This window comes from Oratosquilla oratoria, chromosome 23, assembly GCF_046742065.1.
Source record: "Oratosquilla oratoria isolate Oo_2021 chromosome 23, ASM4674206v1, whole genome shotgun sequence".
Taxonomy (NCBI): domain Eukaryota; kingdom Metazoa; phylum Arthropoda; class Malacostraca; order Stomatopoda; family Squillidae; genus Oratosquilla; species Oratosquilla oratoria.
In genome coordinates, this window is record NC_134799.1 from 13,201,799 (window position 1) to 13,306,798 (window position 105,000).

General features: G+C 38.3%; 1 protein-coding gene across 2 annotated transcripts; it reads right to left on the reverse strand.

Annotated features, from left to right (window-relative positions):
- Positions 1–23,569: 23,569 nt before the first annotated feature.
- On the reverse strand, positions 23,570–76,810 carry Pect (phosphoethanolamine cytidylyltransferase). Of its 2 annotated transcripts, none has more exons than XM_076206720.1 (10): positions 76,602–76,810; positions 46,645–46,782; positions 42,488–42,600; positions 42,098–42,164; positions 41,428–41,506; positions 40,758–40,904; positions 40,183–40,383; positions 37,766–37,986; positions 34,420–34,517; positions 23,570–25,515 (listed from the first exon to the last, which is right to left on the reverse strand). In XM_076206720.1, the coding sequence occupies exons 1-10, from the start codon at positions 76,793–76,795 to the stop codon at positions 25,445–25,447; spliced, it is 1,329 nt and encodes a 442-aa protein (XP_076062835.1). In that variant the 5' UTR covers positions 76,796–76,810; the 3' UTR covers positions 23,570–25,444. The 2 variants fall into 2 exon arrangements, with proteins under 2 accessions (XP_076062835.1, XP_076062836.1); XM_076206721.1 differs by having other exon boundaries at positions 23,570–32,341.
- Between the last annotated feature and the right edge of the window lie 28,190 nt (positions 76,811–105,000).

Consider the following 105,000-nt stretch of genomic DNA (forward strand, 5'->3'; position numbering starts at 1 on the left):
AACACCGTACGTAAGCAAATTGTGAACGTTCAACAAAAACCGAAGGAAGTTGAGTCACCTGGTGTTTATTGTTTGCCCTGCAAAGATTGTGATTTGGTTTACTTGGGTCAAACCGGGAGAGACTTGAACAATAGATTGGCAGAACATAAAAGGTCAATTAGGTATGGGCAGGAAAATTCGGCTGTATTTCTTCATGTTAAAAATAAGAATCATTCTTTCGACTGGGGTAAGGCCAGATTAGTGTTCAAGTCCCACTGTGGTTTCAGGAGGAAAATAGTCGAATCAGCATTAATTGAGGATTGCCCTAATATTAATATTTCTAAAGGGCAGTGGACACCTGACATAATCTCACGCGCAGCAATAAATAAGCTAGTGCGGACGTTACATCCTCCCCTCTCCTCACCCCCTCCCTCCTCCGCCACCCCAGTTTGCCCCGCGCCTGAGTGAGGTCAACTGTCCACATCTCTTCTTACTGTAGTTTATAAGTCCCCTCTGTTCTCTATCTTATGTACTTTCCTGAAGAGGGCTACAGTTGATAGCCGAAATATAGGATTATTCTTTATTCGAAGTTTATTCTTTCTCCGACTGTGGGTTCCTGTGTTATACACATATATATATATATATATATATATATATATATATATATATATATATATATATATATATATATATATATATCACAGCATTACCCATAGATCGGTCATATATGAGCTCTGAGCTCTCTTCTGGGAGGGAAATAGCTGTCGATCACGAGTTCATCACATGATCCAAGACAGTGGTGAATGACACGCACACACACACACACATACACACACAAACGCGCGCACACACACACACACACATATATATATATATATATATATATATATATATATATATACATATATATAGACATATATATACAAACAAATATATATATATATATATATTCACAGTAGTGTCACATGGTAATATTTGTTTTATAAATTAGTTTCTGATACAAAAGTGTTAAAAAACAAAAAGAAATACAATTTATTGCGGTGTTTTTCAACCAAATCTGGAGTTGAAAGGCAATGAATACATAATTGCTCTATCTAAAACAAGATTACCCAGAAGCGGGTAGGCGTGATATATATATATATATATATATATATGTGTGTGTGTGTGTGTGTGTTTGTGTGTGTGTGTGCGTGTGTTTGTGTGTGTATGTGTGTGTGTGTGCGTGTCATTCACCACTGTCTTGGATCATGTGATGAACTCGTGATCGATAGCTATTTCCCTCCCTGAAGAGAGCTCAGAGCTCATATATGACCGATCTATGGGTAATGCTGTGACCTTACACGCACACACACACACAACTCCCCTCCTACGAGAGTTGGAGTAACGACCTGCAACGCAGCGATACTGAAATGATTTCAGCCCTGGGCGGGATTTGAACCCGGACCGCCATAGTGGCAACCGGGAACTCTACCAATTGCGCTACGAGTCGTGTTTGTGTGTGTGTGTGTGTGTGTGTGTGTGTGTGTGTGTGTGTTTCTATATTTTTTCTCTTTCTTCCGTGAACTACATGACTACAAACGTACCTGATGTATTTTTTTTTTCTATTACTAAATATTGAACCTGGTACTAGAAAGCGAAATCGCCCTCGCCCTATTACCAATCTTTGACGTTATAATGGGGGGAGATATATATTCAGCTCGAAACTTGACTTTTGAAATGCAATTCAGACCCGTATCTTCCATTTCATCGTCACGAAGACATTCGAAATGAGATCGCACAGAATTCCCCCTTTTTGATCTAGTCTCGTGTTTTTTTCTCAAAGTTTATGTGGTCTTTCTCTTTCTCTCTCTAACTCTCTTTCTTTCTCCCTCTCTCTCCCTCTCTCTTTCTTTCTCTCTCCCTCTCTCTTTCTTTCTCTCTCCCTCTCTCTCTTTCTCCCTCCCTCTCTCTCTCTCTTACTCTCTCCCTCTCTTTCTTTCTCCCTCCCTCTCTCTTTCTCTCTCCCTCTCTTTTCCTTTCTCTCTCCCTCTCTTTCTTTCTCCCTCTCTCTCTCTTTCTTTCTCCCTCTCTCTCTTTCTCCCTCCCTCTCTCTCTTTCTTTCTCCCTCTCTCTCATTCTCAACCATTTTCGTAAAAAGATAAAATTACAAACCGCGGCAAACCATCCAGTTAATTTGATCACGAACAGTAAGGATATGTGTGCAAATATAGTTACACATGCTCACATTCACACTCTCACGGTCACACACACACATACACTCAGATACACATACAAGTACACACATACAAACACTCAGACACACACACACACAAACACACACATATAAGCACACACGCACACATACAAACACTCAGATACACACACACACACAAACACTTACACACATATAAGCACACTCACACAAACATACAAAACACTCAGATACGCACACACAAACATATACGCACACACACATATATACGCATACACGCACACACACATACACATATACGCACACTCACACACATACACAAAGTCCATCACAAAATTACATACACAAGTATCGTACCCGGGTAATCACACACCCGTCAACAGACACCTGGGCAAAATTAACTAAACATCGTAATTTGCGAGTGAAAAGGGAAACTTATGAAAAAGAGAAATGCCGAATTACTTTCTGTGGGAGCCGGAAATGTGGTTTCGTGGGTTCCTTGGGGTTTTACATAATTTATTTCTTGACAAGTTACAAAAATGTTTCCAGAATTTGTGCTCTGGCATCACGCAGATATTTTGCGCTCCTATCCAACCAAGCATGAGTCCTCGTGTCCTAATCGGTGATATTCTTAAAATGTATTCTTTCCTTGTATAAATCTTATATAAATCCTTGGAAGGGAAGGATTTATATAAGGAAAGATTTGTTTAAGAATACCACCGTAAGAATCTTACGGTGGTATTCTTATAAATATAAATAAATATATATATATATATATATATATATATATATATATATAAAATATATATAGATATATATATATATATATATATATATATATATATCTTTCCCTTCCAAGGATTTATATAAGATCTATATAAGGAAAAAAAAAATTAAGAATACCACCGTATGTTCGTACTTTGAACTCGTACGCTAAACACTTAGGGCCAGTTTCACAATGTCCGGCGCTGCCGTTGCGGCTTGTCGTTGGCGCCAACAAAGACTCCTATTAGGAGTCATTAGACTTGAAAGTTTTGGGTTGTATTTAACCTGCGGGAGATGGCTGTCGTTATATCAAGTTCTGGCTACTGTCGCCAGGTGGTTTTATTAAGCCAACTGAACTTGAAAACGTCATCTGCCCGCATCCGGCAGAGCCGCACATACTGTAGTATGACACGATATCATACATCTTCTACATCCTACATTTCCCCTCTTCCTCTCCCGTTGAAACTTATGTGAAGGCTTCGTTTCTCTAGGATCTTAGAATGGGAAATTATTGTACGAGACATAATACACATTAGCCCAAAGAAACTATTTTCCTGACTACTACATTGAAAACATAGACGGCAATATAACGGTCGTCGTCTTTGCTCTAATGAATCATATTATTTCATATAATATTTCTAAAATTGAATGTAGGTGGTGTATAATAAATTGTACAGTTTGCCTTGATCTTACTAAAGTTTTAAACTCTTATCACATCTTTAAAAAAAAAAATAAAGATATAGATAAAACGTAGCTTGGGAACTCTGAGAAAACGTAAACAAGAGGTGTGACTATAATGTTCTCTAATGTATGCACACTGCGATTGTGCATCCACTCTCAGTAACGACCTCCAACCGCCCACTCCGTCTCCTAAATTCACGTATGAATGGTTCCGGAGCATTTGCAAGCCTGAGGTCCGAGCGGGGAAAAAAATAAAAAATAAATAAAGAAATACAATACAATAAAATAAAATAAAATAAAACAAAATAGAATGAAATAAATAATAAAAAATAAAGAAAGAAAAATAAAAAGTACCTGCTGTAGTCATGGGCCCTCCATGCTATTTCTTAGCCACCACTTTCACAGCTGTTCATGTAAAAGATCCCATTCTGGAATAATAGCTCAGCTATTGTTGTAGTATCTGCTGCTGCCACAAGGGACAAAGATGTTTCCTAATGGCTACACTTTTCCTGTGGATGTGCTATGTCTTGCGGCATTGCTTCTAACCCAGGGCAGTGGGCGAGATGCAGGGATGACCCGTCATCCAGGAGGAACCAAGATAAGAGGGAGGGAAGGGGGTGGAGGGGAGTGGAGTATGTAGGGGATGGAATAGGCGGGAGTGGTTTTTGTGCCTTTGTTTTTTGGCTACCTCCCTTGTAAGGGGGGAAAAGTCCTTTGGTATATGTATGTATACTACAGATTTCCTTGTCCCAACTCTCACTATTCCGTTTTGCATCCCATTACTGCATGTAAGGGTTGCATGGCTGGTTTTAAGCCTATTTGATCAAAATGGGCCCCGCGCGGAAGTATTTGAGTCCCCTTAGCCTTGAGCAGAGAACGCTGTGACGGACTTCGTTTAAACTGATAAGAAAACAATAATAATAATGTAGACCTTATAAGCTGAGGGATTTGTCAGTCCACTCGTGAAGTTTGCTTTTAATTGATCGTATTATTTTTTCAAAATTTTGTGAAATAGAAACTCCGCCATCAGTTTTCTAATTGAGCTTCGCTGTTCCTAGCACAGGCCCTGGAAGGTTCTGTTGTATTTCGTTGTCGATATTTCACCAGCGTTTCTATCCCTTTGGAGACAATATCGCAAAGGAGATAAGTCGGGTCAGGTTAGGATAGGTTAGGTCAGGTTAGGTTAAGTTAGCTCTGGCTAGGTTAAAGTAGGATAGGTTAAGCTAAGTTAGGTTAGGATAGGTTAGATCAGGTTAGGTTAAGTTAGCTTTGGCTAGATTAAATTTGGTTAGATTAGACTATGTTAAGTTAGGATAGGATAGGTTAGGTTAAGTTAGCTTTGGTTAGGTTAAATTAGGTTAGGTTCTGCGAGGTTAGGTTATGCTAGGTTAAGTTCGGATAGCATGTTAGGTTTGACTAGATTAAGTTAGGTTAAATTAGGCTAGGTCAGGCTAGGTTAAATTTGGCTAAGTTAGGTTAGGTTAGATTAAGTTTGGTTGAGTTACCCTACCAAGTTCTGAAAAAAAAAATAATAATAAAAGAAACGATGAAAGAAAAAAAAAGTGGTGACGGAAAAACAAAAATGACCCGAACGGAGGAACTGTACAAGCTAAAGCGATCAACATTCATATATGAGTGGATATCCGTCTTTTATCCTGAGGGAGCCCACTCGCCAGGTGTCCATCATCTCAATTGGGAGGAAATCTACAAAGAACTGTGCCGGACCTCCGGGCAAGTCTCAATAAATAAATAAAATAAAATCAGTTAATTGCCAAATGAATTTATCCCATATAGTATATTCAGGGTATGTTTTATGCTGTCGATATTCTAAGATACTTTGGTCACACCCTTAAGGACCAGAGTAACGCAGCATTCTTATATGAGTGGAAATTAATCTAGAACAGGGGTGGGCAACATATTTAAGTGTTTGTGCCATGTTTGGCACGCTTGCCAAAGGTTCCCCACCAATGCTCTATACGAAATCATACAAGTCAAATAGATAAATGAATTTAAGGTAAAGTTCGGTAGGTAGATATATGGAGAGGGGTCCAATGAACATAGTTCCAACTCTGTATACTTCAGTTATGTAAATACAGTGGAGATACATATAGGTAAACGTCATGAGGGAAAGCTAATTAAGTTAACACTATTATATAAATACAGTTAAAGAAACACATACACCTTATCACAAATCTAAGAAAATATATATCGTGAACAATGGTTAAATACGAAATACCTGTTTTCTTTGTAAGGAATTTGTTGGAATTATGGGTCGAGAAGAGGAAACCTTAGTCTCTATGTGTGTGTGTGTGTGTGTGTGTGTGTGTATGTGTGTGTGTGTGTGAAGACGAAGGCCGCGTAGTGTCAACACCGTCCAGTGCTAAAGCTGATGTGACATATGGAGAGTCAATATGATTGCACATGAATATGCATACATGTATTACATATATACAAACATACACACACAAATACTGGACTCAGAGTAACAGAATTTACTACCGACGTGTTTGAAATTTTCCGACAACAGGGCTCCTGGACTCCAGCTCTTTACGAACGTACACACAAATACATGCACACGCACATATATATATTTATATATATATATATATATATATATATGTATATATATATATATAATATATATATATATATGTATATATACATGTTGAGACATTGCAACAGATTTGAGGAAGGTGGAAGAGTAAAACACGAGTCTAGGGCTGAGTTTATTCCTGACCGGTTTCGCTTAGAGCTTCTCCAGAGAAATAATTTATAAGCGAAACCAGCCAGGAATAAAATCGGCCTTAGACCCGTGTCTTACTAGTCCATCTTCCTCAAACACATATATATATATATATACATTATATATATATATATATATATATATATATATATACACACACACATATATATGTATATGTATATATATATATATATATATATATATAACTTAACCCACTCTGAAGAGGACCACAGCTAGTGGTCGAAATATACGGTTTACTCTGTATATCAGCTTATCTTTCTCCGAGAGTGGGTTTAAGTTTTATTTTACTCATGTACTACGACATCTACGTTACTTTATATATACATATATATATATGTATATATATATATATATATATATATGTATATATACATATATAAAATGGTCTGTCGGTTGGGGACCTCCTTACACATGACTATATATATGTGTATGTGTGTGTGATTCACCAGTTTTGGATTACATGTTGGACGAGCGCGCACGTGTGTGTGTATGTATACGTGTGCATGTGTGTTTGCACGCGCACGTGTATGTGTGTATTTGTATGTATTTATATATAAGTGCGTATGTGTGAATGTGTATGTACACGTGTGTAAGCACGCGTATGTATGTATGCGTGTGTATGTGTGCGTGTATGTATATGCGTGTTTATGTGACATTCACTTACATAACTAGAATCAAGAAATATATATATATATATATATATATATATATATATATATATATATATATATATATATATATATATATATACACACATTGCAAATACTCACCGATATGGCTCTCAAGCTTATCACGTCTCCAACACTACGATTCACTTAATTTCACTTAATTTCACTCGCGTGTCACTATGTAACGTTCACACGGACGCCCTGGCGTTCCCTTCATCTTGCCTCTTTAGAGTCCAGTAATCACTAATTTCAACTTAATTTCACTTCACTTTCCCAGTGCAACGCGCGCGCGAGTGTGTGTGTGTGTGTGTGTTTGTGTGTGTATGTGTGTATGTGAGTGTGTTTCACTATGGTCTTGGATCACGTGTTGGACTCGTGATTGACAGTTATTAACCTCCCGTATGAGAGCTCAGAGTTCATATGACCGATCTATGGGTAATACTGTGGACCTTAAACGCACACACGCACACACACACACACACACAGCTCCCCACCCATGAGAGTTGGAGTAACAACTCGCAGCGCAGTGATACTGAAATGATTTTAGCCCTGGGCGGGATTCGAACCCGGACCGTCGTAGTGGCAGCCGGGAACTCTAACCACTGCGCTACGAGGTGTGTATGTGTGTGTTTCACCATGGTCTTGGATCACGTGTTAGACTCGTGATCGGCAGCTTTTAACTTCCCGAGTGAGCGCTCAAATCTCATGTATTGCACGATCTGTGGATAATGTGACTTCTCTTTCCCTCACCCTCTCACGCACACGCCCACGCACACACACACACACACACCTCAACTGTTTAAGTGTGTGTGTGCGCGCACGCGTGTGCGTGTGTAAAATGACGCTGTTGATAATACAGTATATCGAGTGTCTGCCTGGCTTATTACATGCTATTGATGCCAATTTCGTAATCAAAGCTAACATGACAAAAGTATAAATCAAATGTTACATTGAATAGTTGCATGAAATACGAGCAAATTCAAGAAAAGTGTAAATGGCAACTCTTCACTCTTCAAATTCTTTGGAAAATTGAAGATTGAAGACAAGGCAGAATTACCGCACGCTGGACATGATCATGATGCAGGAATGACCCGTCATCCAAGAGGAGCTAAGATGAGAGAGGGAGGGAGGTGAATGGGAGTGGAGTATGTTAGGGATGGAATGGGTGGGAGTGGATTTTATGCCTTTGATTTTTGGCTACCTCCCTTGTAAGGGGGAAAAAGCCTTGGTATATGTATGTATTATCATCATTATTATTATTACTAACACAAGATACCTTTCGGATTCCGTCTCTGATTTATGTATTTGTATCATTCCGTTCCGAGGACGAATTTCCAACGAATTTCTGTGCTGCTGCCATTCCGTATCAAACTAAACAACGCACTTGTCCATTTTCAAATCATCTTAGAATTTGTCACTAAACACAAACTGTTTATTTCCAACACTTATCCCATTCTTCGTTATTATAAGTATCACAAAATGTATAATGAACACTGAGTAAAGATACATTTTCCATGCATTATAGCACCATTTCAACAAACATTCGACCGTCTGTTTTCGTTCCTTCCGAGTAAAGCGTTATGACGTCACATCTCCAACCGTTGCGTGATCAAATTCAAAACATTATATCATATATTTTCACAAAACTAACTGTCCCTCATCAATGTATCTATCAACCCCGGATAAAACTTCATTTAAAAATGTTTTCTACAATTTCCCTTTCTTTGCTTATTGATGATATGTAATATCAATGTTGTGAGTTAGAACATCAGCAAGGACGACACAAATTTGTTGTTACTTAGCTGGTGACTTTCCAGCCAGTCACGTAATCACTTTTGAAACATGAATGGCATTAGAAATAATGATTTTACAAAAGTATGTCATATTTATTTATTCTAATTAAGAAACAGTTAAAATGGTAACAGACGTTTGTTTCCATATTTTGGCAGTTTATTGAGAAAGCAGCATGGAATATGTACCTGCAAACGGTCGAAAGGAAACGAAGAGGTAAATACGCGTTTACTATTATTCTTTTTGAGACAAACGGTAATGTGGTGCACGTGTGTATTTCCACGTTTATTTTCTCTCTCTATTCATTTCGCTAGCTAAAATTTAACCGTGCCTCAGAAGTGGGGCAACAAGGCTGTTTGCTATAACTGCAATCGCAAACCGCATAGTTGACGTCACCATTACCACGCTCTCTATCGGCAGTTGGGCAAAGTATCTACTGACCGGATGATGTGGACAGACTTAATGCATCTTGTACATGTAAAGGAAGTTAACAATGGCGACATGGAACCCATTTCCAAAGGTTATTTTGTTAGCGGACGATGACCCCGCGGGCCAAGACAGACATTCAACGTATTGACATTTATTCCAACATTCAACTGAAGCGTTGGTTGAAGTGTAGAGGACTAAAAACTAGTTGAAATTAGGCCGAACTTGTGGCAAGGTACGGTCTATTTTCCAGGGCATCATATAGCCGGTCTGGTCTTTTTCTAGCATGTCTTGGCTTTGTTTCAAATTAGTTTCTCCGTGTATCGCATTGCTCGAGTAACTGCAGTGCTAAAGGTCAAATGCTCAAGGTCAACGCTCAAGGTGTTCAATGTTTTCAAGGTCGTACTGTATTAGTGTTTATTTTAATTAAACTGGTTACAGACCGCAGTCTACGGGGGTATGATGACATGCTATGCAATGCATAAGCTACATCAAATTCATTTTTTATTTACTTGATTAGGTATTAGGCCATTAAACTGCCAAAATTTCAAATGCCTCAAAATAAGCATAGTCCTACACATATGTTTTTCGTGTATGTGTGTGTGTGTGTGTGCACAGACTTCTTAGACCTTATGTTGAAGCAGGTGCTCACACAACATTGGGTGTAACACTCGGCAATGGTAAATGGTACACGAACAAGGTCAACAACTACCTACAGAGGAGAATTCCATCAACCTAATAGTCATAGTGAATATTGCCATTAGGCCTAAACCTAACCTACCAATTTATCATGCAAGCCCTGTGGTTGACAATGAATGAATAAATCATATTCTAATTTGAATTGGACAATATTGTACTGTTTCAGAAGTATGGCAAACAATGTATAGGAAGTATTTTTAAAAATAAGGGAGGACTACATACCAAGAGGAAAATCAAAAAAGATTTTTGTAAGAGAGCAGAACTAAATATAAGAAAAAATATTTTCAAATCGAGTAGTAAATACTTGGAATGATTTGCCAGAGTGGGTGATTAATGCAGACACGGTGTTACAATTTGAATCAAGACTAGATAAAATATGGAAAAGCCAAGAACAGGAATTTAACTATAAAGCATAAATAACCTCCACCAGCATACATGCCGGGAATAACGACAATCAGATTATCGAGCTGGAATCACGTAAACCTCTTCCAGAACTTCATCTGTGAGTATCTGAGTATTTGTGAGTAAAGTTTCAGTGATTGGCGGACTAACCTACTCTGGGCTTTAGAAGGCGGGTCGCCATCAGAAGGTCCAGATTCACCTACGAAGTGTTTGCTGCATATGTATGCGTCTTTTTCACATTTTCGATGGTAAAATTCTCCCTTCCATGCGTTCGAACCCATGGCCGACATTTTTTTCCCAATTCCAAATGTGGTTTAGGAAAACTGATCCAATAACACATTTCATAATCCTCGTAATGTGAATCAATACGACATAATCCATAGCAGCAGTGTTTAGTGGATGGCATTTTGAAAAGTTGAAATAAGTCAGATCCCGTCAAAATAGCCGATAAATATGGATATTTTTCACAAGAAAATGAATGCTGTAGCGACGCGTACAGATTAGTCCGGATGGGATTTCCAGGGCTCAATAACTGGTGACGTCATAGCAATGTTTGTTTCTATTTTTAGGATCTGTGCTGATTGACGAAGGGAGGGAGGGAGGGAGGGAGTGAGGAAGGTAAACATACAAGTAACTAATCATCGACACATCGAGTGGCTTCTGTTATTATGGGAGAAGGACAAATCGATGAAAGAAACAATAAGTGACGATTTTTTTTTTTACATGGAGTTATAGGAGAGAGCGGAGAAATGTGCTCGTAAGAAAATGGTGTTCCCTACCCTCTTGCTAGTGACCCCCCTCCCCTCCGCCACCCGCCCCTCCTCACCAGTCGTACTTCAGTTCTAACGGTCTCTGCAATTATTTTTAAGCTAAAACTGGAGATTTTTCCTCAGCTAATTTAACGGTGACGTAACCGAGGGTGGTCTTAATTACTCGAGCACTGAAGAGATTTACATTATCACCAGGATCCCCAGGCAAATATATCATAAACCCACACCATCCTTAATTAACCACACCCATGCATGCATGCATTCACCCACAGGAGAAGGGAGGGGAAGACAGAGTGTGTATTTACCTAGTTGTATTTACCTAGTTGTATTTTACGGGAAGGGGAGCTATGCTCGTGGGGTCCCGTCTTCATATCTCATTTTATCTAAACTATTTTTAAATTCATGTATTGATTTTGCACACACCACTTTCTCATCTAACTTGTTCCAACTGTCTATTACTCTGTGAGGAAAGCTGTTCTTTTTCAAATCTCTTCTATAGCTGTCTTTTTTTATTTTCTTTCCGTGTCCTCTTGTATTTCTGTCATCCCATTTTATCAGATTCTCTCTATCAGTAATTTCTATGCCTTTCATGATTCTGTAAATAGCTATCAAATCTCCTCTCTCTCTTCTTTGCTCTAGTGTCTGTAGTTTAAGTTTTTGTAGTCTCTCTTCACATGATAGTTTTGAGAGTGTTGGTGCCAGTTTTGTGATTGCTCTTTGTATTCTTTCAAGTTTTTTTATACATTTTTTTGTACTTGGTGACCATATCGTTGCTGCATATTCCAATCTTGGTCTTATCAGGGTGATTAGGATTTTCCTCACCATTTCTTCATCCAGGTATGTAAATGCTACTTTGATTGTTCTTATTAAATTATAAGTTTCTCCAAAAATCTTATTTATATGTTTCTCAGGTGACATATTATTCATAACAATGACTCCCAGGTCCTTCTCATTTTCTACTTTTTTTATTCCTTCTTCTCCCAAATTATATGATCCTGTTATTCTGTTTTTGCTTTTTCCAAATTCCATTATACTACACTTTTTTGTATTGAATTCCATCTCCCACTTCCTACTCCATTCTTGTACTTTATTTAGATCTCTCTGTAGTGATTCACAATCTTCTTCAGTTTTCACTCTTTTCAGTAGTTTTGCATCATCTGCAAAGAAGCTCATATAGCTTTCAATTCCTTCATCCATATCATTAATATATATAGCAAACATTATTGGGGCCAGAACTGTTCCCTGCGGGACACCGCTTATTACTTCATTCCATTTTGAGTGCTGATCTCTTATCACTACTCTCATTTTTCTTTCTTGCAAAAAGTCTTCCATCCAATTTAGCAATTTACCTTGTATTCCTCCTTCATATTCTAATTTCTTAAGCAACTTCTTATGTGGTACTTTGTCAAAAGCTTTTTTTAGGTCTAGAAATGCACAATCAGCCCATCCATCTCTTTCTTGTATTATATCTATTAGCCTTGAATAGAAACATATTAAATTGGTGACGCATGATCGTCCTTGTCTGAATCCAAATTGCCTTGGATTTAGTACGTTGTTTTTTTCCAAGTATTTTACCCATCTACTTTTGATAATTCTTTCACAAATTTTTGCTATTGTACTTGTTAGAGAGACTGGTCTATAGTTGGTAGGTTCTTCTTTATTTCCTCCTTTATATATAGGTACTATATTTGCTTTTTTCCAATCTTCTGGAACTTTTCCTTCTTTTAAGGAACTGCTTATTATGCTATGTATTTTGTCTGCCAGTTCATTCCTGCATTCTTTCAGAATCCAGTTTGCTATTTCATCTGGTCCATGCGATTTTCTGACATCAAAATTACCCAAGTGTGTCAATATTTCATTCTTTGTTACTTCTATTTCTTCCATAGGGGGGACTTTTTCTTTCCACTCAATCTCTTCAGGTTGTATATTTTCCCTTGTAAACACTGATTTAAAATGTTTGTTCATAATTTCTGCCATTTCCATTTCCTCAGTGTATTCAACTCCTCCTTGTCTTAATTTCTCCAAGTCTTGTTTGTTTTTCAGTTTATTGTTTACAAATCTGTAGAATAGTTTTGGTTGATCTTTACACTTTTCTATAACATCTTTTTCATATTTTCTTTTTTCCTCTCTGCACTTTTGTACATATTCATTTCTATAACCAGTATATATTTTCCATTTTTCAGGTCTTCTGTCTTTTTTCCATCTGGTCCAGGCTTTGTCTCTTTTGTCTTTTAACTCCCTACAACTTTTGTTGTACCAGCATTTTACATATTCTTTTTCTTGTTTTTGTCTTGGGACATACTTTTCCACTCCTTTTTTGTAAATTTTTGTCAAAATATTCCATTTCTCTTCCACTGATGTTTCTTCTTTGTATATTTCTTCCCAGTTTTCTTGTTGGAAGAATTCTCTTATTTTATCAAAGTTTGTTTTTTCATACATCATTCTTCCTCTTCTATATTGTTCATTTCTTTTCATATATTTTTCTTCATTAAGTTCCAGTTCAATCAATATGTGGTCACTTTTACCTATTGGTGTTTTATATTCAATCTTGTCCACTATTCTAGGTTCAGATGTAATTATTAAGTCTAGCCTCGATGGTTCTTCTTCATTTCTATACCTAGTGTTCTCTTGTATCCATTGTGTCATTGAATGGTCAGTAATCATCTCAAGTAGAGCATTTCCCCATGAGTCATCACCACTCTTTACTGTCATTTCTTCCCAGCAGATTTCTTTGCAATTAAAGTCGCCCATCATAACTATTCTTCCTCCGTCTTCCATTATTTTAGTTAATGCTATCTTTGTGTCCTCTAACATGCTTTTATATTCACTCTCCTCCCATGAGGCTGTTTTCGGAGGCACATAATTGATCACAAATTTTCTGCTCTTCTTATCTCTGTCTTCCACTTCTATCATAATCATCTCTACTGTATTCTTTCCATATATGACACCTTTCACGTTTATATCCTTCTTAGTCAGGAACATAACTCCACCCCCTTGCTTTTTCTCTCTGTTTCTAATCCAATAATTGTATGCATCATGTCCTACACTGTTGGGTGGTAGTGGGCCTTTTAATTTTGTTTCTACAATTCCCATTATGTCCGGTTCTTTTTCTTTCAAATAATCATTCAGCTCATTCAATCCTGTTATTAATCCATCTATATTTGTGTAAGACACTCTTAGTTTTCTGCCACTTCCATTGTGTTCTCTGTTTCCCTTATGTTTTTCTTTTGTATGTCGAACTTCCTTAGTTTCATGTTCACTACTCTCCAATAGAATCTCTCTTTCTCTGACTCCGTTCTGTTCTCGTTTTTTGTCTTAGCTTCCAGTCTTTTCTGCTTTTCTTCCTCTCTTTCCTCTTTATTCATTTCTCTTTTTATCCATATCTTTTTGTATTGTTCACTTGTTGCTAGTTTCCCTGTTTTGGATAAGATATTCTCTGCCGTTGTTTGTGACTTGAATTTAATCTTAATTGGTCTGGTCTTGTCTGTGCTATACTTTCCGAGTCTAAATTTCTCTTCGATTTGTTTCATAATTCCTGGTTCATCTTCCTGAACTGATTCTAGTAATTGGCTTACTTTTTCATTTTCCTCTTTGATTCTTGTGGTTCTATCTGTGTTGTGTTTCTCTTCCATTCCTAATATAATTATACATTTCTTCTTGTCTGCTAAATCCCTTACTATATTCTCCTTTTGTCTCATCACTTTAATAACTGAGTCTTCAGTATGTTCTTTCAATTGCTGTTTGACTATGTCAGTGAATGAAACCTTATTTCCTTCTTGGGTTTTCTTCCAATTTTTACTTTCTTTAGCTATCGTTTCTCTGTTTTCTTTACTATTCTTCTTCAATTCCTCATTCTCCACCTTTACCTCTCTTAACTGTCTTTTTAGGTCTTCTATTTCATCAGTTAAGTTTTTATTCGCCTTTTCCAGTTCTTCCAATCTTTCAACCCTTTGTAAAATGGTGTTCATATGACCTAACCTACTCTCCAAGTCCTCGATCACCTTATCGACCTTCTCTTCTAGTCTTGTCAGTCGGGGGGGGGGGTTGTGTCCCCCCCACCCTCTTTAAATCCCTTGAAAATATTCTCATCACTTTCTGCTATATTGCTCCTATCTATACCTCTAATCTTCACATTCCTATTAGACATGTCGTCATCATCCAACTCGTCTTGGGGTCGTTTGTCTACCTTACGGCGGCCCGTCAGGGCCATTTCCTCCACCTCCTCATTACCTTCCATTTCCCCAGCAATCCCTCCCCCTCTCCTCTTTCCTTACTTTCCCACTACCCCACGAGCAATTTCCCCCCACCCTGCAAATACAAAAAGGCACTTCTCTTTGCGTTGGGATCCACAATCTTCACTTTTCTTCAGAACGTTCTTCAAGCCGTCCGTTCGTTGAAAGTGTGTGTGTGTGTGTGTGTGTGTGTGTTTTGATACAGGTCTTCAAGATTTTAAAGGGAATTGATATAGTCAAAAGCGATGAAATTTTCACACTGAATACTAATCAGACGAAAAATAAGGGTCTCAACTTGTCAAGACGTAGGTTTATTTTGGAAGTGGGTGGAAACAACTTCGCCAACAGGACTTGTGGATTTTGACGCCGTTCACTGGGCTACGTGACCCACCGTAGCCTCTCAGCGGTCCCTACCACCTGGGCTATCTGCCGGGCCAAAGCTGGGACCACAGAACTTGCCCATCTGTAGCATTTTAGCCCCAAATTAACCTAATCTCACTGTGGGCTACATTGCTAGTCAGCAGCAAAGAACCTGGGAAACAGAACTTACCTTAGGTTCAGTGTGAAGGGACTTGTCCGGCGGTCTGGCGAGCACATGTGAATCTTTGCTTTTGGGGTTACAAAACCAGTGATGGAAGATGTGATGTCTCCATTAGTGTAGAGACTGAATATAAAGAAAAACAAGATAATTTGAGTAGCGAGTTGTACGCTGTACGCTTGCTTCCCTTCAACCCCCCCAGCCATTTCCTTTACTGGCTGGACGAACCACTACACAACAATAGTTTTCAAACAAATGTTACAAAATAAGTTATTGAAGGATACGTGGTCCTTTAAAAAACAACGGGAGCTTCAGTTTTCACGCACACAAAAACAGGCACAAATCTTCAAACGGCCACACTCGGCACAAACCAATTCAAAACTAAGTTGGCGCCCGTCCGATTTTGGTTTCGTTACAAAGGAAACCAACGTGATTGGCTGAAATCGGCCACGGGACTCAAAACAATGTGGTTATTGGTTGAAGCGATAATGTTTACATGAAGCCTCCGCAAGATAACTTGCCTGAACGCCCGCGAAGAATTAGGAACTAAGAGACCATTGTAGTCGTGTAACGAAAGCCAAGATTATTTTCTTTAATTGCATAAGAAAAATCTGAGACGAATTTTGTTTTCTTTTTTATTATTATTATTTTCCAAGAGGGTTGGATGTTCCCTTGATTTGTTTCTTAAGGTAGACGTCTCCGCAAGACGTCTCCTTGCCTGTGTTCCCGCGGCGAAGCAGCAAACATTAAACCAAGATCTAAGGAATAACATATTTAGACCTTGCATTAAACTGTAGTGTCACTGTTGTGTGTGTGTGTCCGCGCGCGTGCTATTTATCTAATTATTAAACTTTTTATTTGAGAAAAGTGTGTGTGTTTTCTTATCTCAAAAAGTGATTCACATATACAAATTTTCACGTATGTGTGTTCATACCCATATCAGTGTATATTCATGGTAAAGATGTCTTACAAAATCGTGTGTGTTATCTATTTGAGAAAAGTATGTGTGTTTTTCCATCTCAAAAAGTGATCCACATATGCAAGTTTTCGTGTGTGTGTGTGTGTAGTGATGCCGGGTACCCGCTAGTGATATTCTTACAAAATGGACCGGAGAGAGAAATCATCTTCTTCCCGTCTTCAAAAACCTGTCAACCTTTTCACTTCTATTTGGAAGTACAGCCCCAAGAGGCTGGCACTCGCTCTCTGAACCGGGCCCGAGATTTCTATCAACTTTTACCGTATTTCCTTTACCTATGGGCACAGGATTCTAACATTTACACACAGAATTACCCACAAATGTGTTCTCACGCATGTAATGCACGTGAGACGATGAACACGATAGAGCCAAAATCCTTCTCAAGCCTAAGATTAAAACAGTCACATAAAAATCGGCGAAAAGGAAATTGTCTGAATAGATATATTGGTACGCGAAGATTTACTACATCATCTGGAGGTGGAAGATGGTGTGGGAGTGTAAGTGGAGGGCGGGGGTGGTAAGTGCATAGCGAGAAGAGCGTGAGTTGTTAGTTACATGACCCAGAAAGGCGAGCAGTCACGGAAGGAAGGTTCTGCCGAAATATATTGCGACGTTCATGGCGGTCTTTCTCATACCTGTTTACGACACCGAGTAAAATTCCCGTTCCTTTACTCCTCTATTAGGCCGGCTTGCTTTCTGAACTTTCTCGTGGCGAATGAAAGATAATCTCATGTAAATGAGGGTCGGATTTCCGAATTCGACTTTATTCAGTGTTGCCACGTGGAGTTTGTATTGGGGTGGTTAAATGATACAAAATCGAAACCAACATGTATACTGTATATGATTTAGCACTACAGAACATGCGTGCTTACGCTTTATTAGCGGAATCAACACTGCAGCCACCAACCTCAGATTTGGCGGGAAAAACATACACGCTTGATATATACACTTGGTTCTCACAATAATACATGAAATATACAATAATAAATCAACAATATTACAAATACATATGTACAACACACAAGGAATATTATATGTCACCATTACAAATTCACTCGCACATACGACATCTCTGACAACTCTATTATGATATCGAAAATTTCATATAACAACGACGCTCGATTCTAAACGGTTCCTGGACGAATGTCAAAGGAAGCCTATGTAGAGTAAATATTTGTTGATAAATACTTCACCATACCATTCCCAAGAAGTACGTTGTGAGATACTCCTGGTGGGGCCGATTTTTGGGTCGCCTCCCCGCCTGAATAGGGACGTAAGAAATTAACGCAGCGGGTTCCGAGAATCGAACTCGCGACCACTTACTGATGAGTTCGATACAATATCCATTGGACTATCGCGTCAATATTATTGTAGCGTTGCCAGGTAGATACCAATGTATCTTCAGTAGACATCAAGAGAACTTGTATTTCATGTTGAAAACACGGATGAGGTTACGATTGTGAATGATAGAATCATTGACACACTATAAAAAAAGTAAATAATAAACACAGAGGTGCCATTGATTCTCCGAACATCGGCAAGCGATAAAACAGTAAACTAATCAATAAGAACAGAGGTGGCCTTCGCTCTCCAAAATCGTGAACAAATCGACATTCTGGCCTTGGCGCGAAGTCGACCGAATTGAAAGGCGAGAGGCAGGACCCATCAAATCCAGAGAAAAGTTTTTTCAAGCGGAACAAATATGAGCGTCGGTGGAACATTTTTTTTCGTGTACTCATCCAGTCACGCACATGCGTACACACACACAAATAGAGATAGAAAAACAGAGATGAGAGAGCATATAGGGGAAAGATGATGGTTTGGTACCAACTAAGCGGGAACAGAAGAACATAAGATTGGGCCTACATTAGGTGGACCCATGTACCTTACCGCCTGTCATCCCTATTCATCCCTATCCTTTCTTTCGGGAAGGAACCAGATATGATAGAGGAAAATCATTTTCCTCCAGCATATCAAATGACATTTTATGTAAATTGTTGAGAAAACAAAATAGTTTGCCAAAGTGATTTTACAGCAGAAAAAGTTCTGGACGTGGGCGGTACCGCCGATTAATTGGAGGTTGGAGGAAAAATAGACCAGTGTCTTCGTATGTTAAAATTTTAAACTTTTCTTATCAAATTTCCTTACCCCTTACTTCATTTATATCAATCAATCAATCAGCCATTTCGAGCTCACTGGTGAACAAAGGCCTCTCATACCTTTCCATAACACGTACGATTGTGCAAACTTCTGCCACGTCACTTCTAGAAACTTCTGTCTCGTTTCTCCATCTTCTCTCTTGTTTTCCTCTTGCACGGTTTCCATCTCGCGGCGTCCACCCACTTGCTCTATATCCCATCATTCTTTCGAGCTAACTTCTCTGCCCTTATTGATAATATCTATCTTTTACCGCCTCCACAATATCTTTCACTTCAGTCTGCTCTTGCCCAACTTACCCTCTTCCTGTCTTTCAACGTGATCTCCTCCATTGATCTCTGTTCTCCTCTGTGAACTTTGTCTCCAATCCCTTCATCGGTATCCAAGGGAATTGACAACATCAAAAAGGGAATTGACAACATCAAAAGTGACAAAATTTTCACATTGAATGAGAATCAGACAAGAAACAATGGTCCCAAAACTGTCCGGAAATATATTCAATTTGGAAGTGGGTAGAAACAACTTTGCCAACCGTGTAGTTAATGAATGGAATAAACTTCCTGCACAGGTAGTGCAATGTAGTTCAGTTCGAAGCTTTAAGAATCATTTAGATAAATACCTAAGTAAGATGCTGTAATGATTATAATTTATCTTATATTATTTGTTTTTGTTATCATTTGTCTGTCTGATTTTCATTTATTATTAGTTATATGTCAGTTTATTATTATTTACTATTCACCTGTTTGTTTATTATTTAACTATACCTATGCATTTATTCATGTATTTTATTTGTTATTTACATTATTATAGTTTTTGATTTATTATTATGATTTTTTTCGCATCCGACCTAGATATGGATCAAAAGGTCTCCTGTCGGCATGCTCCGCCTTTGTAATCCTTTGTAATATCCGTGGATTATAGTTGGCATTATAGATTAATATTAAAATTTGCTTTTCAAACTAAGGTAGAAACCTTATCATCATGTGATATTCACCAAACATTTTCCAATTAATTGTAATACACCTTTCTATTTAATTGTCATTATCTTTAGTCACTTTTAGCACCTGGCTTAAACAGCTATACTTTTCATCAAGACTTTCACCATCGTTTATAAATCCTTTACTTTGAACTTTCGCGTTAAAGTTTATTTTTGTTCAACAGAGTCAAAGGCCTTCTTGTAATCTACAAAAAATAAACAGAGGTATTGTCTACTGTGATTTCCTTGATTAGTTGATTTGTTCTCTGCAATAAATGTCATAAAGTCGAGACGCTAGACACGTTGCTAGAATGGATCAGGAGTGTTGATAAATAGTGTTGAATATTTATTAAATTATTATTATCATACAAAATTTCATCATCGCGATTATGCCCACATTAAATTAGGAGGCGGGTACTTTAAAAGATTTTTATAAATTTAATTTAATCTTATCCGGCAAGTTGGGCTTGGGCTCAGCTTAGGCTGTAGGCTGTGTCCGAACACGAAAAGACCATAAGGACGTGACGTCACATCCATCGTCGGTTCCCGATGCCCCGCCTTCTAAGCTCGAAAGCCCATCCGTTAACTGTCACTTCTTCAAAAAGTATGAAAACCATAGCCACCGTGCCTGCCTCTTGCTCCGCACAAGCACTGAAATAGTATGAGGAAGGCTTGCAAGTCTATTACATCACATTTCTCTTTTAGATGATCATACTTTATACCAAAAGCGCACCAGAACCAGCGCGCGAGGCTGATAAGATTGTAATCCGTAAAATTCCAGAATCACGCAAGCACGCACATTTAACATGCAACTTACAATGTTCAAGAGCTCCTACCCTAATCTAACCTAACCTAACGTAGCCATTCCATTGGAAAAATATATTTTAACTGCAAAAAAAAAAAAAAAAAAAAAGGGATAACGTGTTCGCGTGATACTGGAATAGAACCTTGTCATCATATGAAGAGAATTGTCTGAGGGATGAAGCGTCGAGACAAATTCAATTTTGCCGCACATTTTTTTCACGTCCAGTGCCAAGCGACTTTATATAGCTGATGAGCGACCTTGAGTGGAACAAGTTCCCGAATTCGATCCTCAGTTGAATGGAATAGTAGTAGTCACTACAAAAATGAATGAATAAATAAATAAATAAATAAATTAGATAAAAAAAAAGTTGTTTACAATTGTCAGTGGATGATGAAAGCCGGAAGTCGTTGGTAATTATAATATACCAAAGGGTTTGTTTAAATATGAAAGGCTTCCTTTTGGACTGTCATCATCACCCATTGTTTTTTAATGGATTGCATCACAATTGCTAGGGAAAATTGGAGTAATTACATTTTTGGATAACATTTTAATAGGAGGTGAAACTCAGGAAGAACATAATGTAAGACTAGAAAGGGTTTTGAGAGAACTTCAGAAACACAATGTAATTATAAGAAGACTGTTTTGAATACTGGTGAATTATAGTATTTAGGTTATGTAATTTCTGGAGATGAAATTAAATCATCACACAAGAAGTTGGCAGCTTTTCATGAAGCGCCTTCTCCTAAGTCTGTAAATGAGGTAGAATAAATTTTAGGAGATGGTTATTTATTAAAGTAGGCTTGTACCAAACTTTTCTTGTGTTCTTCCACCTTTGTACAATTTACTGAAGAGAAATGCATATTTCATTTGGTCTAAAGTAGAAGCAAATATTTTCAGCAAGTTCAAAGCTGAGTTATCCAAATCGAACTTGGATAATAGATACATCACCAGTTGATATGGGATATCTTTTAATGCAGGAAGAAAATGGATATGAGGAACCAGTGGACTTGCTAGCAAAAAGCTGTCAGCAGCGAAGTTAAATTACTTGCAGCTGGACAAAGAAGTTTTAGCCTTGGTCTGTACAGTTTCAAAACTTAAATATTTCTTATTGGATCATAAGTTTGTGATCAGAACTGACCATAAACCTTTGCTTGTTTTCTTTGGTAGAGGTAAGCAAATACCAGTAAATGCAAATGTGAAAGTGCAACATTGAACTTTAATATCATCAGAATTTGATTGTGTTCTAAGTTTAAATCAGGTAAAGACAATACATGGTTGGTGATTCAAGTTTGGATTCAAGTACTTCAAATGAGCATGTTCATGTTGTAGAATCTTAAGTGAACAAGATATTTCTTTTGATGCTATTAAGCAGATGTCCAAATCAGACCCAGTTCTAAATAATGTGATTAAATATGTAAAATTTGGTTGGATTGATGATTCTATAGTGTCTGTGTTTGCTACTGTAAAAGCAGAGTTATGCAAGTATAACAGTTTTCTTATGCTGTAATCATTTGCTTATTCCAGCAGAATTACATGTAGTATTGGAATAACTACATAAAAAGCACAATGACAATGGTATTAGTGCTATGATGGGTGAGGCACATAATTGGATATGGTGGCCTAAATTAGACCAGGATCTGTCTGAAGTGACAAAGTCATGCAATATTTATTTTAAACTTTCAAATTCCTAAATCTGCTGCATTATCCTAGCCAGAAACTGAAAAAACATGGAGTAGACTACATATACAGTATATTATGTTGGCCCAATAGATGATAATTAGTTTTTCATATTGGTTACTGCCCGTACTAAGTTTTTAGATATGTTACATCAACTGCATCTGCTGTAACCACTGCTAGCTGAGACATAGTTTTGTGTCTGAAGAATGCTATTAAGTATATTAATCGAGCTCCTTATAATATTTCTTCAAATGGTGTGGCAGAAGAGGCAGTAAAAACCTTCGAGGAAGGCTTTAGGAAGTTTACAGAGGGAGAGGTGCTAAGATGGGAGGGAGGGTGGAGGGGTGTGGAGTGTTTTCGGGGATGGAATGGGTGGGAATGATTTTATGCCTTGTCCTTTTTGGCTACCTCCCTTGTAAAGGGGAAGAAGCCTTGGTATATGCATGTATGTATGTATGTACAGAGGGAGATATTGATAGATGGGTGAATAGATTTTTGTATAATTATAGATGCTCAGTACATTCTTCCATTAAAAAACATCAGCCAATATGTTTAATAGGAATTTTAAAGGATTGATTGAGAGAGTAAAACCTCAGAAAAAGAAAGAAGAGATTGGAGAAATTAATGTAAGGTTGTAACAGCAAAATACAAAGTATATAGATGATGGTGTGTTTGTTAAAAACTATGCCCAGAAAAGTACTTGGGTAGAGGGGAAAATAGTTGAAGTGCTTGGTGCAAGAAACTTCAAGGTGTAATTGAAAATATTGGTTATGTAACTTGGAAAAGACATGCTTATCAATTAATGCCAAGACTTATACCTTGTTTAGAAGTGTGTATTGTATTTAAAATGATCAGATGTGTAACAAGTCCTAGGGTTCCAATATTCCTGATGATAATTATGAAAATTATTTCAGAGGTTGGTGTAAACCATAAGTCTGGTAGTCATATGGACAATTCAGAGGTTTGTACTGAAATTCCACCTTTTAAGAATTCAAATTCTGTAGACACACCTCTTTGCCAGAACCAATAGAATTGAAAAGAATCATATTGAGGTATCAAATCAAAGTTGGAACATTTTGGTCACACTTTATTGGCAAATAAGTCGTTGCAATATATTCTTTGCATCTCATGACAAAATCAAAATGTCTAGAAGTGAGTAACAAAATACCACTTTAATGCAATTGGTCATAACACCCTACTGCTGGCCCCCGATTATCTAATCCCTTTGGCAGATCCACAATTTATTCAGACAAATGCTGTTTTAAGTCACCAAAGACGTTCCAATTTAGTGGGAAGACCAAATGAAGCACGACTAAGATAAAAGATAAATAAAAACATAAAAAAAAAAATAATAATGATGATAATAATAATAATGATAATAATAACAACAATAATCTGAAGTGCTTGTTCTATGTAAAGACTAGATAATATAGGACATCAAAAGAAATTGATGTCAGAAATCAATTGTAAGCACAGTATTTACAGGCAGGAAGATAGTAATGGCCTCCAGTTTTAAGAGCAATGTAATAATGTAAAATAATGCATTAAGCTTAAAGATTTAGGAATAAATGGTCATGACAAAATCAACCCACTATCATGATATATATATATATATATAAAAAAAAAAAAAAAAAAATCCCCTCAAAACGGTTTTCTTCATTATTTAAGGAGTTTCACCAGAAAAATATTAAAGACACATATATGATTTATAACATCTAAATGTTCCTTTTTAACAAAGACATTATGAATACATAAAAATTTCATGAAAAATCTCATGCCATATGATGTACAGTACAAGTAAAATATATATAGTGGCAAATGAAACTCGTCATCAGAGTAGATGTGTGCAGATAGATGCTATGACATGAACATCAGACTGAGATCAAGCCAGTCAAAATAATGTAATGAAAATATAAAAACTATACAGAAGGAAGTTTATGAACAATAAAAAGAGGATGAATATATATTTTTCCTACCCAAAAGCACTTGATGGAAAACAGTTGTAAAGAAAAGGTTAATTCTATCTCAGTTCTAATGTAGATGAAACAGAAGAGGCACCTTTGGGGAATAATAATGCACAAAGTGGTTCCATATACACTGTACACTTCCTACAATATTATACATTAATAAGCAAATATACTATGAATAACAGTGTCAATAATAAATAAATAATTCATTTATAGAACTTCACCCCTAATACAAATCACGTTTATAGTGATTAGCTATACATTAATTCTATCCCCACGGAAAGAATCTTTTGCCACACACTGGCAAGTCCAAAATAAATGCACAAACACATTTCCATATCTCCATATTCGGTGTGATGCATATATCATCATTAACAATTTTTTGGCATTGTAAGGTTCTTTACAGATATTATTCTGGCAAATGCCAGACATTATTCAGCTAAGAGGCATTACTATGCTAACGGGGTTCAAATTCTATTGATCAATCCCTTCAACATGATAAGGCCCTTTGCTGATTACATTCTGGTTAATGCCATATGATTTTATTCACCTCAGGGGGGGGGAGGGGGCAACACCTTACTGATGAGGTCAAAAAAGAAAATGGGAAATGAATCTGCATATATCCAAAACAATTTTTTTTTCTTTTGAAAAGGAAATTCGTATATTAAACAGGGAATGTATCTATAACATCTGCCCTCAATTATGATAAAAATTTCAAGTCTTCCAATGCCAGAGTTCTTACCATAAAGATGTGTCAGCCTTACTTGAATCAATTTGTCATACACAGATTTTTAAGAAATGCCGACAAAGTGTCAAGCACACAAATACCTCTGATCCAGTATTCCTTTCTTGATTATCATCCATTATGTGGCTATGATGCAGGGAAAATATCTTCCATACACTATATGATGGTTTGGAAACTCACTGCCCCATAATCTGGTCCCAATCACGGCCAATGCCTTGCTCCTACCAAGTTTCCGTTAATGACGACTCAGCTGATGTGATGGCGGATTCTTGTCGTCATCTCCACATGCATTTTGGTAATTTTCCTCTGAAACCATTTTCCAATAAAATTATCAAGTTCCACCTTAGTTATGCAGTGGTAGTTATATAAAAAAAGACAACACATCACACAAACCATTGTAAGCATTGGAATCTTACAAAAATTCAACATATACTATGTAGCTATTGTTGTGATTGGTTTATTATAATTCTTCATGTGGTTTAAGTGCAAAGGGCAGAGGGAATGTTCCTCTCTATGCCTAGCCTTTCTGCTTTGCAGGTAAGGGCTATTTGAATGAAAACAGCTTTGTCATTATTCAAATTTCATCACCAAGATGCCATAGAGGTGTATGACAAGGGAGCCATAAACAAGGACACAATCAGTTATATCTTAGTTATGATGATGAATATGAAACAAAACAATGGTTTCAGGGGTATTGAGAAGTATCTATAATGGCATTCAGATATATCCATATCTTCAAGGTGTAGGAAATTACATAAATCAAGTGTATACAGTCACTAACCATGAGCCCTAACAGCTCATGAAGCTAACTGCATGGCACTGTGGGCACCTCATACAACCTGAGGGCAGAACTAGGCTTATATTCTTGTAGGTAAGAATATAAGCCCCTGGCATTTTCTGAGATTTTCAGTTGTCCTAGCTCAGTAGTACAAATTTTTATGCCACTGAGCAATGACAATTTCAAGTCTCAGATATTCCTACAATTGATTTATAGTTATTTCTCCCTAAACCCACTGTTTCTATTGCAATATTATCATGCATCCTGGATTCTAGCTTTTGTCTTTCATTATTACTTGTATTGTTTGAATCTTTCCAGACCAACAGTATGCACAATTCTGTCCCACAGTATACAAGAACAAAATCTTATGAAAAATGGATGAGCTATGTAAACTTACAAGTGAATGTGTACATAAGACTGTAGCCCAGTAATTGTTACACAAATCCATGACAAGAAAACATGTGCAGAAACTGCTGAGAAGTATGATGATGATTAAATGAAAATGTGCAATCCAAAACAAAATGTCCAATTCAAATTCAATTGACCTAGTTTCAGATGAGTTTCTGAAACATTTGCAGAATGTGAAACTATAAATTGCAACTAAAGACAAGAATAGGAGAACCATACTCGCTAGTGCTACTGCATCTGGCATACAAGAAAAGGTTTCTCAAGACAGGGAAGGCAGTTCACCATATTCCCATAATGGAGATTTTGTACACAAATGATTGAAGTACCAAATGGATATGCAACATATTGGCATACCTTTCTACAAGCTGACAAAGTTCAAAACTCAGCAAGTGTCTGGCTCCAAAATCACCAAAATAAGAGGTGCTTGACTGAATTACCAGTACCTTTGTTTTTTACAAATTCTAACAACTGATCATTATGAAGTATATGATTTATTTCTTATCACTCAGATATCTAGTAATGTGTATGTCCTATCATTGGGCATGAGTGTCATCTAATGATACAAATATAACTGCAGTATCATGAGGTACGCAAATTAAAATAACGTAACTATAACTCAATAGTATGGTTAATTTTAATTCTGTGAATACCAATTTGAAAAAGATTGGTATGAATTTCCATTATGATTTTCAAAGAGAAAATTTCCCCCTGTTTTTCTCTTAATTTAAGAACTATGAACAATCATAGTTACTTCATATTGCTTGAAAAATTAGTAACACTTTACTAAAAGTGGAGAAATTTCTACAATGAGAAACAATGGTAGGGATTTCTTATAAGTATAGTGTGTTTTGGTCTTTACAGACATAATCGTACTTCATTTGCAATTGACTATTTGAGTAGTAAGCTAGAGAGTACATCTCAAACATCAAAGTCCTTATATTGGGCTAAATATAATTTTAACATAAGTTTTAAGTTATGTGGATACATTAGCATACAGACGTAAGGTTATTATTACGTTTCTTTGGAAGTCAGTGTGTGTTCCACCTGTTTAGCTGGGTTGAGCCACTTGACACCTCAGTCAGCTCCATCTACTGTTTACTGTACTTACTCAAATGTATGCAGTTATACAGAAACCATGTCATAATGTATCTACCATGCTTATAGAATACGATTCAGTAACTTTCACATATGTAGGAAATCATATTGAATATTCATTGCACACCTGAAACTCTAAGACATATTTACCATATGAATGGTCTGCCTTAACAACCCACTCCAACATTAATATGTACATACTAAAGGCTCAGAACTTTGGAAAATGGGATACCTTTCAACTGCCAGATGCAAAACAATGCACCACCTAATAGGTACCACAAAAGAATCTGATGACAAAATGTCAAGGCATACAAAACTGGCATTACTAGGGGTATTTGGCCTGATATACAGCAGATTGGTGTGAGATCCAAACACAATATACGAAACAAAGCAAAACTTTACATATGATCCATACTTTTGCAGCACAATTAATGGTGTCATAGGCACCACAAACTGTAGCTAATGAATACCCAATCTAAAAACTTTTCTTCTCATAATAGGAGTGCGAATAGTCCAAATTTATCAAATCCAAGGGGAAATTCATCTCTGGTTATATTACATTTTAAATTTTCAAACAACTTCCTTGGATCTTAAAAAGACACGACTATCCCCAACATAACGACTGTACATAAAAACAATAGCAACCATGTCAGGGAACAAGTAACTACACGAGTACAGCAGCATTGATTGTTCTCTTTTCACAATATCTATGCTTCACATGAATCCCAAAGTTCACACACACATGGTTGAATTGATCTATTTCCATTATCCCCTATAATTTTCAAATGTTCTTTGAAGTTATATCACCCAATTACTCAGAAAGCTTGTACTATGGAATAAACTTAGTACCATCAATAGTACAAGATAAAAGGATCTATCAATTAGTATTTAGATAACTGTAAGCCTACCGCACATGACCAACTAATGTGCAACTCATTGCATTCATACGAATCTGTTACAAGTTATGATATGGTAAAATTAAATATTATTTACCTTTACAAAGATTCCTTAATTGTTACACTGATTATTTTCTTACAAAGCTTAGATAAAGCACTTCAGTAAAATACAACTGAAATCAGATATTTCCAAATGTAATTTTAAGAATTTTACACCTATCCATCATTTAACTGGTCATTACTATATCACAATTTAATACCTCAGAGCTAAGGGCCATATTTCTAAAACTTTTCATAAGCCCTGGTAATTTCTTTCTACCATAGGAAAGAAGAATCTTACTAACTTCATTGGTTATCTTTATGAAAATGACCTGATAAGGTTCTACTTTCTAAACATAGAGAGCATTCACCAAGCCTGGTGAAAGGTTCAAAAGTATGGCCCTAAATGTCTAACTATTCTGTCATGTTGTACTCGTACATATATTCCAAAGGTCCTTTCTCCCTTGTAAAGGGGATGGTCAAGTCAAAACATCAATATATTAACCATCCTCCAAATCTAAACACCTCAGGGTTGAAAAAGTTCCTCTGTCCCTGTCACATAGCCTGGGTCATAAGCAAGGTACAGATCATTTACGCCAAGGCCTGACAGCCATAGCCAATGCTTTACGGCAATCCCTCACCTACACTAAGAATCCACATAGATAAAATATGTTGCGGATGAGAACAACCCTTTGGCCTATTTCATCCACTCACTCCTATCTTTTCCATTCAACCTTTCCTGTTGAACAGATTTTCCATATCCATCCACAGTCCCTTATCTCCATCCATCCATCCACTTTATTCCTGAGCTTCTTCTAAATTCAATCCATCCATTTCTGGTTTCCACACTTTTTAATTCCTTAATCTGCTCCAAATGTCCAAACCACCTCACCACTTTTTGTTCTACCTTATCCACCAGATCTCTTCCCAGCCCAATTTCTAACATCACCTCCACCTTTCTCACTATTTAGTCTGACAACACCTATCGTATTTCTCAAACATTTCGTATAAAAAACTCAAGTCTCTTCCTCTACGCCTTCTTTGTATTCATCCCCAAATATTTATTTCTCATGAGGAAATGGCATGGCCCAGAGGGATTTATTCTTGTCTACTCTATATTTTTTCAACTGAAAAATGGTGGGGGGGAGGAACTGCCATGTAATGAAACAGCGATATAAACTAGCTCCTAGCTGTCTAACCCTGTATCACTAGAAAGCCTCCGACTCAAGTACTGTGGCAAGGGACAGGAATGATTTTTCACCCGTGATGTGCTAAAATGGGAAGGACAAAGAATACAATTTTTTTTTATGAGTGTATGGGTGTATGCTCTGACTCACCCACCACCTTTATATGGAGGAAAGGGCTTTTTGGTGTATGTATTTTCCCTATAAATCACCTTCATGTGGAACCAATGACAGGTTCCTCCATGAAGTAAGTCCTGTGAGGACATCAAAAAGTCATCACTTTGCTGCCCATCTATAAACCCTGTCAACTTCTTTATTTCCGTTTGGAAATGCAGCCCCAAGGGGTTGATGCTCAATCTCTCCCTTCATCAACTTTCCATCTATTCCACCTTTACACCCAAGGAGAACCGAGGACCAGTGGCTGCTCACCTCCTACTACTGGTGACATAAAAACAGTCTCACAGTAATACAATACACACACCAGTTTAAGGTTTCCTCCCAGAAAGACCCATGGGAGAGCCTAAGGACCTTAGCTAGCTGCTGTAGTGCTGTGGGTTCCCAGCTGACAAAACTTGAGGCAACAATCGATTGATTAATTTGCATCCACATCCATTCCTTCATTCATTGCCACGGATCTTTAAAACACTCCTCTTCCTCAAACCTTTCACCCTTCACACTCATATCCAACCTTCCACCATTATTGTTCCTTGTAGTTCCTATCACATTTCCTTTGCCTGCATTCCCAACATAATTTTCTTTATCCACATAACTTCCAAACTCCGTCAACAACTGTCTCTCCTCAGAATCAGCCACAAGAGCAGTGTCATCCGAAAATAATTGTAAGTTCACTTCCCATGTTCCACCCTCACCTAGCAAATGCACTCCTGTGCCTAGCACATATGCATTGACCTCCTTTACCACTCCATCTACGTACACACTGAACAAACACGACAACCTCACACAATCCCGAAAGTCCCACATTCACGTCAACCCATTCAATCTCTCCATTCCCAATCCTCACACATATTCTACTACTGATGTAAAACTTCTGACAGATATCGACTTATGATAACAAAAAAGAAGTCTATACTGCCAACTTAAACAAATGAAAAATATATAATTTTTGGCAACTACTGGTGAATATGTTTTGAACCATCTTAGTACAAATCTAGCACCTAAAGTTGTTACACTACTTTTGAGTTCAGATTTGCCTATTCTTCCTATGATAATTCTTTTCATCCTGTAACGCAAGCCATTATGCTGAACGAGTTCAATTAAAGAAAATTAAAAAAGGTGGTGAGGAGCATAAGCCAGAAGTCGCATATCTACAACGAAAGTCGCCAGTTTGCCCAATCATTTTGACTGTTGGGACAGGCAACAGTCACTGCTCTGAATCAGAGAATTACAGGACTCAAACCCACATCTGGGAAGATGCAAGTCCTGAAAGCTTCTGGTTATGCCAAAAGCACACTAAGGAAGAAACCTCATGTAGCATATTGTTTTATATAATCTAGGCTTGCCCAATCAAGGGATCGGTGACGGGTACCTGCAAATGGCTGTTTTGCAAGATAGGTGTCAAAGATATTCACTGCACATCTTCAAAACCCATCAGCACCATCACCTTCCTCTGGAAGGGCAGCCCTTAACCCATTCAACTCCGATGACAAGAGTGTCTTGTCATTTGGTCAAATAAAACAAAAAATCATAAAACACTAAAATGTTTGATCAAACACCAGAAAAATATGACGTCATATTTTTCTGGTGTTTGATCAAACATTTTGGTTTTTTATGATTTTTTGTTTTATTTGACCAAATGACAAGACATCTTGTCATCGGAGTTGAATGGGTTAAGGACTTGCATTCTCGTATCCAAACCATCCCCAGGATCTCTATCAACTTAGACTACTGCCCCCACTACTATTTCACACTGATACCAGTGATTGCTCCCTTTCTCTGCCTGCTAGCTCACGACAAAGTAACAGACCCACACAAATACAACACAGACAGCAGTCCAAAGTTTCTTCTCAAAGAAAACTATGGGATGTCCCAAAGACGATTACTAGCTGCTGCGAGTCTGAAAGCTCCTAGTCAGTGAAACCCAAGGCAATACTTTAATCAATACTTGAACAAACTAATAATTTCATATGATATTCTTAGATTCTGTGCCTTCCTTATTCCTCAATTTTTTACCCATCCTAGAACTTAAAATTTAAACCAGTCTATTATATGATATGTGAATCTTTTTAAGTATTATTCATTATGTCTAATTCTATCAACAATGAAAAATAAATTTCTCATAAACAAATGTTTCCTTATTGTTAGATCCATTTGGCTTGTAAGTGCCAATTATTGTCTTAACCATATATATATAATTTCACTTTTCTTTACAAGCAATACACAGAACTACTTCTGTAGTTTATACAAAACACTATCTGTTGTGGGGAATTCAAGCCAAAATTAATTATAAATATGTAAACCATACGTAATATGATAACATTCTGAAATAGAAAAAATTGGGAGGATACAGTGGACAGAACAAACTTCCCTATTCAAAATCAGCAGTGCTGATATGCCTCATGAGAAAAGCTTAGCTAATTTCAATTATATTTAGTTTACATAAGAGGGAGAGCACAAGATTTTACAAAACAATAAAAAGGCTAATTTTTAATAAAAGGTTTTAAACATTCAGTTTCTCTGCTCCTGATGATTGGGACAACACACCATTCTGCTTCCTAAACGTGTGCAAGAAAGAAAAAGTTACACTCAAATTGGGCAAGAGACAGTAAGAGGCAATTGTCAATAATATACAGACTTTTATGACACCTCCAAGGCTTAATCATACAACATCATTTTACAAGTACAGAACAGTCTTCATTCTTAGCATATACTCATGTATTTTCAATTTCAAATTTTCCTCCTTTCTATCTTCATTCTCTAGAATATTCTTTATCACTTCTCATACATTAAAATCCACACTATAAGGTCCTCTGTAAGGGGCACCATCCTAGCCTCCTGTTAAGAGGAGTTTAACATAAATCATCAATCCCTGTAACTTCACTTCTATAACCCCCGAATGGTATTGATCATTATTATACATTTTCTGGCTGCCACCAAGCAATTTCATTCAGTTTGGAGAACCTCCTTCTCTATCCTTTGTGAGTTACAGCCTGTCTCAGTTAACCCGCAGGTGATATCAATCATTCCTATTATTTTTTCTGGCTGGTGCCAGATATTTTTCACAGCTGATGTAAACATTCCACTTCTGGATTAAACAGGAAAGAAACTCTCATTTCTTCTGGTTCATATCAACCCTCCTCATGAAGAAAAGGTGTAAATGTATGTGTACTTATGCATATACATGCATACATAATGTATAGATATATGTAAGACTGACAACTTCTTCAAACTGCCTTTCGTACATATTCATCAATAAATAAATTTTAAAAAATCTGATAAATTGTTATTAGAACATCTCGTGCTAATACAAGTCAGTCCAAGATTTTCACAAAGGGTTCTAGGTGATAATATACAAGTGCAATTTTTACTCTCTTTGAATACACAGGTCACCTCATCAACTAGCCATCACCAACAGAAACATATGATCTGCATATCTTTTAGTACAATTTTGCATTGCATTTAAGAATATTCTATTGTGGTACAGGTTGGTATACCTCCAAGTCATTATATATCATGTTTCCACTCAGTGATAGTAGGAATAAACTAGTGCCTTATAGACTGGGGGTTATTTCTCTTTGGTTACAAACATACAGGGACCAATGACCAGTATCTGCCAATGGGGGTCCTGCAAGATGGATGTCTTTCAACCATCCATCTTCAAAACTCATCAACATCCTAACCTCCACCTAGAGGCGAGACCCAGAAAGAAAGATACTAGATCCACAGGACCAGGCTAAATATTTCTCACAATCAACTGTATTTCCTCCACTTTTTCATCATACAAGGTGACTGCTCCCCTCCTACTACAAGCCGGTAGCACAGAAACTATCCCACATTCATACAACACAGGCATCAGTTCAAAGTTTCCTCCCACAGAGATCAATGAGAAGACCTGAGAACTAGCCAGTGGGGCTGCAGGATTTTCGTCAGTGAAATTTGAGGCAACAATTATTATCATTACAAATGTACACTATCTAAGAGACTCTGTTAAAGAAATCAGATTCACATAAATCTATTTACAATAACAACTTTGTCTCATTCGTGAAAATGCTTTCTATGAAATAAAACAGAGAAACACATTCTTTGCTACCTCTGGGAATGACCGAATAAAAAGAGCCAATATTGTAAACTTCAGTTCAATTAAAGAAAGAAAAGTACTACTGCCAACCTGAAGAGGACATCATATCACATGCCTTTTTCAATATATATTTCAGAAAGACTATAGATCATTGTCGAGATTGCCATGATGAGCTGTGTGATTTATCCTTATCTTGCACAACTTTCCTGTTGCTGCTAGTGGCTGCATTTCACACTGCACTCAAGTTAATTTAGTTCCGAAAAATGTACGAAGAACAAGACAAACGGCTTTGTAGTACGTGATCCTCATCAAGACTTTCCAACACGTAAACAATGAGCTTTCCCAACTGACACATAAAATAACCATTCTCGCCAATTTCTTTTCAACTTTGTGATAAAGAAAACTTAACTTTCAAAATAGCATTTCTCTGATTAATCATTTCTAAAAGCATGATGGATGCTCCACCTGTAGGCCACATGCCCAGTCCGACTGTGACCCCACATCAATACAATTTAGTCTACTCTAAAAACTGTAATTATTCTACTGTTATTTTACCAATAAGTGCAGATCCCTCTTCCTTAGCTTTTATGTAGGCAGCATAAGCCGCCTTTTCCTTCTTCTCCTTCTTCTTATTTCGGATCTCGTACTCAAGCCTGCAAAAAGATATGGGCATGATTTAGTAACAAATTCCATCCAAATTTCACAAACACCCTTAAGAAAAGAGCTTAACCCATTCAACTCCGATGACAAGATGTCTTGTCATTTGGTCAAATAAAACAAAAAATCATAATAAAACAACAAAATGTTTGATGATCAAACAGCACCAGAAAAATATGACGTCATCAGTCCTCCTCGAGGAGGACTGACGACGTCATATTTTTCTGGTGCTGTTTGATCATCAAACATTTTGTTGTTTTATTATGATTTTTTGTTTTATTTGACCAAATGACAAGACATCTTGTCATCGGAGTTGAATGGGTTAATTATTGCCTTGAGTTCCTCTGACTGGAAACCTACAGCATTAGTTATCAACAATGGTTGTCACACCTATCCTGTGAGAACAAGTTGAACAGTGTGTATGTTGTATCAATGTATTTACCTGTCTCTTATTTTCCAATAATTATAGCTTATTTTACATTATTCCATTGCCTCTGACCCAGGCAGTGGCTGAGTGACAGGGATAGCCCTTAATTCACAAGGAGCTATGAAATATTATAAAAAGGGAAACAATTGGGTGTGTATCTGTATGGAAAACAGCTGTTCTTCACATCCTTCAGTCACTTATTCTTCATACATACATACATATACCAAAGGCTTTTTTTCCACCCTTATAAGGGAGGTAGCCAAAAAAACAAAACAAAAAAGGCATAAAAACCACTCCCACCCATTCCCTCCCTATCACACTCCACTCCCATCCACCCTCTTCCCTCCCTCTTATCTTGGCACCAACTGGATGACAGGTCTTCATTTTAAATCTATGTATGGTTCCTGCCTTCGCTTCTTAGGCTATTCTAGGCATTTATGGATCTGTGTAGAATCTTTTTTCACATCCTTCAGATATATGGTCATCTTTTATTGTGTCTATGACCTCATGATGTCCTTCTATACTAAAAAAAAAGGAGAATTTGTCTGTCAACACTGTCCACCCCATTCCATACTCTAAATACAGCAATCAAGTCCCCTATTTCTTTGATTCTTTATCAATGTGAGGGCTAGTGATTCTAGTCTTTCTTTGTATGACTTATCTGCAAAATGAGAGGGAAACAAGGGTGGTGGATGGGAGTGGAATGGGTAGGAGTGGGTGCCTGCCTTTGATTGGGCTACCTCCAATATAAGGGGGAAGAAGTGCTTGGTGTGTGTGTGTGTATATGTATATACGAGGTCCATTCAAAAAGTATCCGACCTTGGTCCATAAAAGAAAAAATAATTTACCATTCAGGAATCCATTTTTGTGGCAGTTGACAGCACCCTTACTGCGCATGCATTGAAATTTTAAAAGCTGTAGTGTGTGCCAATTCCCACCTGTTATGGCTAGAGTGCAGTCATCCAGTACGTACTCATCGGATTATCGTCCTTACGCAACATGTCGGAGCGCATGGAGCAGCGCTACTGCATTAAGTTCTGCCACAAGCTTGGTGATACGCAAGTGCAAACTATCCAGAAGATTCAGCAAGCCTTTGGCGATGAAGCCATGGGAATAACACAGATAAAGGAGTGGTATAACCGCTTCAAGCAAGGACAAACCTCAGTTGAGAGCAACCCACGGTCTGGCAGGCCATCCACCAGCAGAAACGAAGAATTCATTGCGAATGTTAGTCGAATAGTGGAGGACGACCGTCGTATAACCATCAACAAGATTGTCAGAAAAGTAGGAGTAAGCACGGGATCAGTTCATACAATTGAATCAAAGATTTGGCCATGCGACGAGTGTCTGCAAAATTTGTTCCAAAATTGCTGGTGGAACAGCAGAAACAACTCTGCCTGGAAATTGCACAAGACCTGCTTGACTGTGCTAATAGTGATTCTGACTTCATGAAGACCATCATCACTGGTGATGAGACATGGGTGTATGGATACGACCCGGAAACAAAATTTCGTCATCACAATGGAAGCATCAGACATCACCAAGACCAAAAAAAGCACGACAGGTTCGGAGCAACGTCAAGGTAATGTTGACATGTTTTTTTTACTCCAGTGGTATTGTGCATCATGAATATGCACCAGCAGGACAAACAATTAATAAGGAGTATTATCTGGAAGTTATGCAACACCTTCGCGATGCTGTGTCATGAAAACGACCGCAAATGTGGGCTGCGCGCAACTGACAACTTCACCATGACAATGCACCTGCTCATTCTGCCCACCTGATCCAAGCTTACCTGGCCAAAAACAATACTCCACTCGTTCAGCACCCTCCCTACTCTCCAGATGTGGCCCCTTGTGACTTCTGGCTCTTCCCTAAACTGAAAACAACCCTTAAAGGGAAGCGCTTTGAGTCGAGAGAGGAAATTATGAGAAAAACAATGGCAGAGCTCTACAACATTCCAATTTCGGCATTCCAGAGATGTTACCAGCAGTGGCAGCACTGCTGGGAGAAGTGTGTGCACTCCCAAGGGGAGTACTTTGAAGGTGAATGAACAAAAGTTTTGAAATGTACACAAATCTTTTCTTTATGGACCAAGGTCGGATACTTTTTGAATGGACCTCGTATATATATCTGTAAGAGGGGGTTTACACTGTCTAACGGTTCGTCAAACACGGTTCGACAGACACGTGTTTAAAGTGATGTGTGAACGTGTGAAAGGGGTATTTGGGGTTTAACCAACGTGTTCAACAACCAAATACCCTGTTCACACATTCACACATCACTTTAAACACGTGTCTGTCGAACTGTCATACCGTGTAAATCCCCTCTAAGACTGGGAATCATTCTGATTGCTACTCTTTGTATCTTTGTTGCACATCAAGCTATTTGCAGGCCTGAATATCTTTGCCCTTTGAATGTCCAGAGTCATGATATTTAGGTTATTCATAAAATATTTGTGTTTTGATATATCTACTATTAACCACTTCAGTATGACTCAAACTCTCTTGCACAGCATTGGCTGCCAAACATACAATTCATCACACTACTCATATCATAAAATATAAAGTCATTGTTGTATTACTCATTCTATTTTACTCTGAATAATAATAAACACAGAAAATGTGATCAGATCAGTTCACAGAATCCAGGGGTAACTCATGTATAACTGCAAAAAAAATATATATATATATATAATCAAGAAGCCGTCACCAGCAACCTCGTGTACCTACTCGCACCTCATGACGCCTACATAGGCGTCATTGTACCGAAGCGGTTAACCTTATTACTACTCAGTAAATGTCAAAGCAGATTTACCTGTGTTCAATGATCCTCTCCACTATTCGCTGAGTGGTCATGTCATTGCCTGAGTCCACGCACTTAAACTTCTTACGTTTCTTGGCTTCAGCATAGGGATCTGCCCCATCTACGTCTGGAATGATCTCGGTCTTTCCATGGACCACCAGGTCCACTTTAAGCTGGTCCATTAAGTCTGAAGTTACAGAATAGGGTGCTCCAATGACCACCTCACTAACATACTGCAAAAGGAAGCAAAAGAATTAGAAAAATTTAATTTTATCAAAATGCCATGTAGAGTATATGTAGAGTGAGTAGATATTTATACTAACTTAAATGTCATTTCCTAATGCAATTTACTGCAAAGTAAGGTATTTATTGACAGACGGACACACATACATATATAATCACATACATAAACACGACACGACACGACACGACACATACATAAACACGACACGACACGACACATACATAAACACGACATGACACACGTCCATAAATGGACGACACTGCACTTGTGGCAGGGTCAGAGGAGGGATTGAGGAAGCTGGTGGCAGAGTTTGGGAGAGTATGTGATAGAAGAAAGCTAAAGATAAATGTGGGTAAAAGTAAGGTGATGAGATGTACAAGGGGTGAAAGTGGCAGTAGACTGGAAGTGAACATTAAGGGAGAGCGACTGGAGGAAGTGGATAGTTTTAGATACTTGGGTGCAAGTGTAGCAGGAAAAGGTGGAGTGAAGGTGGAGGTAGAATGTAGATTGAGAGAAGCGAGTAAATGCCTTGGTGGATTAAAGAGTGTAATGAGGAATAGACATTTGGGAATGGATGCGAAGAGGAGACTGTATGAAGGAGTGATTGTGCCAACAGCACTGTATGGGGCAGAAACGTGGAACATAAGAGAAGAAGAGAGAAGGAGTTTGAATGTGTTTGAGATGAGGTGTCTGAGAAGTATGGTGGGGGTTACTAGGCTGGATAGAGTGAGAAATGAGGAGGTGAGGAGGAGAACAGGGGTGAAAAAGGATTTGGGAGATAGGGTTGATGAAAGAATATTAGGATGGTTTGGACACATGGAAAGAATGAGTGAAGAAAGACTAGTAAAAGAGGTATGGAAGGCAGATGTGGAGGGAGTGAACATGAGGGGACGTCCTAGGATGAGGTGGATGGATGGGGTGAAGGGGGCTTTGGGGAAGAGGGGAATGTCTGTTGAGGAAGGAAGGGAGAGGACGGAAGACAGAGGTGAGTGGAGAATGGTTGTATATGGATGATGTTGTGATTGCATGAGGAGGAATGGGCGGGGGGGGTGGGGTAGTATATGTGAGTAAATTTTGACGCAGCCCGAAGGGATTTCTCCCCGTCCTCTCCTTATATGCAAGGGGGGACAGAGAGGGGGGGTCGCCGATTAAATGAAGCGGCCTTGCTGTGGATGTGCTGTGTCTTGCGACACTGCTTCTGACCCAGGGCGGTGGGCAGGGTGCAGGGATGACCCGTCATCCAGGAGGTGCTAAGATGAGAGGGAGGGTGGGAGGGGTGTGGAGTGTATTTAGGGATGAAATGGGTGGAAGTGTTTTTATGCCTTTCCCTTTTTGGCTACCTCCCTTGGAAGGGGGAAAAAGCCTTGGTATATGTATGTATGTACATAAACACAAACATATATATATATATATATATACAAACAGCTTTTGCCCCTTATAAGGGAGGTAGCCAGTCAAATGCATAAATCATAAATCCACTCCTTCCCCACACACTCCACTCCCACTCACCCCGCCCCCTCTTTTCTTGGCTCTTCTGGGATGATGGGTCATCCCTGCATGTCGCCCACTGCCCTGGATCAGTGGACATACACACACATTAAAAAATTTCTACCCATTTTGAGGGGGGTGGCCACCCACCATTTATTTTTATACCAAAGGCTTCTTCCCCCTTATAGGGAGGTAGCCAAGTCAAAGGTATGCACACACTTCCACCCACTCCACTCCCATCCACCATCCTTGTTTCCCTCTCATCTTAGCTCCTTGTGGATGAAGGGTCATCCCTGTCTCCTGCCCATTGCCCAGGTCAGAAGCAATGCAGCAAGACAAAGTACATCCACAGCATGTCTGCTACTGAGTCATATACAATTAATACCCCTCCCATCTTGGCTCCTTATGAATAAAGAGGCATCCCTTTAAAGGGCAATGCAACAAGGAACAGCATTTCCACTACATGGCCTGACCTATGTAGTTCGTTTACCCCAACTTTTTCATTGTATGGCATCTCACCTCATCAAGGGAGAAAGAAACCCTCACCCATCTCATTCACATTTCATTCATCCATTTCAACTTTACTTTACAATCCTCTCATGGAAGATGTTGTCAACTTTGCCTACAAACTGTTCTCCAACTTACCATACTGTCCCTTGGACATTCAATGGTGAAATTCCTCTGCCATTAGACTTACTTTGCATGCAAGAACAGAGAGAACTCTCTCATGAAGATTCATGATTGGGTAGTTTGCTCCCTTATAACAATTGACAACTGGGTCTGTATGTAGTCCTACAATCAAGAAATCTCCTTCTTGTCGTGCCTTTTCTAGGAAATCTAGGTGACCTACGTGGAAGAGGTCAAATGCACCCGCAACGTAAACAATTTTGTCTCCACACTGAAAAAAGAAAATTTAGATATTTTAATAACATGGAAACATTTCTCCTATACAATGTAGTTGTACCTTAAGATCTATATCAAAGGCCAATAGTTTAGTCATGTATAGTGAAAATGGTTGCATTTATCAAGAAATGCATTATTGCTTATGAAAAACCATATTCATTCAATTCAAGAAATAATTGATTTCTTTGAAATTGTAATTGAAAAGTATTTGCTTATTAACACACATATACCAAATGCTTTTTCCCCCCTTATAAGAGAGGTAGCCAAAAAACAAAGGCATAAAAAGGCACAAAAGCCAAATGGCAAAATATTCGAGACTGCTGATATATCCTACATATAACATTATGGACCGAAGTTCAAATTACTCACTTTTGGTGTCAGGCCTGAGGAAAACTGCATGATCTTCTGTGTGGTGGGGAGGAACTGTGAAACTCCAGTCCATGGAGACTTTGCTAAGGAATCTGTGCCAAGGTTGTCTGAGTGGTCTCGACCTACACTATATTCTGCTTCACCAACCTATGAAAAATGAGGAATTTCATTAGAATTGGCAAATGATGTAAACATATGGTTTAGCACATCCTATATTTCAACTTGATACTTTGTTACAGAAAACTAGAGGACTCTTCTCACTGTCTTATTTAGTCACTTTCTACAACATGCATGGGAACACAGTGGCAATATTATTATCCACCTGATAACGCATTCCATATGAAGTGATACTTTTCCTTTCATTCTGGCTGTTGTCAGGATACTTTCTTCATCTGTGGTTCCTCCTCAGTGTCAACTGCAGACAAACTATCTATCTATAAGGAGAGGGCTTCTTACCCGTTAAAAGGGAGGTATCCATTCCAGGCATGCACCCACTCCCACCCACTACCCTTGCTTACCTCTCATCTTAGCTTCTTGTAGATGAAGCGTAATCCCCGTTTCCTGCCCACTGCCAGGGTCAAAAGCAATGCAGCAGACAAACTACTACCATAAAATACTGGAAATACTTTGTTAAAGTAAAACTGAAAAACTTCTAAACAACTTATCTCACCTGCTGGTGTTGTCGTGTCATTAATAACATTCTGCCTACTAAATCTGTTGTGCTGACTCCTTCTGTCCTACGGCACTCCCTGAAACAGATGAAACAGTAGATGTGTACAGTATTTCAGTAAAATACATTATTCATTTACATATACACCCATCCCTCAATTCAACAGACAAAAGGAGGAACATCAGTTTAATGAATACAGTGACTTGTTTGCGGTGTTTTTGGTGTTTTGGAGTGGTTTTTGGGTGGCATAGTGATTGCACGCACTAAACAACAGCACTAAAAACACCAAAAACACAGAAAAAACACCACAAACACAGCTAATTAACGTCCATTAATGAGAGGTCTCACTGTATAACAAATTCAACATATTCAATGTAATTTAACACCACGTTTACAGGTTTCTTGATGTGCTATGATCATAATGGGGGACTTAGAAATTTAGTCTAAATCACTGGATTTTGTCTCTAAATCCATTATTTGAGAATCCATCAAATTGAGGAATGAGTGTAAATATACACATAAAATCATATACACAAGAATTAATTTATTTTACCTTTTAGGCAGACATCTGTATATAATGCAAGCCTAACACTTGTATCTAGCCTAGCACTTGTGACTAAACACATGAAAGACAAATTTAGGACAATTTCATGATAAAGACACTTCTTACTTGTATCGTTTAGCAGCTTTAACAATATGGTATGTGTCGACTCCATCAGCTGTCATTGTTATGTCATCTGCAACAAAAGAAATACTTTACTTCAATACTAAATCACACAAATTATTTCTTATATATACATCAAGACTAGTTAATTTGTAGTTGTGCATTCAATATGTATTTCATATAGACTTTAACTAAAGCATAGGCTACTTCAGAGTTTTTAATAACTTTCAATCCTGCCATGTTCTCATTATCTGTAACTGTCAGGAAGTTACCCCTGGACTACTGATACTACATACTAGAATGGTTTGAAATGTCAACATGCAATTTATTTTCAGAAGACTAAGGGAATATATAGAACAACATATTTCATTCAATCTTCTGAAACTCCTACTTTACCTCCATGTACACAAAAGTTACAGTTGTACTTGTCCAGGGTTTCCAGTGTGGTAACGTAGGGAGCACCTTCCACAATTTCATCCACCCACTTGATGGCACGAACCATTTTGTATCTGAAAAAAAAAAAAAAAAAAAAAAAAAAAAATGTAAGTCATCAAATATTCCCCTTTGATATATGACATGGCAATTTTCACATTTCCGACCACCACTACGGAGGTCCGGGTTCGAAATAATTTCAGTATCGCTGCGCTGCGAGTCGTTACTTCAACTCTCGTGGGCGGGGAGTTGTGTGTGTGTGTGTGCGTGTAAGGTCACAGCAGTACCCATAGATCGGTCATATATGAGCTCTGAGTTCTCATCCGGGAGGGTAACAGCTGTCGATCACGAGTGCAACACGTGATCCAAAGACCATGGTGAATCACACACACACACATAACTCCTTGCCCACGAGAGTTGGACTGCCGGCTCTCAGTGCAGCGATGCTGAAACTGTGATTGGCAAAAGAACGCAAGAGCGAAGATTGCGATGGAATTCCAACCCCAAACTGAACAAATTTAACCCTTAAGGTAAGTTTTGCTCAACGACGATCGTCCACGGCTCAACGATGATCGTTCATGGGCCAAAGATGCTCGTCAAACGACTGTCGAGAGAATAATTCTCTGTCCTTTGTGACTCTAGTGGCAGTCGCTCGAAGTAAAGCAGCCCCGTTCAAAAACAAAGAATGAGTGCTCTAGAAAATCGTTCGACGATCATCGTCGAGCCATGAACGATCATCGTTGAGCGAAAATCGCACCGAGCAAGACGTATCTTTAACCTTTGTATTCAATTCGGGGGCCGCCAAGTGATTTTATTCAGCTGAAGAAGCTCCCCGTCGACGTCAAAGGATTTCAGGGTTTCCGTAGTTCCTGAGAAGACCAATGGAGCCGCTCCTCTTTCTCATGCCAGGCGATTTTATTCAGCTGAGGGAAACTTCCCGATCCTACCGGAACAATTACCGAAAAAGTCACTCCTTATGACAAATTTGACGAAAAAACGATGTCCACACCGATCACGGTAATGGTAATGTAAGAACGCAAAACCTATCGCTTTCCTCCAGCCTTGGGATCTTGAAGAGAAAAGGAAAATCATAACTAGAGTTCTTCAGCAGCGACCGGTTCCTTATAGTCCTTTGACGACTACGCAAGTCTTCGAGGGGCACTACCCCTCCAGCCTCGCCCCGGCGAAGTCCCCTTGCCTTGGCTTCGCAGGGTCTAAGGGACCCGTTCTCCTAGTGCTGGGGGATGCCTACTTTACATACTTAATAGGCATATTACGCCCCTCCTTTCGCTTCCTCGTGATTGTTTCGCCGTCTACAGGGGTCGTTGTCCCCGCGTCTCCACCGCTAAAGGTCGTGGAGGGTCCGATCTTCTCGGTCGAAGTAGCTTCTGCCGGGCACGATCGACCCAAGGTCCGAGCCCACAGGCCTGCTCGGCTCGCTACCAGAAGGCCACGACGCAGATGACGAGTAAGCATGAGCCAGTGTATGTACACACACGCATGTACACGGACGCACACATTCTTGCACGCGCGCACACATGCACATGTACACATACACGCACATATACAACCACGCACACATAGTCGGATGCACACACACATGCATATATACACATATACAAATACATTGTGTGTGTGATTCACCATGGTCTTGGATCACGTCGTCAGCTATTTCCCTACCGAAAGAAAACTCAGAGCTCACACACACCCGACTCCCCGCCCACGAGAGTTGGAGTAACGACTCGCAGCGCAGCGATACTGAAATTATTTCAGCTCTGGGCAGGATTCGAACCCGGCCCGCCGTGGTGGCAGCCGGGAACTCTACCACTGCGCCACGAGTCTTGTATGCTTGTGTAATAATGTATACCTAATTGAATTATACACATATGACGCTCTACTGCCCCATAAAACCAATGTCAGTTTTATCCACGGTACTCTCTTTGATGACCCGAACATTCCTTTGAAGTCGCCTCTCCTCTTTCTTTCCAAAGGGTATCACACTGCGATTCCACCGGCTTCAACAACGACGACCGTTGAGAGTTCATTCGAGACGACTTCGGTTGATTTTTTTTTCTTCAAATCTCTAAGTACCAAATTATATTTCCGTTATATATAGCAAAGCTGAATGATGGACTAAGATAATTTAAACCTGTACGAATGTTGGATATACTGTTTAAATTTTCATAGAGTAGACATTTCTGCCAGTGAAGTCATACTCTAGTTATTCGAATGGAAGGTGGAGGTAGGATATGGGAGTAAAAATAGCCCTGTCTGATAACTCTTTCATGCATGAATGCATGGCATCCATTTATGCTTATACGTATGTATTTTTAAACACATCCACATGACTGAACGCATGCTTGTACCTACGGCAGGATATAGTTTTATAAGCTTAGGGTTACAGTGTTGCCACTGTGATCTATAACAGGTCCCAAATACGAGTGATATTTTTATCACAAAATTCCCACAAAATGAGGGAATTATTATATACACAAATAAGATCATTGCAACATAAAATTTGCTCGCAAACCATCCAATGCGAGCAAATTTCTCACACAAAATGGCATCGGACCAGATAAGTTCAATGGTAAGCGTGGCGTCGTGCATTTCGATTAATTGCACTCTGCAAGTGGAGCATGTTGCATGTATGCACGAACCTTGCTCCCCATGGGGGCCGTTGGAGCCTCATCGTTAGGGCAGTGGCTTTTGTTACGAGACCATTACGGTTTGTCGTCGAGCAACGTTCGCCATTGAGTAAACAACGACGACGCGGAAAGGATGCAAGAATGGCAAAAGCACTCACTACCTCGAATTACTTTTTTTTCTCACAAATCCAGGAACACCACAATAGCAGACTGACTACCGACCAGGCCAAGAATGGTTACCATAGACGATTGCTGCCATTCTCTTTATAAAACCATACATATTGTGATGGAAGGGTTCCATACACGACAGAGATACAAGACCCACTCACACGAATGAATTCGGCCGTATCAGTGTTTACAATTTCTTATCAGCAAAAATGATTTAATTCCTTCTATCACTGGACATAAATAAAATTACATCTATCTGTAACACAACTTCTGGACAAACACAAAACAGTAACTAAACTATTCGGTTTTTTTTTTATCCAAACACTAAAAATGTGATAAAATTAGACTAACGATAACCGACCCACTTTCTTCTACGACGTTGCCAAATGTTTACCTTTAACCAAATATTTACTATTCGCGCTAAAACGGAATTTCTTTCCTTCAACACTTCCGCTCTATTATATTACACACGACTGGCGTCAGCTACAGTTCTTAAAATGCTGAAAAAGCAAGGTGACATTGCCATTTGTCACGTATAAATTCATCAATATCTCAAGTTACAGAATATCTGTGTGCGGTCGATTTTCGACTGCGAATTTGAAATTTAACCACATGCCGATACTGTACTTAATAGAATTACGTGGCCATTAAAGTCACCATTTCTGAGGTGCAAGAATGTTTTTCCTTGGCCACCTTCATTAATTCTACACACGCACATAAGTAAATTCATGCGGCCAATTTGAAGTATCTATCTTGATATAACCCCATACCCCTAACCAATTAATCATCTTTAAATTACCCTCCTACAAAGAAAAAAAAAAACTCATTAATTTTGCCTCACCCTTATAAAAATTCTTTAACTTTGCCTCCGCCCCCCTACAAAAGTTTACGCAGATGCCTCTATAATCCATCTCGGCTACAGGGGCCGAATTTATAAAAGATCCTAACCCCTGGAATATTTTATAAATTCGGGCCCATAACGAATTCCATAATTGCAATTAAAGAAAAGAAAAAAAAATAATAATAATAATAATAATAATAATAATATACGAAAGTACTTACTGTCTACAATTTTCTCTTTTCCTGTGGTTATTTTGCATTTTTGTATCACGGTGATGTGATTGCTTATATATATATATATATATATATATATATATATATATATATATATATATATATATATATATATATATATATGTATATATAAATAATAGTTATGTCTCCACGCAATGATTGCACCATAACTAAGGCGAGACTTTAGTCTATAGATAGGATCTTTTATCAATTCGGGCGACAGACTCTCTTTACCTTTCTTCTTGCGTGAAGACTGGCGGACCCTTGTGCTTGGCGATTTCTTCGTCGGTGTGGATGCCCACGATGAGATAGTCCCCCATCTGCTTGGCCTGGCGAAGGGAGTTAGCGTGGCCGAAATGAACCATGTCATAACTGTGGAAAAAAACAACAAAACAAGGACGTTAGTATTATTGCTGAAACGCAACCCTGAAATTGACGTTGTAAAATTAGGTGAAAAAAAAACAAGGACGTTAGCATAGGATTAGTACTAATACGCAACGCTGAAATTAACATTGTCAAAAGTAGGTGTTAGAGCGTCGCTTCTTGCGGCGGGGGTCAAGGTGACTGTGGATCGTACCCTGGCGTCAGCGAGTTGGACCAAGGGCATTGTTCATAAAATTCCACGCTACAGAGCCCTCTGTGAGGGGCACCGTTCTAGCCTCCTGATGGGGGGAGTGTTCGCGACATTAAACTAAATCAAGTGTTAAATTGTTCACAAGAGACAAAGCCTACTTGGTAAATTTCTTGTTGAGAAATGCATTTTTCAATTTAAACTGTGATAAATACTTGTAAAATCCTTTGATTTTCTATTTATCTTTTTTGGCTTATTTTGGCACTTTTTTTTTATTAGGAAACTGATTCATCTAGTGCTCTTTCCAGGCTTAATCTTATCTTTCTGCCAGACGAAAAGAAAAATAATATTTAAAAATTCATTCCACGTTTATGTTCATACGAGTTGCCTGACACACTGAGAGTGACCTAAATCAGATTATATATATAATTATCAACCTTTCAACCTCACTGGACCCCTTAAATCAACGATTCCCAACATGTCGACACCTTCAATTACGATGACGTCATCTACCTTTGCCGCCAGGCGATTTTAATCACGACCCGGAAACCTAACTATCGCCCGCAGCACAACCCTGCGTACCAAAGAAACCGCACAACCAAATTCGGTATTTTAATGTCACCCCTACGGCCCGCGGTCACGCAGAACGTTCTCTTGTGATCCCAGATTCCGTGGATAGAGGAGCTGGCTACTGCTGAGAAAATACCAATCACGTGTAGAGAGAGAGAGAGAGAGAAAAGAAGTTCAGGTCGGAATGCCAGCTACGAGCCAACAAAGGCCATTGTAAAGGTTAAGAGAGAGCGAGCAAGTCCTAATGCAGGAAATGTCACTCACAGTAATGATGATGTTTTAAAATTAATATATGAATGAATAAATAAATTCATAAATCATTCCAAGAACCACTTCTTATATATATATATATATATATATATATATATATATATATATATATACATATACATATATATATATATATATATATATATATATATATATACGTAGTAGGTGCGCGGCTAGACACCTGCGCTCTGTGGAACACCTGTTTTAACCCATATTCGATGGTGGCACACCTGTAGTTTGGGAAATTACGAGGAATTTCATCATTAAAGGGACACGAAGTTATCAATCTTTAGTATTATCATAATTAATATTGATAATAGTGATGCATAACAATAATATTAATAATTGTAACAATAATGATAATGGCAATAATATTAAACATCATGTTTTTACGCGAATAAATCGATAAATTTTAGGGAAAACAAAACAAAAATCTTGGAATGGTTCAATCCATTTTTGTTTCGATCGAGAAAATAAATTAATAAAGTGATCTCCATTTTCTGTTCTATTCCTTCTCTTTTGTACGTTTGATCATCTTTTAGTAAGACTATCAGTCCCGCAATTTTTTTTTTAAACAAATTTTATAATAGTTTTTGGGAGTAAAATTTTGACCACAATTTTTTTTTTTCAATTTACTACTCCAATAGAGTGGAAACAGCCCGGTCGACTGCATTCTTATTTCAATGCTACATTCTGAAGTCAATTGCGTAGTACACCCAAGTATATAAAAATATATATTACTTTGGTGTACAACATGTCAGGAATTCATCTGCTTAAAAAAATATTGTCGATATTTTCAGGATACTGGAATTCTGTGCAATGAATGTGAGTCACGTATGAACACTTGTGTATTTGGCGCAAGTTTCTTCAAAAGACGACGTTTGAGGAGGTAAAGAATATTTATAATTAATAATAATAATAATAATGATAATAATAATAATAATAATAATAACGAAAAATCCTGCCAATCGTTAGTTATCTATTGAAAGCCAATAAGAGACACGCAATCCAACAGCCGATACTCGAAACTTCACTAGACTTGGCAACGTTGCACGGAACACTTGACAAGTGAACAGCGACATTGATGTACACGCAGTAAAAAAAAAAAAAATCATCTTTATGATGTACAGTTCATTTATATCCCGGAGAGATCAATCTAGCACGTCTGTAATGAAAAATGTCGAAGAGACAAAGACATATATAATATTGGACCCTAAATGGAGTTCAGAATTAAGAGGCATTTTTCAGTATCTATTGCCTTAAAAAAAATCCTCATATTGGTCCTTTTTCACGTCCAAAGACAAGTTAAACCAAATTAAAATTGGCCTTTGAGATTATTTTGCATCATATTTCGATGCTGATCAAATGTGAACCTGAGAAAAAAAAAACGCATAAATGTTAATACAGGTATAACCCTGGGTAACTTTACTAACGACATGACGTCACACCTACGCAATCTTAGACCAACGTATCGTTTACCCCTCTATAAACAAGACTGCACACACACACACATACACCAACACGCACACACATACACCAATACACACACACACACAAAATACAGACACGCACAAACAAATACTAACGAAAGATTACTTAAAAAATTTAAATATGCAGAGGGAGAACATTGTACAGTACATTTTTATTATGTTGATCCTTAACTGATGAATAAAGTCATTACAATTTGAACCATCTGATAATCGCTCCGGTGGCATGGTATATTTGATTAATCTTAATATATTATCGTTCTATATTCTTTGCCAGGTTAATGGAGGTACGGGTCGATGGACTGACGACTCTCGGTGTCCGAACGGGAAAAAGGTGAAACAATACCAACGACGCAGACTTTCTCCCGATTCGTACCAACTGACTTCGTTTAGTTGAAAGATGATCTCAAAGACCACAAGCTTCCCTTTCAAGGCGTTATCATACTAGGCTGTTTTTTCTTCAACCCCCGATTAATCTGAGGTAACGCCCACCTCCAGAATTTTCTCCGTCATAAAATCACTAATGTAAGCTAGTTTGTTTTCTCAACAATTTAAACGAATATCATTTGATATGATGGAGGTAAAATATTTTCCTCCAGCATATTTGCTCCAACAGTCGGAGGAAAGATAGCCCAATGTGATAACACCTTCAGTGGAATAAAATCACCTGGCGACAGTATTGATAAAGATCCGTCTGAAGGGTCATTCACACTGTCAAACGGTTTGTCAAACAAAAATTTGAAGATGTTTGACCGTATGAATGGGGATTATTTTGTTGTCAAACACGTTTGCCTACCAAATACCCCAATCACGGGTCAACCATCACTTTAAAAGTTTGTTTGACAAGACGGGTTTGACAAACCGTTTGACTGTGTGAATGGTCCTTAGCATGTCACTATGGGAGTAAAGGTTTATTAATGAAACGCACGTTTGGCACTCTGCCAAAGGTACAGACAGGCACGGGGAGACTGTTGGCACCGCTCAAAGTGTTGGGGTTCCCCATCTATACTGTGCTTTCTATCCTTGATAAAGGTTAAAACTGACAAGATTTTTTATGTATATAAAACGGATGATGGTTAAAAATGATAAAAAAATATATATAAAATGGAAGAGTAGCCTTTAATCATGGAGGCACTCAAGAAGACTATATATAATGAATCACGTATCAGGTATTTAGGTATACCTATAATTTTCACATACGAAATAAAAATAGCATAATAAAAATAAACACAAATCCACTTTCTTTGCCTGTTTTTCTTTATCATGGAGCTCGATTCCCAACGCAGTCTCGACATCCAGATATGGACCAAAAGGTCTCCTGTCGGCCTGCTCCGCCTTTGTAATCCTTTGTAAAGCTCCCGACATTCTCATCCTCTATAGTTCTACTTCCTCTAAAATAGCTGTTATTTTTCAGCACCCAACCCTTCTTTATAAACAAGTTCTCTTATACACAGCTACCAGTGTTTATACATTTTTTTTAAATAAGTATTTTGGGCCAACGTTGCTCAACCTAGAGTCACTTTATCTCCATCGCCAACTGTGCATTCTTTTCACAAATAACTTTGCCCACACACACACATGAGAGTGACGGAGACTGCAAGAGGCCATAAGGCAGTTCCATGTCTATTACTACCTGTCATCCCCATCCATAAAGTTGTCTAACCGTTTCTTAAAACAACCGATTGTTTCAGCGAACACTACATAGTTACCGAGTCTATTCCATTCGTTGACCACCCTATTAGTAAACCAATTCTTTCCTATTTCCTTCCTAAATCTAACCTGATCATCTACAGAATCATGAAGGGCACAGAAGTCCTTGATAGAGAGGACTTACTAAATTGGAATAAGATAAATACAAGGGGACATGTAAAACTCAAAAAGTACAGTTATAGAAGACACCTGAAAAAAGTTTTCAACACAAAAACTGGATAAAACAACAGTATGTGCAAAGACTACCCACAAATTTACGAGCAAACTAGGCACTACGAGATACAAAGACGGGACACCACGAGCATTGCTCCCTTCCCGTAAGATACAACTAGGTAAATACACACAGAAGAAACGCCCGGAGATGGTGTTGTCACTGACCATGGTAGTGGGGGATGGGGGGAGGGGGAGGGGGGTAAACACTTCGGAGTCTTCCTTTTCACATCCCCCAGACTTCCTGTTACGAGTACTATTGCACCTACACACACACACACACACACACACACACACACACATTGCATTACCCACAGATCGAGCAACATGTGAGCTTTGAGCTCTCGACCAGGAGGATAATAGTTGTCGATCACGAGACCAACACATGATCCATGACCATGGCGAATCACACAGACATACTAAGCCATGTGCATATGTAGGTTCATGGTATAAATAGACATAGACATGTTTAGACAGCAGCCACGTAGTGAGTGCTAAAACAATTGTTTATTTTAAGAGAAGATTAGATAACCTTATGGATAAGGATAGGTGGTAAGGGGCATAGAACTGCCTAGTGTAGGCCTTATGGTCTCTTGCAGTCTCCCCCCCATTCTTGCATTCTTATACTGAAAGTTCCTGAAACGTCAGCTGTGGAAATGAAGTTTCTCTTAAGTTCGAGAAAGCTGAAATGACTGAAAGTAATAATTGCCTGAAAGAACGAGACAGGACCATCATTGTTTCTTTCTCTCTCTCTCTCTCTCTCTCTAGTTCACGATTTTTTAACAATAACAAACGGAGCATTAAGAACTAATTCCATTTACACTATATAATAAAAGTGATACGAGTAAAATTGTACAACACTGTAGGTATACAATTATGAATGAGTGATGATGTTACAGTTTCCCCTCGATGTTTTCTGATATTTTTCACAAAGAGAAAGGCTGCACAACAACCCATGTCTATCTTAACTTGGATGTAATGGGTTTTTTTTTTTTGTAAATCTACCGAATTCATTGTTTATACATTCATACTTCACTGATTTATTTAATTTTTCATAATACCCGGAAGGATTGTCCATGTGATGTGAAGAGTAGAAAATTGATTATAAAAGTAAATATAAAGAGATTAAACAAGAAAAATATGTTTAACAACGACTAGCTACGCATCGAGTGTTGTGAACGATTAAGGAGATCACCTGAAGAATTGTCACCAGAACGCCCACATGAAGAATCGTCACCCCATGAGATCCCACCAGAGGAATTGTCACCCCAGAACGCCCACATGAAGAATAGTCACCCCATGAGATCCCACTTGAAGACTTGTCAACCCAGAATACCCATGTGAAGAATCGTCACCCCCATGAGACTCCACCTGAAGAATTGTCACCTCAGTACGCCGAATATCAACAGTGGAATAAAGATCAGGTTAGGTTAGTTTGAATGAGGGTTATGCTTATTGTCATCAACTTGTACAATCGAAGAATCGTAAACCCAAGATGGCTCACATGAAGATTTGTCACCCTAGGATCCACATAAAGAATTGTCACACTGTCGAAGTCTAGGGGAACGGTTCTTTATGTGATCCGATTAAGGTAACCCATTTCGAAGAACCGAGCATTGCTGTCACGTGTCAACTGGCGCGACAGCTGGGACGGCCCATGGGCCACCTGCTCAGCCCAACATACCCAAACCACCATTTCGTGAACATAAAAAACGGAAGTCAGGTCACCCTCTCATCACCACCGCGGTGTTGAAAGGATTTGGCGCCACAGGCATCACCAGAACCCCCATATATATATATATATATATATATATATATATATATATATATATATATATATATATATATATATATATATTTCTCCATGTATGCCTCCTCGAGTTTCTCGATCTTGATGGTTTAAAATTAAAGTGAATTGCGGTTGATGCGTACAAATACAAATACACACACACACACACACACACACACACACACATATATATATATATATATATATATATATATATATATATATATATATATATAAACAGGGACACACACAAAGTTAAGAATAACTTGAACCCTGCGCGTCATAGTTGGGTAAAACCGACAACGGAATTGGATCTAGGTCCGTTAGTGCCCGAATAAAATTAGAACATAGACTTCCCTTTACGTACCTTGCATATGTACGCACGGATAATTTAAATATATGCTTATGCGGCCAATTAAAAAGAAGTACCTTGACCTAACCCTATAACATTAACCATGTATATATATGTGTTATATATATATATATATATATATATATATATATATACATATATATATACATATATATATACACATATATATATATACACACACATATATATATACACACATATATATATATATATATATATATATACATACACACACAAAGCACGTACACAAACTGGAACAATATACAAATTTAAATCTAATAATCATCTACAATACATCAGATTCTTAAAGGACAGAATTTCCAATATAAAACGATAAGATATCTGAAAGCTGGGTATGATAACAAGATGGGGAGAAGAACCAGGACCCCACGAGTATAGTACCTCCTTTCATGTTTATTACATTAACGTAAAAACACATAGGAAGGACACTGCGTGAGATTCACCATGGTCTTGGATCACGTGATCGACAGCTATTTCCCTACCAAATGAGTGCTCAGAGATCATATATGACCGATCTATGGGTAATGTTGTGACTTCACACACACACACACAACTCCCCGCCAACGCGAGTTGGAGTAACGACTCACAGCACAGCGATACTGAAATTATTTCGGCCCTGAGCGGGATACGAACTCGGACCGCTATAGCCGCGATTGCAAACGGTGCCACTGCGCCGTGGTGTCGTGTCGTGTGTGTGTGTGTGTGTGTGTGTGTGTGTGTGTGCGAGCGCGCGTGCGTGCGTGGTCACAACACAACTTGTATACAAACTCAGAAGGTATCAGCTGTCGATCAAGAGTCCAGCACGTGATCCCAATACCCTAAATTATCACACAAACACTAGTGAACGCAGAAGGCACTATCTGATAAGACCCAATGCTCCTATTCCATGTGACAGAACTTGTAAAATATTGATTAGATTAGGAAATGGCAAGGATTTTTTTTTTTAGCTTTTTACAAAAATATTAATAACACCGTATGTCGGCAGTCAGAATAAAATATGGATCGTTATACACACACACACACACACATATATATATATATATATATATATATATATATATATATATATATGTGTGTGTGTGTGTGTGTGTGTGTGTGTGTGTGTGTATTCACCTCGGATCTGCTGCAGTCTCTGTCGAGACAGCCAGACACCACCCTACGGCAGTGAGCTCAGAGCTCCTTATTAGCCGATCTCTGGGTAGGTCTGAGACCACTCACACACCACACACCGGGACAGAAAGGTCACAACTCCTTGACTAACGTCCCGTACCTACTCGCTGCTAGGTGAACAGGGGCTACACGTGAAAGGAGACAAACCCAACTTATCTCCGCCCGACCGGGGAATCGAACCCCGGTTCTCTGGCTTGTGAGGCCAGTGCTTTACCAATCCGCCACCGAGGTGTGTGTGTGTATGTGTGTGTGTGTGTGTATGGACTGATAAATGTTCACCCAAAACATAAATAACATATAAGCCTCTGGACGTGTCACACAGAAAAAAATAAATAAAACAAATTAAAAATAATAATAAAATAGATAATGAAAATAAAAAATCTCGTGATCTGTCAAAAACAAACCTCACTGTACGGCAACATCGCCATTCCTATGTACGACTGGCTATTACACCGAGCGTCGCATCCAACAGCCATCCATCAAACTTGGTCATGCCGAAGATAATGCCATAACGTGAGGTCAGGCGCGAACCTTTTGGGGTCACTGCAAACGTAATCTCAGACACAAACGGCGCCACCTCTTTCTCCTCCTCACGTGCCACTACTGAGCTCAATCGGGAGCCCCGAGTTAGGTCCATGATGCTGTCATCACGCCTCAGATCCTTAAATGCAGGATTTTTATGGACGCTTTCATGCCTGGTCGTGACGTTTGAAAGCGTCCATAGACACCCATGGTTATTTGAAAGCACGACGTCGTGCCGTGGACGTCGCACGGCGAAACGTCGATACGTGTGAAACGAGCATTACCGTAACCCACTTAAACACAATATGTAATATATATATATATATATATATATATATATATATATATATATATATATAATATATATATTATATATATATATATATATATATATATATATAATATGCAATAAAACACTAGGAACGTGTATTTTATAAATGCAAGGTAATTACTTTAGAAAATAAATAAACGGAGCAGAGCGCTTTCGTATATTACATCTTCAGTGTGAATTACCTGAAGATGTAATATACGAAAGCGCTCTGTTCCGTTTATTTTCTAAGGTGGTTACCTTGCATATATTATATATATATATATATATATATATATATATATATATATATACAGTATATATGTATATGATAATATTATGACAGTCGCATTTAGGATTTGAACCCACTGCTTTCGACCACCCATAAGATCACCTTCACAGAGCCTTAACCCACTACACCACAAAGACTGTAAAAGTCTTATAAACTGGAATCGATCTGGCCGAAAGCTGTGGGTTCGAATCCTACGTGCGAGTCATAAAAATGATCAGGTTGATGCCGCTGTTATATATATATATATATATATATATATATATATATATATATATATATATATATATATATATATATATATATATATTTATTCAACTGTGGAGTCATCGTTGCTCCAATTATCTCGAACGTACTATCTAGTCGCATCCTCTGCAGACAGGAAAAGATAGGGACACAAGACATGCGACATCGTGTCATGCTGCCCTTGTCAGACTACACAATGTCACACAAAAGTTCATATCTGCTTACGCACCGAGAAGCATATCTATCACTCTCTCTCTCTCTCTCCTTGAAAAAGTTTTCCTCTCGCCCGCTCACACACCTACACGACTCAAGCGTGTTCGATTGAGCAGAAACGACTTCGTCTACGTTTTTTATATTTTTCGAATCTCCAAACGTCAAATCACCTTTGCGTCATATATAGAGAATCTGAACGAAGAACTGAGAGAAATTAAACATAGACGAATATTAAACACATTGTTGATTTAACTTAGGGAATTCCAGAATACTGTAATCGAAGTCGTCTTCTAGATTTTCAAATTCACAAATTTAACGAAAATCGTCACACGTCGGCGCCAGTCCTCATGATCTCTCATCATCATTCACCATGGTCTTGGATCACGTGTTGGACTCGTGATCGACAGTCATCAACCTCCCGGATGAGAGCTCAGAGCTCGTATGACCGATCTATGGGTAATACTGTGACCTTACACGCACACACACCTCCAACTCCCCGCCAACGAGAGTTGGAGTAACACCCCGCAGCGCAGCGATACTGAAATTATTTAAGCTCTGGGCAAGCTCCCATGCAGGAACCCTTCCATCCCACTACAAACAACTCTCGACAGATTCGATCAACTTGCTCAAGGCAGATCGTATGAGAAGTCTATCTACAGTGTATACCAAAGGGATTTTTTCCCTATTATAAGGGGGATAGCCAGCCAAGACATACACCCCCACCCACCCACTCCCATCACCCTTAGCTCCTTGTATAGTCCCATAACAATGCTCCATCCAACTACAATAACAACAACTAATTTATTACAATTATAAACTACTTGTTTCACTTTTGTTTTAGCTCCTTGGTAAAAAAAAAAAATAATAATAATAATAATAATAATAATAATAATGAAAACTACTGTATTACCTTTATAAATTACTGTATGGAGTGTGGCATCAATATACAACACCCATATTACCTTTGGAGAGGGTTATTATATCGCTGATGGACGGAAGAGCTAATTACATATTGTTTATGAAGTCACATGATTACACATCAACTTAATTGGGCGACATTATCACAAAATATATGACTACAATGAACAAGCTACACAGAATTCCAGTTTGTGTACCAAAAGTACATAATTAACAAGGCAACAATGATAACCTACACGAAGAGTTCTCATAGGAGGGACGTCGAAGAGAACACTCTCCCCCCCAACAATCAGCCTCTTCGAAAGCCCATCACCCTTACCAACTGGCGACTGATCACGCAGACACAGAGAACTCTACATTTATACAAACCAAGACACTTGCCCACCTGTTCTCAGGTATCTACACGTTATCCCGTAGAGGACAGTAGCTTGGGATTTGTCCGTTTGTTTATTATTTTGATTATCATTTATTATTATTTATCTGTCCATTTATTAGTTATTCACTATCTACCTGTTTATTAACTTTATTTATCATTTATATTATTATTATATCAATTTATTTATTTATTTATTTATCAGTATAGACTTTTTTTGCATCCCACATAATTATGGACCAAAAGGTCTCCTGTCGGCATGCTCCAACAGACGGACTAAATGACCGTTATGACGGTTACAAACGCGTCGCGTGATGACGGGAAGAACTACATCTCCCCCCCAGCCCCCTCCCCCCCTCAGTGGCAACATTGAACAACACCCCAGCACAAAGGACGACCCCCCCCCCTCCCCCCCAGAGGGTACTCCTGACATTTGTAGTCCTAACTACACTCCGGTCGTTCATTTGTGGCCTTTGTCTCTCGTTCGCTTTTGACATGCGATAAGCTCCTGTATTGCCAAAAGCTTGGCAAAGCAGTTGAGGCTGGACTCTATCCTCTATTCTCTCTTCCTCTCTTTTACTCTCTCTCTGCCTTTCTATTCTCTCTCTATCGACTGATACGCTGGTACCGAGCGAACTCCAAAAGGATGCCATAACATAAAATGAAAATGTATAGCCACAACCTAAGTAAGTACTCTTCAATGACAGTTGGTGTGTGTGTGTGTGTGTGTGTGTGTGTGTGTGTGTGTGTGTGTGTGTGTGTGTGTGTGTGTGTGTGTGTGTGTGTAAACTACAGTTTCCTAAAACCAATCAACCCTAACTTCACGGCATCATAACTCGTGGTTTTTATTCAGGTTAAATTCTAACGATTATTTGCTGCCGAGTGATCTATAGAGATCGAGACGCCATTCGGACTGTACCGCACCTCTTGGGATAGAACGATGGTCCTGCAGTGACCATTCCATTCTGGAAAATCCACTTTCGTTCAGAATGGAATGAGGTAAAAAAAAAAAAAGAAAAAAAAAACACCTTTGGCGCCAACAGCTCATTCTGGCGCCACTGGGTAATTCCGGGTCATCCCAGGTCACACCAGTTGCGGCGCCAGTGCCAGTAGAGGGCCGCTTTCGTGCGGGTCCCTTGGGGGGGCTCATATGTCAGGGTGACATTCGACCACTCCCCTAACACACACCCCCCACGCCCACCTGCCTCCGCTCTTTCTCTATTTATCAATTTCCTCTCCTCCCCACCCCCCTCTCTCTCACACACAAGGACAGAAGGGCTGGTAAACTAGTTTATACCAAATCTCCTATCAGACTTCTTTCCCTTCTCGCTCTCTTTCTAATTGTAGTCTCTCTCTCTCCCTCTCATAGTTTCTTGCTTATCTTTGAGACGTATTGAAGGGTTTTATTATGGCTAATTCCTTTCGATTTCAATCACTTCGTACATACACTAGCCCTAAAATGAGCTCAAATTGAATAGTGTCAGTATACTACTGTTTATGATAATAATAATAATGTTATTATAACTGCTACTATTATTACTATATTCTGCAGTGAATGTTAAAGACTATATTCTAGCCATAAAGTCTAGATAGGTCGTCCGTCCTAAGGCGTTATCACACTGGGCTAGTTTTCCTCCAACCTCCAACTAATCGGCGGTACCGTCCAACTCCAGCACTTTTTCAGCAGTAAAATCACTATTACAAACTATTTCGTTTTCTCAACAATTTACATAGAATCCCATTTGATATGCTGGAGGAAAATCATTTTCCTCCAGCATATCCGAAAACTCCGGGCTGGAGATCTGCTCCAACAGTCGAAGGAAAAATTGCCCAGTGTGATGACACCTTTAACCCAACCTCAGTTTAAGCGTGTTTAAAGTTTAAGTTTAAGTTTAAAGGCGTTACGAAAGTGATCTTGCTTCGAAGGAGAATCAGGACAGAACACCTGCTCCATTACAAACACCTGTAGCAGGTGTTGGTCATTTAACTAGGCGATCGTTAAATACTACGTTAATTACACACTTGACAACGGTGCCAGCCCATGAAGTGAACGAGTTTTCCTACTTAAGGAGACCTGTCCATCAATATTGATGGGTTCTTCATTTTCCAGGAGGAAAAGTTGACAGATAAATGTATTTCGGTAAATCTTTCCTTTCGAAATAATCAATTTGAGACCAAATTTGTGGATGAATGGCTACTGATGACGTCATCTTGAGTTGCCTATTTTCGCCAATTTGTGGTCACATGATTTGTGAAATCGACACAACATAAACAAATAAATAATAATGTAATATATATATATATATATATATATAATGAAAAAAATATGCAAATGAAATACAAATAAATGCCGAAATGAGATATATATAAATTCCTGACAATTACGAACATCAACGAAGATGACAAATTGCTCTTTGAGAATCCTCATTATTTCATTATACCAAAACATCTTTCAATTTCATTTGACTAAAATCTGCACACTCATATACCCCACACGGCCTTCGTATTTTGGTTAATTCCGACAAATTCGGGACAAATTAGATTCTTGGTCGACGACGCCATTACATTGAACAGAATTGTCTGGAAATGCAAAGATTTGACGCGAGCATCAGAGGGGAGGAGGAGGAAGACGAGGAGGAAGAGGAGGGGGAGAGGGAAGAGGGGGAGGAGGAGAGGGAAGAGGGGGGAGAAGGAGAGAGACGAGGATCAGGAAGACAATAAGAAATAGGAAGAAGACGATGAGAAATAGGAGGAAGACGATGAGAAATAGGATGAAGACGATGAGAAATAAGAGGAAGACGATGATAAATAGGAAGAAGACGATGAGAAACAGGGAGAAGACGTAAGAGGAAGACGGTGAGGAGGAGGAGGAATGTGAAGATGAGGAAAAGGAGGAGTAAGAGGGACAGAAAGAAGACTGAAGACTAGAAAGTGGAAGAGGAGGAGGAAGAGGAAGAAGCGGAAGAAGAGGAGGAAGAGGAAGAAGCGGAAGAAGAGGAGGAAGATGAAGAGAGAGAAGAGTAAGAGGTAGAGGAAGAAGAGGAAGAGGAGGAGGAAGAAGAAGAGGAAGAGGAAGAAGACTATTAGGAAGTGGAGTAGGCGTCTGCATCCTCTACCAATGACGTCTGCGGCACCAGTTAATCTGCACTATTGCACCAACTCTGCAAAAGGCCACAGGCTTAAGTTAAAAGACGCTTAGCAAGGCCACTAAGCCCCGGCCACCAGCCTGGGCTGATGGCGGTCACTAAGACCCGCCGTGGCATTCCAACTCTCTAGTTCATTATATTCTGTGAAGAGAGAGAGAGAGAGAGAGAGAGAGAGAGAGAAGTGAGAAAGACAGCGATAGACAGACAGACAAACAGAGAGAGAGAGAGAGAGAGAATTGAGAAAGAGACAGTGATAGACAGACAAACAGAGAGAGAGAGAGAGAGAGAGAGAGAGAGAGAGAGAGAGAGAGAGACAGCGATAGATAGACATACACAGAAAGAGAGGGGAGGGAGAGAGCGAAAGATAGACAGAAAGACAGAGAGGGAGGAGAGGGAGAGACAGCGAAAGATAGATAGATAGACAGACAGACAGAGAGAGCGAGAGAGAGAAATTCATTGAAGGAAAGAGAATCGCATTTAAAACTTTATTCTCCTTGTGGCCAAACATTTCTATTCAGCCGTCAGGTGTCCTAAGTCCCACATGACGATTCTGAACAATATCACGTAATTCCAATGATATAACTTAGTGTAGAATATTTGAAACTTGTAATATCGTTATTATTGTTAATAACCTCCTGGGGCGTTATTTCCACTTTGTATCAACATCCCCAGACAACTAACATTTGACATTATACTGTACTGTTAAAAATATTACGTGAAATGTATGAACACAAGTCCATTATTATGATTATATTATTATTACTCTTATTCTATAATTTTTTAAGGTGTGAATAAAATTGTTAAATGTATGTGTGTTTTGTGCGCTTACAACTGACCTACAAGGTCTCTTCCCAACGCAGTGTACATTTGAATAACCTCCTCCTACCAACTCACCTCTCCTAATCCCTCCTTCCACCCCCTCCCCTCACCTAAGCCCCACCTCCTTTCACTCTCCACCATTTCTCATTCCCTCTTACCATCTCACGTTTTGTTTACGTTTTCTGTTTTCTTCATACCTTCTTACTTTTTCATCCCTTGCACAGCATAAATATTACTATGGAAAGGAACCTTTTAACCCCTTACAAAAATTGTGATAACGAATAAGTAAATAAATAAATAAATAAAATATAGTTTCCGCCTAATGACGTCATATCGCTTGGGAACTGTCATCTCGATCGACGGTTAAGTCTATTCTTAGTATTAATTAATCATATCTAAATCTTTAAGTGGCATGATCGAGCAGCACATCAAATAGGCTGCTTCAACACGATCAATATACTGCGCAATCCGTACTTCAGAATGCCATTGAGCATTTTGGTCATATTGAAGACTTGCGTGATGAAAGCGACTGTATTAATATATTATGCTAACAATAGCGAATTCTCTCAAAGAACTTGGGAGTGTTTAATTTCGGCAATATAATTTACTAGATACCTAGGAATTTGAATTTTACATATTATGTAACTGTAAACCTAGATTTTTTTTATCTAAGGTGGTTATAGTGAACTTGAAAAACGCAAGTCACTTTACCACAAATATCGTTGTCACCACTCACACAAGTACATAAACAAATCAGAAAAACTTTATTCGACTGCAAAAACTAAAAATATTATGAATCGTAAGTATTCATAAGAACAATTTTGATTTTGCATTTAATTTTCAAATCAATAAAGCACTAATCATAAATTCCGCACAAACTGGATGAACTAGGAAATTATAAAAGAAAAAAACAAGCAGAGGACCGACGAGATTAAACAAATATTATACCTGCCATTTTCAAGCGTGCGGGGCACAAACAAACGAACACACAACGTCCACGAAACGAATTCAAATCTAGTAGTACTCGCCGACCCGATGCACTACCACTCTGCAGCAAAGAATTAATTCCGTAACAAATAAAGAAATAAATGCAAATAATTAAACAAATGAGTTAGAAGCGCTGACAGAGGAAGAAATAGGAAAAACAAAAAACACACGCTCAAACCACACTCCAAGGTTGAAAACAGCCCCACGGCGGCAACAAAGTCAATGTTTAGCAAATTCCTACATCCACTTAGTTTGGCAATCAGAACAGAGGGTAGAAGTGAATGTTTTGAGTCGATGCTATACAGACAAAAAAGAAAACAACAGTGAATATATTTTTTCTTCTTTGGTCGTTTCCTTAATTTTTCAGAACTTATTTAAGTTAACCTTGTCAACCACTTTGGCTATAAAACTAATTTTCTATTTAAATTGTTCGTAATTTGGAGCTACTGTTCTTTGAAAGACCTTTGTTCGCATAATTCTTTTCCAAACATTCAGGCAAACTTCGTCAATAGGTACGCCGACCTTTTAGCTAACATTTCATGCTTCTAGTAATTATATTTGTAGCTAGATTTCACAAGTGACGTCTCTAGCTATGCATTCCGACCAGAACTTACTCTAGCTGCCGTCAGGCGATTTTATTCGTCACTGAGAAACACTAGATTAAACAATAACTATATCTCTCGTACAACTGCACCAAGTCGTCGATCTGCAATCTAAATACAATGACAACAACTACGTAATGTCACGGGAAACACCGGAAAGTGTAATACCGTATTCAACTACATAGAGGTGATCCTTGAACCCATGTGCAAGATGGTCCTTGAAGGTGGTCCTTGTAAGGTGACCCTTGAAGCCACCTGCAAGGTGGTACTCGAGTGCATGTGGAGGAGCGGGTATCGATTGTCGACCTAGTTCGCCTTCAAGTGGGAAGGTCCACGGGCAATCAATGGTCGAGCTGCTACTGCAGACTATTGCCCTCTCCCTCTACCTATTATACCTATTCTTATACGTTATAAGGAAGAGGTCTTTGAACACCACATCCTTGACGTCTTCCAAGGTAGTGGTAGTAGTAGTAGTAGTAGTAGTAGTAATAGTAGCAGTAGTAGTAGTAATAGTAGTAGTAATGCCTCGATTTTGAGCAAACTAGTAGAAATTAGATTGAACAAACTTCTTTTTTAGGCTTCATTGAATAATACAATTTATAAAAGGGTAGTCGACCATAGTCACTGGCGAGAGAGGGGCCAACGAACTGTGTCTGTGTGAGACAGATCCTGACTGCTTTCACCACACAGTTCCACGAAGATGGAGGTCATTTAAAAGAAATAGTAGTAGCAATCTATCTACATACCACGGGCTTTTCCAACTTTATATTGTGAAATATCCAAGCCTAAAGACTTACTCCTATCCACCCCACTTTCCTCATTTTAGCTCCTCATGGATGACGGGTCATCCATGTTTTCTGTCCACTGTACCAACACACAGTGACAGTAGTAGTAGTGAAAGTACTAGTAATAGTAGTAGTAGTAGTAGTAACAATAATGATAAAAAAATATCGAGCCCAAAGATCTCGCGAGGATCACGTGACTGAGCTCCTCATGGATGACGGGTCATCCCTGTTTTCTGTCCACTGCACCAACACAAAGTGCTAGTAGTAGTAGTGATAGTACTAGTAACAGTAGTAGTAGTAGTAACAATAATGATAATAAAAAAACATCGAGCCCAAAGATCTCGCGAGGATCACGCGACCTCTGAGCTCCTCATGGATGACGGGCCATCCCTGTTTTCTGTCCACTGCACCAACACAAAGTGATAGTAGTAGTAGTGATAGTACTAGTAATAGTAGTGGTAGTAACAATAATGATAATAAAAAACATCGATCCCTAAGATCCCGTGAGGGTCACGTGACCTCTGAGCTCCTCCATCGAGTGGACCCTTCTACAAGAATGGCCTTAATCCTGCTCCCTGAGTCTCCCGAGAGATTAGAGACCTAGAGAGAACTCTAGTATGTGTGTGAAGGGGGGGGGGGCGGTTCCCTAATATCTTTCTTAGATGAGCATCAGATACAAAGGCAGCAATGTTCGTAGCAACTCGAGCAATAGAGCTCCCCCCAAAATACTATCAAGTTAATAAAAATAAATAAATGCAATATTTTTTCCACACACATTGGGTTCTTCGTCTTACGTAGCACCTGTGCCCGATGTGCCTGGGAGTCTTTTATCTAACAACGGGTGCGATGCTCTGGGACTATTTCCTAAATGAACACAGTAATGGCCTCCAATTTTGAACCCACAACTGATGGCCCATCTTGAGTCTTGCTTTTGCTTGCTACTTCGTGAGCAGAACTTCGGTTACAACATTCTAGACTTCCGTAAGAACGTCTCAACAGTATGCCTAACATTCGTATAGGTTTAACTTCTCAGTTCGTCACTCAGCTTGTACGACGCAAGAGTAATTTGACATTTGGAAAACAAAAGATCGTAACAAAAGTCCTTTCTACTCAAACGAAGTAACAGACGCAAGTAGCATGCGAGCGAGAAATGCATAGTGTCCCGCCACCTTTACCTTCTTCCTATACTTGTCACAAAATAAACGCAGAGGTATTCTGTGAACGAAGGAGCAAAGTAGTGCGTTTGGTGGAGTGTGCATGACTGAGGCGCATTCCTGGGACAATTTATAATTCAAAAACTCCTCTACGTACAGTGTAAAACAGCGGTTCTTAACCCCCCTGGGTCGCCAAGTATTTGTGGGTTTATTACTTCCATTTTTTTTTTTTTTTAACAGTTCATTCAACACAATATTACACATTACATTTGCATGTTGAAGATACACATGTATACATAAATATAAACATTAATGTGTAAAAAAGGAGATAGCGGTAGCAATAGCTCATAAAATGATCTTCCTTATAAGTATTTAGGTATTTACACTGTTACTTTCCCAACATTCCCATTAATAATACTATTACAAGTAATAACATTGTATTAGAATACCTAATTCCTTAAGCGCATTAACAAAAATCCCTATGCCAGAAATCTGCTCCTGCCACACGTTTTCAGAAGCGCAATCGTTCTAAAATTCAAGTAAAACAAAATGGACAAGAGGGTATGGGTCGCCATACTCGAACTAGAGAGGACTTTGGGTCGCTGCCAAAAAAGGAGAGACATGTGGAGAGGAACCAGCTTCCCCAGCTGTACTCCAAGTCACGTGACCATGCTTACGTAAGCTGTGTATGGCACTATAAAGTGAAGGGACTACCCCCATCCCCGGTGCATCGTCCGGGGGATGTTTTGTCCTGATTCCTCTGGGAGATCCCCCACCCCTTCGCAAGCTTTAATCTAATTTTAGTCACTGGGGTTGTCATTTTTTCAACCTCTTCACTATGACGGCTCACTTCACATAGTTCATTCTGGCTAGACCCAAGCTAGGGAAGAAATCAGTGGAGTGAAGTATGACCCGCCAACAAGATCGACTTATCTTTTGAAATAACTGATATATCAGGTGTTCTAATAGGCGTATAAAAACGAGGCCAAAACGTCCGGGATATCCAACTTTCTGGGGACGAGACGTCCGGGTTCGACAACTGTCTGGGGGGGGGGGCGAAATGTTCATGGTTGACAACTTTCTGGGGACAAAACGTCTGGGGTCGACAACTGGGGGGCCGAAATGTCCGGGGGGCGAAACTTTCTAGGGACGAAACGTCCGTGGTCGACAACTGGGGGCGAGACGTTCGGGGGGCCGAAATGTCCGGGGTCGACAACTTTCTGGGGACGAAACGTCCTGGGTCGATACGCCCGTGCTCTAGAGCAGCATTGTCCAAACTGGGTCCGCAACATAGATAATAAGAGTACATCAACAAACAAGGAACACACACACACACAACAGAAACATCCCATGTTCTATGACGGCAGAGAGAGAGGGAGCGGAGGGATGGGTGCGTGAACAAACAAGGAACACACACACACACACATAATATATCATTTGCATTATCTTCAATAAAGCTGAGTTTGTCCTGCCATGGTGAGCGGGGGAGGGGGTTACGTAACAGAAGAAGGTAATAAAGGGTACAATTGGCGAAAAATGTTTGAACAACACTGCTCAAGACCAACGAGCCTTAACCTCTCACGACCCCCCCCCCCCGTCCCCACCATCGCTCTATACCAGGGGTGGGGAACCTTTTTGTGCATGAAGGCCACCTTACAATTTCATCGTCCCACATAGAGGCCACACTGAACATTTTTTTTATTATTATTATTTTATCCCTTTTTATAATAAATAATATACTCTTTAAATAATAGATAATATATATATTTTTTAAATAATATGTATATTAAAGGCCGCACTTGATGGCCAGGAAGGCCGCAGGTTCCCCACCTCTGCTCTATACAATCCCCGTGGCGTTCTTGTGTACACATAGATGAGGTCACCCTTCCACCCATGTGTCCTTTCTCGGAGGAACGAAAAAACAACAACAAAGTGGTTTTCACACGTTTAGCTTTACGCGGAATGACCCTATCAACAGACTTTATAAGACTGGGCTCGAGCTTTGCCTCCCAGTATACGAGATCACTTAATCCAACAGGAAGCCATTCAGTAGCAAGTACAGCATGACTCTTACAACCTCTCGCATACCATACCGTGTATATTTAGGTGTATACATCAACATAATCTATTAAATATATAATACCTGTGGTAGCCATAACATCAACAGTCTCCTGAATTCAATAAACGATCTCGTCAACATAACAGCACTGGTTGTTATGTTCATGGGCTCTTATGCAATGCTGTTTGTTAAACCTTTAAAGCACTTCAACGCCAAAAGTTATTGTTTACTAACTCGTGGTCTTTCCTTACCCATCACACACCGATTGGGAGGGGGGGGGGGGGCGACCCGCTGTCGTAAAATACTACGAAAATGAGATATGCGACTACTGCACGTCGCCCAATCAGGAAACCATAAAGTAGGATTAACAGCTGAAAGGGGCGCTCTATTTCTGCAAAGGTCAGCGCTTCTCTACGCCGAAGCTACGTACCTTGCCCTAAATGCCACAGACTAAAGACAAAATAAAAGTTCCGGTCAAGACCCCCTTCCCCCCGCCTCAGTCTATCACTTTTGTTCAATCAATCCAACGAAATCGTCGGATGTTGGTCAGATCCAAACAAACGAATTGCATCGCTTGGAAAAAGAAAAGTATTCTTCCCAATCTCCGAAATAGTTGACAGACTTTCTTGTCAACTGGATTGGACATCTATGTAAACATATTATATATATATATATATACTTTTTTTTAATGTTGTATACTTCGTCTTAATCTTAAAACTATTAAGTAACGGTTGAGGAAGGCGAGGTTATCCAAAACCTGGATATGTCAGAGGTTAGCAAAGGTTGTCTTGGGCACAAGTCACACGGATGAAATGGCAACAGGTCAGTGACCCACATGTGACCTCATACATGTGACCTAAGTCCTCCCATACAACCACCGAGCATACTCAAGACACTGGGTCATCCGTATGCATACAAAAGGGTACTGTGGTCCAAACATCACCCGTAGGCATAAAGCAGATATACAATAATAATAAATAAATAAAAAGTGTACTGCAATCCAAACCAAATGTTTGTTTTCTTTTTCTTTCCTATGTTGACATATCCAAGGCAAGGAACATATACATTTGCAACATAAAGACAAAAAGGGGGAGAAGGAAAGGAACTGCAGGTCACTGGCCTCATTTGACCTGACTCTGAGAAATGACCTAGGCCAGGGCTGCCCCAAGATATGTGTGGCTTGCTACATTACTTCCCATTTTCACCCTATTTTACTTCGAAAACTCCTATCGGGAGGCTAGGACGATGCCCTATACAGAGGACTTTGTAGCGTGGAATTTAATGAACCATGCCCTTGGTCCAACTCGCTGGAGGCCTAGTTCACACTCCTGCCACCTCGGCGTCCGCCACAAGTAGCGACGCTCCAACATGTTCGACCAGCAAGCATTCAATTTTATTAATGATAAAATCGAACTAATGACAGCCCAGGGTGACATTTACATTGTGATCAAAGGTTCTTCTGCCCTGACATTCATCAATGTTTCTGTGTTCAAATGAATAACCTATGTCTCACTTTTTGTGAGGCTTGCTATCATCCTTAACGAATTCAACATCAGTGTTGTCTTTAAGAACTCACAGTTTAAAATATTAATTGTTAAAAATGAGGTTCTATATAGTGTGACAATTTTCATTGGACAAACGGATAAAGAACTGAATCTGATGGTAAAACAACCCAAATGGGGCAACAAGACAGGATAATTGCCCAGTAAGATTTTAGCACGTGTTAGAAATAACCATGCAATTGACTGAAACACCAATATTACCCACCCCATCCCACCTCAACGTGGCAACATGGTAAAAAAAAAAGCGTTGTTGCCACGTGTTATACAATTTATCCAAATTGTTTTTATAATCCTAAAAAGTGATACTCGTAGTACAATATAAGAGTGTGTCATGTACTAAAGCTGATTTGGCAGAAGTTCCCTTTACTATATACTACTACTGTTACTAATAATGATAACAGATAAAACAGTACATATGAGAGATGGTCATGTAATAAGGTTGATTTGACAGAATGGCTAGATGTAAATCATGACGTTTGTTACATCCTGAACGAGCTTGTCGGAGAGCACAGGCTATAGTACAATTTAGGCAATATCCACACTACACAATGGCGGACAGTGGGTCACGAACGTTAGAATGTATGGGTGAGGAGTGGCGGGAGAGACGGACGGCAACGGAAAGAGTCCAAATGTTGTGAAATACGTGACCCAGAGAAATGTTTACTTGTGCTCTGTAGGAAATCGAAATAGTCTGTGCGTTTCCTGACAACATTCTAATACGTGTTTTTTTTTAATTTGTGGAATAATTCAGAAAGAGAAACAAGTCCTGATAGATCATTTAATTAATTTAAAATAAATATCAATAACTGGCGACAGAGACTATCTTACGAACATTGTTTACATTTTACAATTAAGCAAACATAGAACAGAACAGTTCAACATATCCTATCGGAAACATCTGAGAGAACCTTGGAATTGTCATATACGAAAAACGATAGTCTTGCAATCTGGAACTCAAGGCTGCAATTGTTATCAAACTCAAGGCAAGTTTATGTATAAAACCTCAGGTTTATCATCTTATGCGTCATATGTAGACCGATTGGTATTACTCATGGTCTGGTCCCCTTAACCCTATGTTGTCTGTGTAACTTAGTGTAGAAAATCAGTCTATTGAGGACCACAATGGAAATAAGCTTACATTCTTTTTTGTGTTATCCTCGGCATTTGTAATTATTATTTCGAGCTATGTGTTCTTTTCTTTATCTGCACTTCATGTATATTGATTCAATGCCAAATCAAATTACTTAGGAACATTCATCACCACAGAACTGTTGTCAGCAAAACTCCACATTACCTGCCATTGATGGAACCGTTTTTTCATTACCATCTCACCAGTGTCCAAGGAAAGAAACACTGGTTAAATAAAATAGTCACACCCCCACCCCACTGACCTAATTAGGACAAAACACTGGACTATTTTCTCGGTTGTATTAATGGGTTCAACTGTATTTACTTAGTTGTAATATAGGGGAAAGGTGCAAAGGAGCTGTGTGTGCAAGATTCCATTTCATCTCCACCAATCAGAGCTTGAATTTGTTTATCGTTGTGTAGATTGGATCATGTCCTCTTTTGGAGACATGACAAAACCCAAATTAGAAAATTGGTGTGTGTGGAGGGGGGGGGGGACGACATAACCTAACCAAACCTAACCTACCAATTGGGGTTTTGTCCGTTCACTCCTTTTAGGCGGATCCATAATATGATGCATCTCAAGAAAAAGTTCTTGGTGTCCTCCAATAATATAGTATTTTTCATCATTTCCCATGACTTCATTAAATCCTTCCTTCCAGTATCGAGAGATTGTTAGTTCTATTCAATTCATACCCTCCATTCCTGAACCAAGGGATTGTCAGCTGTATCTACTAATATCACTTACTTTAACCATACAATCACAATTCTCTTCCTTCTTTTAATGATGGTTAGACTAAGCACTTCTAATCCTTCTTTATGACGTTCATGTGCCAAGCAGGGGATTATTGTGGTTGTTCTTTATAATGTTCATGTGCCAAGCAGGGGATTATTGTGGTTGCTGCTCTGTATTCACTCATTCTGATGGGTCTTGAACAACCAATTCTAGTCCACAAACACAGCTGGTCTTGAACAACCAATTCTAGTCCACAAACACAGCTCCTCAGTGCCGATTTTAAATTAAGGCATAAGGAAAGAATCTCCAATCTAACAGTGGATGGTGAAGTTTTTGAGGAACCACCAACTAAAATAATGAAAGATTCCAATCTGCTTCCACCAATGACTGTAGAGGAAGGAAAAGAGTACAATAATAATAGGTTAAAGGATATAAACACTAAAATGAAGGAAGTGTTTAAAATCATTGAATCACTGCATGTGAAAAAAAGCCTCAAGGCCCAAAAAGATCTCAAGCTGGATACTACAAGAATACAGGGATCAATTGGTAGACAAAGTTCACAGTCTGCTTGCATCCTCACCAAAAGGAATAGTGCCCCAGGACTGGAAGAAGGCTAATGTGGTACCAATCCATTAAAGAAGTAAAGTGATACCATTGAATAATAGACTGCCCCTGGTTAGTATAATAGTAAAAGAGTGGAGATTTAAGAAGTGAAATACTTTGAAGAGATATTTTTTGATGGACAATCAACTCAGTTTCATATGTGAAAATCATGTGTATATCAAACTTTTATGCTTTTATTCATAGTAAACTAATGTGCCACAAGAGAGGTCTGGATGAAGGGTGTATATCTGAAGCAAAAAATCTAAACATAATAACCTCACACACACAAATGCAGGGTAATGGAAATGCATAAAAAAAAAAAAATCATCCAACAATAAGCAAAAATACAAAGGTGAAAGAGGGAGATATAGCTGTGCTGATAAGGGATAAGCTGTCACCTGACAAACATATCGATAAGATTCAGGGGGAAGATGTATGGATTGCTCAAGAACATAAAGGTGGCCTATCACTACATAGATGAAACATTTCTTTTATAGTGTTGGCTTAAGTTATGTTTTCCTCTAACTTATCTCACAAAAGACCATCTTTAGAATGCTCCTTAGGAAGTGAACTCATTTCAAAAAGAAAAAGAGGAGAAAGATTTGGGAATTATGATAAAAGACAATCTGTCACCTAACGGACATATCAGCAGAATTGTGGGAGACATATGGATTGCTGCAGAAGATTAGTGGCTATTCACTATATGCCTGAAGAGATGATGAAAAAATGTAATCAAAACCCTGACTTGTCTATGACTGGAATATGAGTGGTATGGTCCCCACACAGAGTGAAGGATATAAGCAAGGCTAAACAAATAAAAGGCAGCAACCAAACTAGCAGATAAACCATGTGAGGAAAGACTAATAGCAACAGGTCTGCCAACAATGGAAATAAGCGTACATGTTTTTTTGTGTTATCCATCGGCAATTTGCAATCATTATTTCGAACTATGTGTTCTTGTCATTATCTGCACTTCATGGATATTGATTCTTTGCCAAATAAATTTATTATTATTATATAACTTATTTAGAATAGGTTGTAACTGTATATGAATTCAAGGCTTGATATGATAAATTAGTAGGAAACTAGTTGCAACAAGTGTTGTTCCTTTCCTGTATACTACAATTATGTAAATATAAGTCTACACTTTCATGTGGAAAGCTATATTTCCAGACATTATTTAAAGCCAAAGTCCTTGACATCTTTTAATTTACTATCACCTCTTGTTGATCCTTCTTGTAATTGTTCTTCTGTCCACTTTATCTAAATCTGTCTTCAGTTCAGATATCCTTATCATGGTACCTCTCGTCATTTCTCCAGAGACGGAAGTCGAGTTTTTGCAATCTTTCCTCTTATATCAGGTCCTTCAAACCAGGGATCATCTTGGTTGCTGCCTTTTGTATTCTCTTTATTTTTCTTATATCTTTCTTTAAGTATGGTGACTACATCACTGTTGCATATTTCAGCCATATCACACTTTCAATGATTTCCTTGACCACATCATCACTCATGAAGTGAAATACCACTCCAATTATATTTTTATGTTATTTTCTTTATTATTATTATCCTGTTATTTTCCTTGCTGTGCTTCAGGTGACAGATCACACCTGACTACCTAAGTCCTTTTCCTACTTTGCTTTTATTATTTCATTTCCAATTTTGTATGCGATCATCAGTCTCTTCTTGATTTGGCCCATTTCCAATGTATTGTACTCTATTACTTTGTCTTTTTAAGATTAATTTTCCACCCCAGACTATTCGTATACTTTATCCAATTCGCTTTCCAGCACCTTTCCATATAACCCTCTTAATGATATTTGCATTGTCAGCAATCAATTTTGCATAGCTACTTATTTTTTGTCATGTCATTCACACATACGAGGAACATATCCAAAACTGAGGCCTGGGGTACACCACTGATTACTTTTCTCCATTCTGACTTTCCGTCTCCCACTACTGTTATATATCTGTACTTTAAGATTTTTTTACCCTTTCTAGTACATTTCCATTGAGGCTTTCCATGTTTTCTAATTTTCATATCAACTTTTATGTGGATCTTCAGGTTTGTAATACAGTATTTTCTTTCTCTGGAGGGTGAACAGGCCATAATTACCAGAATATGAAGAAAAACTTTACAAGAACAAAGTAACCTTGTAGATGTGTAGCATACCTAAGGATAAACTTTCACTAATTTGTGCACGTGCATGACAAAGTAAAAAATTGTCAGGAAAAGATAACAATCTCATGATAATAAGTTAACTGACTCATTCTGGACAATATACAATCATGGCATACCAGGCTACCTCAACATGTCTCCAGCTTTTAGTGTGGATTTTCAGTTTCATATTACAATCAAACATATGAGCTTACAAGTGATGAGTTATATTAGAGCAGTAATAAAACACAAAAATAGAAATAAAAGGATGATTCAATCCATATATCTTTTACATGTTTCTCTCACATTTTTTATACTGTATTAATTAAGATCGCTGGTCTATAAGTTTGCCGATTTCCAGTACAATGGGAACTAAACCAGTTCTACTGAACTAGTTATCAGACTGTGTAGTTTCTATCCAATTTGATATCTCATTAGGTCCTGAGTCCTTCCATGTTTCCGATTTTCCTAACAATTTAAGCACATTTTCTATCTTCACTGCTATGTCATTTATATTGTTCACATTTATTCCATTTTTTGTGTCTCTCAAACTAATCATCCCTGTTGAGTGTTGACTGATAGTTATTAACTTCTGCTCATGCTCGAGTCCTCATATATGTATAATTCCTCCGACTATAAATTTGGATATTCCTGCTACATACTCTATTTACAATCTGTAAAATAGGAAACGGCAAGAATGTTGTAGAAGAAAGGCATTAGGTTCTTCAAAAGAGGTGTGACGTAATTATTTTCATGCACTGTTCTCTGGGAAGGACCCCTGTTTCTATGGATCCAAAGACATGCACCTGCCACAAATGGATCTGTGATAAAAAGGAAGGAGGGACAATTCACAAAATACCAAGAGGAGAGGCACCCTACTATCCAAAATCATGTTACCTGCCTTGGCTCTATCCTGAGATGTGGTCCCAAAAGGACCAGTATCTGACACAGGGAAGGACTACAAATTAAAAGGCTCTCTTTCAATAATGACTGCATTTCTTACACCTTTTCTACAATGTTCTACCAGGAAACAGTGCCAAACCAATACATCAGTCAAAAAATCACAGAAATCTGTGGGAAGACCCAACTACTGCTGCCAGCCCCAGCAGGTTGCAAGGTTTCCACTTACCGAAACTTGAGACAACCATTATCATAATCGTTGTTATTATTATTACCATCAGTCAAAGGAATTAATTTTGTATTTACTTCATTGTTGAGGACCAATACACATTGTTAAGTTCTCTGGATATTACGAGTAGGCCAACGTGGCATCAGGCATTGTCTTCTGTGATACTGCTTTCTATAGTAGGTTTAAATCATTACCAGACTAGTGACATAAAGTTAACTATAGATTCGTGTATCCCTGTGTACAAAGGTGACTTTGGTGACATTCCTATGGATAAGAGTTTGCATTGCACATATTGTTGAAATTTGCCTCTATTCATAACTGCATATATTTTACTTCCTCTTCTAAATACTATCACAAATCCCAACTTCCTTTTCCAATATTATGATCATGATTTTGGTAGCTGGTTTGCCTAGAGATTGGATTATAGTTTTATTGCATTATATTTTTTCTTATACAAATTATATATTGCATTATACAGGGAAGGGAGGAAGCTATGAACAAACAGACAAGGAAGAGAAGAGATACGGAAGAATATTCTAAAAGAAACCAAAATAAAACTTTACCAAACAAGCACAGTTGTGCTACTATACTGGGTGTGAAAAGATTTTAAATTTCTCTAAAGAAAAACTAAAAGTACTAGCATCAAGTGAAACTAAGACAAGTGTCGGTATTTCATCTGAAATAAACGGCATTTCTACATTTGGTGACAATATCATGCTAATGAGATAGGCAGAGCTAGTAAAAGAGAATTTAAGATGAACAGTAGAAAGGAGGGATAGTGAAAGTCGAGCCTCCCTGACAAGGGGCTAGTTTAGTAACTGCTCGTGCTAATGACTCGTACACTATCCCTCTACTTGCCCAATAACAAAAGAGCTAGTCAACTTGCTTCCGAACTATCACAGTGTTAACACTTACTTGCTTGGTAAGCTAACTTGCCACCAGCAAAAAGCAGCTACTAAGCTAGCCTCGAGTGAAGAAGGCTTCAAAAGTGATCACCATCTATTTTCGAAAGGGAATTATTCTCAAGTCTCATGTATATCTAGCAGAACTCTGGCTCCTACGAATTTAGTAATAGCCACCAAATTGGCCTACAAATCACATCAACCACACAAAGGTTTACCTAGCCTGACTGATAAATATAGAATAGACTAAAAAAAAAAAAAAAAAAATTGTCCATAATGAAAGATATGAGGAAAATGGGGTACGAGTTATCTTAGTATCATAGAATAGAATGAAGGAAGTGAGATGATCTGTTAACATGGGTTGGGTGATCATCAAAAGGACATGGACTATAAACAAGTAAATAAACAAAACACAAAGTCAGGAAGCAGTTCCCCCCACATAATAAATTTGTGGCTATGTGAACCCATTAGCATAGCTATGATATCTCCAACCCTATATTCAATAACTTGGTGAACACACACAAACAATTCACTTTCTATTATTAACAAGATGAAGACTAGAGATGATAAGATACCCTGTTCATTAATACTGAAAGCGAAATTAAATTTGACACACCTTTCTTTATTTCATGATGATCTATGGGCCTCATATCTATAGCAAATATCGCTCAACCCTGGTGTATCGTACTTTCAGTGTTATTCATCAATTAATTCTAACCTGCAGAAGACTCCGCTGCGACCTCTGCAGTATGGCACTTTTTTTTTTAATGCCATTTGTCAGTTACAACATATCCTATTATTTTCATCATGGCGAAAGCGCGCATTCTGATCACAATGGAAAACAGTACATTTGCGAATTTTCTATTAATGTATTTCAATGGTCTTTCGAAGTTTACTATAAGAAGCATTGATTTCCAGACAACCAACCGCTGTGTTCCGATTCTTGGTTGCGACTTCTGCTTTACAAACCAACACTATTATGAATATATTTTTATTCCATGGCACAAGGCATGTTTGTGTATTTATTACCTTCAATTAAACTTTTATCAACACGTGTTTAAACGTTCACTTAATGAAGAAACATATTCTAAAATACGTCACTTTCTCCAAAAAGGTTTCGAATAATTGGCTCTGTCGTCTGCAGATGTCTAATCCTACTCGATGTAATGTCATTGTAACTTTATAACGTTGTAACGTCAACGCCTACTTCTACAAACATCAATTTCATATATTAAAGTAAATCCGTTCTATACATGCACATACAGAATGAGACTTCTATTTGGACAAGATAAGCGATGTTAAAGGCGTGACGGTTTTGCTCAAGACAGATAATCAATTGCATATGCCAAAAAACAAATTTGTAAGGAAATCACGGTTTCACTTACCAGCCATCGCACCAGACTCTAATTTGCATTTCGTCCATTTTGTCAGCACACATGTTTTTGTAAGAGTCCATACAGCTAACTCCCCACCTTTCGCTACAAAGCCAGCTACCACACTGCCCGAGTGGTAGCGCGTAGCGATGTTCCGTGGCCGACTTCTCGCTGTTCACCTCTGCCTTATCCCGCTCACCCTCCATCTCCCGCTTCCACAGTCGCCGGTTTGAGGACTGGGAGCCGGGGTTGGTCTGAGAGCGTACTGTACATACGCACGAACGTTTAAAATACGCACGGACATAATGGCAAGCACATTCAGGGATATTTTTGCTTGTGCAGTTAATCAAGAAAATGAATGTCCCGTATTTGTTTGTAATTTCACGTGTATTTTTACAGATTTTTACAGATTGTCAAGATGCTTAAAATTCAAATTACTAGGCCTGTGTCGAGTAAATTACCAAAAAGGTCCATTAAAATGTACACAGAAAAATGTGTAAATACATACATAAAATAATGTGAAAACCTGAATTCCTCGAACCCATGATATTTCTAGCACTCGGAAAAATAGCATCACCATCACCGCCCTCAATGATGCTGCCTCTTCTCGCAGAAGCTGGGGAAAATTCCCAGTTGTGATAAAAATCCTATTTTTAACAAAACCGACGCTTTTCCCCTTACACCTTCTGACTTAGTTTCCCAGTTTATTCCCGTCCTTTTCAGTCGGGTTTATAAACAATTTGCTTCCGTTAACTCGATTCATGTTTCTCTTCACAGCCTTATTTACAAATTCAAATTCTTGGAACAACTTTCAAAAATGAATATTTTAAGTCTCCACAAACTAACTCCCGATGTATATAATGTTTCAAATTGACTAGAATAAACATTACAATTTCCTTGGAAGCCGTTGTCCGCACTGTTCTTATGCCTTGCTGTTTATTTCAATATTATCTGCCCTGTGTTATCTGCATAGCTTATTTATGTAGACTTTGATTGACTTAGACCCGATTTGATTAAAATAGTTTCTCTTTTTTCACTCCAGAACAATAGCAATACTAACATGTTTGAAGTCTGAATGGAAATTTTCCCTCAACTTCTCAAGTCTGTCGCCGTTACCCTTAAGATGCAAATATGTCTATCGAAAGAATGGTGACCGATCTCAGCATTCTGATTACCAATACATAAATTTGTATTTCCTGGGTGATTAATATTTGGTCTATCCTCAAGTGAAAGATTATGGAATATATTTGTTTCGCAAGCTTCCGTCCAAGACGACAGTTTTCTTTTCCATCCGACACTGTCGGTATCCTCTTGTTTTGAACTTGAAAATTCACTTCTCAGCTACTATTAGAACAGCATTCATAAGTTGTGTATTCTGTATTTTTTCTGACGCCGAGAAATTATCAGCGTTTCTATTGTTATTAATAATCTGTAGCCTCCCCTTGTCAACTGCATACTACATCTATTTCCTGATACTGTTTTTGGTTTTATTCTTTGGAATTAGTACTTTTATAGTTCCAGAGACCACGCAACAACAGACTGAAACGATTCACCTTCTCTGTATAGCAATTCCGAAGGGAAAGCCCTAATATACATATATATAGATGTATGTATGTATATATATATATATATATATATATATATATATATATATATATAATGTGTGTGTGAGAGAGAGTTTATAAGAACATAATGAAGGAGACTGCAAGAGATCATACGGCCTACTCTAGACAGTTCCATGTCCATTACCACCTGTCATTCCCATCCATCAAGTTGTCAAACAGTTTTTTAAAGCAATCGATAGCTTCGGTGCTCACTACAGGGTTAGTCTATTCCATTCGTTGACCACCTTATTAGTAAACCAGTTCTTGCCTAATTCCTTTTTCAATCTAAATTTGTCCAATTGAAATCCATTACTACGAGTCCTGCCCTATTGTCTTAGTATGATTACCTTGTTTGCGCCACCCTTGTTAAAGCCTTTGATCCACTTGAACACGTCTATTAGATCACCCCGCACTCTGCGTCACAAAGAGTTGAGGTTAAGGTGTCTAAGCATCTCATCGCAAGGTAAATTTCTGAGCCCATGTATCATTTTAATCAGATACTGATTCTAGTGAATTGGTGTCCATTCTACAGGACGGAGACCAAAACTGTACCGCATAGTCAAGAATGGGACGGCAGATGAATCTGATAATTACTTGTGCACTTCTAATCGTAACCGTCTCAGCAATGAAACTTAATACTCTGTTAAGTTTATTCCTGACGCTAACGCACTGGTTCCTGGATTTAAAGTCAGGATTCACTAGGACTCCCAAGTCTCCCTCGCACGCAGTTGTTCCGATGAATACAAACTCTTCGGTACTCCTTACAATAGGAGGTAAGGAGTACCTCAGGTTTGTATCAGGGAAAATTACATTTGTTCCGAAGAATACAAACTCTTCGGTACTCCTTACCTCCTATTGTAAGGAGTACCTCAGGTTTGTATCAGGGAAAAATTAATTTTCCTGCGAAAACTGCATTTTTTCCTAAAAACGTGTTATCTAAGCTATATCTGCTTTCGAGGTTGTGTAACTCTACGTTTAACGCTGCTCTTTGAGATATCGAAGTCAATATCCCATTTCACCGACCAGCTGCACAATTTGTTAAGATCTTACTGCAGAATCTCGGCATCTTCCCCTGGCCTAATTAGGCGTCCTATTTTAGTGTTGTCCGCAAACTTACGCAATTTTTAATTCCATTGTCCAGATCGTTTATATACATAATGAACAATAAGGACCCAAATCCACTTACCCTTGGAGAAACCATGCTGTGAGTCACGAATCAAATTATATCAACGCTTTGCTAAGTCAAGGTAAATAACATCGTTAATATAATTGTTATCTGACGCCTTGTATACTTTAGTGTAAAAAGATCGAAGATTAGTCACACGTGACCTACCCTTGGAGAAACCATGCTGTGAGTCACGAACCAAATTATGTCTCTCGATGTGATCTCTGAGTCTGTTAGCTATTATTGATTCAAGCATTTTACCTATAACCGATGTCAGACTGGCCTGTAGTTTCATGTAGACGATTTATCTCCCTCTGGAAACAGGGACAGCGTTTGCCTGCCCCAAGTAATAGACACAAAACCAATGTCTACAGACATATATTTCTGTTAACTGGTATCAGATTTCAAATTTACACTAGTACTGGACACGGGAATTTTGTAGCTTCTAAGTCGTTCAATCTGTTTGACTACTACTGCCTTATTGATGCTGATGTTAGATAGTCTACTTTCTTCGTCCCCACTGAAAATCGGATCGCAGGCAGGTCCATATCTAACCTCTCCTTTGTAAACACCGGGAGAAAATATTTGTTAAACGCCTCACTATTTTTTCCTCCGATTCTATCATGACATTTTCGTCGTTTTTAATTGGGCCTATCCTTTCCTTGATTTTTGTTCTGTAGAAATGAAAGAATCCCTTTGCGTTGGATCTCGCTTGTCTGGCAACCTTAATTTCGTAGTTAAGTTTCGCTGTGTGCGTGTTATTTTTAAACAGTCTTACAATATCGTTATATGTGGATCTAAGGTGTGTTTTCCCGTTTTTTATTCTGGCGTAAAGGCCCCTTTTCATTCCGACCCCATGTTTCAGCCTGTCCGCCATCCATTTCGAAGTATTACTATTTTTCCGTATTGACTTGAAGGGAATAAGTTTATTTTATGCATTTAAAATGAAAGCTGTTAGGTTACTGTATACTGAACGTTGACCAAGCTGTTGATCTCTCGCTTGAAAGTGTCCTAACCCAAGGTACGCATATTACCCTCCGTGACCCGACACCTTGTAGATTTGTTGTTTGTGATCTACACTGAGTTTGGTCAGACAAACGAGGTGATGGTTTGTTGGCTCTAATGTTTTCGTCTAGAATTGGAGTTTCGTATCCCACCACTGCCACCAGAATGTAGATCTGTTGTTTGTGATATACAATAAGTTTAGTAAGACAAACAAAGTGATGGTTTGTTGGCTTTAATGTCTTCGTCTCGAGTGCTCTACATTCTCGGAACAACCCCGAACAAGACTCGGGGGGAGTTGCCAAATTCTATTTACAGGCACAAATCGGCTGTTACCGCTACACTTAGCTATGATCATTTATTTTTTATTTCTACAATGTACACTTTTATTTCTACAATGTACAATGCATGGACTGAGTATGGACACTCAGTATTCATGCATGGGTCCATATTTACAAAGGGAGTACATAATGAAATATAATTTTGACGTATGCTGATCTTACAGTTTGGCAATGTTGGACGCAGATGCTCCGGCCGCTCGATCCAGATGCCCGGGTGAGGTCAGATATGCTTGACCCCTATGACTACTGTCAGGTCCGACAACAATGGTGGGTCCCTTGTGAGTACTCTGAAGACGGACGTTCAATCCTGCACCAAGTGTGTGCTTGAGGGGCGTGTGCACGCTAGGCATCTACATACATATACCAAGGCTTTTTCCCCCTTCCAAGGGAGGTAGCCAAAAAGGGAAAGGCACAAAAACACTCCCACCCATTACATCCCCAAATACACTCCACATCCCTCCCACCCTTCCTCTCATCTGAGCACCTCCTGGATGATGGGTCATCCCTGCACCCTGCCCACCGCCCTGGGTCAGAAGCAGTGTCGCAAGACACAGCACATCCACAGCAAGGCCGCTTCATTTAATCGGCGACCCCCCCTCTCCGTTCCCCTTTGCATATAAGGCGAGGACGGGGAGAAATCCCTTCGGGCTGCGTCAAAATTTACTCACACATACTACCCCCCCCCCCGCCCATTTCTCCTCATGCAATCACAACATCATCCATATACAACCATTCTCCACTCACCTCTGTCTTCCGTCCTCTCCCTTCCTTCCTCAACAGACATTCCCCTCTTCCCCAAAGCCCCCTTCACCCCATCCATCCACCTCATCCTAGGACGTCCCCTCATGTTCACTCCCTCCACATCTGCCTTCCATACCTCTTTTACTAGTCTTTCTTCACTCATTCTTTCCATGTGTCCAAACCATCCCAATATTCTTTCATCAACCCTATCTCCCAAATCCCTTTTCACCCCTGTTCTCCTCCTCACCTCCTCATTTCTCACTCTATCCAGCCTAGTAACCCCCACCATACTTCTCAGACACCTCATCTCAAACACATTCAAACTCCTTCTCTCTTCTTCTCTTATGTTCCACGTTTCTGCCCCATACAGTGCTGTTGGAACAATCACTCCTTCATACAGTCTCCTCTTCGCATCCATTCCCAAATGTCTATTCCTCATTACACTCTTTAAACCACCAAGGCATTTACTCGCTTCTCTCAATCTACATTCTACCTCCACCTTCACTCCACCTTTTCCTGCTACACTTGCACCCAAGTATCTAAAACTATCCACTTCCTCCAGTCGCTCTCCCTTAATGTTCACTTCCAGTCTACTGCCACTTTCACCCCTTGTACATCTCATCACCTTACTTTTACCCACATTTATCTTTAGCTTTATTCTATCACATACTCTCCCAAACTCTGCCACCAGCTTCCTCAATCCCTCCTCTGACCCTGCCACAAGCGCAGTGTCGTCCGCAAACAACAGCTGGCTCACCTCCCACCTTTTTCCATTTTCTTTAACCATCTCCAATCCCTGACTCACTACCCTAGCATTCACCTCTCTCACCACCCCATCCATGTATAAGTTGAACAGCCAGGGCGACATAACGCATCCTTGACGAAGTCCCACCTTTACTTCAAACCACTCACTCTCTCCATTTCTAATCCTAACACATGCTCTACTACTCTCATAAAAACTCTTGACAGCTCCCAAAAGCTTTCCTCCTATCCCATAAATCTGCATAACCTCCCACAGTGCCTTTCTGTCTACCCTATCATAAGCCTTTTCCAGATCCATAAAAGCCCAAAAAACATCCTTCCCCTTTCCTATAGCTTTCTCACATATCTGTCTTACCACAAAGATCTGATCTACACAACCTCTACCCGTCCTAAATCCACACTGTTCCTCACCAATTACTCCTTCTGTTCCTCTCCTAATCCTCTCAATTAAGATCCTCCCATAAGCCTTCCCTACTACACTCAACAGGCTAATCCCTCTGAAACTACTACATTCACACTTGTCCCCTTTTCCCTTGTAAAGAGGAACTATACAGGCACTACTCCAGTCCTCCGGTACTCTACCCTCTCTCCAGCAAACATTAAATAACCTCACCAACCAGTCCACCATCACTGAACCTCCCTTTTTCAGACATTCTGCATGACATCCATCCAGACCAGGTGCCTTACCTGCTTTCATCATCTTTACAACTGCCTTCACCTCATCCTTCCTTATTTCTCCTCCATTCTCCTCACTCATCACTCTCATTTTCTTCGCATTTCCCACTGCAGCTATCTTTCCTTCCCTATCCTCCTTCACATTCAGCAACTCCCTAAAATATTCTGCCCATCTTCCCCTCACTGCCATCTCTTCCATTATCATCTCTCCATCTGTACCTTTTACCTTTTCTTCTCTACTTGATTCGCCTCCTCTTCCTCTCTTAATTTCTTTCCAAAACATCTTTTTATTACTTTCAAAATTTTCTGTCATACTCCTACCCCATTTCACATCTGCTCTCCTCTTTGCCTCCTTTACCTTTTGCTTTACTTCTCCTTTCTTTTCTTTGTACGTCTCATATGACTCCCCTGTCCTCTTTTGTAACCAATCTGTGAATGCTCGCTTCTTCTCTTCTACAACCTTCTTTGTTTCCTCATCCCACCATTCACTACCCTTTCTTCTATTTCCCCCTGTCCTTGTTCCACACACCATCCTTGCACACTTTAAGACTCCCTCCTTGAACCATCTCCATTCCTCCTCCACACCCATCTCTGTTCTATCCTTTACTCCCTCCCACTCCTTCAGCTTCTTTTCGTACTCCTTCTCCTTTTCCTTTTCATTCAAGGAGTTCACTCTAAGAACCTCCCTACCTTTTGACCCTTTCCTCTTTCTCCATCTATCCTCCACTCTCAGCTTACCTTCCACCAAAAAATGATCTGATATTCCCCCACCCTCTCCCCTTAGCACATGTACATCCTTAACTCTTCCTATCATAATCCTATTTACCACTACATAATCCATTAGCGCTCTATCTGCCACCCTTCCCTCCACCACCCTCTCCCAAGTGTACTTATGCTTGACTTTCTTCCGAAACACTGTATTTGCTATCAACTCTCCTTCTAGACACATTTCCACCATCAACTCTCCACTACGATTCTTTCCTGGAACTCCACACTTCCCAACCACTCCATTGATTGGACCATTTCCCACCCTAGCATTAAGGTCTCCCAGTACTATTACATTGACATTTCTTCCTAAACCCTCTATGCACTCATTTAAATCTATCCAAAAGGCCTCCCTTTCTTCCATGCTCTTCTCACTGCCCGGCCCATATGCACTTACAAAGACCCACATCTCCTTTCCCAGTTTCACCTTCATCCACATTATCCTAGAGGAAATCTCCTTCCACTCCACTACCCCTTTACCTATCTCCTCACTTACTAGAATAGCCACCCCTTCCCTCCCTCGCCCCCTCTTCACTCCTGATAACCTCCCACTTACACTCCCAAACTTACACTCGCCCTTCCCTTTCAACTTAGTTTCACTCAAAGCCAACACATCCAACTTTCTTCTCACAAACATACTACCTATCTCTTCCCTTTTACTCTCATCTGTACCACATCCACGCACATTAAAAGACCCAAACCTTAGGGATTAAATATTCCCCTCAATCATATTCCAACAATCTGACTGCGCTAATGACGTCCGGGCTGACCGTGTATCTTAACCCTTCACAGACCCCTGGGTTTGTCTTGGTGGCAGTATTATATATATATATATATATATATATATATATATATATACATATATAGTATATATATGATATAGTATATATATGATATATATATAATATATATATAATATACTTTTATATTTAGAATGGTAATGGACAGAAATGGATCTAATTGTAAAGGAATTTCCAAGTCGGGGTACTTTGACCACTGCAGATAATTTTGTGTAAAAAATAAAATAAATGAATAAATAAAAACATAAAAACAGACATCATCATCAGTAGCGTTGCTGTTGTTATGTTGTTATTACCATACAGCTTTATTCATTATCTTAATATATCTGAAATTACTTGTGTGGTGTTTGAGCGAATGGGACCTTTCGCAGTCAGGCTCGTAGATTCCTATTAGCGCTAGAATTTTCAATTGTCTCGGATTTCACGAGGCAAAGGGGTGACTTAGCTAACTTGGAAACCGATATTTAAAAAAAGATACGCCATAGATTGCTGCATAAATGTATTCAAAATTAAAAACATGACTCATAATGTTATAATTTTTACTTACTGGTGTGTGATAAGGCTTTGTTAATTTAATTATAAGGTAAAAATAAAAATAGGTAATTATTTTTACTGAAGTAATTATGAGCAATAAAAATAAGAGGATGTTGATTTCGGTTTGTACATTTTATCTGAGTGTTGAAAAATAATGGATATCACTGTCACGTCCTGTATATGAAGATAACCAGTGAGATAAAAAAATAACAGTGGTGGCGGACGTACGAAGTTAACGACATTTTTGTAAAGAATAGCCTCTTAGATCTGCTGGGAGCTATTTTCAAACAAATATGACTAATTTTACGTGTGCCGATGCAAAATTATATTTTCGATACATTACATGGATTTGCCTATTGCTTGGTGCATTGAAATGAAAGTATATATCAGTATACGTCCATTGAAGTCGGTAGAACAAGACAAATTGCTTGGCTTGATACAATTGTAGGCTGTTTTACGAATATCTGTGATTATAAATAGAGGCTCAAACAATGCTATATGGCGTTTGCAATCATGAAATTAATTGACTTAAATTTCAGACACAATAATGTACAACGATACACCTCTGTAAGCTTATAAAACTTGCCCAAAAAAGTATTTATTTTCCGGCAAGAATTACAAAATCTGGCGGTGTCTGGTATCAATTTGCTCACTGCGAAAGGTCCCATTTCTGAGCATCGTTCTCGCATCGCGTTGACCCAGCTTGGTCTACAGATCGTTGGCTCTACGCTCTCATAATTTTATCGGTTAATACGTGCATTAAGTTTCCATTAAATCGACTGTCCCCTCCACTTCTGAAAAAAATATATCTTTGACAAATAACAAATGACGGAGAATATCTTTCAAGACTGGTTTCCACTTCGAAGTTTGGGAAGAGGAAAGGGGATGTTTGAATCAAGACCAACAAATTGAAGGGACCCGTTGTGGCAATATACTGCATTTGAAATCAAAACCAACAAATTAAAGGAAGCTCTCATGGCAATATGAACCAATAACAAATGACAGAGGCTATATTTCAAGACTGGTTTCCTCTTCAAAGTTTGGTAAGAAAGAAAAGAAAGCGTGTTTGAATCAAGATCAACAAATTGAAGGAACCCGTTGTGGCAACATGCTCCGTTTGAATCCGTGACCAACAAATTAAAAGAACATCTCATGGCAACACGATGCGTTCAGGTCGATAATCATTGGTCAGATAGAGGAAGCAAAGGTTCGGATTCTGCATGTACACTACCTACACGCAGCAAATAGTTTACCACCAAAGCTGCAGTGTCAGAACTCCCTGCACGATTATGCAAAAGCCAGTGCCTCAGGTAACCAATACAAGAGCAAAGTTCAAACTGCCTCAAAGATATAGCGTTTTCACGATTTTTTCTTATCTCTAATTGGTGATAAACAACACTTCTAACATCCTTAGAGATATAGCCGTAGAGGTTATTAAGGATTTTATTTAAATGAAAACAGCCAAAAGGAAGGACTTAAGAGTTCAACTTTATCAGCAGCGAGTCTATAAGGAGGAGACCAATATAAGCAGACCACTAGTACTGATCTTATGAAACAAAAAACGGGTGAATAATGATCATGAGGCACAAAATGACACCCACATTGAGATATGATGGATATGAAACTAAATGTAAACACCCTTCAAGTAAGTTACATGTTTCACCAACATCACATTAAGTATTTGGTCGGAGATCTCCAGCGCTTCTATCCTATGGAACAAAATCGCAACGAAGAAGATGCGTCCATAGGTTAGATTCAATTAGGGTAGCAGAATGGATGGGTAGTGATGATTAAAGATCGTCGGTACTCGATTTTGAATGAATGATAGTTTTCTGTCACCAAAGATTGCCGAGTGACTTGGTCCGTTCGGATGTCACTAGAATTCCTAAAATACTGACAGCATAAAGCATGCAGTGAATACATCATGTGGGGTAGCCAAACAATTCGCCAAATACCGCACCATTCATCAAAACCCCATGAAATCGATCATGTTATGATGGTACAGAAGTGTTGGAAGTATGCATGAATTATCTAACAACCTGTTTATTGCTGGAAGAATTATTGTATGGGAAGACAGTAGGAAAAAAATATTAACTGTTAACATCTGTCACGGGCACTATGAGTACAAATGTAAAAGTCACCACAGCCGGCTTCTCATCAATGCAGGAATATTCTCCATCGAACGAATTTATTTTTAGACGTGACCAGCAGAACGTACGCTGGTGAATAACCGATGAAGTTTTACGATGCAAGTTTACGTAGCCACACGACCAGTCGATTGTAGGAAAACTGGTCTTTGACATCTAGCCCTCAAAAATGTTATTTCAGCACACTTAAGGAAAAACACGTCTTTATGGTCAACGAGGAAAGACGTTAGAAGCAAAGTTTATTATGCATTGGTAATTCCTTCTGTACTCTGTGTTACATTCTCGGTTATTCTGTCTGCAGCACGACTTTTTCATTCATCAAAATAAATACCATGTGATGACGAAGACTATTAGTACAATTCTTTCCTTATCAAGTGAAACATGGTGTGTATCGTGGTAGACTTGTCGGCATCTGCCAATTACTTACTATTCATTAATCCCATGTAGTACTATTATCTTTACTGCTGCAAGTCTGCTATATTTGCATTGGCATGGAAGAAGTACCGAACTTGTATATACACATGTAAGACCTTGCATTTTCCACCTAGCTCCTCGGAGGAAGGCTGAGCAATGCGATTGTTGTTGTCCCTCGTATCAAGCGTCAGGTTCTTGTGAAACTGTCGTAGTCGACATCCTGACGACGACAATGAGGCTGCAGAAAACGTGAGCTTTTCCGTGTTGCGTTTTGGTCGCTGTGGCATTGGGTAGGGGGCAATTTTGAGACCTTGCAGAGAAAATATGCTGCTTATGCTTCCGGAAGTAAGTCTGGGGATCAATGCAGACTAGAATAATTCCATTAAATCATCATGTATATATAATATACCATCTGCAGAATACTTTTGGGTGCGATGATCATTCGTGTTTCAGAATATATTGCAGTTTAGATCGGAATATGCATTGCGAAATATAATTTCAAGATATTAACGAACAACTTTCATGACGTACCGTATCCTTCTTTTCTTCCTGGATAATTTATTAATCTTGGGTACTCCCATAGAAGGAAATGGGTTAATTTCTTATCGTGTGAATGGAACTTTCCAATACTTTTACCCGCTCTATACGACGCTGGAACTGCCAGATGTCGCTATCGGGATGAACTACGATAAGGATAATTTTTGGCTATTTGTACCTCCCGGGAAGTAACAAGAGAGGCAAGACGTGTGGGCAATGGACTTCTGGACCTCAATGATAACTTTGTTAGGGATCCACAAGATGTTTACTACATTTGGAGAATGGTGTATATAAACTAATTTCACAGATATATTTTAGATCAAAATGGTGACTTTTCTATATAATTTCTGAAAATTCTGTAAAAAGATTGATCAAACTAACATGATATCTACTTCTATTGATACTCTGGAAATTGGTACATATAAACTAATTTCACCAAAAAATATATACATATATTTTAGACCAAAATGGTGACTATTTTGTATAAATTCTGAAAAACATGTAAAAATATTGATCGAACTAACATGATTCCTTCTACTTTTAATACTCGCTGAACTTGATCCAATTACTTTGAAAGTGTAATGTGGACAAAATAGGGACCAGATACCATATTTACAGTTTCCTCTCAAATTATTGAGCCGCTTATTGTACTACCACAAAAACTATTCAACCGAACACAATACCTCCGTCCAGTCTAGAAAATTAAAACATGTTTTGGAACAGGTTTCTTAAATTTAATCAAATCATCTGCGTTGGCCAGGACAAATTTTATTTTCATATAATTTTTTTCATGTGTGAATATTTACATTACAGAAATGGAAACGCATAGTTTGGTTTAGTGACAAATTCCATACTCAGGGTCCCTGATAAAGTCCAGGTCATGATAACGGATGTAGATATTTTTAAATCTGATGATGGTGGATTCGTCGTCGTGAAGTCTCCATAAATAGGGCAAGGACTGTGCCCCTTACAGAGGACTTTGAAGCGTGGAATTTAATCAACCATGCCCTTGGTCTAACACACCGGTGGCAAAGTTCGAACCGCCACAATCTCGACTTCCGCCGCAAGTAGCGACGCTCTAAACTGCTCGGCCAGCGAGAATACATATCATAACAATATTATGTATTTCCGAAGACCTTTTGGTCCATAACCAGGCGAAATGTTGAAAATAAAAGTAAAGTAAATTTATCGCAAGCAAGTAAACAAACAGAATACCAGGTGCTTGAACATCATATTGATAAAGTGTTAATCGTACTTGATATTGAAAAATTGAATAAAGTAGAATTATATCAAAATACACACTACAAATTGGCCGCATAGGTAGGCCTATATATTCACATTATTTACATGAGTTACATTTTGACTCGTCAATTATATACATATCACTTGATATTTCCAATATCTAATTGCAATAAAACGTGATAATATGGGTGTATTTGTATGATGTATTATGATTTAATATATATATATATATATAAAATATATATATATATAATATATATATACATTATATATATATACATTATATATATATATATATATATATATATATATTGTTCCCTTCTTTGCCTGTAATAGAACCTGAAGATGACCTATGTAGGTCGAAAGCTTGGTATAATAAAATGTTCTTCGTCTACAAGAAATTTCAATGTCTTTCGGACATCTTTTATGGGAGCTACCCATTGCTCACCGTTCCATCGTCAGAGATGTAGAATTACTCAGCAGAAAAGTCGTGAACGCAGAAGCTGCTGTGAACTTCAATCAAAATTGTCTTCATGAGAACCTGCTACCTAAATACACCAATATATATATAATATATATATATATATTATACATATACATATATATATATATAATATATATATTATATATATATATATATATATATTGTGTGTGTGTGAGGTTATGTCTGTGTACCGTCCACGCCAGGAGGCCCTTAGCCTTTGTATTTCAACTTGCAGGAAAAGGTCACTTATTTATAAGATCTTATCAATGTGTGCGCGATTAGGTATTATATAACATAACATTTGACTTTTTCAAATTGGGTATCTGATAAGGGATATCTTCGAATACATCCTTGTTCCAAAGTCCGTCGACAGTGTTGTGGTATTCTTGCTGATAAGAGATGGCGTTTTTGTTTTCCTCTTTATATTTGTATTTGAAACGTGATCGATCATGATAACTGTGATTCAAATGTGATCGATCATTAGCGATAATAAACTCACCCTCTCAGAGAAGAGTAGATCAGTGTCTACGAGTAAGTATATTTATTTAGAGGCAAGAATTGATAATGTTAATCATTCGAACTCCTATTCCGACTTCCCATCTTATATATCAACGATCTAGCTCGCGCAGTCGGCAAGTGTCCCAGGATAGTGTCTATGTCAAAACATATATATTGTGTGGGTTCCGTGTGTCATCTGGACACTTGGTCTGCGGACATTTTTTTTTTTTTTTTTTTTTTTTTTTACAACCGGAAATTTGGTCTCCCTGAAATTTCATAATGTACTCAATTAATAATTGCAATTTTATTTATCATTTATCAACTGGATGACTATTGAAGGATAACAACAGAGACATTGATGCTATATATACCAAATGCGTTCCTCGAAGGGTGAGACTGTATAACTTTCGTGCCATCAATATTTTAGGGGAATTTAGAGACACGCAGCCCTAGTCACGTGACCTTGAAGAACAATATCCACTTAAAGAGAAATGCTGAATAACTTTTGATAGAACAGATGGCGCGACAGGAGTGGATTCACTGTATAACCAAGAACTATAATATCTGCTTACTCAAAGATGTAAGGAAAGTGCACACGCGCGCGCGCGCACACACACACGCACGCCCAGCCACATACACACGCACGCACGCCCAGCCACATACACACGCACGCCCAGACACACACACACACATGCCCCCACACGCTGCGAGCTGTTACTCCAACTCTCGTGGGGGGGGGGAGCTGGGGGTGTGTGCGTGCAAGGTCACAGTATGTCCCCAAGAGACCTCCAGATCAGTCATATATGAGCTCTGAGTTTTCATCCGGAAGGATAATAGCTGTCCATCACGATTCAAACACGTGATCGAAGACAAAGGTGAATCACACACCCACACGTATACACGTTTTATATTTGAGCTGTGTTCCGCCCCCCCCCCCACCCCTAATGGTCCTTCTCTTTTTATGGCAGAGTACATGACCTGATCTAGCGGTTGACCTGATCTGGCGGTTGATCTAATCTAACGGTTGACCCCAAGGTCAGAGGTCAGGATGGAGATTAACATAAAAACAAACGAGCGAGAAGATCAGGCGACAATCGTCCCTTAGACGTATCCAACTTGGCAACATGTTCAATGAGAGAACATTCTACAATCTTTATATTCTAAAACAACACTGGTTTAACTATTTATTATTATTATTATTATAATTATCATTATTATTATTATTATTATTATTATTATTATTATCATTATTATTAAATAGGGAGTATGGGAGGAATGTGAACTCTCTAGACTGGTTTTCAGCAAAGTCTCTAGCAATAACTAAATCGTCTAGGATTATCTGTATAGTCAAAAGAGTAATAAATGGGTAAATAAATGAATTTGTAAACAGACCAATAAGTGAATGAATCGATAAATGAAATCAAAAGATAAATAGATAAAAATAAATTTATAGATAAATATATCAATAGATAAGAGAGATCAGTAAATGAATATTAAAATAAATAAATAAATGGATTAATAGATCAATATATAAATTGATAAGTTGATAAATAGATAATTACTGTATATAGATATATAGATAAATAAATATAGATAAATGGATAAATGTGTAAAAAGTGTAAACATATAAATAGATAAATAAAACAAAATAACAATGTGCCATAGTAGCTAGGTAAGAATTTTGTCATTGAAAGATTTGAATTTGAAAGCCTAATAAATGCTGCCAACTTAAAAAGTGTCATCCAGAAAATTACATACACCCACAGATTTGTAAATAGATAATAAAGAAAAAATGCAGATAAAAATACAAAATAGGAAAAAACATAAGTAGATGGATGGTGTAGCAACAGATCGATCGTAGACATTCGTTTCACACGTATCGACTTTTCGCCGTGCGCCGTCCACGACCCGACGTCGATCTCTTAAATAATCACGGGTGTCTGTAGACACTTTCATACGTCACGACCACGAATGAAAGCGTCCATATACACCCATAGTTATATGAGATCATGACGTCGTGCCGTGAACGGCGCACGGCGAAAAGTCGACACGTGTGGAACGAGATTAAGGGAATGCCGGCACAGACTGACGCACTACGCAGTGGTCGCGACGAGTCGAACGCGAGATCCTTATACAACACGAACACACCCTACCCACATTCCGACGGTGACGCAAAACCCAAAGTGACCCAACACAAAGAGAATGGGCAAGGTGTGATGTAAATGATATGTAACAGAGGAGGACCAAACAGGACCACATAACTCAGTAAGACTCCGTGAGTAAGTAGCTGAGATCAACGGACCAAGAACGATTTCGTAAACCTGGCTGAGCGTCCCAAGTGTTCGCGGGACTAATAAACACCTACCTGGACCCCATCCTTGTTGCTGTCCGGAGCCGTTTGCATAAAGTATCCAAGAGGTGGTGTCTCGTTTATGACACACTGTTGGGAGTGGTGGTGCCCGGAAGAGAAGCTTACCAATATGGCGTTCGATAATGAGCTTCGCGTTTGGATGCCTAAAATAGCGACTTGGTCACGTTTTCTAAGAAGAGAATCTTCCAAAAGAAGGACGTCAAGAGGCGGAAGAGGAGTGGGAGATTCAATGATACACAGACCTCTCCTAAATTCTTTTCTCAATCACACACAGACCTCTCCTAAATTATTTTCTCAAACACACACAGACCTCTCCTAAATTATTTTCTCATTCAAACACAGACCTCTCCTAAATTATTTTCTCTCACACAGACAGACCTCTCCTAAATTCTTTTCCCTCACACACACAGACCTCTCCTAAATTATGTTCTCAATCACACACAGACCTCTCCTAAATTCTTTTTCAAACACACACAGACCTCTCCTAAATTATTTTCTCAATCACACACAGACCTCTCCTAAATTATTTTCTCAAACATGCACAGACCTCTCCTAAATTCTTTTCTCAAACAAACACAGATCTCTCCTAAATTCTTTTCTCAAACACACACAGACCTCTTCCTATTTCTTTTCTCAGACACAGACCTCTTCCTATTTCTTTTCTCAGACACAGACCTCTACCTATTTATTTTCTCACATATACAGACCTCAGCCTATTTATTTTCTCACACAGACCTCTCCCTATTTCTTTTGTCACTCACACAGACCTCTTTCTATTTATTTTCTCACACACAGACCTCTTCCTATTTCTTTTGTCGCTCACACAGACCTCTCCATATTTCTTTTCTCACATACACAGACCTCTGCCTATTTATTTTCTCACTCACACAGACCTCTCACCATTTCTTTATTCACACACAGACCCCTCCCTGTTTCTTTTCTCACAGCTTAATAAACAATGAAGATCATCAGTTATCAATTGAGCCTTGAGGCGCGAATGTTGTAATCAGTCACAACACCCACGATGCTCCACAAGGAATTATTCGTTATCTAAAACAGATCAATCATGTAGATATTGACGTACAAATGTCCTAACACGCTTTTCTGGAGAACGCTCAAATGGTCCTGCTGGCAGTCCATGACGTAAGCACTGATACTTTAGGTTTAAGAAGGAAATAGGTAAGAACTAGTTTACCAACGTAGTGGTTAACAGATGGAATAGACTTAGTAACCATGTAGTTAGCGCTAAATCAATTGGTTGTTTAAAGAGAAGATTAGATAAATTTATGAAGAGGGACAACAGGTGGTATGAGACGTAGAACTGCCTAGTATAGGCCTTATGGTCTCTCGTAGTCTCCTCAATTCTCATGTTCACGCGATGAATGCATCCGCGTGAGAGTTGATCAAGATTGACGACATCAATCAATCAATCCCTGTTTTATTCAATTTCGTGGTTGGCGTGGTCAGAAGTCAGAGGAAGCCGTTGTACAACTCACGTTCTGTTACTATGATGAAATGGTTCGTGAGGAACAGTCAGAAGAATGCCAAGACTTTTGGGAAACGAAACCAAAAGCTCTGAAACTCAAAGTGATAGAGATCGGTCGGTTGTTATCGATATCAGGACCCTTAAGAATAGTGAGTGTGATAGTGGCAACACTCCAACACGCAAGAAAAGACCCAGATCGTATAAGACAACACTCAACTTCGGAGCTTCTGCCGAGGATTTCTTAAAGAAGAGCTGAAGCTTCCCAAAAAATACGAACCAAACGGATCCAGCTGTTTTATAAGACCCAGATGGTATAAGACATCACTCAACTTCGGAACCGTGACTGCCGAGGTTTTCTTAAAGAAGAACCAAAATACGAAGCATACTGGTCCAGCTGTTCCATTCATTTTTCAACCTCCCTGGAGCAAAAGGCGATTTCTCTAAAAAAAAAAAAAAAAAAAAACACGCCCTTCATCAGTTCTTTCCTCAAGTTGTAAACACTCACGACTGAGCTCCGAGTCGAAATGTATCATTTATCTTAGCTCCTCATGGATGAAAGGTCATCCCTGACTTATGTCACTGCTCAAGTCAGAAACAATACAACAAGACAGGTGAGATCATTTCATTATCTGAGGGTTTCACAATCTATATTTCGAGACCTTGATTACAGGTATTGCATATCCTAAAGGATCTAAGGAACAGGTCCTATGTAACACTCCCTTTAACTTTATCAGAATGGCCCATGAAAAATATAACTACTTGCACGATTAATTATTATTTGTAAGCTCACAGATGCTTTTGGCAACTACTCTTCACTCCGAGACCATAATGAATATCTGTGGCTGGCCATGCATACCTAAGAGGAAAGGCCCGAGGAAACGTGTATACTTAAAAAAGAGTAAATACTGACTTAAAAGAAAGAAAAAATGTAGAACGATCCGGATGACCTACATGGGCAGAGGAGATCACTCAGAAAGATTGGCCCAACATAGAAGTGGGGAAAGATATAAAGAGAAAGACGAAGAAGGAAAGTGCAGCATAGTAACTAACGTCTGGGAATCTAGGTTCGTTTGGCCCATGGGCCAACAACCTAGGACGTTTGGGCCACGGGACAAAATATGAAAATCACAAGTGTTTTTATTTCAATGACCCTCACCTAATATAACCTAACCAAACTACACGTAACCTAACCTAACGTAACCTAACCTGCGAGTTTGAGGTCTCGGCGAAAGAAAAAGAGAAAGAAGAAGGAGAGGGCAGCATAGCAACTACCGTCTGGTTGACTTAGCCACTGGGAGGGACTTGCAAGTCTCGCTGAAAGAAAGTATTAGTTAGGTAAGAAGGGAAGGAAGTTGGATCTGTGCCCATGTCGTGCACATGTGGAGTCTTCCCAAGAAAAGGGACTATAATTAACACATACTCTCGTTCTCCTACTTTATATTTTCCCCTTGATCCTAATGACGTACGATTTTATCATTAATTTGACTTACATGCCTTGCATTTACGAGGACCATTGTTTAACGTTTGTCTATTTTCATTTAAGTGAATTGGTGGAACAGTTGGTGGGTTATATTGTGGGATGTCTTCAATTGCAAATGTAATAGAAGATATCTACACACCTCGTGGCGCAGTGGTTAGAGCTCTCGGCTGTCACTACGACAGTCCGGGTTCGAATCCCGCACTGGGCTGAAATAATTTCAGTATCGCTGCGCTGCGGGTTGTTACTCAGACTCTCGTGGACGGGGAGTTGGGTGTGTGTTTGCGTGTAAGGTTACAATATTACCCATAGATCGGTCATGCGAGCTCTGAGCTCTCATCCGGGAGATTAATAACTGTCGATTACGAGTCCGACACGTGATCCAAGACCATGGTGAAGGATTGGTGGGAAGAGGGTCTTTATTTGTAAGTTGTGGTACTGTAGTTGCATTAGAAGAACACATATATACGATTCGATGGCACAGGGGTACCGTTTTCATCCACTAATTCTGCGGTCCAAGTTCAAGTCCCGTCCAGGGCTGAAAAAGGAAATCAGCATCGCTGCACTGCAACCCAACTCTGGTGGGCAAGGAATTGTGTGTTTGCGTGTGTGTGTGTGTGTGTGTGTAAGGTCTCAGTATTAACTATAGACCGGGCCATGAAGTCTGAGCTCTCATCCAGGAGGGAAATAACTGCCGATCACGAGTCCAATACGTGAATCTAGTCTGTCCTAGCTTCTGTCATATCAAAATTTTGAAAACATGTCAGTCTTGAGTGAGTTTAGGAGCCAACACCACGAGGCGCTGAGTAGCTGCTGCCAAAGTCGTCACCTATAAAGGAATACAAAGAAGGATCATGCCGACAGGCGACCTTTTGGTCCATAACTATGTGGATGCGAAAAAATTATAATAATGATAAATAAACAAATAAATAAATAAAACTATGATAATATAAATAATAATAGAATAAATAAACAAACAGGTAAATAGTAAATAATAATAAATTGACAGATAAATAATAATAAATGATAATGAAACCAGTAATAATAAATGTTCGCTTTAGGAACTCTTGGGCCAGGTAACAAATCACTGCTGAGAATTGGGGAGAAGTTCTGGGCTCGAACTAAGTGCATGCGAGAACAGCACGCTTCCTTTTACGCCACCATCCCATGGGAAATTAATATTGTCAAGAAAATGGATAAATTACCCAATTAGGCAAATGGATAAGAATAAATTATACAAAGAGAAGGAGGAAAAAGATGAGACGACGGAATTGACGTTTAATGCGAATCTTTGTCCACAGAAGAATTGATCATTTCTTTATAGATTGTTTGAGAATTTTGTTAAAGAGAGCTATTGTCTTTTATGTTATTTGACAACTAGAAGAACATCGTCAAACTAGATAGTGAGTTATATAAATCTTTGTTATATGATTCTACGGTAATTCCTGTATCAATTTGCAAATGCATTGGTAGCACTTAGATTGTTTTGTCAATTAAATTGTTGCATGTCAACAACGATTTTATGTCGTATTATGGTAGTGTGCACGTGTATGCATATAATAGATTAAAATCAGACTAGTTGTAATGTAGTATACACGAAGCATGAACGTGGTGGACACGATAAATGAACCTACAGTATTGGGAGATGTAGCGATATTTACAAATTTCCAGTCTGAAATGAATTTACTTCTGCTTTACTCCTACGATGTTTTTCTTTTTTCTTATTTTTGTTAATATATTATATGCAAATATCGTGTAAATTTAAACTATTTTCTTTTTTATTTTCTTGTTTTATTTTAGTGGTGTTATATGTAAATATCGTGTTGCAGTAGGAAATTAATTCACTTCTGCTTTACTCTTACGATATTTTTTTCTTTGATTTTCACTTCTTAGTGGTATTATATGTAAATATCGTGTATATTGAGACTCTATTTTCTTTTTCTTTACTTGTTTAAATAAATCAATGCACATATATTATTTCGTAGGAAAGTTACGTGGCCTTTTCACGTCGTCTGCAAGGTCGTTGATACGGGGCAGAAATAGCCCGCCAAACGCTCGGAGCCAAAAGTACACAGATCAATCGCTTTTGGCGCAGCCACAACCTAAGCCTTGGCGAAAATGTACGTAGCAACTTGGCAAGACACAATTCTTTGGTGTCATGAACCTTGAAAAATAAACGTCCTTCAACGTATTATTATAAATGGTAGGCCACAAACCAACTTGCTTATCCACTGTCGCGTCGGGGCGTCGCGTCGGCGTCACTCGACGCCTATGCTCCCTCAGTGCACTACATTATGTAAGTCTGAGGTAAAGCGCTCTGAACATAGAGCGCTTGGTCGCATGCGTTTACCTAATTATCTGCACTCATGTAACCATGCATTATCCATCTCTATCTCTCCATTCTCTCCTCTTCCAGTCCTCTAGTCTGAGACACTACTTGTTACAGTTAAATTAGGGAATATATATGTTAAGGTAATAACTGTTATGCAAACACTATAGAAGTTCATTTTCCGTAAACTTATTTTTTTTACAGCTCAGTTATAGTAAACTTCGACAAAATAAACGACGCAGCTCTAACACACACACACACACACACACACACACACACACACACACACACACTTCAGCGAATGGACGGCTTGGATGACGTTCTGAAGAAAACTGAAGTCTGTGGATCCCAACGCAAAGAGAAGTGCCTAGTGTTTTTGCAGGGTGGGGGGGAAATTGCTCGTGGAGTAGTGGGAAAGTAGGGAAAGAGGAAAAGGGGAGGGATTACTGTGGGAAATGGAAGGAAATGAGGAGGGAGTAGACTTGGCCCAGCCAGACAAGCGGAAGGTAAACAAACGACTGAGTGAGGATGACATGTCTAATAAAAATGTAAAGATTAGAAGTATAGAGAGGAGCAATACAGAAGCAAGTGACGAGAATATGTTCCAGGGATTTAAAGAGGGTGGGGGGGACACAACCCCCCCCCCCCGACTGATAAGACTAGAGGAGAGAGTTGATAAGGTGATCGAGGACTTGGAGCGTAAGTTAGGTAACGTAGACTCCATTTTCCAGAGAATTGAAAGGTTGGAACAACTAGAGAAGGCTAACAGAAACTTAACTGAAGAAATAGAGGACCTAAAAAGACAGTTAGGAAATGTAAAGGAGGAGAATGAGAAATTGAAGAAGAATAGTAATGAAAACAGAGAGAAAATAGCTACAGAAGCTAAAAATTGGAGAATAACTCAAGAAGGGAATAAGGTTTCATTCACTGACATAGTCAAACAGCAATTGAAAGAACATAATGAAGACTCAGTTATTAAAGTGATGAGACAGAAGGAGAATATAGTAAGAGAATTAGCTGACAAAAAGAAATGTATAATTATATTAGGAATGGAAGAGAAACATAACCCAGATAGAACCGCAAGAATCAAGGAGGAAAATGAAAGAGTAAGCAGTTTATTAAAATTAGTCCAGGAAGATGAACCAGAAATTATAAAGGAAATTGAGGAAAAATTCAGACTCGGAAAATATAGTACAGATAAGACCAGACCAATTAAGATTAAATTCAGGTCACAAACAACGGCAGAGAAAATTCTATCCAAGACAGGGAAACTAGCAACAAATGATCAATATAAAAAGGTATGGATAAAAAGAGAAATGAATAAGGAGGAAAGAGAGGCAGAAAAGCAGAAAAGAATTGAAGCTAAGGCAAAAAACGAGGAAAGAACGGAGTCAGAGAAAGAGAGATTCTATTGGAGAGTAGTGAACATGAAAATAAAGCAGTTCGACATACTAAAGAAAAACATAAGGGAAACAGAGAATACAATGGAAGTGGCAGAAAACTAAGAGTGTCTTACACAAATATAGATGGATTGATAACAGGATTGAATGAACTGAATGATTATTTGAAAGAAAAAGAACCGGACATAATGGGAATTGTAGAAACAAAATTAAAAGGCCCACTACCACCCAACAGTGTAGGACATGATACATACAATTATTGGATTAGAAACAGAGAGAAAAAACAAGGGGGTGGAGTTATGTTCCTGACTAAGAAGGATATAAACGTGAAAGGTGTCATATATGGAAAGAATACAGTAGAGATGATTATGATAGAAGTGGAAGACCGAGATAAGAAGAGCAGAAAATTTGTGATCAATTATGTGCCTCCGAAAACAGCCTCATGGGAGGAGAGTGAACATAAAAGTATGTTAGAGGACACAAAGATAGCATTAACTAAAATAATGGAAGACGGAGGAAGAATAGTTATGATGGGCGACTTTAATTGCAAAGAAATCTGCTGGGAAGAAATGACAGTAAAGAGTGGTGATGACTCATGGGGAAATGCTCTACTTGAGATGATTACTGACCATTCAATGACACAATGGATACAAGAGAACACTAGGTATAGAAATGAAGAAGAACCATCGAGGCTAGACTTAATAATTACATCTGAACCTAGAATAGTGGACAAGATTGAATATAAAACACCAATAGGTAAAAGTGACCACATATTGATTGAACTGGAACTTAATGAAGAAAAATATATGAAAAGAAATGAACAATATAGAAAAGGAAGAATGATGTATGAAAAAACAAACTTTGATAAAATAAGAGAATTCTTCCAACAAGAAAACTGGGAAGAAATATACAAAGAAGAAACAACAGTGGAAGAGAAATGGAATATTTTGACAAAAATTTACAAAAAAGGAGTGGAAAAGTATGTCCCAAGACAAAAACAAGAAAAAGAATATGTAAAATGCTGGTACAACAAAAGTTGTAGGGAGTTAAAGGACAAAAGAGACAAAGCCTGGAACAGATGGAAAAAAGACAGAAGACCTGAAAAATGGAAAATATATACTGGTTATAGAAATGAATATGTACAAAAGTGCAGAGAGGAAAAAAGAAAATATGAAAAAGATGTTATAGAAAAGTGTAAAGATCAACCAAAACTATTCTACAGATTTGTAAACAATAAACTGAAAAACAAACAAGACTTAGAGAAATTAAGACAAGGAGGAGTTGAATACACTGAGGAAATGGAAATGGCAGAAATTATGAACAAACATTTTAAATCAGTGTTTACAAGGGAAAATATACAACCTGAAGAGATTGAGTGGAAGGAAAAAGTCCCCCCTATGGAAGAAATAGAAGTAACAAAGAATGAAATATTGACACACTTGGGTAATTTTGATGTCAGAAAATCGCATGGGCCAGATGAAATAGCAAACTGGATTCTGAAAGAATGCAGGAATGAACTGGCAGACAAAATACATAGCATAATAAGCAGTTCCTTAAAAGAAGGAAAAGTTCCAGAAGATTGGAAAAAAGCAAATATAGTACCTATATATAAAGGAGGAAATAAAGAAGAACCTACCAACTATAGACCAGTCTCTCTAACAAGTACAATAGCAAAAATATGTGAAAGAATTATCAAAAGTAGATGGGTAAAATACTTGGAAAAAAACAACGTACTAAATCCAAGGCAATTTGGATTCAGACAAGGACGATCATGCGTCACCAATTTAATATGTTTCTATTCAAGGCTAATAGATATAATACAAGAAAGAGATGGATGGGCTGATTGTGCATTTCTAGACCTAAAAAAAGCTTTTGACAAAGTACCACATAAGAAGTTGCTTAAGAAATTAGAATATGAAGGAGGAATACAAGGTAAATTGCTAAATTGAATGGAAGACTTTTTGCAAGAAAGAAAAATGAGAGTAGTGATAAGAGATCAGCACTCAAAATGGAATGAAGTAATAAGCGGTGTCCCGCAGGGAACAGTTCTGGCCCCAATAATGTTTGCTATATATATTAATGATATGGATGAAGGAATTGAAAGCTATATGAGCTTCTTTGCAGATGATGCAAAATTACTGAAAAGAGTGAAAACTGAAGAAGATTGTGAATCACTACAGAGAGATCTAAATAAAGTACAAGAATGGAGTAGGAAGTGGGAGATGGAGTTCAATACAAAAAAGTGTAGTATAATGGAATTTGGAAAAAGCAAAAACAGAATAATAGGATCATATAATTTGGGAGAAGAAGGAATAAAAAAAGTAGAAAATGAGAAGGACCTGGGAGTCATTGTTATGAATAATATGTCACCTGAGAAACATATAAATAAGATTTTTGGAGAAACTTATAATTTAATAAGAACAATCAAAGTGGCATTTACATACCTGGATGAAGAAATGGTGAGGAAAATCCTAATCACCCTGATAAGACCAAGATTGGAATATGCAGCAACGATATGGTCACCAAGTACAAAAAAATGTATAAAAAAACTTGAAAGAATACAAAGAGCAATTACAAAACTGGCACCAACACTCTCAAAACTATCATATGAAGAGAGACTACAAAAACTTAAACTACAGACACTAGAGCAAAGAAGAGAGAGAGGAGATTTGATAGCTATTTACAGAATCATGAAAGGCATAGAAATTACTGATAGAGAGAATCTGATAAAATGGGATGACAGAAATACAAGAGGACACGGAAAGAAAATAAAAAAAGACAGCTATAGAAGAGATTTTAAAAAGAACAGCTTTCCTCACAGAGCAATAGACAGTTGGAACAAGTTAGATGAGAAAGTGGTGTGTGCAAAAACAATACATGAATTTAAAAATAGTTTAGATAAAATGAGATATGAAGACGGGACCCCACGAGCATAGCTCCCCTTCCCGTAAAATACAACTAGGTAAATACACACACACACACACACACAGTTTTAGTGGAGCTTGAGGTTTCGTACACTAACGTCTTGCAAATCTACACAAGATCATTGCTATTTTCTTAAATGAAATCTTATAAATATATATATATATATACATATATATATATATATATATATATATATATATATATATATATATATATACATATATATAAACTGTTTCTCTAACACACGAAGCTTAAGCCCTAGTCACACCAAGCTTACGACCTGTTTCCAACCACCTTCGACCGAAAATCAAGCGATCGGTCGGCGACACAAAACCTATGCAAGGAATTGAAATGGAAAAAAGTTAGTGTGGTTGATAAGATGAAAATCTATGTACTGGGGACTATTCAGTATGTGTCTTATTACCGACTACCAGCGACTTCCAAAGACTACTTGCAACTGGTCGGAAACAGGTCGTATGCATATACTGGGTCCTTAGGATCAAGGTAAAACGAATGTATTCGTTTTACCTTGCATAGGATCACACAAGAAAATAATGTAAATCGCCAACTGCTTTGGCGAGTTTTCTGTTTCACTCGGCAGAATATTATTTCATCAGTTATTAAAACACACACACACACGCGCGCGCGCGACTCGACGGCGCAGTGCTAGCGTTCGCAACCGCTACTCCAGCGGCCCGAGTTCGAATCTCGACCAGGGCTGAAGTTATCTAAGTATCGTTGCGCTGCGAACCGGCATTCCAACTCTTGTGGATGGGGAGTTGGATATGTGTAGGGTCACAGTATTACCCATAGATCGTTATACATGAACTCTAAGCTCTCATCCGGGAGGGCAGTAGCTATAGATCACGAGTCTAACATGTGATCCAAGATGGCGAATCACACACACACACACACACACACACACACACACACACACACACACACACACACACACACACACACACACACACACACACACACACACACATATATATATATATATATATATATATATATATACTTATATATATATATATACTTATATATATATATATATATATATATATATATATATATATTCATGACAACGGCAACACTGGTTTTGCATTTTTCCACAATTTGATATATAATTTCATGTTTCATAATAATAATAATAATAATAATAATAATAATAATAATAGTAGTAATAATAATAGTAGTAGTAATAATAATAGTAGTAGTAATAATAATAGTAGTAATAATAATAGTAGTAATAATAATAGTAGTAATAATAATAAATAGTAGTAATAATAATAAATAGTAGTAATAATAATAGTAGTAATAATAATAGTAATAATAATAGTAGTAATAGTAATAGTAATAATAGTAATAGTAGTAATAGTAATAATAGTAATAGTAATAATAGTAATAGTAATAATAGTAATAGTAATAATAGTAATAGTAATAATAGTAATAGTAATAATAGTAATAGTAATAATAGTAATAATAATAATAGTAATAATAATAATAGTAATAATAATAATGATAATAATAATAATGATAATAATAATAATGATAATAATAATAATGATAATAATAATAATGATAATAATAATAATGATAATAATAATAATGATAATAATAATAATGATAATAATAATAATGATAATAATAATAATAGTAATAATAATAATAATAATAATGAAATAATAATAAAGAAATAAAGTCATCGCCAAACAAAATCTACGTTTAGCTATGTAAGGGTTCTAACTAAAAAAAAAGAAAAAAAAAAAAAAAAAAAAAAAAAAAAAAAAAAAAAAAAAACGACAAATGGCCTATGCGCTGCAAGGAGTCCGTTTAGGGTGTGACGTTCGTCGTTGCAAATTAATCTTATTACATGCCTCCCTTTTATTTTCTACCTATATACTATTCTATTTATTTATTCATTTGAATAAATATCTCTTTTATTTCCTATCTATATGCTATCTTATTTATTCATTTTGTTTTGCATGTAGTAAAGGAAGCTGTATAATACAATGTGTATAACTTTTTAGGATTATAATAACAAGACTGACCAGACTATGAGTATGTCGCCTGTCGTACCTGTTACACCTCGGCGTGGCAAATCGAGGAGAAAAAGCGCTGTTGCCACGTCTCATAGAATTGATTCGCGCTCTTGGCAACGTGTAATATAATATATTCAAATCGTTATTATAATCCTAAAAATGGATCACATTAAGAATTGTCACCCCAGAACGCCCACATGGAGAATCGTCACCCCATGAAATCCCACATGAAGAATTGTCACCCTGTCGAAGTCTGTGACGATTCTTCATGTGATCATATATATATATATTCCACTGAAGTATTTGCTGAAGAGGATCACAGTCCGTGATCGAAATATATGGAATTCATTTATTTCATTTCTTCTTATCCAACACAGTGGGTTTTTGTTGAATCTTTACGAATGTGTTACGACATTACTTTATAGTTATATATATATATATATATATCTATATATCTATATATATATATGTATATGTATATATGTATATATATGTGTATAGCACAAAGATGGGAAATATAAGATAGAGAGGCATGTACTTAGGTTGATTTGGCAGAATGGCTAGTAGTAAATCACATGAACCGACTCCTTACAGCGCACAGACTAGAGCTATCCGAAATGATTATATCGTTTTCAGTGACCAGATGAATAGTATTTGATCAAATGTT

Excerpts from the sequence above, each read along its gene's own strand:
- Pect (XM_076206720.1), bottom strand. The coding sequence starts at position 76,795 with ATGGAGGGTGAGCGGGATAAGGCAGAGGTGAACAGCGAGAAGTCGGCC. Across the intron at positions 46,783-76,601 it reads AGAGTCTGGTGCGATGGCTG|TTATGACATGGTTCATTTCG; the intron begins GTAAGTGAAACC and ends TTTTTTCCACAG. Across the intron at positions 41,507-42,097 it reads AAAGCTGCTAAACGATACAA|GGAGTGCCGTAGGACAGAAG; the intron begins GTAAGAAGTGTC and ends CATCTGTTTCAG.